This window comes from Microcebus murinus, chromosome 25, assembly GCF_040939455.1.
Source record: "Microcebus murinus isolate Inina chromosome 25, M.murinus_Inina_mat1.0, whole genome shotgun sequence".
NCBI lineage: Eukaryota > Metazoa > Chordata > Mammalia > Primates > Cheirogaleidae > Microcebus > Microcebus murinus.
In genome coordinates this window covers 22803176-22926094 of record NC_134128.1, presented here as the reverse complement: position 1 = coordinate 22926094, position 122919 = coordinate 22803176, and the positions used below count along the sequence as shown (strand labels likewise).

At 47.6% G+C, this 122919-nt stretch overlaps 4 protein-coding genes and 1 long non-coding RNA gene across 11 annotated transcripts in view; 1 reads left to right on the top strand and 4 right to left on the bottom strand.

Annotated features, from left to right (window-relative positions):
• Positions 1 to 2859: 2859 nt before the first annotated feature.
• GDI2 (GDP dissociation inhibitor 2) lies at positions 2860 to 34827 on the bottom strand. The gene is made up of 11 exons (XM_012741223.3): positions 34541 to 34827; positions 24828 to 24935; positions 21637 to 21736; positions 19508 to 19642; positions 13561 to 13759; positions 11875 to 12006; positions 10539 to 10638; positions 6195 to 6366; positions 4180 to 4324; positions 3901 to 3955; positions 2860 to 3811 (listed from the first exon to the last, which is right to left on the bottom strand). The coding sequence occupies exons 1-11, from the start codon at positions 34583 to 34585 to the stop codon at positions 3665 to 3667; spliced, it is 1338 nt and encodes a 445-aa protein (XP_012596677.2). The 5' UTR covers positions 34586 to 34827; the 3' UTR covers positions 2860 to 3664.
• A 9426-nt stretch (positions 34828 to 44253) lies between these two features.
• LOC142864349 (uncharacterized) lies at positions 44254 to 50966 on the bottom strand. The gene is made up of 3 exons (XR_012914883.1): positions 49427 to 50966; positions 47277 to 47390; positions 44254 to 44573 (listed from the first exon to the last, which is right to left on the bottom strand). It is a non-coding gene; the product is annotated as an uncharacterized LOC142864349 (long non-coding RNA).
• Positions 50967 to 56134: 5168 nt separating this feature from the next.
• On the bottom strand, positions 56135 to 76993 carry ANKRD16 (ankyrin repeat domain 16). Its single transcript, XM_075997589.1, has 10 exons — positions 76798 to 76993; positions 76574 to 76742; positions 75472 to 76059; positions 74052 to 74272; positions 72562 to 72604; positions 70320 to 70428; positions 69732 to 69893; positions 68438 to 68516; positions 67228 to 67405; positions 56135 to 57403 (listed from the first exon to the last, which is right to left on the bottom strand). Exons 1-9 carry the CDS (start codon positions 76991 to 76993, stop codon positions 67236 to 67238), a joined length of 1737 nt encoding a protein of 578 aa, XP_075853704.1. The 3' UTR covers positions 56135 to 57403; positions 67228 to 67235.
• Positions 76861 to 115468, top strand: FBH1 (F-box DNA helicase 1). Of its 6 annotated transcripts, none has more exons than XM_012741246.2 (22): positions 76861 to 76994; positions 86846 to 86901; positions 88999 to 89154; positions 90980 to 91587; positions 93341 to 93471; positions 93586 to 93721; positions 95652 to 95842; positions 97991 to 98083; positions 98764 to 98855; positions 100146 to 100314; positions 100989 to 101211; positions 101890 to 101977; positions 102058 to 102144; positions 102884 to 103020; positions 104760 to 104859; positions 104954 to 105075; positions 106677 to 106752; positions 107094 to 107291; positions 108293 to 108418; positions 110409 to 110515; positions 114014 to 114145; positions 114994 to 115468. In XM_012741246.2, exons 4-22 carry the CDS (start codon positions 91045 to 91047, stop codon positions 115162 to 115164), a joined length of 2922 nt encoding a protein of 973 aa, XP_012596700.2. In that variant the 5' UTR covers positions 76861 to 76994; positions 86846 to 86901; positions 88999 to 89154; positions 90980 to 91044; the 3' UTR covers positions 115165 to 115468. The 6 variants fall into 6 exon arrangements, with proteins under 6 accessions (XP_012596700.2, XP_012596698.2, XP_075853681.1 ...); XM_075997566.1 differs by lacking the exon at positions 76861 to 76994 and adding an exon at positions 82250 to 82698; XM_012741244.3 differs by lacking the exon at positions 86846 to 86901 and having other exon boundaries at positions 76884 to 76994.
• A 6203-nt stretch (positions 115469 to 121671) lies between these two features.
• The window catches only part of IL15RA (interleukin 15 receptor subunit alpha), a 25306-nt gene continuing 24058 nt past the window's right edge, over positions 121672 to 122919 (bottom strand). The window contains exons 7-8 of one of the 2 annotated variants that reach the window (XM_075997710.1): positions 122386 to 122488; positions 121672 to 122272 (exon numbers count right to left, since the gene is read on the bottom strand). In XM_075997710.1, coding sequence (XP_075853825.1) covers positions 122386 to 122488 — 103 coding nt within the window. In that variant the 3' untranslated portion in view covers positions 121672 to 122272. Of the gene's footprint in view, positions 122489 to 122919 lie in introns of both variants that reach the window. The other variant, XM_012741208.3, reaches the window with a different exon arrangement.

The window sequence follows — 122919 nt, the reverse complement described above, 5'->3', positions numbered from 1 at the left end:
TTGAAGTATTATGGGAAGGGAATAAAAAAGGCATGCTGGAATTTTAAATAATTTTATCATATAAAAAGTGGTTTTCAACAAGGGACATTTCATGCCATCTGGAGGCACTTGGTTGATACCATAGTGAGGTGCTATCGGCATCGAGTGTATGGAGAGGGCCAGGAATGCTGCTACAATCCCATAATGCACGGGATGGCCTCTACAACAGAGAATGATCCAGCACAAAACATTAATTGTGGGAGGTTAAGAAGCTGAGCTAAAGTAATCACTTAGGCAATCTGAATAAAAATCTAAATGACTACCCTAATTCTTTTAACAGGTCATCTGCCTTAGTCTATCTCCTTTATAGATACCCATCTGTGACAAATAAGAGGGAAAGGCCTTAATTTATAAAAACTATTTCTAAATATCATTTAAATTACATGGAAACAAACCAAAAAAGCCCAAATAGCCAAAGCAATCTTAAGCAAAGAGAACAAATCTGGAGGCTCACATTACCTGACTTCAAATTATAATACAAGGCAGTAGTAACCCAAACAGCATAGTTGGTATCCAAGTAGAGACACAGACCAATGGAACAGAGCAGACAGCCCATATATAAAACCACCTACCTGTAACCGATTGATCTTTGACAAAGCAGACGACAATATACACTGGGGGAAGGAGGCCCTAGTCAATAAATGGTGCTGGGAAAATTGCATAGCCACTTACAAAACAATGAAACAGGATCCAAATCTCACCACATACAATTAATTCAAGATGGATAAAAGACTTAAATGTAAGGAATGAAACCATAAAAATTGTAGAAGAAATGTAGGAAAAACTCTTCTGGACCTTGGCCTAGGCAAAGAATTTATGACTAAGACCACAAAGGTGATTACGGCAACAACAAAAATAAATACTTGGGACTTGATTAAAAATCTGCACAGCAAAGGAGATAATCTGAACGAACAGATAACTTACAGAATAGGAGAAAATACTCACAAATTATACATCTGACAAAAGGCCAATACCCACAATCTACAAAGAGCTCAAATCAACAAGAAGAAAACCATATTAAAAAGGGGGCAGGCCGTGGTGGCTCACGCCTCTAATCCTAAGCACTATGGGAGGCCGAGGCAGGAGAATCATTTAAGCTCAGGAGTTCAAGATCACCCTGAGCAAGAGTGAGACTCTGTCTCCACTAAAAATTGAAAGAAATTAGCTGGACAACTAAACATATATAGAAAAAATTAGCCAGGCATGGTAGCGCATGCCTGTAGTCCCAGCTAACTCAGGAGGCTGAGGCAGGAGGATAGCTTGAGCCCAGGAGTTTGAGGTTGCTGTGAGCTAAGCTGATGCCTCGGCACTCTAGCCCGGGCAACGGAGTGAGACACACTCAAAAAAAAAAAAAGGGGGGGGGGGCAAAAGACATGAACAGAAGTTTTTCAAAAGAAGATAGACAAATGGTCAATAAACATGAAGAAATGCACATTACTAATCATCAGAGAAATGCAAATTAAAACCACAATGAGATACCACCTTACTCCTTCAGAATGGCCATTAAAAAGTACCAAAACAATAGATGCTGGCATGGATGCAGAGAGAAAGGAACGCTTATACAGTGTTAGTGGGACTGCAAATTATTAAATAGCACAGCCTATATAGAAAACAGTACAGATTCCTCAAAAAATAAATGTAGACCTACCCATTGACTCCAGCAATCCCACTGCTGGGCATAGGAAAAGGAGTCATTTTATCAAAAAGACACCTGTACCCAAATGTTTATTGCTGCACAATTCATAATCGCAAAGACGTGAATCAACTCAAGTGCCCATAGATTCATGAGTGGATTGATAAAATGTGGCCTGTGTATACCACATAAAAAGAAATGAACATAATGTCTTTTTCAACAACTTGGATGGAACTGGAGATTAATTATCTCATGAATAAAAAAATAAACACCACATGTTCTCACTAATAAGTGGAAGCTAAACAATGGGCACACAGGCACAGAGATACGTAACCATCATTAGAAATCGCGAAACGGGGAAAAGACCTGTCAGGTACAATGAACACAATTCGGGTGACCGCACACAGCCCTGACTTAAGCATTATAAAAGCTAGCCTTGTGGCCGGGCGCAGTGGCTCACGCCTGTAATCCTAGCACTCTGGGAGGCTGAGGCGGGCGGACTGCTCAAGGTCAGGAGTTCAAAACCAGCCTGAGCAAGAGTGAGACCCTGTCTCTACTATAAATAGAAAGAAATCAATTGGCCAACTTATATATATAGAAAAAAATTAGCCGTGCATGGTTGCGCATGCCTGTAGTCCCAGCTACTCGGGAGGCTGAAGCAGGAGGATCGCCTGAGCCCAGGAGTTGGAGGTTGCTGTGAGCTAAGCTGACACCACAGCACTCACTCTAGCCTGGGCAACAAAGCAAGACTGTCTCAAAAAAAAAAGCTATCCTTGTAACAAAAACATTCATACCCACTCAATATTTTGGAATAAATAAATTACATGGAAACTATTAAAGCATTCATTCTACCTGATGGAATTTATGCACTCTTCTAATTGCTGCTATAAGCAGAATTATTAAAGGCAGTAACTTGTATCTGTGTAGTAAAGAATAGTTGTTCTAAACCACTACTAGGATTTTCAAAGAGTCTAGCAATTACATGGTTGTGAAGAATGAAATTTGAGGTCTACTCACAGGGAAGCCGGAAAGCAGGGGCTGCTACACTCCGTCCAGACCTGGAGCCAGTCACGCGCGGGTGCCTGAGCACACCTGCGCACTCCCACGCCTGGCATCGCCTTGGCTCTGCTGAAGGAAACTCGCGGCGGCATGGCCGCTACAATCAGGACACGACAGACCGCATGGAGCGCTGTTTTCCAGCATCTGGCTTTATTTTGCAGTACAGAAATCATGTGGAGCCACTGTGAGACAGGAGCAGGGCTCTGTCAGGTCAATACTGCATCGCAGCCTGGTCCTCGGAAGAAGCCACGCCTGGGATACAGGAGACGCGTCTGCGCTTTACCTGCCTTGCCATGGGTCCCTCCCCATCCTCGCACCAATTTTATTAGGTTAAAACACCACATACTGGCTTCCTCTAATTGACTCCCCAAGTCTGGAGTTTGGGTAAGATTTTATGCCCATATAACACAAGTTGTGGCTGCGCTATTTGGGCCCTGCCATAATACTCGACATAACACAAAATGTCAAGTTATAGGGAAAACCCACGGATGCCATCCGAGCCGTGGAATACTCAATTCGGAATCTCCTTAATGCCGAGAGGACAGATGGCACACTAATTATACAGGTCCAGCTCTTGAGAGCAGCAGCAAATAACTGCAAAGGCTACACTGATTAAAAGATACAAATACTGTCTCAAATTTGCTGTATCTGTATCACAATGTTCGTTTAAAACTGATCCCTCACTATAAAAAAAAGCCAGTTTGGTTAAATAGAACAGAATGTGGTAACCTGCCAATTCTGAATTGCCACTCCATGAAAACAAAAGTTAATACATGATATTAGAAAGATGAAGGGGACGAATGTTCACTGGCACAGTGCTCCTCAACCTCTCTGTTTTGATTACAAAAGCAGGCCTTACAATATTGATTTCATATAATGCATTATTTGCCAAATTGTAAATGTGTCCTAATGAGACAGTGACATGTACTGCTGTTAGTCTTCCCCATAGATGTCATTTTTCTTGCGCTTCATTTCCTCAAAGTCAAACTCTGATCCTGTCATCCTCTTATAGATGTCTTTAATGTCATCGCAAGTTGTCTCAAAGTGAGTTGTAGCATCATATGCGCGGGAAATAAAGATCTGGAAATAGAAATTACAAAGACTTAAAACTATTCAAAGGTGGCACCCAAGAAAGCCTGATCATATCCTTTTCATGTTTCCACACTCACCTGGCTTTCTGTTCCCAAATCTGTTGGTACGAGGAGGTCACTGATGCTAACAAACCTGGACAGGAGACAGAATTCAGTCAGCAGGTGAGCTGGCCTCTTGCGACCACCACGCTGCCCGAGTTTCCAAGCCCGAAGGACACGACCGGCGGAGACGAGACACTGTACGGTCCCCGCACGGCAGCCCGTGGCTGCCTGCGTCTCACCCTCACCCCAGCATAGAGCCAAAAATCAAAGGCCTCAGCGTGGGCTTCAGCTATCAGAAAGGCACACAACACTCACTTCTGTTCGATTGGTTCTAGGAGCTCCAGAGCCGGTCTGATTTCCTTCTCGGGCTCCTTGGTTTCCACAGTCGTGCTAACGATGGCGATGTACTTGCCTTGTGCCGCCACGTTGTGCGCAGAAGAGATCATGCAGACGTAGATGTCTAGGAGCAAACAGCATCAGATCACTGCCTAACGCTGATCAATCCAGGACTCGGCCCACACAGGGTTCACCATGTCAGCGTGAGGTGTGCATTAAAGTCACTCGGAATAGATATGATCTAAGCTTAAGCTCTAAGTGCAGGCAGACAGACTTGTATGTAAATTACACAAATATTCAACAACAGGAATTTCTTTTAACCTGTTAGAGATTCAGGGTTCATGTAGCAGTGAACTGCTGAATTTTGGAATGAGATCTCTTCCCAGCTGTGTCATAGCTAACTGGAAAACAATATTAACTACTCCTGACCTTGCATTTGGAAAAGTTTTGAATAGCGAAGAAATGATTTATTCAGTAATGATGTCCTCATATATCCATTAAAGTAATATAAAATTGCAGGATCCACATAAATGATTCGGGCATGACAGACTGAGACTTGTCTGTGAACCACACTTCTGAGTGACTCTCTAACTTCCAGTGCAGAAAACCATGGGGTTCCCTCTGTTCTTTTTAGTTCTAACAGACCTGGGACCTGCTTGGGAACCCTTGAAAGATTAAGTCCAAGTCCCTTTGTTCTACTGGTAATCTTTTATGATTTGATTTCTTCTATGGAAAAAAATGATAACACAGATAAGTAGCTCTTACTTGTGCCATTAAAACCTGATGACCCCTTTTAAGTTGAATAGTTGAAAGGAAGATGGGAACATCTAGTGGTTGAAAACAACTTGTTAGGCCAGGCACAGTGGCTCATGCCTGTAATCCTAGCACACTGGGAGGCCAAGGCGGGCGGATCGCTCAAGGTCAGAAGTTTGAAACTAGCCTGAGCAAGAAGTGAGACCCCGTCTCTACTAAAAATAGAAAGAAATTAATTGGCCAACTAAAATATACAGAAAAGTTAGCCAGGCATGGTGGTGCATGCCTGTAGTCCCAGCTACTCGGGAGTTTGAGGCAGGAGGATCGCTTGAGCCCAGGAGTTGCTGTGAGCTAGGCTGATGCCAGGGCAACAGAGTGAGACTCTGCCTCAATAAAAAAAAAAAAAAAAAAAAGGCTGGACGTGGTGGCTCACACCTATAATCCTAGCACTCTGGGAGGCCGAGGGGGGTGGACTGCTCGAGGTCAGGAGTTCAAAACCAGCCTGAGCAACATCGAGACCCCGTCTCTACTATAAATAGAAATTAATTGGACAACTAATATATATAGAAAAAATTAGCCAGGCATGGTGGCGCATGCCTGTAGTCCCAGCTACTCGGGAAGCTGAGGAAGGAGGATTGCTTGAGCCCAGGAATTTGAGGTTGCTGTGAATGAGGCTGACGCCATGGCACTCACTCTAGCCTGGGCAACAAAGCAAGACTGTCTCAAAAAAAAAAAAGAGAAACAACTTGTTAAAGCAAATAAATTAGGAATTACAATTTCAGAGCCACATCCTGATCTTCATCACAGAATTGAAAGCTGTTTTCTGCCACACTGCTGGACTCAAATGTAAGTATTGAGTTTACAAATAATGACGGAGAAGCAGCTGTGGCATCACCTCAAACAGAGTGGAGTCTGTTCGACTCCTACACTAACCCACCACAGGCACCTACGCGCTGGAGCTGGGAGACTCAGCACTCGCCTCGTCCAGTCCGTCCACCCCACTCAGGTGAGAAAACTCATCCAGGTGACAGACTCGAGTCCGGAGCGGGCCTCCCACTCTCATCTGTCACCTCCACACGTGCTACGGGGCAACAGGAGCTAACAAGATCGCATTTTGTTTCCTCTATCTACACTGAAGTCTCTTCACCGTATTACAGCATATAAAATTCAGAATTTGGGAGAGAACACAAAGCAAATCATATCTTAGAAAATTCTACAAACATCTGCTCCTCAAAACTCACCTGACTTTCGATTGACTTGGTTCTGTGGAATAATGATCTGGCAGGAGTTGGCGTCGTTGGTATTCTTGATGGGGTGACTGAGGACGCAGATCACTCTGATCACCTGGCCCACTTTCTCCACCCGGTCTTTCACGTAGCTGGGGTCGCAGATGAGCTGCTTACAGCGAGCAATCTGCCACGAAACATTGAAAACGACGTTACAAAGCTGACTTAAATAAGTGGAAACATCCCGTGTTCAATGATGAAAAGACTTAATATTGTTAGGATGTCAAAAACCCCTGCTAAAATTAACCTTGGTTCTCGAGGGATTGAATTCAGCAACGGCCAAAACAACCCTGAGAAAAGAACAGCAAATACGGGGAACTAGTTCGCTGAGAAGCCACAGCAATCGAGAAACAGCGAGGTGCTGGCCCAAGGACAGACGTGGATAAGAAAAGCAACAGGACAGACAGCCCAGAAATAAACCCTCACTCCCAACGTCAAACGCCAAGACCATTCGATGGGAAAAGAACAGTCTTTTCAACAAATGGTCCTGGGAAAACCAAATCCACATGAGAAAGAACGAAGGTGGGCCTTGCCTAACACCGTGCATAAAAATTAACTCAGAATGGACCAAAGTCCTAAATGCAATGCCCAAAACTATAGAACTTTTAGAAGAAAATAAGACAAAAGCTTCCTGACACTGGATTTGGCACTGATTCCTTAGATATGACACCAAAGACACAGGCAACAAAAGAAAAAAAATGGGCAAAGTAGACTACGTGAAATTTTAAAATTTTGTGCATAGTGGGGCATGGTGGCACATGCCTATACAGTCCCAGCTACTCTGGAATGTGAGGGAGGAGGATCACTTAAAGACCAGGAATTCATGACCAGCCTGGGCAACATAGAGTGACCCGTCTCTACAAAAAATTTAAAAATTAGCCAGGTATAAACGGCACATGCCTATAGTCCCAGCTACTGAGGAGTCTGAGGTGAGAGAATGGCTTGAGCCTAGGAATTTGAGGCTACAGCGAGCTATGACCGTGCCACTACAATCCAGCTGGGTGACGGCAAGACTCTCCCTCTTAAAAAAAAAAAGTTGCAGTAAACTAAGGTTAATTTATTATTGAAGAAAAACAAATCTGGCCGGGCGCGGTGGCTCACGCCTATAATCCTAGCACTCTGGGAGGCCGAGGCGGGCGGATTGCTCAAGGTCAGGAGTTCGAAACCAGCCTGAGCAAGAGCAAGACCCCGTCTCTACTATAAATAGAAAGAAATTAATTGGCCAACTAATATATATATAGAAAAAACTAGCCGGGCATGGTGGCGCATGCCTGTAGTCCCAGCTACTCGGGAGGCTGAGGCAGTAGAATCACTTGAACCCAGGAGTTTGAGGTTGCTGTGAGCTAGGCTGATGCCATGGCACTCATTCTAGCCTGGGCAAAGTGAGACACTGTCTCAAAAAAAAAAAAAACTTAAAAAAAAAAAAAAAAGAAAAACAAATCTTATTTTTACAAATTTAGTGTATCCTGACCTAGCGCAGTGGCTCACACCTCTAATCCTAGCACTCTGGGAGGCCGAGGAGCGAGGATCATTTGAGCCCAGGAGTTCGAGACCAGCCTGAGGTAGATCGAGACCCTGCCTCTACTATAAATAGAAAGAAATTAATTGGCCAATTAAAAATATATACAAAAAATTAGCCGGGCATAGTGGTGCATGCCTGTAGTCCCAGCTACTCGGGAGGCTGAGGCAGGAGGATCGCTTGAGCCCAGGAGTTTGAGGTTGCTGTGAGCTAGGCTGATGCCACCACGGCACTCACTCTAGCCCGGACAACGGAGTGAGACTCTGTCTCAAAAAAATAAAATGAAATAAAGTAAAATAAAAATTCAGTGCATCCTATGTTTACAGTATTTATAAAGTCTACTGTAGTGTACAGTACACAGGCCTTCACATTCACTCACCACTCACTCATCGACTCACCCAGAGCAACTGGTACTCGTATGTCCTACCTCCATTCATGTAAGTGCCCTATAAAAGTTTATTGTTTTTTATCTTTTATACCATAATTTTACTGCAGCTCTTCTATGTTTAGATACACAAACACACTGCATTACAATGGCCTACAGTATGTGATACAGTGACGTGCGCTGCACAGGTTTGCGGCCCAGGAGCAACAGGCTGTACCGAACAGCCTAGCGCACCGCAGGCTGTGCCGTCTGGGTTTGTGTAAGTGGCTCTGTGACGTTCACACAACAAAATCACCTAAGGATGCATTTCTCAGAACACATCCCCATCGATAAGTGACACAAGACTATACTACAGAAGGTGGCTGGGGAGAAATCTTTTGGACCCAGATGATAAAACGGTGCTAATTTTGCTGATATACCTGAGAATTGACATTGACAAAATCTTGTAATGAATATGTGAAACAAAATCTGATTTCTTTTGTGGTTCTTAACTCCTTTTAAAGTAGATTAACCAATCACACTATGACAGAGTCAAGATGAAAGGGGGTATAAAGAAGTTGCCTACAATATCTGCTCGAAGTATAAAGGCCCAATTAAATAACATTTTAGGAGATAAAACACACAGAGCTAACAGCCCCAGCAGGGGGACTCACCACCCCAGGTGTGTTAGGGCACAGGGCTGTCAGTACAGAATGCCTCGGTTCCCACTGCACCCCTGCTATGCATTCCATGTTGCATGCTCTCCTAGACCTCTCTCAATTTGAGCCTCATTTGTAAACTGGAGATAACTGTAAGATACTGGCTATTAGGCTATCAGCCGTCTTTCAGCTTCTATTTATCATTTGCTTGCTGACCGCAGCTAACCGCAGGGCATTATGGGTGCATTATGGGATGCAGAGAAAGAGCGCTGAGACTGGAGGCTCTTGGCCAGGACCTGGAACAGATTAGAGCCAATCGGGCAGGATGAAGTAAGAGGCTGGGGAAAGCATGATCAGCGGGGGGCCCACCAATCACTGTAGAGGGCAGATGTGTGATTAGTGTGTAAACAGCTTAGGTATAAAAGGCTCACTCACACACCATGGGGGTCCCTGCCCGAACAAGAGGCCACAGCGCTGGTGCCCTTGGCTTATACCCTAGCTCCAGCTAGACAATAAAACTCCTTTTAATAATTACAGCCTCAGCCGGGCATGGAGGCTCACGCCTGTAATCCTAGCACTCTGGGAGGCTGAGGCGGGCGGATTGCTAGAGGTCAGGAGTTCGAAACCAGCCTGAGCAAGAGCAAGACCCCGTCTCTACTATAAATAAAAAGAAATCAATTGGCCAACTAATATATATAGAAAAAATTAGCCAGGCATGGTGGCGCATGCCTGTAGTCCCAGCTACTTGGGAGGCTGAGGCAGGAGATGGCTTGAGCCCAGAAGTTTGAGGTTGCTGTGAGCTAGGCTGACACCACGGCACTCACTCTAGCCTGGGCAACAAAGCGAGACTCTGACTCAAAATAATAATAATAATAATAATTACAGCCTCGGTGACTCTGTCTCTCTGTCCCGCAGCCCTGCAGATTCCAGCTCTAACAGTAATATTTGCCACTTAGGATCGCTACAAGGAAAAAACTGAGATAAAAATTTTGCTTCATGTTTTATTATTATTAGGCTCTTTTGCCCTAGGCCAGTCCTGAATTTTTTCTCATTCATTATCCCCTCATGTTGGCTACCAAAATCTGATCTCAAACCCTCATTTCCAGTAAGATCAAAACAAATGAAAATATATACACCCCCCCAGGTTTCTACGTTCCCACACAGCTCAAGGTAAAAGAGATAAAGCTTGGATCTTTAGAATTGAACTGTTGAGGACAGTAACCGCATCAGACGGCAAGAGAATTAAGCAGGATGGTAGAAGGGAAAAGAAGAATTTTTTGCAACGTGTGGTTTGCAGACCAGCAACATCAGCATCACCTGACAGCTTTCGAGAACATGAGACCTCCTCAGACCTACTGAGTCAGAACAGGAACAATAATCTAACACTCATTTATATAATTCATATTTGAGAAACACGGCTCAAAACTCCACCTGTGTGGATGGTCAGGAATAAAACTAAATTTAAATGAAAATGTGGGAGGCAGGCACTAACACAAAGAGAATATTTACCTTTTAGAGCTCATCTGTAATGCATATTTTAGACTTAAAAGAAGCAACAATTGACACGATATAAAGTATTAACATCCACTTTTTTAAATGAAGCAGAACGATGGTAGCTAGTGCTTGCCCACGACGAATACCGACTTATCACAAAGAAATCACAGAGAATCTGGAATCAGCGTTCACACCAAAGTACATAGATAATACAATTTTCTTCCTAAGAACACGTTATTTTTTAAATTGTAAGAGCTACTTACCTCTCCCTCAGATTTTACACCAATCACTTTTCCATTCTGCACAATGATTTCTTCAATTGGTTTATTCAGCATGTAGGTACCTCCATAAATAGCACTTAGCCTAGAAAATTTTTAAATCTCAATTAATAATGTGTAATTGTTTCAACTTAGTAACAATTAAAGGAGACTTCAATTACTAAAGTCTCCTTCCTTAGCTCTTAATGAGTTATAGACAATATAAATTTGCACAATTTCCTTCTAGAAAGATGTTAGTTTAAAAGTGATTAAAGCAAGAATTATAAAACAGAGTCAAAAACATAAATTGATGTCTTAGTCCCCATTATGAATACTGAGTATTCACTAACCAATAATGGGGGAAATAGCTATACTGTCTAATTCTCCTACATATAAATAAAACTATGGACTTAAAACACAATTACCAGAAAACACTGGAGAATACCCAACAACGCAGGCAGAAACTGGAGAGACTTTCAAAAGGAGCCAACTGGGTGAGATCTTTCTGTGTCTCATACACTTTTTCCCAAGGGAACTACCTACTTAGTCCTCACGACACCAGGCAAAGACAGCGTAAGCAGGAAGCCTGCATCTCCCTGATCCGAGGGGTATAGGACAGAATTTAAGGCTGCTAAAGGGCATAAAAATTAGTGGGGGGTACAGCCACAAAAGAAGGAGTCAAATCTATGAGAAAAATCTCTTCAAGTTCCCCAAAAGTACTCATGCATGAGGGAGGATCCAGGAATCCATCAAACAGTAATAGCTAAAGGCTAAAAGCTGAGCAGAGGTTATTGATGCTGGCCAGAAGGAAAACAAGCTTCAACTTTAAAACTGCCACATTAGAGGAACTTGGTTACACCCCAGAAGACCATATCTTAGTATTTAAGCATTTAGCTAGGCTGGGCGCAGTGGCTCACACCTGTAATCCTAGCACTCTGGGAGGCCAAGGCAGGAGGATTATTTAAGCTCAGGAGTTCGAGACTAGCCTGAGCAACAACAAGACCCAATCTATACAGAAAATTAAAAAAGAAAAAATTAGCTGGGTGTGGGGGTGTACACCAGTAGTCCCAGCTACTCGGGAGGCTGGGGCAGGAGGATCACTTGAGCCCAGGAGTTTGAGTTTGCTGTGAGCTAGGCTGACGCCACGCACTCTACCCCAGGCTATAGAGTGAGACCATGTCTCAAAAAAAAAAAAAAAAAACCATCTCATTACTCACAGACATATCTCGTCTCACTATTCAAACTATACCTTGTGTATATACTATATTGTATTCAAACAATATCTGGTGTACATCTTTAGGAAGAATGAGGTTCTAGCTAGTGAGCTAACATAGGCTCTTACCTCGCAAATCCCTGTGGTAGTTCTCCAAGGCCATAGAGTGGATAAAGGTATGGGCTTTTGCCATATCTTGCCAAAGACTCACTGTAAAGTTTAATTCTATTAATGGTTTCACAACATGGTTGATCTAAGTAGCTGGAGAAAAAGAAATGAGTATTAGAAAAGGGTTTTAGTTTTTATTCTTGGTGTTCAGTTTAACAATTTTCTGAAATGACTTCAACTTACTACCTTCATATTTCACATAAAAAGTTCCCACACTAATTTGTAACTAGAACATCTTCTTTCACAGTGTAACACGGCTATACATTGGGTCCTTGGGTATGAAATGTCCGATTTCTTTAAGTTCCAAGTTTGACAGCTGATCTCGCTGGCATTTTACTTGGACACTTCTTGGTTTTTTCCCCTATTATAAAGGTACATCCTCGGTCTTCCAAATGCACATTTTGGCTTCTGATTCTCTTTCACATTTTTCTAAAAGCAATTTTTGTGAAGCCATGGATAAGTCAAAAATTCATGTTATTTTTGAATATGAATTCCATCATGGAACCAATGCAGTGCAGGCAGCTTGAAATATCATCGAAGTGTTTGGGAAGGATGTGGCTAAAGAATGAACATACATCGATAGTTTGAGAAGTTCCTTCTGGTTATTTTTGTTTTGAAAATGAGCCATGCAGGTGACCTGAGACCAAGCTGGATGATGAACTGAAAGCTGTGGTGGAAGCGAATCCATCTCAACCTACGCGTGAATAGGCAGCAAGATTTGACGTTACCATTCCAACAATATTGGACCACTTGAAACAAACAGGCAAGGTAAAGAAGCTGGATTGATGGGTACTGAATGAATTAAACAAGCGTCAGAAGAAAAATCGTGTCAAAGCTTATCTTTCTTTGCTGTCACGACATAGAGGTGAACCGTATTTCGACACTGTATTGTTACGTGTGATGAAAAATAGATTATTTTTAACAACTGCAAGCACTCAGCGCAATGGTTAAAGATGAAGTGCCAAAACACAGTCCAAACACCAAATATTCATCAAAAAAGGCTAACAGGGTCTATTTGGTGGTCCTGTGCTGGTTATTATCCACTACAGCTTCACGAAACCTGGTCATTCGAAGACAGCAGATGTCTACTGCAACCCACTGGACGAAATGATGAGAATGCTTGAGATGAAGCAGCTCAGACTGGTCAACAGAGACAGGCCAATCCTCCTGCAAGACAACGCTCAACCACATGTCGCACAAACTACAGAAGCTGGACTTGGAAACTCTGTCATCCACCATATTCACCAGACCTTGCACCAACTGACTAACACTTCTTCCAGGCTTTTTACCAATGCTTTCAAGAAAAAATATTCAGTTGTCAACAAGCAGTGGAAAACGCCTTTCACAGTTTCATCGCCACTTGCTCTCCAGGCTTCTTCGCTGCTGGCATAAACACGCTACCCTTGAGATGGCAACACTGTGTCGATAGTTTAGGCACATACTTTGATCACCTATACTTTTGATTCAAAATTGGACATTTCATATCTAATTACCTATATTTGTTTGGTTAGAATTTCTTTTTCTTTTTTCTTTTTTTTTTTAGGAAAGATACTAGTTTGGGATGGTTAGAATTTCTACTTGGGAGAGAACTGGGAAATTCAGTGAGTGTTCCAAGAAAAATACAAACCTAAAAACCAAAGTACTTACTCATCAGTTCTGTAAAGTGCAAGAGCATGACCAGTAAAATCTATAACATCTTGGCCCAAGTCAAATTTCTTATACACATCGCGCATCGTGGTCTTCTTAGGATCAATGCCCTCAAAAGTTCTGGTATCTTTTTCATCAAAGTTGGCCACATACACTAGGAATTTCCTGAAGCGGCGTTTTTCAAACAGTCCCATTAAACCTAAAAAACAATTTTTCAGAAAGTACACATTCCCAACAGGACACTGAAGAAAAAAAAGTATGAGAGGTCAGTTTAAACATGCCGTGTCTTCCACTGAGGAACCCAAAGCGCCATTTAAGATACTACAATTTGGACTACACGGCTTTCAGTTTCACAGCACTTTAAAATAAAATGGCATGATGAAAACAAGTCAGTTATAAAGTCTTCAATTTTACCACACAACTATAAGCAATTATAACCAATACTTAGTTGTTTTTTTTTTTTTTTTGAGACAGAGTCTCACTCTGTTGCCAGGGCTAGAGTGCCGTGGCGTCAGCCTAGCTCACAGCAACCTCAGACTCCTAGGCTCAAGCGATCCTCCTGCCTCAGCCTCCTGAGTAGTTGGGACTACGAGCATGCGCCACCAAGCCCCGCTAATTTTTCTATATATTTTTAGTTGTCCAGCTAATCTCTTTCTATGTTTAGTAGAGACAGGGTCTCACTCTTGCTCAGGCTGGTCAAACGATCTCAAACGATCTCAAACGATTTTTGACTGAGCTCAAACGATCCTCCTGCCTCAGCTTCTCAGAGTTCAATTTGATTGGGAAAAAAAAGCACTATCTATGAAATGCAATAAAGTGAGGTACGCCTGTAATGTTTTAATGTTATTTAAAAACAACATTAGAGCAGAATCACTGTGGACCTCCTCGCCCTGGCTCCTGAGGAGTGGAAGCGGTGCCGCAGCCGCCCCCAACACCTCAAACAGCCCAGAGCTCTGCCATGCCAAAGGTGATGCACTGACCACGAAGGTGGTACAGGCCCAGACGAACACATCTCCCCTTGCAACAAGACTGGGACTATACACAAAAGCTGAACCTTTAGTTTAAGATACGAGATTTTGCTCGGCACATTTGAAAGCTATTCCTAAAATCCTACCAAAACATTTCTGAACATATCTGTGATCAACTTTACTCTAGAGGTCAAATATATCTCTCATTGATTTGACTAAAATAATATTTGAATAATCAACGAATATTTATTGGAGCCTTAAGTTTTTATTTGGCCTCATGAATTACAAGCACGAGTATATACAGTTCCTGAAAAAGCCAGTGTAAATTTAGGCTACATTAACAGAAATACATTGTTCCTGAAAAATAACAGTCCCCTTGACATTGAGTAGGCAGAAAACACTTGGATACTGTGTCTGGTCTGGCTGCCATATTATATACAAGACCTTGACAAATTAAGAGAATTTCCAAAGAAGAGTAGCCAAGGGATCTATGTAGCATATAATATGAGAAACGACTAAGGAAACTAAAGTGTTTAGCATGAAAAAAAAAGGAATCAGAAGTTATGTTGTTAAAATAGCTAGAAACCAATATAATTTTATATATTATAAAAACGATCACTTGTATGGTAAACAGTGCGGGTTCTAGAGCCAGACCCGGCTTCACAGCAGCTACCAGCTACACCGCTTGGGCCTTTCCCTCACAGCCTTCCCACGTGTAAAGACAGTAACAGCACCCGCATCTCACAGGGTTGCGGGAGGGACCACACAAACTAAAGTTAGATGTCACATAAAGTACCCGGTACTTTCGTGCCTAGCGCATGAATGCTAAAAAACTATTAGCTGTTGTTAAAATGTTTGTTATTTTTTATTTTTTATATAAAAAAATTAATTTTCTTTAGAATTTAAGAATTACACTATGCTTTTTTTACTTTTTTCACTGTTTCCAGTAATTATTTCTTTGCTATGTTGTTGAAATGTTTAAACAATTTGCTCTTAGACATACTTCTCTTGCACTTCACCAAATCTATACATTTCCCTGTCGCATTCCTTCATTCTTGCCTGCCACTGAAGACCTCAAAATCCGTTCTACTCATAGGAAAACAGTTGCTCCTAAGGTAGCAATTAGGTCAAAATTCATGAAATTGTATTCTAAAGCAGGTGAATTCTACTGCATATAAATTATACCTTGGGGGAGGGGGGCATGGGCAATATATGTAACCTTAACACTCGTACCCCCATAATACACTGAAATAAAAAAAAAATGGGCCGGGCATGGTGGCTCACGCCTATAATCCTACCACTCTGGGAGGCCCAGGCAGGCGGATTGCTCCAGGTCAGGAGTCCGAAACCAGCCTGAGCAAGAGCAAGACCCCATCTCTACTATAAATGGAAAGAAATTAATTGGCGAACTAATATATATATAGAAAAAATTAGCTGGGCATGGTGGCACATGCCTGTAGTCCCAGCTACTCGGGAGGCTGAGGCAGGAGGATTGCTTGAGCCCAGGAGTTTAAGGTTGCTGTGAGCTAGGCTGATGCCACGGCACTCACTCGAGCCTGGGCAACAAAGCCAGACTCTGTCTCAAAAAATAATAATGAAAAAATTAAAAAATAATTATACCTCAATAAACCTAACCTTAAAAATACATATTTGAGCCGGGTGTGGTGACTCAATCCTAGCACTTTGGGAGGCCCAGGTGGGAGGATAGTTTGAGCTCAGGAGTTTGAGACCAGTCTGAACAAGAGTGAGACCCCATCTCTATTATAAATAGAAAGAAATTAGCTGGACAACTAAAAACATACAGAAAAAATTAGCCGGGCATGGTGGCGTATGCCTGTAGTTCCAGCTACTCAGGAGGCTGAGGCAGGAGGATCGCTTGAGCCCAGGAGTTTGAGGTTGCTGTGAGCTAGGCTGATGCCACAGCACTCTACACTCTAGCCTGGCCAACAGACTGAGACTCCGTCTCAACACAAAAATACATATTTGCTTATTTTTCAAAAAGAAACAAAAGAAGCATAAACCAGAAAATGATTCCCATCTGAGCAGAAAGACTGGAGTAGAAAGATTAAGAATGAGACCAAGACTCTATAAATAAGGCCGGGCGCTGTGGCTCACGCCTGTAATCCTAGCTCTTGGGAGGCCGAGGCGGGCGGATTGCTCAAGGTCAGGAGTTCAAAACCAGCCTGAGCAAGAGCGAGACCCCGTCTCTACTATAATTGGCCAACTGATATATATATATAAAAAAAAAAAAATTAGCCGGGCATGGTGGCGCATGCCTGTAGTCCCAGCTACTCGGGAGGCTGAGGCAGGAGGATCGCTTGAGCCCAGGAGTTTGAGGTTGCTGTGAGCTAGGCTGACGCCACGGCACTCACTCTAGCCTGGACAACAAAGTGAGACTCTGTCTCAAAAAAAAAAAAAAAAAAAAAAAAAGACTCTATAAATATACCTGTTGATTTTCAAGCCATGTAAATGTTTTTTTTTTTTTTTTTTTGAGACAGAGTCTTGCTTTATTGCCCAGGCTAGAGAGTGAGTGCCGTGGCGTCAGCCTAGCTTACAGCAACCTCAAACTCCTAGGCTCAAGTGATCTTTCTGCCTCAGCCTCCCAAGTAGCTGGGACTACAGGCATGCGCCACCATGCCCGGCTAATTTTTTCTATATACATTAGTTGGCCAATTAGTTTCTTTCTATTTATAGTAAAGACGGGGGTCTCACTCTTGCTTAAGCTGGTTTTGAACTCCTGACCTCAAGCAATCCGCCCGCCTCGGCCTCCCAGAGTGCTAGGATTACAGGCGTGAGCCACTGTGCCTAGCCTTTTTTTTTTTTTTTTTGAGACAGAGACTCACTTTGTTGCCCAGGCTAGAGTGCTGTGGCATTAGCCTAGCTCACAGCAACCGCAAACTCCTGGACTCAAGCAATCCTTCTGTTTCAGCCTGCCGAGTAGCTGGGACTACAGGCATGCGTCACCATGCCTGGCTAATTTTTTCTATATATTTTTAATTGGCCAATTAATTTCTTTCTGTTTTTAGTAGAGACTGGGTCTCACTCTTGCTCAGGCTGGTTTTGAACTACTGACCTTGAGCGATCCCCTGCCCTCCCCCCCACCGCCTCGGCCTCACAGAGTGCTAGGATTACAAGCATGAGCGACCTCGCCTGGCCATAAATGGTTTTTATATTTGAAAAAATGAAATCAAAAAGGAGAAAAATAACTCTGTGAGGCAGAGGCAGGCAGATTGCTCAAGGTCAGGAATTCAAAACCAGCCTGAGCAAGAGCAAGACCCCATCTCTACTAAAAAAAAAAAAAAAATAGAAAGAACCAACTAAAAATATATATAGAAGAAATAGCCGGGCATGGTGGCGCATGCCTGTAGTCCCAGCTACTCCGGAGGCTGAGGCAGGAGGATCCCTTATGCCCAGGAGTTTGAGGTTGCTGTGAGCCATGGCACTCACTCTAGCCTGAGCATCAAAGTGAAACTCTGTCTCAAAGAAAAAAAAAAGGGGGAAAAATAAAACTGCCAATTTCTGTTAAACAAAGGAGGTAACTGAAGTTTTAATAACACAAGAGCTCCAAGAATAAAAATTTAAAAAAAACGCAAACTTTGTTTAAAAGAATTCTATTTAAACTCTTAAACTGCTATGAAGACACTTTATTTGGATTGAATTTTCAGTCATTTAAAAGATTTCAGATAATTTCAAAGCGAAGATCACACTAATAACTGCTCCAGCTGAATGAGGAACCATTCTTTTCTCTTCCCAACTGTCACTCTCGACCTAGCCACGATTCTGTGTGGTGTTTTTTACCTTCTAGCCATCAAGTCTTTGAACATTTTATACCGAAAATTTTCTCCCCTAATAAATAAATAAATGAATTTAGAGAAAACGCCAAGATAATTCAAACTGGGTTTACGGATGAGAAAACTTTTCAACACTGATGCCAAAATAATGATGAGAAAATTTGTCAGCAGTTTTCCTATTCTCCCAGTCTAAACCTTCCCCTCCTCTCAACTCCGAGAACATCACCATCCACAAGACTCATCTACCTTTTACTTACACAGATGTATCCTTCCTCAAACCACTCTGTACAACTTTAAAACCCCTTGAAGAACGGAAGGTCTTTTCTAAGGGTATTTGCTATTTAAGAGAAGACACCAGAATAGGAAATGTTAACAGGAATCTTTATTGAGGAGAGAAAATAATTTGGGGCAGAGAATGCAATTACTCCAAACTCACTGGGAATTCCTAAAATCAGAGATATTGGGGAATGACAATAGTACCAACAGGGGTCCCTGACCTTTTTGGCAACAGGGACCATTTTCATGGAAGACAATTCTTCCATGGACTGGGGAGAGGGGATGGTTTCAGGATGATTCAAGCGCATCACATTTATCATGCACTTTATTTCTATCATTTCGCTGTAAGATACAATAATTATACAACTTACCATATGTTGAGGACCCCTGAACTAGAAGATGAGCTTCACCAGAACGGAGTACTTCTCTTTTCTTTTTTGACAGATTGGAGCAGAGGGGTCAGCTTAGTAACACAAGGGCTCGGGACCAACACTACCAGGGTTTCAATTCTGACCCTTCTACTTATTACCTATTGGATTGATTGTAGGCCCGAGTTTCCTCACTCATAAATAGAAACGCTATCTCACAGAAGTGTTTTAAAAGTCAAATAAGAAAATGACATCAAGTGCTCAGTACAGAGCCTGAAGAGAGAGGAAACACTCAAGAAAAGCACAGCTATTACAAATTACTATGAAAAGAACTCAGATGCACCAGCAGCAAGCTACATGGTCTATAGATGGTCATTTAAATTTGTAAGGGTAGAGGTGTTCAAACATTTGTTCACTGATGTCTTCCCAACTGCCTAGAACAGTGTCTGGCACATAAATATTTGTGCACTGGATGGATGAATCCCTAAGATTCTTTTCACTATAAAATCTCATTATTTTGAGAAAATGAAATGGAGTTACTTACTAGATGCCAGAGCTTCTGCTTCAGTTGAAGGAACCTTGTAGATTTTTCCACCTTTATAGACAAAGCTCCCTTCAATCACTTTGAAATCCAGATAGCGGGTGACCTCTGTATAAAGCAGCATCTTAACCAGCTGACCTAGAAAAGTCATACAATTCAAACTTTAAGTCTTACTATCATTAAAAAAGCAAAAATAGGCCGGGCGCTGTGGCTCACGCCTGTAATCCTAACTCTTGGGAGGCCGAGGCGGGCGGATTGCTCAAGGTCAGGAGTTCAAAACCAGCCTGAGCAAGAGCGAGACCCCGTCTCTACTATAAATAGAAAGAAATTAATTGGCCAACTGATATATATATAAAAAAATTAGCTGGGCATGGTGGCGCATGCCTGTAGTCCCAGCTACCCGGGAGGCTGAGGCAGGAGGATCACTTGAGCCCAGGAGTTTGAGGTTGCTGTGAGCTAGGCTGACGCCACGGCACTCACTCTAGCCTGGGCAACAAAGCGAGACTCTGTCTCAAAAAAAAAAAAAAAAAGCAAAAATAAAAATACATTCACTAATACTGACAGCTTTCCAAGTTTTTCTCAACATGTTCGATAACTCAGACCAAAAAAGATCTCCAAAACAATATTTTAAATAAGACAACAAGAATGCATACTTATTGCATTGCATACTGAGATGTTTTCTTTCTTTAATGTAACAATTTAAAGGTTAATAAATCTATCAACATCCTTTTGCAAAAGCTATGAAAACTTTATTAGAGGTATGAGGTTTAAAATTACACTACTATTATAAACAGGTTTGTGTTGCTTCACAGTTTCTGCTATAATTTAAAGGGGCCGGGCGCAGTGGCTCACGCCTGTAATCCTAGCACTCTGGGAGGCTGAGGCGGGCGGATTGCTTGAGGTCAGGAGTTCAAAACCAGCCTGAGCAAGAGTGACACCCCGCATCTACTATAAATAGAAAGAAATTAATTGTCCAACTAATATATATAGAAAAAAAAAATTAGCCAGGCATGGTGGCACATGCCTGTAGTCCCAGCTACCCGGGAGGCTGAGGCAGTAGGATTGCTTGAGCCCAGGAGTTTGAGGTTGCTGTGAGCTAGGCTGACACCAAGGCACTCACTCTAGCCTGGGAAACAAAGTGAGACTCTTGTCTCAAAAAGAAAAAAGAAAAATAAAGAAAGGCAACTCCCAAAATTTTCCAGTAATTTGTACTCTTCAATTTCCAACTCAATTTATATTTGTTAAATTGAACATTAACTTCTGATTAAGGCCAGGATTACAACTGGAAATATTTTCTGTCTATAAACCAAAAACCTTTGGCCGGGCCAGGTGGCTCAAGTCTGTAATCCTAGCACCCTGGGAGGCCAAGGTAGGAGGATCACTTGAGGTCAGGAGTCCAAGACCAGCCTGAGCGAGAACAAGACCCCATCTCTACTAAAAATAGAAAACATTAGCTAGGCATGGTGGCTCGTGCCTATAGTCCCAGCTACTATGGAGAGAGACAGTAGGATCATTTGAGCCCAAGAGTTTGAGGTTGCAGTGAGCTATGATGACACCACTGCAATCTAGCTGAGGTGACAGAGAAAGACACTGTCTCAAGAAAAAGAGGGGAAAGGGTAACACATATTTTATGTAACACAAATAGACTTAGAACCAAAAAATTTAGTTTTTCAATATCATCTCAGAAAAAGGTAGTAATATCACATCAATTTAAAAAGATTTAGCTCCTCTAAAATAGTCAAAATTAATATGAAAATATAATTTTAAAAGCCTATAAACTAGTAAAACATTAAAATGACTCTGTTTCTGAAGACTCAATTATCTAAGATTGTCAGGGAAGTATCAAGAGGGAAGTCCATTACAAATGTTTACAATTTTGGTACCTATCGGGCCACATCATAATTTTGTTTATCTAGAACCAATTACTAATAAGTCACAATCTCTTCCCCCCTCCATTTTTAACTTATTAGCTCCAGACATCTAATGGACCATTTGACTCACCATACTGTTGCCATTCAATAAAATCTAGTTCCTCATACCCAGAATATTCTGTCAAAAGTTAGATTTGATGTTCAAACTGGATTCAAACTACCATCACAAATTTATCATAAATTTAAGTTAAAATTCTTTACCATTAGCCATAAGGAACTTGGGAATCAAGTCAACATTCCAGTCTCTTCCTCTCCCCATTGATGCTGGTGGTGTTCCTGGTAATTTAAATCTTTTGTATAACTAAAAGCAAAACAAAAAATACCCACAATGTTACAAAATTTAATTTTTCATTATAATATGCAATTATTTTTGATCCAGTGGTTTCAGTATTAATATAACTACTAAGCACACCAGCCTGGGCAACACAGCAAGACCCCACCTCTACGAAAAATTACCCTGGGGCAGCAGCACATACCTATAGTCCCAGCTACTGGGGAGGCTGAGGCAGGAGGATCACTTGAGCCCAGGAGTGCAAGGATGCAGTAAGCCATAATTGCACCACTGCACTCCAGCCTCGGCAACAGAGCAAAACCGTTTCTCTTTAGCAAAAAAAAAAAAAAAAAAAAAAAAAAAAAACCTAAGCACAACTATGTAAACATGGAAAGTATGAGGGCATTTAATTTTTTAATCAGATAAAATATTTAGCAAAGTTCTCATACATATGTAAATTAAGTATATTACTAACTTGATGAATGTTAAAATAATTACAGGAGTTTTTAATTTTTTTTTTTTTTGAGATAGAGTATCACTCTGTTGCCCAAGCTAGAGTGCCGTGGCATCAGCCTAGCTCACAGCAACCTCAAACTCCTGGGCTCAAGCGATCCTCCTGCCTCAGCCTCCCAAGTAGCTGGGACTACAGGCATGTGACATCGTGCCCAGCTAATATTTTCTATATATTATTAGTTGGCCAATTAATTTCTTTCTATTTTAGTAGAGACAGGGTTTCACTCTTGCTCAGGCTGGTTTCGTACTCCTGACCTTGAGCGATCCTCCCACCTTGGCCTCCCAGAAGCTAGGACTACAGGCCTTTAATTTGTTTTTTAACTATCAGAAAAGCAAGAATACCAAACAAAACTATTCGTTAACAACACACTAGTTCTGCAAAAATCATTTAAACTCATTCTCTCCCGATAAAAAGCTAACAAAGGCTTAATTTTGCTTCTGTAGTTATATAAGGAGTTAAAAATAAATTTTAGATTCTTCAAATCAGAAAAAGCAATTAATTCCAGGCCAGGAGTGGTGGCTCTCGCCTGTAATCCTAGCACTCTGGGAGGCTGAGGGAGGATTGCTCGAGGTCAGGAGTTCAAGACCAGCCTGAGCAAAAGTGAGACCCCACCTCTACTATAATTAGAAAGAAATTAATTGGCCAACTAATATATATATAAAAAAATTTAGCCGGGCATGGTGGCGCATGCCTGTAGTCCCAGCTACTCGGGAGGCTGAGGCAGAAGGATTGCTTGAGCCCAGGAGTTTGAGGTTGCTATGAGCTAGGCTGACACCATGGCACTGTAGCGCAGGCAACAGAGTAAGACTCTGTCTCAAAAAAAAAAATTTGTTCCAGTTCTTTATTGAGATATAACCGATACTTAAAAAACTGCATATTTCATGCATACATACATTTTGATTACTTTGGATATAATCATGTGACATCACCACAAATTACTAATCATCACCTCCAGCAATCTCCTTGTGTAAGGAACACTTAATTTATAATTTACATGAACTAAGAAGCAGCTCAGTTAAAAGAAAGCTTATAAAGAATATTCACTCAATCTCATGAATCCTGTTGCTAAGGTAGAACAGAATATGCAAAGTCGGTAGAAACTTAGTTACTAAAAATTCATGAGTTCCTAAATATAAGCACCAAAAAAAGAAGAAACTTGCTCATCTTTCGAAGACCAGGCAATAAATAAATGTACTAAGTGTGGGAGGCACAGTGCCAGCCTACCAGGACACAGCTTACTGACAGTGCAGAGATCTGGATCAGCACCTGGACCAAGGGGTCGAACTTAGCATCACGAATGGTGGGGTGACCTGACATCACATGCCTCCTAACTGTGATGCAATATGAAGTCCTCAACAATAATGTCTAATAAACTAGTCTCAACTTCCCAAAAAAAAGAAAAGAAAAAAGAAGTGGAGAAACTTTTATAGATTGAGAGAATAAAGAGGAATCAATACCAAATGCAATACTTGAACCTTCAATTAATCCTGGTTTAAAAAAACAACAGATGGCCTGGCGCGGTGGCTCACGCCTGTAATCCTAGCACTCTGGGAAGACAAGGCAGGCGGATTGCTCGAGGTCAGGAGTTCAAAATCAGCCTGAGCAAGAGCAAGACCCCGCCTCTACCATAAATAGAAAGAAATTAATTGGCCAACTGATATATATAGAAAAACTTAGCCGGGCATGGTGGCGCATGCCTGTAGTCCCAGCTACTTGGGAGGCTGAGGCAGAAGGATTGCTTGAGCCCAGGACAGTGACATGGCTGTGAACTAGGCTGATGCCACGGCACTCACTCTAGCCTGGGCAACAAAGTGAGACTCTGTCTCAAAAAAAAAAAAAAAAAAAAAAAAAAGTTAAAAAGCAGGAAACAAGGCCAGGCTCCATGGCTCACAGCTGTAATCCCAGCACTCTGGGAAGCTGAGGCAGGAGGATCGCTTGAGGCCAGGAGTTCAAGACCAGTCCAAGCAGGAGTGAGACCTCATCTCTACAAAAAATAGAAAAAGTAGCGAGCTGTGGTGGCCATGCCTGTAGTTCCAGCTACCAGGGAGGCTGAGGCAGGAGGATTGTTTCAGCCCAGGAGTCTGAGGTTACAGTGAGCTATGATGATGCCATTGCACTCTAGCCCCAGGGAAGAGAGTGTGACCCTGTCTCAAAAAAAAAAAAAAAAAAAAAAAAATAGGAAACAAGGATGAATAGCAAAAGAACTAAGCTTTGGAGTCACATAACCTAGGTCCACAACCCATCTCTGCAAGTTTAACCCCACAAAGACTATTCTGAAATCTGAAAAATAGGGATAAAAATATGTCTTTGAGAGACTAAATAAGACCACGTGGAAATCACTGGCCTCGTACCACACACATTCTGCCATCTTCGGCGATCCCCTTTTCTGGTCTATCCTCTATTAACTGAGATAATAGACAATGCTCCAGACAGCAACAAAAGTCATAATTTAAATTTCTACAAGCCCCAAACTATCAATAGAACCTCCTGAAAAACAATGGTGCTCTAGATATTCCACTTAATATAACAAAATTAAAACCATCTCTAAAGAGTTAGGTGCAGATTCACAGGAGTGTGCAAGGCATATTGGGCTTTACTAATACTCACATCTTCCAGTGGTGTTATAGATGCACTCTCTCCTCCATAATACGGGTTCCGATCCATGTGAAGAACTTTCTTGCCATTCACTGACATTATACCTGACAGGATGCATTCCTACAAGAAAAGCAGAAATATCTTCAAAAGAAAGAAAGCGCTACAGCATGTTTAAAACTGATATTTTTCCTCTAAAGCCCACCATTATATATTCTCTTAGTGACAAACACTTACATTCCTGCAACATATGACATAATTTGTAGAGACACCCCTAAAGCAACCAGGGTTCAAAGTGTTGTAGTCTGTGGACATAAGGCACCTTTTTTACTGTGTTGACATTTGCATTGATGACGCAAAATCAATGGTAGGTAACACAAATTAAGATGAGCCTCTAAACTATACTAGTCGTTACATTCTTCACCACCAGGCACTCACTAGAAAATGTCCTTAATAATGCATTAAAATTAATTTTAGGATGAGCTCATGCCTGTAATCCCAGCACTTTGGGAGGCCAAGGAAGGAGAATGACTTGAGGTCAGGAGTTTGAGCACAGTCTAAGCAACATAGCAAGACTGTCTGTAAAAAAAAAAAATACAGAAATTACCCAGGTGTGGTGACATGCACTTAGTCCCAGCTACTCAGGAGGCTGTGGCAGGGGGAATCACTTGAGACCAGAAGTCTGAGGTTGCAGTGAGCTATGACGACACCACTGCACTCTAGCCTCAGTAACAGAACAAGACCCTATCTCAAAAAAAAAAAAAAAAATTAACTTTCTAAACATATTCCCTCCAATACATATTTTGAATATTCTGTGTAACAAAATGGGGAGTACACAGACAAACTTTTTGTATGCCACCGATTTGTAAGCTGAACTAGACACTTTGTTGAGGGATCATCATTTTTATTTGAAAGAACAAATCATCAACTAACTATGGTTATTCAGACTTAGGTACTTGACATTTTCTCAAAAATGAACACAAGGAAAATAACTGACATTATTTGTTGCCAATATAAGTCAAAAATTTGAACAAAAATTGGAATTTTGGAAAACTCACATCTACTACCATGAGCACATCAGGTCCCTTTTAAAACTTAAAGTATTTTTCAGACATTATCAGTGACAGTATTAACAAACGTGATTTCTTATATCATAAAATAAAATGTATCAACATCCAGAAGACCTGCTTTACTCAGAGTAAAACATTATTTTCCAAATGACAGGTGCATGAATTTACAAAATCACGCAGGGGTAGAAAGAGGAATTCAAAGCACAAACCACATCAATGGATTTTAATGTATCACAATATGAAACATTCATTGATGTAATTTCAGATTTCATATTGCAATTGATCTTTTAAAAAATTGCCACTTTGTGCTTTTGTGTAAATCAAAGAACACAACAACAGTCTGAAAAGTTACTTTGTAATAACTCCTCTCTTTTCCAACCACAATCTGTATAAGGCCTGACTTTTTTCGCATACTGCAGCCAAGATAATATATCACAACAGACAAAACACAGAAGCAGATATAAAAACCAGCCAGACATTAACGACTTTCAGAAAATATAAAACAGTGATACTTTTGTCCAATTTTAGAATATATTAATACAGTTAAATTTAATAAAATTGTTATTCATGTTAACATGTAATGGGATTATAATTTTAAGTGGATTAAAATTTTAATTCTGTTTAATTTCTAATGTGATAAATACTGATAGCTATAACCCTTATAAACAAAAGCTCTTGAGGGTCCTCAATCTTTCAGACTATAAACACGTCCTGAGACCAAAAGTTTGAGAACTAGATCCCTAAACACAGCATCCAGGATAACCGCCACTAAACTGCCAACCAGAGTTATAAATGACCAATCTCAGAAAAAAGGTAAAGAAAGCATAGACATTCCAAGACAAACAAAATTAAGATGTGGGAGGAAAAAAAAATCAAGAAAAAAATATATAATTAATGAGAAGAAACAAAGAGATGAGGTTATGTCCACTGAAAACTCTTACACCAGTGTTTTGGTGATCAGTGCTTTATTATGAAAGGACAAAGGAAATCCCATGTATCTTTATAAATCCTTAGTGCTTCTCAAATTCATCCAAAGGATCCTAGACATCAGAGAAGAACAATCACATTCTCTAGACATCTATTTGAATCCTTTATTTTTAAAATTCATGTAAATTTCAACTTTTCTTCCATAGTGTATCTATTCATTTAGTATTTTTTAAATGTTTTAAATTACTTACCATAAGATTCGAATTGTACTATAGAAGTGTGCATCATTTTTTTATCTGGCTAAAAAACAAAATTTCCCAGGCACCGTAGAGGCCCTCAGACCCTCGTTGGGGCACCACCGCCCCGGCACTCCTGACTTCTAACAGCAAACATCTGTTCTGCCTGCTTCTCAACTCCATAAGAATGGAATCCGTGTAATTTATTTTTTGTACCCGACATCTTTTACTAACATCATGTTTCAAAGATTCATTCATGCTTTGCATGTGCTCTAATTCATTTACTCTCGTTGCTGTAGAGCAGGGGTCCCCACCGAATCCGACCTGCAGACTATTTCTGCAAAGTTTTACCGGTAAATACACTCTCCCGTTCCTGTGCATACCGTCTACAACTGTCTTCACAGCACCTCGGCACAGTTGGGTAGTTGTGACAAAGACCATACAGCCTGGAATATTTACCTCAAATATTTACTATCTAACTGGACCTTTACAGAAAGTGTGCCTAACCCCCAAGCTGGTGATCTCAAAGTCTGGTTCCTGGTTTGGCATCACCTGTGAACTTATTAGAAATGTAAATTATTACCACGTTGAGTAGTGGGTTCAGAAAAAAAAAAGAATGTAAATTCTAAGCAGGTTTCTCCTACTTTGGGCTGTGTGTATCCACACACCTGAAGGGCCTGACCAAACAGAGCGCGGGCCCCACCTCCAGAGCTCCTGAGTCAGCAGGTCTGGGTGGGGCCCGAGAATCTGCATTTCTAACAAGTTCCCAGGCGGTGCTGCAGCTGCTGCCAGTGGAGGACCAATTTCAGGCCTACTACTCAAGCGTTGTGCTCCCATTCTATCATGCAGAAGAATCACCTGGAGATCAGGTTAAGCTGCAGGTTCTGTGTGCTATCTGGCCTGGGGCCTAAGCTTCTATATTTCTCAGGTGTTGCAGATGTAGGTGATCTATGGACCACTTTGGGGAAACAAACCTGTACAGCACGGGTCCCCCACCTTTTTGGCACCAGGGACAGGTTTCGTGGAAGACAGTATTTCCACGGACGGGGGAGGAGAGCATGGAGTTCAGGTGCCGATGCACGTTGCATCTCTTAACAGCCCACTGCGCAGGGCCACAGCCCAGGGTTTGGGGACCTCAGCTGTAGAGGATTATACTGAATGAGCATATCACGTGGATACACCATAATTCACTTCTCCCTTCTATAATCAGTGGGCATTTGGATAGTTCCCAGTTTTTGACTATTACAAATAACTCCCTGTGAACATTCTCACATGTCTTTTAAGCATGCATTTCCAGGCCAGCTGCAGTGGCTCAGGCCTGTAATCTTTGCACTCTGGGAGGCCAAGGTGGGAGGATCGCTTGAGCCCAGGAGTTTGAGGTTTCAGTGAGCCAAGATGAGCCACTGCACTCTAGCCAGGGCATCGGAGCAAAACTCTGTCTCAAAAAAAAAAAAAAAAAAAATGCATTTCCATTTGAGTTGAGTATGTTCAACTTCAACAGATACTGCCAAACAGCTTTCCAAATTGGTTGTACCAATTTACACTTTTGTTTGCAAAGCCCCATTGTTTAAAATCCGTAACCAACACTTACATTGTTGTCTTTTTAATTTTAGCCATTCTAGTTAAGAGATGATTTAATTTGTATTTCCTGATAACTAAGAAGGTTGAGCACTTTTTAAATAGTTTATTGATTATTAGGGTATCTTCTTTTGATAAATATTCAAATCTTTTGCCCATTTTTAAAGTGGGCTGTCATTTTTTTTACTGCTTTATAAAAGTTCTTTATATATTCTGGATGTATGTAAGTCTTTTATTAGTTATAGGTACAGCAAATTTCTTCCATTCTGTGGCTTACCTTTTCACTTTAACACACTGACTGCCACACTAGGAAAAAAAATATGTTTTTCCTTGAGGCCACGGTGTTTTATTTGAAAATAAAGTAAAAACTTCAAAAATAAAACAATCCTTTCTAACTTAATGAAACATTTATTGTTTTCTGTGTTTTTCAATGAAAAATAATATAATAACTTGAAAAGTAGTAACGTAAAAAGTAATGCAAAAACCTGAAAAGCAATTCTTAAGGGTACTTTTCTTGACAGGCTTAAGTGTAATTTAAAAGTAATCATAAATAGAAAAACAAAATTTACTGACTTCTATTCATTTAATACACATTTTTAGAATCAAATTGTCAATATTAATCATAACAATAAGAACATCAACAAGACTTTCACGAACCATCTGAAGGGTTTTGCCCTCATTTTGCTTCATGAGGCCCTGGGCTCAAAACTAGCTTGAGTTAAATACAACTCACATGGTAATGTGTTAACCATGTCTTGATAAACAGAACTGAAGATATTTTACAACTACAAAAATCAACCCTAATATTATCTAAAACAATCCACTTGTTCAAAAAAACTAAAGCAGCACTAACATATATAATATATAGTTCAACATAGTATATGAAAGTAGAGTAACATTTATTCTCTTAAAAATAGGTTATGGGCCGGGCTTGGTGGCTCACGCCTGTAATCCTAGCACTCTGGGAGGCCCAGGGAGGAGGATCGCTCGAGGTCAGGAGTTCGAAACCAGCCTGAGCAAGAGTGAGACCCTGTCTCTACTATTAATAGAAAGAAATGAATTGGCCAACTAATATATGTAGAAAAAATTAGCTGGGCATGGTGGCGCATGCCTGTAGTCCCAGCTACTCGGGAGGCTGAGGCAGTAGGATCTCTTGAGCCCAGGAGATTGAGGTTGCTGTGAGCTAGGCTGACGCCACAGCACTCACTCTAGCCTGGGCAACAAAGTGAGACTCTGTCTCAAAAAAAAAAAAAAGGTTATGACAGTTTGATTCTTACATATTGATGTTATGTCTTCTTTCTGTATCTATAAGTAAAATCTTAGGTGTCAACATTGGGGGCCCTGAAACCTCATACCCTGCTCAGAGGAACAATATGAAAAAAATCTCTTATGAGTTTTAGGATACCTGGTTTTTTTTGCTCATCTTAGAGCACAGACCTACTTTGAAATTATGTTAAATGAAATATAAATGAAAATAAAGTTTACTATAAATAATTTTAAAAAATAGGTTATGACATAACAGAGGAAGATCACTCACCTTCCCAGCTAACAAAAAGTAGACTTCAGGGTTCAACTTTTGGAAGCAAAATCTCAGCAAGCAACTTTGGGTGCTGCACTGTTTCTATATATAACTTTTCACACCACACTGCAAATAAGCGTGATCCACAATGGCCCTAAAGCAAGCACTGAAGGCTGATGCCTAAACTAAGGGCCCAATAATGTAAAGATGCAGCTGAGTCCAAAGAGCCAACAGTAACTAGCTTCAAAGGCATACCTGGAGCAAATAAGACAAAAGCTAACTAAAGCTAATCAAAAATCTGCAGGTTGACTGATTCTTCTGAACCCACCTACAAAAGGTTGCTTCTACACTGCTGAAGAAATAAAATGTGTAGTAACATAAACATAATACTTTAAATGTCACTTTAAAACATGGAAGGAAGGGGGGAGGAGGGCATGGGCAGTATATGTAACCTTAACACTTGTACCCCCATAATACGCTAAAATAAATAAATAAAACATGGAAGGAAGTCATTAAATCACTAATAAAATTTATCAATCATATCTGGGCACAGGGTATATACAAAATGTTAATAAAGAGAAATGGGGAAAGGTATGTCTGGGATATAAAACAATTTTTTTTAAATACATAATGCTGAGAATAATCTGGTTAAATATCACTAAAGTATATGTTTCTATTCATAATTCCTTACTGTATAGAACAACAAAAAAAACAGAAAAGTAACCTCTGGGAAGCACAAATAGCTGTACTTATTTTTTAATCTATTATTTCTAACAAGATTCATGAATTTATTTCAAAGGTCGTAGTGAATTATGTGCAAATTATGTGTTGGCCCGGTGCGGTGGCTCATGCCTGTTAATACTAGCACTCTGAGAGGCCAAAGCAGGACTGCTTGAGCTCAGGAGTTGGAGATCAGCCTGAGCAAGAGCAAGACCCTGTCTCTACTAAAATTACAGAAAAATTAGCCAGGCTTCCTGGTGCACACCTGTAGTCCCAGAAACTCAGGAGGCTGAGGCAGGAGGATTGCCTGAGCCCAGGAGTTTGAGGTTGCTGTGAGCTAGGCTGACGCCACGGCACTCTAGCTGGGGCAACAGAGCAAGACTCTTGTCTCAAAAAAAAAAAAAAAATGTGGTGAAAGGCTGCCTATACATGCTGAAAGCATAGAAAAGTAAAAGTTACCATCCTAACAGCAAGAGACAGAAACACACACACACACAAAAACAAAACCAGAAAGTAAACTGAAGAACTCAAAAGCAGAGCAGTCTGACAGTATTTAAAGGAAGGCAAGACAAAGCTCACCAGGTCTTAATGGCTTCATTATGTTATAGCACAACGTAATATTTAATCTTCCTGATGTGAAATCTTTGTTTGGAAGTAAATTATGTTCCTTAGTTTGTTAAAGAAGTTGTGATCCAAAAGCTGTGGTTCTTTAAAGGGATAACCCTCAATTCTTTAGAAAATTCAATTATATGTAATACTCCATTTCTCCTTGGCAAAGAATAAAGACTGTACTCCAATTTATGCCAAATCATTTTATGTCTTCTTTATCAGTATTATCAATGTTTGCAAGCCGGGCGCGGTGGCTCACGCCTGTAATCCTAGCACTCTGGGAGGCTGAGGCGGGCGGATTGCTCAAGGTCAGGAGTTCGAAACCAGCCTGAGCAAGAGCGAGACCCCGTCTCTACTATAAATAGAAAGAAATTAATTGGCCAACTAATATATATATAAAACTAGCCGGGCATGGTGGCACATGCCTGTAGTCCCAGCTACTCGGGAGGCTGAGGCAGGAGGATCACTCGAGCCCAGGAGTTTGAGGTTGCTGTGAGCTAGGCTGACGCCACGGCACTCACTCTAGCCTGGGCAACAAGCGAGACTCTGTCTCAAAAAAAAAAAAAAAAAAAAAAAAAAAAAAAAATGTTTGCAGATTAATATGAGACTATTTTAACTGATACATAGCAACACAGAAAACTCCCAACACTTCTTTACACCTTCTTTAAAGGTAGCAAGTTCCTAGCACTAAAAGTACTTGCCTTTAAGTTCTTAAATCCCAGGTGCTAAATATTTACAAACTAAAAATTATGAAGAGTAATTAGCTCCAGATCCTCAAAGTTAATTCTAATTTGAAGGTCAACTTCGGCTTTCTATTTAATTTTCAACCACCTAAGTCCTGGTATCGCTAAAAATGAGGCTATAAGATTTCTCATTGTCAAAATCATCCTGTCATCGCTACTCCTCTCAATGACAGTAACAATGTGATTGCCCTTAAAACTGATACAATTCTCAAAGAACATGACACAAAACAATCTCAGGAAAGCTCATAAGGACTGAAGTTTTCATAGCTACAACATGACAGCAGAAATTGCCCTGATTTCTAGTTAAGCGTGCATCTACTACCCATCAAAAAGTTCACACTCCAAATAAAAATTTAAACAAAATGTGTTGATTGTTACATTATATTATACAATAACACTGTGCCATCTTTGATACAAAGTGATGCTTCCGGACTGGGCATGTGAAAACGTGCAAGAGTATGGATTTGCACTCACTTGTCCATGCTCAACTGACCTTAATCATGAGCAAATCTGAAAGACCAGCAATAACCATAGAAAAGCAGTGGAGCTAACATGCTGGCAACAGTACCCATTCCAATGGGCAAAATCCACCACAAACTACTAAGCTCAGCTTGGAATCTCAATTAGGCAATTTTAAAAATAAATAAAACCTGCAGTGGATAGAGCCAACAGTCTTCCAACTCATCATTAAAAAAAATTCAAATCCCTCACATTCAAAATGATCAAATGGCTTTCTACACAAGTAATCACATCTATTTGGTACTATTTCCTAGACAGTCACATGTTTATTTCTGGACTGGTCAAACACAATGAAGTATTCAGAAATGAGTATATATCACTATAAAGAGAAAAATGACAGGCCAGAAAAAAATCACCATTCTAATTCTTAACAAACTTTTCCTTAAAAATTAGCCAAATTTGAAAAACAAAATTTTTAAGGTCCAGTGAAAGTTCAAAGGCTTTCTCTTGTCTAGAGAAATAGAAAATTATTATTTGGGGATGTTATCTAAAAAAAAAAAAAAAAAAAATTAATATGATCCTGAGAGATAAATTTCTACAAATAAATTTCTACAAATTTGAAGTGGTAGTTTGCATTAAATGACTCAGGAATTTGAGGTCAGAGTATACAGGATACTTTACATCAGTGCTCATCTTCTTATGATGAAGTAGTCCAAGGTCAGATATTCAAATTTCCCCCCAAAAAAATTAATAGTGAGAATGGGTTCTCTTTCCAAATCGAATTCTTTTGCAAGACGAAATGTCTTCATTTTTCTTAAGAAAGCAAGAACTCAAAAAGTACAAGATGCGAAACCTGCCTGCTGTTGTTATTCGCAGATTACCTAAAGGTCTCTAAGCAGGAAAATAAACATCCCACGGCATTTAGGCAAGCCCTGCATTCATAAAATATCACAATGCAATCCTCAACGTTGTTACTATCTTCTAACTCCCCTAAGAGAGCTGCTAAGTAAGTACAGAGACCTTGGCCTCTAGCAACCCATCACCAGTCCATTTCTCAGGGGAAGAAGCATCCAGAAGAGCCGGCGGGGGCAGGGGTCACGCCGGACAAAAGGAGCCGGCAAAGGTCAGGCGCGCGAACGCATCTGAGGACGGGCAAGCTTTGGGAAAACATTTCCAATGCCACAGATGCGCCAGAAGGGGGAAGGAGGCGAGGCTTAAAAGAATCAGTAACGCTCCAGAATGGGATGCTGCTAATAAATAAACAAATAAATAATAAATAAGTAAAAGAGTCAATAATGGCCATTTGGAAAAGGGAGGAGGAGGATGAAGAAGAAAATAAAGTCCTCATTTTCTCCCAAGGTTTCATCAAACTCTGGCAGTTGCAGAGCGGCGGTTGTGCAGGGACTTGTCTGGGAACCGCGCGCCCGGCTCGGGCAGCCCAGGGCTGGGGCTGGGGCCGGGCAGGAATCACGGCGGGCGGGCGCGCCGGCCTCCGCCCTCCCCCTGCGCCCGGGGCTGCTCCGCCCCCGGTCCGGAGGTCACCGGCCCGAGAGGGCGGCGGAGGCGCGCCGGCCCCGGCAGGCTTCCCGACTCCGGCGCTGTTTCCGCGGGAGGCTCAGCCCTGGCCGCCCCCCGGCGGCCGCCGCCGCCACCACCCGCTCCCCGCCGGCCCGCGGGCGCCCGCCTCCGGCCTCCACTTCCTGGTTCTCCTCCGCACGCCCGCGGGCGGCCCGCCCCGCGCGCCCGGCGCCCTCCGCCCGCCCGCGGCCCCCGCCCCGAGAGCCGAAGCGGACGGCGAGGGGGCCCGCGAGGAGCCGCCGCCCGCGCGCCCCGCACCTCACGCCCCGCGCCCGCGCCCGCCGCTCACCGTCAGGCCGGTGCCCAGCACGATCACGTCGTACTCCTCATTCATGGCGCGGCCGCGCGAGGACCGGGGGACCCGGGACGGCGAAGGCGCAGCGGCTCTGCGGCCACGCTAGGCAGGCGGGGAGGCGCTCCGGCCGCGCTCGGCCCGCGAGGAGAGGCAAGATGGAGCTGGCGAGGAGGCGAGGCCGGCCGCCACCTCAGACGGGAAGAGAAGAGCGAGCGGAGAGGAGCGGGGCGGGGCGCGGCGCGCGGCGACCGGGCCTCCGCAGCCGGGGCGGGGCCTGCAGGGGCGCCGCCGCGGGGGCCGTCAATGAAGCGCTCCCGGCCCTCTCATTGGCCACGTCCCCGCCGCTCGCCCCGCCTTTTTCCCCTTTCCCGCCTCTCGCGAGAGGAGGGCGAGGGCGTCGCCATCTTGCCTTCCGGTCCCCCCCCACCACTCCGTGGTTTGCCACCGTGGTCAGGGCGGCGGCGGCGCTCCTGCTTGGCGCCTCTGGGACGGAAACTCCCTCGGTCCAAGGTCCCCGAGCCTGCCCGCCGCCCTCGGACTTTGAGCGGGCGCGCGCCGTCCGCAGCGTGCGGCGGCCACGTGGGCGAGGGGCGCGGGCCGGGGGTCGCCCGCGTCTCATCGTTAACTCCCGCCCTGGGCCGTCCCTGCTTGTGGTTGGGCGCCTTGGGAAATCTGGGGAGAGAAAGGGCCAGCCTCCTTTAAAAAAAAAAGTAACCTTTAACACGTATGAAAAAGTTTAGGCCATGAGCACGGTAGAAGCCGTTCCCCGTTTGCCTCGTGGCCCTCACCCTCCGAAAGCCTTTTCCTGGGATTCTGTCTGGAGTGTGCAGCTTTGGTGAGGACGCGGGTGTGAGCGGAAGCGGAGGTCTCCACTCAAGGAGGACCGCCTGTGCAGGTCCTCGGGCGCGATTGTCCTAAAGGCCAATATCGGCACTTGGAAAGCAGGTGTTTTCAGCACGTGACCGGCCTGCATGCTCAGCAGACAATGACGGTTTGGTATTTCCTTCAAGAGTCACTCTCCAGTGTAGCTGGGGAACAGCCACTCGGAGCGTGTTTGGGTCGACAGCATTTCTTCCCCTTTATTTAAATCGTTCGGATCGGAGAAAGAATGCAACAATTTTTTTACAATGTTTCTTCATCCCATTAAAGAATGGTTTTTTTTGAGATAGGGTCTCGCTTTGTTGCCCAGGCTAGAGTGAGTGCCATGGCGTCATCCTAGCTCACAGCAACCTCCAACCAACTCCTGGGCTCAAGGGATCCTCCTGCCTCAGCCTCCCGAGTAGCTGGGACTACAGGCATGTGCCACCATGCCCGGCTAATTTTTTCTATATATATTAGTTGGCCAATTAATGTCTTTATTATTTTCAGTAGAGATGGGGTCTTGCTCTTGCTCAGGCTGGTCTTGAACTCCTGACCTGGAGCAATCTGCCTGCCTCGGCATCCCAGAGTGCTAGGATTACAGGTGAGAGCCACGGCGCCCGGCCCCCATTAAAGAGTTTAAGAAAGTATGTTACATTGGACAATGGAGGTGGGTAGGAGCCAAAGAAAGTTTAAGTTAACATATAACTTTAATAGGACTTATGTACATTCGTGGCCAAACAGAATTAATACGAAATTTACCAGACTATTGAACTGGTTATATAACAGTGGGTGTAACAGACTTCTCTGTTGGCTAAGCAGATACTGCCTTAAGATCTTGCTGTTAGTCTGTGTTCAAGTAGTCAGGATTCATCCTATATTTTTGAACCAACATGAAATACCCATTTTTATAAATACTAGCAGTAACACTAAAGAGCCTTTTCCACATATTGCCATCAGCCTATGAATGTTGAAGAGGCTTTTAAGGGTATCAGCTGAATTCGGTTACCATGTTTTAAGTGAAGGATATTTCATCAATACGCAGAGCTACTGAGAAACAAAGGCACTGAGATAAGGGAATTGAATTTAAGAATAATGAGGATCCCTTACACTGAAGTTTAGTTTTGTTAGTAGTACAGGTCCTATGCCCTTGCAGAAGTACAGAAAAGAAGAAAACAAAACAACAACAACAACAAAAACCTGGAATAATCTTCAACAGACTGAGTCTATCCAAAATTCTGTACCTGTTCTTGGATATTCCACCCCCACCCATTCCAGTTGCCAAGGAACTTGTAGACAACAAATACTGTTTATGGTGAGGCTTGTGAGCCACTAATTGGTTCAGTGGATGGCGTGCCACAGATAGCAGTTCCTGTTAGAGTGAAACCTTAGGTTTAGGGAAGTAGGTTGGTCAGGTTGGTCGGTGAAGACGAGTAGAAAACGCACCATCAATCTTGAAAATGTTTAAAATTGTAAAACAACAGTCCGTGGGCGTCTTATTTATGCTTCGGTACTTCCAGGGGTGGGGCACCTGCAGCCTTAAGGTCCTTAAGTGGCCTTCTGGGTCCTTAAGTGTGGCCTTTCGACTGAATCCAAATTTTACAGAATAAATCCTTTTATTAAAAGGGGTGCAGCAAAGAAAGATGCTTTGCTTGCTTCCTTTGGTGCTTAAAAAAGAACAATCTGGAAATCAGAAGGCCGCAGGTAAGCTTACATCTGCACTTTACAAAGGAAGAGATTAGTCTAAGGAAAAGAAACAGTGAACCCCATGCAGGCCTCCTGTCTCACCCCTGGACCACCGCAAGCTTCTCAGCAGATTTCCCCACCTCTCTTCTCACTCTCCTCCTATCTGCTTTGGCCATTATCTTCTAAAAATGTGAATCAGATCATGTTTCGCATATCTTTTGCATTTAGAATAAAATGCAGATTCCTTAATATGACCTACAAGGTATTGCTTAATCTGGCCTCTGTGTATCTCTCCAACTTTATCTTATGCGGCTGCTTGGCTCCGTGGTCATTAAACTGCAAACACACTTGTCTTTCAGTTCCTAGAATCTGTCAAACTTTTAACCACCGAAGGGCCTTTGCACAGTTCTTGATCCCACAGCTAGCAAACCTCGATTCCCAGCCCCACCTCCTCACACAGCTAGCTCTTTACACTCCCTTACCTTTCAAAAATCTTCCCTGACCGGCCAAGCACAATGGCTCACAACTGTAATCCTGGCACTCTGGGAGGCTGAGGCTGGCGGATCACTCAAGTTCAGGAGTTTGAAACCAGTCTGAGCAAGAGTAAGACCCTGCCGCTACTAAAAACAGAAAGAAATTAATTGGACAACTAGAAATGTATAGAAAAAATGAGCCGGGCATGGTGGCGCATGCCTGTAGTCCCAGCTACTCGGGAGGCTGAGGCAGGAGGATCGCTTGAGCCCAGGAGTCTGAGGTTACTGTGAGCTAGACTGACGCCACGGCACTCTAGCCCAGCAACAAAGTGAGACTCTGTCTCAAAAAAATAAAAAAATCTTCCCTGACCACTTTGTCTATAGCAGTTTCCCCTCAATCATCATTCTCTATCAGGATCCTACTCATTTCTTTCCCTGTTTTTATCAAATTGATAACTGTTTTCTTCCCCAGTCTTTGTTTGCCTGCCAAAGTGAAACGCAAACTCTACGAGGGCAGGGATATTATCATCTTGTCTACAACTATGCCCCGACACCCAGAGCAGTGCCTAGCACCTGGTAGGGGACGAGTAAATGCTTGAATAGGAGATCTGGAAGTGGAGCCCTGGATCAACAAGGACCAAAGGTGATGAAATCGCTACCAGTTCCTCTCTATACTTTTGAGAAGCGCAGCTTTTCTTCTAGGAAAAGATACTAAAACTAATAACTTAAAGGGTCTTTGAGAGAGAGATCCACAAAATATAAGTGTGTTTAAAATCTGGATAGCTAATGCTGCAGAGAAAAGACGATATCTAGGAAAAAAATTTTAATATAGTTCCAGAAATGTATATTTCCTAGGTTACTACAGGTCATTTACCCACGTCCATCCCACCACCCCACCCCGGACTGTTCATCTGCTCCTAGTCTCCGTCTCTGCCATCATCCCTGATTCTGCCGTCTTTCTCTCCTTCCACGTCTGTTCTGGTTTTCTACTGCTGTATAACAAGCCACCCCAAAACTTAGTGGCCGACAGTTGAGGCTGGCCATCAGCTGGGAGCTTAGCTGAGGCTGCCAACCAGAGCGGCTGTATACACATGGCCTTTCCACTTGGCTTGTGCTTCTCACAATAGTTGTGTTCCCAGAGTACCTGTTCCAAGGAACAAGAAATGCCCATCTCTTAAGGCGTGGGCCCAGAAACCAGCACGATGTCATTTCTGCCTTATTCTATTTGTCAACACAGTTACAGAGCACACCCACACTCAGCTATAGAATGTACCTCTAGGCCAGGCACAGTGGTTCTCGCCTGCAATCCTAGCACTCTGGGAGGCTGAGGTGGGAGGATGGCTCAAGGTCAGGAGTTCGAAACCAGCCTGAGCAAGAGCAAGACCCCATCTCTACTATAAATAGAAAGAAATTAATTGCCCAACTAAAAATATATAGAAAAAATTAGCCGGGCATAGTGGTGGCGCATGCCTGTAGTCCCAGCTACTCGGGAGGCTGAGGCAGGAGGATTGCTTAAGCCCAGGAGTTTGAGGTTGCTGTGAGCTAGGCTGATGCCATGCCGGGCAACAAAGTGAGACTCTGTCTCTAAATAAATGAATGAATGAATGAATGAATGAATCTCTCCAAGGGAAGAGTATCAGTGATTTTGTAGCCATCTTACTCTGCTACAATACCCCATTAAATTCTGGCTGTTCCACCTCAAAAGTCCCTTCCTTCACCACCACCCCCCTAGTATAGACCACCCAGTTCTCTCCTAGGTCACTGCAACACACCTTCCTAATTAGACACCAAGTCTTCAGTTCAGGTGGCCCAAAACTGTTCTCTATATTATTACCCAAGTGATCTTGGACTATAAAATAGAGGTAGGAGGATCATTCAAGCCTAGGAGTTCCGGACCAGCCTAGGGAATATAGCAAGACCTTGTCTCTACAAAAAGAATTTGAAAATTAGCACATGCCTGTAGTCCCAGACACTTGAGAGGCTGAGGCAGGAGGATCGCTTAAGTCCACTGCAGGAATTTGAGACTGTAGTGAGCTATGATGGCGCCACTGCATTCCAGCAAGCATAGCAGGGTGAGAACTTGTCTCAAAAACAAAAACAAAACAAAAAAAGTGATCAAGATGATCTTGTCTTTAAGATCTTTCATGGGTCTTCATTACTCTTAGGATAAAGTCCAAACACCTGGTCATTTCCTAGCATGAGCTTGAATAATCTGGCTCTGAATTATTACCTATTCTTCCAAATCTCTCACCACAACCCTCTTTCACCCTTCATTATCTTTTCTTCCTTTCTCTTCTTTTAAGAGATGGGGTCTTGTTATTGCTATGTTATCCTGGCTGGACTTGAATTCCTGGCCTCAAGAGACCCTCCCACCGCAGCCTCCTGAGTAGCCGGGATTATAGGAACATGCCACCACACCTGGCTGCTCATCATATTTTCTGATTGGGTTGCTGTATCAGTCAGCACCCAGTCGGAAAGACAGAAACACTCTAGGTATTTTATTTATTTAATTTTTTTTGAGACAGAATCTCACTCTGTTGCCTGGGCTAGAGTGCCATGGCATCAGCATAGCTCACAGCAACCTCAAACTCCTGCTCAAGCAATCCTCCTGCCTCAGCCTCCCGAGTAGCTGGGACTACAGGCATGCGCCACCATGCCCAGCTAACTTTTTCTATATATATATATATATATATATATATATTTTTTTTTTAGTTGGGCAATTAATTTCTTCCTATTTTTAGTAGAGACAGGGGTCTTGCTCTTGCTCAGGCTGGTCTTGAACTCCTGAGCTCAAATGATCCTCTTGCCTCAGCCTCCCAGAGTGCTGGGATTATAGGCGTGAGCCACCACACCTGGGCCACTCTAGGTATTTTAAACAGAGGCAACATAATATAGAGAGTTGATTTCAAAATGGTTGAAAGAGTTGGAGGGGTAAAAAGATAAGGTTACCTGCCCAGAGATCCGGAGCTGCCTGGAATTCTAGGCTGGAGTTAGAGGTAAGCTGGTGTTACCCAAAGTCCCGCTGCGGCTGATGGAGCTCAAAGTGTCAGCCACCACCACTACTGCCACCGCCAGAGCTCCTCTGTCTCCGAAGCTGCTGAAGTGACCACTGCCAGATTTTTGTTGGAACCCAGGGGGTCCCACTCACTGGCGGCGGCTGACACCACTAGTGGCAGTGCCACCAAAGCAGGAGACGTGGCTTCTCCTTCCTCCAGTCTTCCCCAGTGCTTTCCCCTGGCAGTGCCTGGCCAGAAGCCGGTTGGCAACGGGATCTGGGAAACGCGATTTGCAGGCGTCAGTCCCTACGGTGCGGAGGAAATGGCTCCATTTCAGGAGCGGAGCTGAAAGCCACCAGACGGATGACTGGCACGCTGCACCCAGCTTTTCTGTGGGAGCGTGCCCCAGGCCCTGTCCTTTCTGAACATTTCTTTCACTGTCTGGCATCCCCGCCATCCTCCTACGTGGCCTTGTTTAAAGTCTCCATGCACATGTTACGCCTTCCAGCGATCTTTCCTTAACCACTTTGGGACGAGCCTCAACTACAGCCGACAGCCACAGACGAACGTGCACAGCGACTGTAGCCGACAGCCGAGATAGGACTTCTCTAATTTTCCATTTATCAAAATAAAATTGTGAACATTTAAAATTAACATAATAAAAACATATATGTCTATGTTACCTATTCTGATATTTACATGACAAGTAAAGCTGCCTGTAAGGTAAAATAAGCTCTCAGTGCTTTCAAGCCTTCCTCGTCACCCACGAGCAGAAGGGCCCGTGGCCAACGCGCAGCGCAGACCGCCGCGCGGACTGTGGGTGCCGGCTGCGGGCGAGGCGTCGCGGCCGGTGAGCGCCGCACCGACATGGTGAATTCCCCAGTCTGGTGGAAATTCCTCTATGCCGGGTGCCCACAGAACTCTGTTACCTTCTCTCGGCGCACGTCACCCGGGCTGTAGCTGGGTGTTTACTGCTCTGCATTCTTAGTAAGTTGTGTTCCGCTCAAGGGTTGAACTCCACATTATTCACCTACTTTTCCTCACCATCTAGTTCAGAGTAGGTACTAAGTAGGTATTTAATACAGGGGCTCCTAACCTGGGAATACCGTGTTTCCCCGAAAATAAGACCTGCCCATAAAATAAGCCCTAGCAGGATGTCTGAGCATGTGCGCAATAGAAGCCCCACCCCGAAAATAAGCCCTGGTGACGGGCGTGGCTGCGCAGCGCGTCTGCACAACCCGTGCGTGTCGTCTCGGAGCGGGAAAGAAGACGAGCAGCCCTTCTCATCTGCCCCATCGTGACAGCTGCTGTCCCAGAGGTGACCGGAAAGGTGCAGGCAGCCCCACCAACAAGGTCGGCTCCCCCTGTTGGGTCCCGGCCACCCTGTGCGTGCTGCAAGCTGAGGCTTTGAGGGGAAAATAACACATCCCCTGAAAATCAGCCCTAGGGTGTCTTCTTGAGGAAAAATGAATATAAGACCCTGTCTTATTTTCAGGGAAACACGGTAATTATGATGGCCTCTAAGTGGTCCATTACCCCTCAGGATTGTAAGCAGAATAGAATGCACATGTGCCTTTTTCCAGAGAGAAGATCCATCATCCCAAAGGGCTCAATGACTACCTAAATGATTAAGAAACAATATGAGTGGCCAAAGGAATTGAGTTCACAATATTCCTAAGACTTAAGCCCGTGCGGTGGCTCACGACCGTAATCCTAGCACTCTGGGAGGCCAAGGTGGGAGGATCGCTTGAGCTCAGGAGTTGGAGACCAGCCTGAGCAAAAGCTAGACCCCGTCTCTACCAAAAATAGAAAACTTAGCCGGGTGTGGTGCACACCTATGGTCCTAGCTACACAGGAGGCTGAGGCAGGAGGATCGCTTGAACCCAGGAGTCTGAGGTTGCAGTGAGTTATGATGATGCCACTGGACTCTACACCCAGGGTGACAAAGCAAGATTCTGTCTCCAAAAAAAAAAAACCCACAGAAAAAGACAACTTCCAGGAAGAAACCACGTATCAAAGACCATGTCCAGTGGCTTGCCAGAGGTCACAACTTTTTTTTTGTTTTGTGCACATACCAGTGTCCAATAGAGGTCACAACTTTTACTGAATTTTTTTGCACACAGCAAAATGAAATCAGCACTCAGGTTGGTGACGGATGTGGAAACAGGAAATGAAATGCCAACAGAAATCACTTGCAAGTGTGTGATTAGTAACAGCTCTGTGGGGCACTCTGTATATGATGACTAGGAGCTGGTGGCGCTGGGCAGGGCTCACCTGTAGTGGCAGAGCAGGTCGCAGGTGTCCTGATCCCACAAGCCTGATAAGCACGGTGCAGCCTGCCCTACACCCTTTGCTCTTCACAAAGCTGCGTCTCACTCCACCGTGCTTCCCCGAAAATAAGACAGGGGCTTATATTTATTTTTCCTCAAGAAGACACCCTAGGGCTTATTTTCAAGAGGGGGTGTTATTTTTTTTAAGTACGGTACAACCATCTACATTTATTCAAATAGAGTTAAGTTGTCTTCTTCTGGAACATTGTAACTCTCCAAACCCCGAATCCCATCCTGAATTTCTTGCGACTCTATTTCCTTTAGAACCACTGGCCCCAATCTCTCATGCGGAGCAACAGAGCTCTCACGGGGCAGATGGGAAGGGCTGCTCGTCTTCTTTCCCGCTCCGCGACGACACGCATGGGTTGTGCAGACGCGCTGCGCAGCCACGCCCGTCACTAGGGCTTATTTTCGGGGTGGGGCTTCTATTGCGCACATGCTTAGAGATCCTGCTAGGGCCCGGGCGAGGTGGCTCATGCCTATAATCCTAGCACTCTGGGAGGCCGAGGCAGGGGAATTGCTTGAGCTCAGGAGTTTGAAACCAGCCTGAGCAAGAGCGAGACCCCATCTCTACTAAAAATAGAAAGAAATTAATTGGCCAATATATATATAGAAAAAATTAGCCAGGCATGGTGGCGCATGCCTGTAGTCCCAGCTACTCGGGAGACTGAGGCAGGAGGATCACTTGAGCCCAGGAGTTTGAGGTTGCCGTGAGCTAGGCTGACGCCACGGCACTCTCTCTAGCCTGGGCAAAAAAGCGAGACTCTGTCTCAAAAAAATAAAATTAAAAAAAAAAAAAAGAAATCCTGCTAGGGCTTATTTTATGGGTAGATCCTATTTTCGGGGAAACACAGGAGCACCTAATCGTGGGAAAGTTGTGGGGAAGTATTTCAGCTGTCGCGGAAAAGCAATGACAACTGACCACTTAATTTCATTTCTTTGTACCATCCTAAAGACTAGAATGATCTCTAAGCTGCCTAAACTTTAATGTTTCTTAGGTCATTTTAAGATTGTGCACCTGAATATACTTCTTGTATTATTTAAAGTGAGTTTGAGTACAAGTAACAAAAATCATTATCAGGCTATCTAAGATACAAAAGAGAATTTATTAGAGGGATAAAGGGGCAAAAATGTAGCCAGGTCTCTGGAAGGAACTGGAACGGGGAATTAGAAACCTGTCTCTAAGCTCAGCTGCTCTCTGTGCAACTTCAGAAGTATTTTCTATCTCTACTGTTGACGTCTTCGTCTGCTTCTTTTGCATGTGGAGGGTATAGGGCGGCTGGAGCCTCAGTGAAATGAGTTTACATTATCTCCGTTCAAATGCTTAGACGCAGAGCGAGGTCTGTCTACCTCACACTTTTGTCGTGGGGCTGTGCGGCGTGCGGTGGGAGGTGGTGCGGCATCCCTGCCTCCAGCTACTGCTGGCCCGTAGCACCCACCCCGCCCACCCCCGAGTTAGACAATCGAAATGTCTCCAGACATCGCCAGTGTCCCCAGTGGGCAAAAATCACCTTGCTTGAAAGCCAGTGGACTGGACTGTCCCAGTTTTCATAATCCAATATGGAACTTCCAGAAGAAGGAATCTGATTGGCCCAGCGTGGGCCCAGCTTGGCCCAATTAGCCACAGCCAGGGCACAGAAATACGGCTGCCAGGCACCCACACCTGAGGGAGGGACTCCTATTCCTGGAAGAGAGGGAGGAGCAGAAACTCTAGCACAGGTGTCAGTTACAGCTGTAGGTGACAGGTACACCTCAATCCTAGATGCAAGGTTTCCTGGCCTGACTCTAGGTGCCCTGACTCCAGGGCGGATCAGGGGAGATCTTCTCAGAGATGTATTTAGGATATCTATATACCTTTTTAAAAAAATTGAACCCCAAATCTTCCACTATAAGGGCTTTAAGGTAAAAATATCCGATTTTTAAATTTATTTCTTTAGCACTTATGTATCATGCCTCTTCCATGCCAAGCACTGAGCTGGGCCTTCCTGGGCTGGGGAGATTGGGCCCTGTGTTTGGAGGCTTCATTTCAGTCCCAGATTCATTTACTGCTTAGAACAGTGTATCCACCACATAGCCTACTTTGGATTAGGATTTTTACCTTCAATGTTTAATTACTTTTTTTTTTTTTAGAGAGATAGTGTCTTGCTCTGTCACCCAGGCTGGAGTATAGTGGTACAATCACAGCTCACTGCAGCCTCCAACTCCTGGGCTCAAGCGATCCTCCTGCCTCAGCCTCCCGAGTAGCTGGGACTACAGGTGCATGCCACCACACCTGGCTAATTTTTCGTTTTTTGTTTTTGGTAGAGACAGGGTCTGGCTATGTTGTCCAGGCTGGTCTTGAACTCGTGGCCTCAAGCAAGCCTCCTGCCTCGGCCTCCCAAATTATTGGGATTATAGGTGTAAACCATCATACCTGGCCAATATCTAATTACTATTTTTTATTTAAAGGTTTTTAAATCAATCTGTTTTATACCACTGTGTTGTTATCTGCTTGTCAGAACTGAATGTTAGCCTTGGTTTTCTTATCAACAGTTGGTGAACAGATGCCCTGTTTTATTGGAATTGTCACAATTTTGACCACTGAATCTCACTTGCCCAGGACCCTGGAAAAAAGTCCCATGGTTAGTCTTCACTCCTACTAGAAATAAATAACAAAGTATTAGAAAGCACATTTTGTCTTTTCCCAGATAACAGAAAGATAAGTTATTGCATTAGCCAGCAAATAAGGATTCACTCTGCGGTGATGGTTATATAGAATGATCCTGTTAGGTTAAAAATAAACTAGGTTTACAGAAACTAATCTTTACTCATCTCCCAAATGGTGTGTTGCTTTTCCATTCCCGCCTAATCTACATCAGTATCTCCATGAGACACTAAAACCTCAAGATGCTCTGAAGGAAAGAGTTCCAAGGTCATACAAATTTGCATGTTATTAATATATCTTCCCTGGGGCAGTCACAATGCCAACGAACATGTTAAGGGCTCTGAGAAGTTTGTGTTGCCATAGCTGTTTTGGAAAAAGCATCTGGTAATATTTAATAAATGTGTCAATCCTATGTCCCAGCACTCTATTTCTGGGTAGATATCTAAAAGAAATTTTTGTTACATAAGAAGATTTGCTAAAATGTTTATTAAATTGTACTGCAGCAATCAGAAGGACTAAACTACAAGGTAGCAATGCAGAGAAAGCTGGAAAACAGTTGTTGAGACAAGTAAGTGGCACAATGAGATTTACTATATGGTTAATTGTCAAATTTTAAAACACATACCTGTTATATACACTGTTCAAAATATACTTGTGTTTCAATACATGAGTAAAATTGAACTGTGAAGGCATTCATTAAATAAGACAGTGGGTACATGGGTGAGAAAACAATAACAACATAAAAGACTGAACTTGAGATGGCGTTTTACAGATTGAACACATGCCTTTATCTTGATTCTGTCCTAAAAGTCTGCTAAAATGGCATTAAAGGGATTTAAAAAAACTAACCCACAAGTTCAAAGAGAATGGAAAAGGAGATCCAACAGTGGAAAGAAGTTGATGGGATCTTGAAAGATAGAAAGCAGAGGGTCACTCTGGGAGGTCTAAGTGAGCCGATTGCTCAAGGTCAGGAGTTTGAAACAAGCCTGAGCAAGAGCAACACCCCGCCTCTATTAGAAATAGAAAGAAATTAATTGGCCAACTAAAAACATATAGAAAAAAAAAAATTAGGCGGGCATGGTATTGGATGCCTGTAGTCCCAGCTACTCGGGAGGCTGAGGCAGGAAGATCGCTTGAGCCCAGGAGTTGGAGGTTGCTGTGAGCTAGGCTGACGCCACAGCACTCTAGCCCGGGCAACAGAGTGAGACTCTGTCTCAAAAAAAAAAAGAAAGCAGAGGGTCAGCTGTAACTGACCACAGAGGCGGGGTGCTAAGAAGCAAACTCATCGGAGCTGCAGGATCCCAGAAAAAGACTGGGGGGCGTGGGGGAGCAGTTACCCCCGAGGGCCAGACGTGAGCTGGGGTGGAGGCGGAGCTGGCTGAAGGTGTGGGCAAGGGGCAGCCCCTAGAAGGTGGCTGTGGGCATGGAGAGGCTGAGCCAGAAAGGCCTGGATCCCAGAGCTGCAGGCACAGAGGGAAAACACGGCAAACAGACGCAGAGGAGAGCAAAATGCAGCGGCAGAGGCACTGTGAGCACGTCCTGGGACCCTGGCGGTGGATGGGCCGGGCCTCCCTGGCTCCTCCGCTGTCGACTTCTCGAGTGAGCACCAAAAACAGGAGCCCTCCCCTCTTTCTTGGAAATGAAAACAATCTCCAGACCAAGACTTGGAAGCGCTTGGAAGTCTATGGCTTAAACCTGTGGACCGAGCTCTGGCCATTCCGTTCTGGCCTTTTCCACACTCACCTGAGTTATCCTCCTGCTTCTGTGTTGTCATGAGACAGAGGACAGTCCCTGACGTGGCTGCCCAGCAGGTCACCTCTCCACTCCAAGATCTTCAGACAAGTTAGAACCACGGGGCTGTAGAATGAGAGTGGAAAGGACCTTCCAGATCCCATTTAATCTCTCCATTTTATGCATTTGCATCATGCATTATTCATTTTATGAAACCTTTGACTAAGAAAGTTAAAATAACTTGTGCCATTAACTGTCATCGCTCAGTCAAATGCAATTTCTCTGCTGGTGGGATCCCATCAACATTGCATGCTGTGCTTTATGTTTTTTTTTTTTTTTTTTTTTTTGTGCTTTATGTTTTGACGGTTGTAAATTAGACCCAGAGAATTTCTCCATTATGTGACTTCAGAGATGCTCTTCACATGGAAAAGCCACCAATGTGCTTTCTCTTTGTTTTGGGGGAGACTCTGCTGACAGGTGTGGCCCGGATGGCTTGCGTGCTTGACTTGTTATCTTACTCGTTGGCACAGCAAGAAAGCAGGAAACATACAAGTTAAGTGTATGCGTTCACTTTTGTGGCTTTAACACCTAAGACTTTCTTGGATAGCATTTCTTTTATAATAGTTAAGCAACACTTTATTTTTCACCCGAGTCTTTGAGCCCCAGCACTGGCAGGAGCAGATGGCCAGGAGATTAGCAGATAGGTCAGTGGGCCACCCAGATTGTCCTGGATCATTGAGGCAGATCCTAGCTCCGCCCCTCTCCCACACCTTCTCTTGTTCTCCATCCTCCCTATTTTCCTTGCTTTTTTTCCCTTTCTGTCTTTCCTTTTTTTTTTTTTTTTTTTTTTTAGAGACAGAGGCTCACTCCGTTACCCAGGCTAGAATAAGTGCCGCGGCATCAGCCTAGCTCACAGCAACCTCAAACTCCTGGGCTCAAGGGATCCTCCTGCCTCAGCTTCCCAAGTAGCTGGGACTACAGGCATGTGCCACCACGCCTGGCTAAGTTTTTCTATATACTTTTAGTTGTACAGCTAATTTCTTTATATCTTTTTAGTAGAGACAGGGTCTCGCTCTTTCTCAGGCTGGTCTCGAACTCCTGAGCTCAAGCGATCCTCCTGCCTCAGCCTCCCAGAGTGCTAGGATTACAGGCATGAGCCACTGCACCTGGCCAGGATGTGTTCTTTCTATCCGGACCTCCAGTCCCTCTCCCCCAGAAATATTCTACATGTGTCCAAGCAAAATTCAGATGTACATACGTGCATGATGACATAGTGGCTGAGATACCTAACATCATGCTGCTCTTTTCTTTTTTCATTTAATATAATTTATAGACACTTTCATTTCTCCACATGTAGTTCTAACTCATTCTTTTTAACAGTTGCGTAGCATTCTATGATTTAAGCACACTATTGATGCTTTTTTGGCTATAGTATATATTTAAAATTGTTATTATTTTAGAGATGGGGGTCTCACTCTGTCACCTAGGCTGGAGTGCAGTGGCACAATCGTAGCCCACTGTAACCTCAAACTCAAGTGATCCTCCTGCCTCAACCTCCTGAATAGCTTTGGGAACTTCAGGCACGCACCACCATGCCTGGCTAATTTTTTAATTTTCTTTTTGTAGATACAGGATCTCACTATGTTGCCCAGGCTGGTCTTGAACTCCCGGCCTCAAGAGATCCTCCCCCCTGGCCTCCCAAAGTGCTGGGATTATAGGCCTGGGCCACTGTGCCCAGCCCTAAAATATTATTAACATATAAGGTGAAGGGTCGGGCATAGTGGCTCACGCCTATCATCCTAGCACTCTGGGAGGCCAAGGCAGGAGGATTGCTTAAGGTTAGGAGTTCAAGATGAGCCTGAGCAAGAGCAAGACCCCGTCTCTACTATAAATGGAAAGAAATTAGCCAAACAACTAAAAATAGAAAAAATTAGCCGTGCATGGTGGTGCGTGCCTGTAGTCCCAGCTACTCGGGAGGCTGAGGCAGGAGGATTGCTTGAGCCCAGGAGTTTGAGGTTGCTGTGAGCTGGGCTGATGCCACGGCACTCTAGCCCAGGCAACAGAGTGAGGCTCTGTCTCAACAACAACAACAACAACAACAAAAGAAAAAACCAATTTGGAGACACCCACTGTAGACCCCCAAATAAAACAGAAACCCGCACCTTTCTGGCAAAGCGTTGCATCTACGTCAGGACAAGGGTGGGCTTCCTCCCCAGGAGCAGGTAGTGGATTGAGTGGTGACTCCCACAGCTCTGTGTCCTAACCCTTGGAATCTGTGAAGGTGACCCTGTTTGCAGAAGGGGCTTTGCAGGTGTGATTAAGCTGAGCATCTCACGGTGAGATCATCCTGGAGTGAGGGCGGGCCCTCCCTCTGATGACAGGAGTCCTAAGAGAAAGGCAGAGGGAGAGCTGACTGCAGGCAGGGACAGCAAACAGAAGAACAGCAACAGGCAGAGCAGGCTGGGGCTGGGGCTGCAGCAGCACCGCGTGGGTGGGCCGGTCCAGGGTGGGCGGGCGCGTGGGGAAGGCCTCCTCCAGCTACTGCTTCCTGAATGACTGGAGGAAGACACACACGTCCCACACCATATGAAGGAGAAGACATTAAGGAGAAAAATTATTTTCCCCAGTTTTCTGACCCCTTCGGTAGATGAGGAACATATTTAATGGAAGGGTGACCTTGTGCCACTTATCACCTAGTCCTCCCCAATTGCCCTTCGTTTGAAGGTCAGAAGCTCTTTGCACGCAGAGACCCGTGTCCAGGCTAGGGCCTGGGAAGCTTCAGCACAGCCATCGTCCCAGCCTCTGCCCTTCCCCGGCTGGTTTGTTTTTCCTCTCCTTTGACATCATTCACTTCTTTCTTGTGCGTTTCAGCGAGTGCCAGCATAGAGCACCGTGACCACTTCCAACCAGAGGAGCGATCTGCCCTCCAAGCAGCCAGGACTCTGTGTGAACAAAGTGCAGTTCAAAATGCTTAGGGACCAAACAGAAAATTAATAAAGAAATGATTAACTTAAACAAAACTCTAGACAGCACAAGACAGATCCTCCAAACAGAAAATTAATAAAGAAATAATGGACTTAAACAAAATGCTTAGGGAGAGGGGACCATGCTGGGAGCTCGGATGCAGCACGCAGTCGTGACTGACCGCCCAGGGGCTGGGGTGCGGCTGGCAGGCCCGGCTGCAGAGGGGCGCTGGCCCAGGGCTGTGCCTTTCCCAGGCCACAGCAGTAACTGATGGCTCCAGAAGTACAAAGACTTGGGGCTCTGTCCCTTTTGCTCTGCAGGACAACTCTGGCTGTTCCTAGCTTCCGCAGGGCTGGCCAGGCTGGCTGTGGGCCTCCCTGGCTTTCTCCTCCTGACACCCCTGTTTTCTTGCCCTGACTTTCAGGCATGGGGTGCAAGACACTCCCTGATGCCCGCTGCCTGCTGAGCCCCATCACCACCCCACCTTGCGGCGGGGGACCTCCTGGCTCCGGTAAGCAAACCACTGGTGGGGCAGCACAGCGCCCTCAGGGCCCCACCACTGGAGAAGAACCCAGACTTCGTTCCGCCTCTGCCCCACTGGGAAAGGCTCACGGGGTCTGGTCCAGCTCCATCTCCGCCATCTGTTTATTTATTTATTTTTTGAGTCAGAGTCTCACTCTGTTGCCCAGGCTAGAGTGCTGTGGCGTCAGCCTCGCTCACAGCAACCTTCAACTCCTGGGCTCAAGCAATCCTCCTGCCTCAGCCTCCCGAGTAGCTGGGACTACAGGCATGCGCCACCATGCCTGGCTAATTTTTTCTCTATATATTTTTAGTTGGCCAATTACTTTCTTTCTATTTTTTAGTAGAGACGGGGTCTTGCTCTTGCTCAGGCTGGTCTGGAACTCCTGACCTTGAGCGATGCACTGGCCTCGGCCTCCCAGAGGGCTAGGATTACAGGTGTGAGCCACCACGCCCGGCCTCAGCCATCTGTTTAGACGGGGAAGAGATCACCACCACATCTGGTAGCAGGAGAGAGCCACCAGGCAGGCAAACCAATGCCCTGCCAGATGCCCAGCCCCTGGTCAGCACCCCTCCCTGTCACTACCTCCACTTGCACCCAGGAAGCCCAGCCTAGTGCATCTCGGATGAGACGAGGAGCCTGGCCTCCCCGTGGTGGGCTGTGGCTTTGGGAACACCAGCGACCCGCCCGTTCTGTTCCTCCAGATGGTCTGCTGCCCCTGGAGGTCAGCACCCTGCTCTTAGGCCCAGGCTGGGTGTAACAAACGCTGGTTGGCGAACGAATACTAGCTCACTGTTGTTTAAGTTGAAAGGAAAGAGGGGGGAACTGCTCAGGAAGGGCTCTGCAGTGCCCCCCAGACGTGGTTTCTGACCCATTTCAGCAGTTCGAAACAGGGCTGGCCTGTCGGTGCGCGTAGCCTGGAGGCCGCCATGACAAAGGTAGCGGGACAGGATTCAAAAGCAAATTAAACGAACACTGAAAACCTGACCAAATGAATAGTCCTTGGTGCCCAGCTCTCTCTCTCGTGGCACCCCACATCCGCCAGGGTCTGGTGACGAGTGTGCTGACCAAGCAGGGCCTTTAGGATTCCGGCTCACCCTTCCTTCTCCCAACCCCCACCCCGGGTAGCAATGATGGCACCACCTGGGCCTGTGGCCTGAGAACTGGCGGGACCAGGATGGCCCCTGACCGCACCAGGCAAATCCTGACTCAGGGCCCAAAGGTGCTGGGAGGGCAGGTGCGCTGAGCCAAGGAAGCCGGAACTGAGGCTGCGGGGAGGGAAGGGGGGGGAGGATGAGACAGCAAGCCTGGGGCGTGGAGCAGGGCGATTTGAGGGCATCAGATGAAAGGGAAAAGCAATCTGTGAAAGAGCGGCCCCCGGCCAGTGATCTGTGTCCACCTGGATCCTGCTTGCATTTTAGAACTTGGCAGTCCAGAGAGGTATAAAGCCTTTCCTTGGGCGCTGACATTTTGATAGGTATCAATGCCTTAAATCAAAGAGATTAAACTCTAGGAAAAGAATTCTGGTGTCCCTGCACTTTCCTCGCTATCTAGAAGCCAGCAGGCACCTGCCTTTATCCTAGGGGCAGCCCCCATGACAACCAAGACAGCATGAGAATGACTTCTGTTATCTGTAGAGGGAAAGAGGCTCTGAGCTCTGAGGTCACTTACAGCAGAGGGCATTTTTTTTTTTTTTTTTTTGAGATGGAGTCTCACTCTGTTCCCCGGGTGGGCTAGAGTGCCATGGCGTCAGCCTAGCTCACAGCAACCTCCAACTCCTGGGCCCAAGCCATCCTCCTGCCTTGGACTCCCGAGTGGCTGGGACTACAGGCACGTGCCACCATGCCTGGCTAATTTTTTTTCTATTTTTAGTTGTTTGGCTAATTTCTTTCCATTTATAGTAGAGACGGGGTCTTGCTCTTGCTCAGGCTCGTCTCAAACTCCTGAGCTCAAGCGATCCTCCCGCCTCGGCCTCCCAGAGTGCTGGGATTACAGGCGTGAGCCACTGCGCCCGGCCCAGCAGAAGACATTTATGGACATCTGAGGTTGCTGGCATCCCGGCCGCCCTCACACTGCCCCCATGCGGACCCACCCCGGGCACTCAGCAAGCACGTGGGCGGTGAATGGGTGAACTGAGCAGCCCAGATTCTCTGTGAAAGCAGGGACCGGCTTCAGGCAGCCTGGGAGGACGACCGCAGGAGATTCCTAATTTAGGAATTATGCAAAACCTAACCAGAGACTGACAACGTGCATTTCTGGTGGGAATGTAAAATGGCACAGTTGCTGTGAAAAAGTGTGGTGGTTTCCTATAAAAAGTTAAATGCAGGCTGGGCGCAGTGGCTCACGGCTGTAATCCTAGCACTCTGGGAGGCCGAGGCGGGCGGATCGCTCGAGGTCAGGAGTTCGAAACCAGCCTGAGCAAGAGCAAGACCCCGTCTCTACTATAAATAGAAAGAAATTAATTGGCCAACTAATATATATAGAAAAAATTAGCCGGGCATGGTGGCGCATGCCTGTAGTCCCAGCTACTCGGGAGGCTGAGGCAGCAGGATTACTTGAGCCCAGGAGATTGAGGTTGCTGTGAGCAAGGCTGACGCCATGGCACTCACTCTAGCCTAGGTGACAAAGCGAGACTCTGTCTCAAAAAAAAAAAAAAAAAAAGTTAAATGCAGAATGACCGTGGGACGCAGCAAGTCCGCTCCTAGGTGTGTACCCAAATAATTGACAGCAGGGACTCAACAGATACTGTGTACCGACGGTCATAGCAACACTGCTGGCAGCACCGAAAGGGAGATAACCCAAGTACTCATTAGCAGATGAACAGATAGATAAACACATTGTGGCCTATCCATAAAATAAAATATCATCAGCCATAGAAGGGAATAAAGTTCTGGTACCTGCTGCAACACAGATGAACCCTGAAAACATTAAAATGAGCGAAGGAAGGAAGCCAGCCACAAAAGGTCACGTATCAGGTGCTTCCACTGATAGGAAATGTCCGGAATGCGTAAATGCACAGGGACGGGAAGCAGACCAGGGTTGCCAGGGGCTGGGGGAGGGGAGAAAGGAGGATGCTTACAGGCACGGCTCTATTCAGGCGATGAGACTGTTCTGGAGCTGGATAAAGGTGGTGGCTGGAGAACACCGTGGATGTGCTATAGATGCCACTGACTTGTTCACTTTAAACAGTTCATTTTATGTCCTGTGAATTTCACCTCCAGAAAAAAACAAAAAGACACAGGACGTTGTGCACAAGACACACGAAGCACATGAAAAAAAGGCAGAACAGAGGAGGGGCGATCCGCTCCTCGTCTGGGGTCAGGGATGCCTTTCTGGGTGACTCAGATCTTCCCTGGTCGTACATTTCGTCTGGGCTACTGAGGCAAGCGCAGCTGTGCGCGGGGACCCGAAGTTCCTGTTTCCTTTGAACTCGGGGCCCCCAGAGAAGCACGCGCTTCTCTCTGTGGAGGTGGGTCTCCATTCAAGGGTCACATCTCAAAGTGCCGGCTGTGTCGGCCGCAGTCGCTGTCCGCGTGTCTGCTGCTTTGATTTAGAGGCCGGGATAAAGGGCGATTATCAGAGGACTGCGTGTTCCCCGCCTGACGGCTCTGGCCTGGGCAGCATCCCTGGGGGCAAGGAGCTTGCTGGAGAGGAACAGAGGTGCCATTGTGCGCTTTGCTTTGCTGGCGCTGCAAGGCAGGAAGGGGCACTTCTACTTCTCAGAGCACCTCCTGTCACGCTGGGGGCCTGGGGGCAAGTGTCTGCCTATTGCAGACAGTGGGGAAACGGGAGGCTCTGGGCCACGTTCAGATGCACTGGGCATTCGTGCCTGCACGCCGCCCTGTCCAAGGCTCTCCTGAAAAGCCCGTGGTGACTGGCAAAGAGGGAGACAAGGCCTGACAGAGGTAGGGCTCCCGGAGCTAATGCCATGTGGCCCTGGGAGGCCTTGCTCCCTACGGGTGGCTTGGCAGGACTTCAGCACGGAGAGGCTTCAACCCACGGCTGCCCCTGAGGGGACACCGTCCAGGCCTGTGACAACAGGCTGTCCTGACCTCAGCCCCCACGCCCCCTTGTTTCTCCCCTCATTTCTGGTATTTCCTTGTTTGGTGGAAGGTCCCCAACCTGAGCCTTTAATAAACACCAGGCTCCTTGCAGCTCCTTCCCCGACACAGTGCCACCTGTTCTGTGCCCCGGCTTTCGTTCCTGTCAGGGTCCTGTGACACAAACTCAGACTACTGTTTTGAGGTGTTCTCTTTGGCCAGGCACTAGCTAGGTATTTAACATATGCTGGTTCATTTAATCCTTGTGATCACCACTGAAAGCAGGTATTGCTAAATCCATTGTGCCAATAAGGAAGTTGACTCGGAGAGATTGGGATTGGGCCAAGGCAAACAGCTGGTTAGTGGTGGGACGGGACTCAGGCTTATGAGGTATGGGATTTTAAACTCTGAGTCCAATGTTCAATAAACTGATCCCTACAAATAAAACAGTTAGAGGTATTATTCCTCCCAACGAATATAATGCCTCAACAGAGTAAAAATGAGAGAAAAGGGATTTGGATATATTTTCATGTGGTGGATCTTCCTGTAACCCTGAAATCACCGGAATGTGGCTGCTAGTTTGCATTTACCAGAAGCTGCCACTTAACAGCTTTGTCTAGCAAACGGCTTACTCATGATATTTACCCCTTGAATTGACATAACGATGACTCCCAGGGCAGAAATGCATTGAAGGCATTTCCTTCACTGTCCTGTGAACATGTACAATGGAGAACTGAATTAAGAGGGAGATGTCCCTGAGGTCCTCAAATGGTTAGACTAATACACTGCAGTTACTTCTATACAGAGTTGCCACAGGACCCGGCAATTCCACTCCTATGTCTATACACATATATATGTGTGTATATTTCATTCCAAACGAAATGAAATCATATGTCCACACAAAAACTTGTGAAAGGATGTTTACAGGAGAGTTAATCGTAATAACCTAAAGATGGAAACAACACAAATGTCCACTGACTGGAGGGTGGATAAACAAAATGTGGTCCGTCTGACCTGCTATGACATGGGTGGTCCTTGAAAACTTTGTACTAAATTAAATCAGCTGGGCTCAAAAGACCACATGTGATATGATTCCATCTATAGGAAATGCCCAGAATAGGCAAATCTATAGAAACAAAAAATAAGTTAGTGGCTGGGGAGTGGCGAAGGGCGTGGTAGAGGATGTGATAACTAGGGGTGCGGGTGTTCTTTTTGAGGTGCTGAAGATGTTCTAAAATTGACCTGGCGGTGAACGTTTGCATGTATCTGAATATGCTAAAGAGCACTGACTTGTGCACTCTGAATGGGTGGACTGTATGGTATGTGATTACATCTCAATGAAGCTGTTTTTTTTTTTAAGTTTCCACAGTTCCTCTTTATTCATATTAAACTTAATTACTTGAATTTCAATTTTTAGCCATCTGTATATTTTTAATGTCTTATAAGCATTTAGTATGCTTTCTTGATTTTCTAAATATATCAACCATTTAATTTCTTAACATAAGACACATTTTCTCACAAAAGAATAAAACACTTATTACCTACGAGGAACTTTAACACCTCAGTTTTGCTCTTATAATGACCCAGGTCCCTGCTTCTATTTTTATAATTAGTGTCGGAAGAGGAGTGACGTGTTTGCAGTGCCTGCACCTGAGCTACCTGGTGGGGGAGAAGGGGCTCTGAGGTTCTGTATGAAGAATAGTCCCTTTCCTGCCTGGCCCCCGAGGAGCTCAGAGAACAGTGAGGTAAAATGACTATCCAAAAGCTATCCCAAGCCAGTGGCGCCAAATCCCTGCCAGCCTGCCCTGGCATTCCCACGGTGGGGCTGATGGGCGGTCACACTCACCTCAGACCAAGGAGAAGGGAAGCAAGTCTAGCTGGGAGAGAAGCATCTGACAAAAATGAGATCCTTTTATATTTTTTAGGAAGCTTTAAAGTTTATACAAATTGACTTATTTATTTATATATTTATTTTTGGAGACAGGTTCTTGCTGTCATCCAGGCTGGAGTGCAATGGCGCCATCATAGGTCACTGTAGCCTCCAACTCCTGGGCTCAAGCAATCCTACTGCCACAGCCTCCCGAGTAGCTGGAACTATAGGCATGTGCCACCATGCCTGGCTAATTTTTTCTATATATTTCTAGTTGGCCAATTAATTTCTATTTTTAGTAGAGACAGGGTCTCACTCTTGCTCAGGCTGGTCTCGAACTCTTGACCTCGAGCGATCCGCCTGCCTTGGCCTCCGAGAGTGCTGGGATTACAGGCGTGAATCACCACGCCTGGCCAAGCAAATTAAAGTATACAATACCACGTTAACTACAGGTTCTATGCAGTGCAGGAGAGCTCTGGGACCTACTCATCTCGGGTATCTGAAAGTTCATGTCCTCTGACCAACATCTACACATGCCTCCTGCCCCAAGCCCCTGGCAACCTCCCTCCCTGCTTCTGTGGGTTTGACTTTTTAAAATTTCCACATGTGAGTGAGATCACGCAGTATGTCTTCCTGTGGCCAGCCCACTTCATGTGAATACCATCCTCCAGCTTCATCCATGTTGTCACAGGGACAGGATTTCAGGAAGCACTTTTAGGTTGGGATCGGGGGAGTGACATTCAGGCTAGGAACCAAAGGACAAACAAGAGTCAACCACAGGAGAAACCGAGAAAAGAAATTTCCAGGAAGGCACTGAGGTGGGAGGAAATTGGGTGTTTTGTTTGAGGAACTGAAAGGAGGCAGTGCCTGGGAGCAGCCAGAGGGAGGGTGTCTGCAGGGAGGGAGGCGCAGTAGCGCTGGGATGCCCCTGGGCCTGGGGCTGGTAGGGCCTGATTCCATCCCACGTGAGGGAGTCTGAGCCAGGAGGACATATCTAACCTGTTAAGCCCTTTTCCAGGCTGCTCTGTGAGAATCGTGTGAGGGGAAGTACAAAAGTGGAAGTAGCAAGGCCAGTGGCGAGGCCATCTCAGTAATTTAGGCAAGAGAAACGTGGCAGTCGTGCTCAAAATGTGTTCTCATGTTATTTCCCGTTCCCATGTTCTTCCAGAACGTTGCCAGGATGCCCCATCTCTATCTCCCTCCCCTTGAACTTGGGGGAGACGCTTTTGGCTGCCTTGACAAAAGGATGTAGGGAAGTGACCCTGTGTGGCTTTCAAAGCTAGGCCTTGCCTGGCACTCGGAGCTCTCTCAGCTCACACCAGCCCATGTGCAGAGACCCTGGGGAGAAGCCCCGTGAGTTACCGAGGCTGTCAGACAACAGGGTGAAACACTGTCTCTAACAAAACATAAATACCTAAAAAGGTGGGGAGCGGGGTCCTGGCACCCAGAGTCTGCTGAACTGACCCGTGCTGGGTGTGCCCCATCCTCATGCGAGAGAGAAAATGTACTCTGGTTTATGCCACTGTTGTTTTGGGCCTTAGTCACAGCAGCAGAATTTACAGCCTGAACATCGTGGGCCACAAAGGTGGTATGAACAGAGTGCTATGGAAGCTCAAAGAAGGAATAATGAAGTGTGAAGTATTTGTATTGATCCTTCCACCTGTGTCTGTGTGGGTGTTTCTGTGTATATAAGGTTAGGGAAGTGGGGGATTTTGAGAAAATATGGTAGCCACTCGAATGGGGAAGATAAATTTTTCTTTTGCCTTTTGGAGTATGTTTTTCTTTACCTGCAGAACTCTGATTTTTGTTTCAATCTAACATTTTTATTTTTTAAAGACAGGATATTGGTTTGTCACCTAGGCTGGAGTACAGTCAGTGGTGCAATCATAGCTCACGGTAACCTTTAATTCCTGGCCTCAAGTGATCCTCCTGTCTTGGCCTCCCAAAGTGCTGGGATTACAGGTGTGAGCCACTGAGCCCAGCCTTAATTTAATACTAACTTGCAAAGTTGAATTCTCTAAGTCTGTATCAGCTGGAAGAGGGGGAAGGATATGGTAGACCCAGAGCTATGCACCCAAGGGGCAGGATGATCGACAAGTCGGACTTTGTTTCTAGGTCTTTTATATTCATTTCCATCTTAGTTGATTGTGGATTTTCAGTAACATTGGGAAAAATAATATGTATATGGTTGGCTGGCACAGATGAAAGCTCTAGAACTCAGAGTTGCTTTAAAGTTAACACACATTATAATAAAAATAGAAATACCATACCACATCCAAAGAATCTGTGCCATTTAACTCCCATCATTTTAGGCAGCCTTGCTGTATGTCCATATCTATTCAAGAGTTTTTAAAAAAGGAGATATAGAGAGGATTATTTCTGCTATACTGTTGTCTGTTTTTCCACTTATAAATGGATACCAAAAATTTGACTGTCACTATGTGAAATTATGTGTAGAGCTAATTAACTCAATATAAAAAAGGACTCCTACAAATCAACAAAACAATGGTCAAAAGATAATGCAAGACATTTTGCTGTGCTTAGATGAGCAAAGATTATGCCCAGAACTAATTTTTATTAAATACTTTCATTAATGACCTCAATCGATGGCCTGTGTCCAGGCCTCTGGGTGTACCCTCCCCACACACACTGATTCTGGGCATGGCCATGTGACTTGCTCGGGCAAATGGGATGGAAACATCTACACAGAGCTGAGGTTAGAAAAAGCATTGGAGTCTGTTTTTGTTTTTTTTTTGAGATAAGGTCTGGGTCTGTTATCAAGGCCAGAGTGCAGTGGCATCATCACAGCTCACTGCAACCTCAAGCTCCTGGGCTCCAAGAGATCTTCCTGCCTCAGCCTCCCAAGTAGGGAGGCTTATAACAAATCTCCTACTTAAGCTAGCTGGAATGCATGCTATTCTCTGCTACCTGCACTGTAACCGAGACAGTAACATAAAAAAATGCATAGATCCTTTACTCTGCTTCTAGGGGTTTATCTTCTCATCACAGAAGGACACAAAGATATGTGCGTACTGCACCACTGTTTACAACCGTAACTTAAATAAACACTGGAAGCATCCAAAAATGTCTATAAATAGGAATCAGCTTAGATAAATTATAGTACATTGGAAGGACGGGATGTTAGAACATAATACTTAGCCATGTTAAAAAGAGTGAGGCAGACCTATAAGAACTAATGAGAAACAATTTCTAACATGCACTGTTAAGTTAAAAATGTTGCAAGAGCTTGGCCCAGAGGCTCGTGCCTGTAATCCTAGCACTCTGGGAGGCTGAGGCGGGAGGACTGCCTGAGTTCAGGAGTTCCAGACCAGCGTAAGCAAGAGTGAGACCCCATTTCTACTAATAGAAAAAATTAGTCAGGTGTGTTGGTGTGCACTTGTGGTCCCAGCTACTCGGGAGGCTGAGGCAGGAGGATTGTTTGAGCCCAAGAGTTTGAGGTTGCTGTGAGCTACAATGATGTCACTGTACTCTACCCAGGGCGACAGAGCAAGACTCTGTTTCAATAAAAAAAGAAAAAAAAAGTTGCAAGGGCATGTATGATCCTATTTGGAATATCTATCTGGTTTTTATTAGTACTGTTTGTATTATTTTTCATCATGAACAAGTACTACTTTTAGAATAAAAACTCATTAAAAATGACCCCCAAGGTTTAGTGGTCTTGACTACCATATATTTATTTGTATATAAGGTCTAACATAAGGCAAACCATGTGATAATTGCTACAAAGTGCAAAGCAAGAACAGATGAGAAGAAATTAATTCTTATTGTGAATCTGGAAGATGTATGACATTTTGCTGTGCTTGGATGAGCAGAGATTATACCCAGAGCTAATTTTTATTAAATGCTTTCTATCTTTCTGGTCTTTGAGGTTCGCTGACATTTATTGCCTGCTACATGCCAGACACCGTGCTAAGTGGCTCAGATGCAGTGCCTTATTTAAAGCTCCCAGCATCTCTGTGAACAAGAGTTATTATCACCTACCTCATTTCATAGATGAAGACTCTAAAACTTGGAGATGTTAAGGAACTAGGTCAGGGTCCCACAGCTAGATGCAGGTCTGCCGGCCACAGGGCCTGGCTCTTCACCTGCACAGTGTGCAGTCTCCAGGGGAGGGAGGATGGTGGGGCCGGCCCCAGATAACTACCTATGCCTTTTGAGCACACACCAAATACTAGACATTGTGCTAAATGATCCTTTTGCTCTTTTTGTCTGGGAATCGCCCATCTTGATGAAATCAAACTTTCTACTTACTGAAACGGCTCACTGTGGTGGAGAAAGTAGACAGGGAACCTCAGCTGACTCCCATGCAGCCTTGAAGTCCTGCCTCTGGCTCTCAGCGCATGGGCTTCCCTGCAAACTGGGGAGATACTCGAATCCCAGAGGGACAGGTGGGGAGCTGCTGCTGAGGGGGTGGTGGTGGTAAAGTTACAGAGGTTTCAGAGGTTGTGCGAGAGGTTTCAGCCCCAGAGACAGGTACGCACAGAGTGCCTACAGTACAAGACTGTGTTATGCGCTTGAACGCTGGTTAAGAGGGTAGATCTCTTTTTGTGAGATAGAGTCTCACTTTGTTGCCCAGGCTAGAGTGAGTGCCATGGCGTCAGCCTAGCTCACAGCAACCTCACACTCCTGGGCTCAAGCAATCCTCCTGCCTCAGCCTCCCGAGTAGCTGGGACTACAGGTATGAGCCACCATGCCCGGCTAATTTATTCTATATATATTTTTAGTTGGTCAATTAATTTCTTTCTATTTTTAGTAGAGACGGGGTCTGGCTCTTGCTCAGGCTGGTTTTGAACTCCTGACCTTGAGCGATCCACCCACCTTGGCCTCCCAGAGTGCTAGGATTACAGGGGTGAGCCACCACGCCTGGCCAAGGGGGTAGATCTCATGTTAAAGGTTCATACTACAAATCAAACAAAAAGCCCAAAGGGGCATGAAGAAACTTCTGGAGGTGAGGGATGAGTTTACTGCCTGACTGTGGTGAGGGTTTCATGGGTGTGCACTTATGTCCAAACTCAGCTGCAATGAGCATGTGCAGGTTTTTGTATACCTCAATAAAACCATTAAAAAAAGAAAAAGAGATGCAAATTCCTAGACTCCACCCCAGACCTATGGGCTCAGCCACCACACCTGTGTCCCACAAACTTCTGGGGTGAGCTTGAGCCACTGCCCAGGCCTTTGCTTCCTTAACTCCTCAAATCTCCAAACCTTTCCTTTACTCTCAGCTGGTCTTTCCTATTTCACAGAGAAAAGCTGGAGCAACTGGAAGACTCCTCCTCTTCTCCCTGCACCCTTCTGTTCAGCTTTCTAGGTTGAGACTGGGGCGGAACTATCCAGGCAACACCAGCTTTACCCCTCATGCACTGGAAGCCACTCAGTGTGGTCTGTGGAGCAGCAGCTGTGGGATTCCCCAGGAACTTACTGGAAATGCAGAGTCTGCACTTTTCACAAGACTCTCGGTTTGTCCTATGGATATGCAGCTTAAGAAACACTGGACCCTCTTCCCTCTTTCCTACTCTCGGTCGTCACCCCAATCAACAGTTTCCTCCCCATCACTTCCCCTTTCTGTTGGGTCATTCTCTCAGCATTCAATCTATAAACTCTTATCTACTCCATTAAAAAAAAATAATCAATCCACATCCCTCTCCACGGCTTCAGTTTCTAGCTCCAGTTCCTGCTGTTCCATTCTTTCTGGCACCTGCTCTGATTAGACTTAGCTCACCACTTCACCGAAGTCCCTCCAGGGAGCTCCCTTTACCCTGTCATCCTGGTCCAGGTCCCACCATGTCTCACAGGGCGAATTGCAATGGCCTCCTACCTGGGTTTTTTGCTTTTGCCCCACATTCAGAATGATCCTCCTAAAATCCAGGTCAGGTTTAATCACTCCTCTGCTCAAAACTTTCAAGAGGCGGCCAGGCACGGTGGCTCACACCTGTAATCCTAGCCCTCTGGGAGGCCGAAGCAAGATTGCTCAAGGTCAGGAGTTCGAGACCAGCCTGAGCAAGAGTGAGACCCCGTCTCTACTATAAATAGAAAGAAATTAATTGGACAACTAATATATATAGAAAAAATTAGCCAGGCATGGTGGCGCATGCCTGTAGTCCCAGCTACTTGGAAGGCTGAGGCAGGAGGATCCTCGCTTGAGCCCAGGAGTTTGAGGTTGCTGTGAGCTAGGCTGACCCCACGGCACTCTAGCCTGGGCAACAGTGTGAGACTGTCTCAAAATAAACAAATCAGGAGAATCAAAGTGACGTTTCTCTTGTCTGCCATCTGCTGGTAAGGTTAAAACTCAGCGCCCACTCTTCCTTTTCCCACACCCGTGCTCTTGCTGCAATATTCTCTTTTTTCTACAGCCTGAGTTTTGCCATTTCTTTTCCACCTTGTAATTCTTTTTCCATTTTGTTTTGTAAATAATTTCTTGTATAAATTAATTTTTTGTAATATATGATAGATCCTAGCTATTTTCAAGTCAGTGCAATTTTTACCTGTTTTCATCTCTTTCCAGTGACTTCTTGCCCTGATTGAGCTAATAACACACACTGGCCCTGGAGCAGGTGCACTTCTGGAATCAGCTGACAGCTCTTGTGAAAGTGGGTCTTGGTCGAGGCATCGGAAACCCTGCTGAAACTGTAGCACGTGCCCTGGAAGGGAGGCAGGTTGAGCCTCTGTGGGCAGTAAACACTCTTGGTCAAATTGGCGAGAGCTCTCTGGAAGCTGTGATTCGAGGGGACTGGATTTGAGGAACACGAATAATCAGGAGGCTCCTGCTTTTGTGGTCTGGGGTGAGAATGTGAGAACCTGAACAGGGAGTCACAGAAGGGGCAGACTGGAACAGACAGATTATAGAACTGCCTCCACAGGGCTTCCCATGGAGGGAGCTGTCACCAGTGACCTCCGAGTTTCCAGCTTGATGGCAGGTGAACTGTGGTGTCACAACTAAGGCAAGAACACAAGCCTGTGTTTAAGTGGGCTACGGGGAAGGCTGGGCTCTGCATAAACCCAGTGTGAGACAGCTGGAGGACACCCATGCAAAAATGGACAGCAGACAGCGGAAAACAGGTGTAGAGAGAGATCTGAGCAGTGCCGAAGTTAGGGTGAAGGTGAAACCAGAGGACAGATGAGAATGCTTCAGGAGCAAGCACAGACTAAGGAAGAGTGAGCTGGAGACAGAAGCTTGGGCAGGCTCTAGCAGAGGAGCAAATGAAGGATAGACAGAAGGAAAAGTCATAAAAGAAAAACCTACAAGCATGTCAGCACAGGTGGCAAGAGTCCAGAAGAAGGTGGGAATGATCAGTAAGTGAACTGAAAGGTCAGTAACATAATGGCTAAAAACACACTGCCTGATCTGGCAATTAGGAAGTCACTGGCAACCTGACTGAATTCTCTGCAGAGTGGCAGTGAGAAGCCAGGCTGCAGGCGGGGAGTGGTACCCTATGAGCTGAGAGTATCAAGCAGATTATTCTTGGAAGAAGTGTATAAGAGAAATGGAGTAATAACTAGAAGAGCTGCAGAGTGCAAGGGTCAGAGGACAAAAATGAGACAATGTAGGTAAGGTGCTTACCACAGTGTCCAGCATATAGTGAATGTTCAAGGGTCATAAATTGTTACTGGCATCCATTCATTCACCAGATAATCCTTTCAAAATGTACATGTGCCAGGGATTGTTCTAGGTCCTGCAGATACAGTAAGTGAACAAAGAAGGCAAAAATTCCTGTCCAAGGAGCTTGCATAGCAGTTTGGGGAGAAAGACAATGAGCAGGATAAATAACTCAAACTATACAGTATAGCAAGTGGCAAATGCTAAGGAGAAAACGATAAACTAAGGAGAGAAGATATCAAATGTTGAAGATAACAATGAAATTTTAGATAGGGAGGCCTGGGCAGGCCTCACCAAGGTGGTGACTTTTAGGTATAGACTCAAAGGAAGTGAGGAAAGTAACTGTAATTAGGAATGATGGAAAAATATTATTACATCATTGCCATTAGCATTCTTAATATATTACTGCTCCAGAAATATATTGTTATATTATTGCTATTCTGTCACAGTTAATGTTGTTATTATAATCATTGCCCACTGTGGATGTTGAGTAGTTTCAGCAGCACCATCTGGTAGCCAAGGCTTACGTTCAAAAGGTGTACGGAATCTAGAACTCCTGGGAAACAAAAGTGTAACAGGATATGCCATAATCATTGTCTGGTTTGTAAGGGCAGAAGCAAAGCTACAAATGGGAACTGACTGCGCATGTACCGGCAGCAAACAAGAAGCCGCCATGTGTGTGTGCTGAGGAGGGAGAGGGCCCCGCTGGCTCGTGTGAAATATCCACACAACAGGATCATCTTCAGACCCAAGGGCATCGATGATAGGTGTCTCTGAAGCAACAGGAAAATGGTAATCACATTTCAAATCAGTGCAGACAGAGAGATTATGTGATGGTGCTCCTACCAGAACCGTTTATTTGGTGGTTAGGGATAGGAATCTGCCAGTGTCTGGGAATAATTAAGAGGAACTGGAAATTCTTGCTCCTTACTAGGCTGAGCACAACGCTCTGAGAATAAGGTAGGTGGGTAATAAGTACTTGCTGGGTCACAATAACAAGAGGATTAAAGTGAAACACTGTCTCAAAAAAAAGATTTGTTGCCCAGGCTAGAATGAGTGCCGAGGTGTCAGCCTAGCTCACAGCAACCTCAAACTCCTGGGCTCAAGCGATCCTCCTGCCTCAGCCTCTCGAGTAGCTGGGACTACAGGCATGTACCACTATGCCCAGCTAATTTTTTCTATATATATTGACCAATTAATTTCTTTCTATTTATAGTAGAAATGGGGTCTCACTCTTGCTCAGGCTGGTTTCAAACTCCTAACCTCGAGCAATCTGCCTGCCTCGGCCTCCCAGAGTGCTAGGATTACAGGGGTGAGCCACCGTGCCTGGCCTAAATCTTGCTCATGAGCCACCTCGCTTGGCCTAAATCTTGCTCGTGATTGATGCATACAATTTTTCAAAAGACAGATTTGGATTAATAATTACTCTTAGCAAATCAGAGAAAATGATCAAAAAAGAAAAAGAGGCCGGGCGCTGTGGCTCACGCCTGTAATCCTAGCTCTTGGGAGGCCGAGGCGGGCGGATTGCTCAAGGTCAGGAGTTCAAAACCAGCCTGAGCAAGAGCGAGACCCCGTCTCTACTATAAATAGAAATAAATTAATTGGCCAACTGATATATATATAAAAAATTAGCCGGGCATGGTGGCGCATGCCTGTAGTCCCAGCTACCCGGGAGGCTGAGGCAGAAGGATCACTCGAGCCCAGGAGTTTGAGGTTGCTGTGAGCTAGGCTGACGCCACAGCACTCACTCTAGCCTGGGCAACAAAGCGAGACTCTGTCTCAAAAAAAAAAGAAAAAGAAAAGGAAAAAAGCCACAAAAAAAGAGTACAAATGCCTGAGGACTCATCCTATCACTGATCTGTTTAAGAGGCTACAATAATTTTTAAAGTTGTAATGTTGAATGCTTCATTCCTTAAGAGTCAGAGGCTTTGGTGGATGAATGGGACAGTATAGGAAATGTAACCTGTAGGTTTTAAGAACAAAAACCCCATTCTTCAACTCAGGCTGATAGAAAAGTTTTGGAAATATCTTTAAATTTTGTAGGTAAGAATGAAAGAGAGCCAATACAGAACTTATCTCCTAAAACAAACAAAAACCCTTAAGATTAAAACCTTACAGCTTAACTAGCAACACTTAGAATATATAAAAGTTTTCATTAATTTCCTGTAAATGTGTAAACAGGTTATAAGCTTTTCCTTCCTGGTTATGAAACCAAAAGTTGGTTTGTTGTAATGACCAAGTAGAAGCCTATGAAGGAAGAAAGTAACAGGCCAATTATGTTTTATGGCTCAGACTAATAGCAATTTATGTTACATTTTTAATGTTATCATTGCCTTACCATACAGTATAAGACATTTGATATATTTATAAAAGTATACAGACAATATTATATTCATGCATCTAATCTAAGGATTCCAAAGATTGATCTCATAAGCATCTTTTTTTTTTTTGAGACAGAGTCTCACTTTTGTTGCCTGGGCTAAAGTCCCGTGGTGTCAGCCTAGCTCACAGCAACCTCAAACTCCTGGGCCCAATCGATCCTCCTGCCTCAGCCTCCTGAGTAGCTGGGACTACAGGCATGTGCCACCCTGCCTGGCTAATTTTTTTATATATATTATTAGTTGGCCAATTAATTTCTTTCTATTTATAGTAGAGATGGAGTCTCGCTCTTGCTCAGACTGGTTTTGAACTCCTGATCCTGAGCAATTCAAAAGCATCTAATTCCACTTTAAGGGTAGAAGAAGTGAAATATGGATTGTGGAAAGATTATGACTGTGCTCAGGATGCCACAGTGTGCTAGTTAGGGGCGAGGAACCCAGCTTCCTGAGCATTAGGAAATCCTTGGCAGGGGTAGGGTGTGCAGGAGGAGGGCAGGGGGGAGTAGGAGATGGAAAGTGGCTATGGACCGGTTTTACTGAATCTGTGCATGATTTAAGAAGCGGGATGTAAATTACCATGCACGTTACTGCTTCCTTTCAGAAATGTCCATATGTCCTCTCGTTGTGGCCGGAGCTGCTTCCCCTATGAGCTGCTGAGCCAGGCTGCCCGTCAAATCTTCAGAATCCTTCAGGCCTGACTGCAGAAGAAACTCGGCACAGGCCACATGCTGACCTGCACAGGCCAGGTGCAGGGCTGAGGGGTGACAAAAAATACAGACTCTGTGTGTGATCCCTGGAGCAATACTGACCTCAGGAGCTGACTGTGCCCAATAAAAATATTGATTCTTTCAATAATACAGATATTATACGGCCATAATCAATCCCTATGACTTTGCTTATACTGGGTCAAAATATTTCTTTTTAATCTGACTGGGTTGAAATAGTATTAAAGATAACAATACTACTAGGGAAGATTTAAGAAACTTGTCTAAACCAACAGAGAAAGTTAATGAGAAATAGGAGACACCCTCCTTATACTCACTCCTCAGTGCTATAGAAACACATTTTAAATAGTACAGAAAACTTTCTTAAAGTTCTGTTGAATTTATTTTGTAAGTAAAAATATCACCATGAATAAGAATGATGTGACAAAAAGAAAAACTGTTGACTAAGCTTCCCATTCTGGGTGTAGAAATTATCACTGAGAGTCTAAGAGCATCGGTGGTCTGCTGCCCTGCCTTGGGAGAGTCTGTGTCCCTTCCTGGGCTTGGTGGCTGCCCTTTCCAGACCTAGAGTGAGTAGTTAGTTAACTGCCAGTCTTTGAAACATGTTAAAGATCCCACCGAACCCTTGAAAAATGGCTAACCCTCCTTAGAGGGTTTATTCTGAATCAGCTCTGAGAATATATTTCTGAGCCCTAAATTTAAACAATTATAGTGAACATAGTTTCTAAATATACCCCAAAGACAGATGACCTCTGAAAAATCTATATAATACCTGGATAGCAGGTGTCATATGAATTAGAAAGTGCTTTTATGACACATACATTGTTATGGTTTAAAATAACAACAGTAGCTACAACAGCAATAATGAGTAGCAGTCAACATCATGGTCATGGTAATAGCAATAGTTCTACGGCTTTGCAAACAGAGGAAAAGTTATTTTAAGGAAAAGTTGCTGAGCTATTAGAAGAATAATGTTAAAACCAATGTTATAAGTATAAAAGTATATGTATTATTTATGTTTAATTTATTATTTTCAAGGCATATGTAGAAATAAGTCATACCTGATCGATTTCTTTCATCTTTAGAACTAATGTCAGCACCCAATGATAAGAGAGTTTGAATTGTGCTTATATGTCCTTCCTGAGTGTTGAAATAAATTCATTATCACTGTGATGAAGATAAAAGGATACTCTTAAACAAACTCTAATGCATATTGGGTGCTTTTTCGAAAACAATCAACTGCTAAAACTGAAATTTCCTATCTAAAGGAAGACATTATGTTACTCTCAAATTCTAGTATAAATCACTAAATAAATATTCTGGTGACATTTAATGATTAGATTATAGATGATTGATTCTGTGGGCAAAATTATTGACCCAATGCATTTGGGTTCCCATTAGTATAAGCAGTATGAATTTTGTAATTTATACAGAATCTATAATTCCAAAACTTCCCAAGCAAATATACTCTTTGCTAAAATTTTTAGGGCAAAGATAAACTAGATTATAGTCTCTCATAAAAATGTTAAAGATAATACACAAGGCCGGGCGCGGTGGCTCACGCCTGTAATCCTAGCACTCTGGGAGGCCGAGGCGGGCGGATTGCTCAAGGTCAGGAGTTCAAAACCAGCCTGAGCAAGACCCCGTCTCTACCATAAAAATAGAAAGAAATTAATTGGCCAACTAATATATATAATATAAAAATCAGCCGGGCATGGTGGCTCGTGCCTGTAGTCCCAGCTACTCCGGAGGCTGAGGCAGGAGGATCGCTTGAGCCCAGGAGTTTGAGATTGCTGTGAGCTAGGCTGACGCCACAGCACTCACTCTAGCCTAGGCAAGAAAGCGAGACTTTTTTGAGACTCTGTCTCAAAAAAAAAAAAAAAAAAAAGATAATACACAAAAGACTCCTACATTTAAAATGGTGACTATTGAAAAATTTTTACTTATCTTCAATATTTTATACTTTAGAGAGCCTGGTAAATGCAATTCCTTCATCCCAGTTAAAAAGATATTAACTTCTGAAATCCAGTACAAAAGAGAGACCCAGGAATTTCAACAATATTTATGACTTCAAATAGCATTATTACTGAAAACAAAAACTTGGGGAAAGAGGAGGCATAAAGCCCAGGCACTGTACGGAGTAAAAGATTTTTTTCAGTTTTTGCCTAGAAACAAAATAATGCCAGGTTTCTATTTAAAGAGATAAAGGGCTTCAGAATCATGAATATTTCAGGAGTATATCGTGGGCAATTTATTCCACAGAAACAGATCCAAAGAACCCAGGGCTATGGAGGTATCCACCAGCAAGTAAGGCAAGCCTGGGGAAGCAGGGACACTATCATGAGAAAAACAAACCTTCGCTGCATAATGAAGCGCTGTGAGGTGGGTTGAGGTTGCTCTCACATCTACATCAACACCAAGTTCAGAGACCAAGAATCGGATGGCTTCATCCTGCCCTGTGACTGCTGCCCTGTGCAGGGCCTGGGCGCCTAGCCTGTCCTCGGCTGAAAGGCAAACCTGATGGACAGAGGAGAGAGGAGCAAAGATGAGAAGCAGAGAAACCTGGGTCCAGGCACCTACTGACATTTTGGCAAAACTCTGAGGTAGCTTTTGTCTGATTCTTAAACGATTCTCTAACCAAAAAAAAAAAAAATGGTTAAGGCTCAGTGCTCCAGGCTATAGTGCCAAAAGCAGTCAGCAGAGACAGTTGAATACTTACTTTGCTAACTGCTTTATGTGCATTATTTAATTCTGGTGGGAACCTTCTAAAATGAAATTTGTCTGTGTTTTACAGATAGGAACACGGATGCTTAAAGAGGTCACAGGGGGAGGTTGGCAGAACTGGGATCTGAACCCACGATCTAAATAACAATGTGCTCTGCTTATCCTATCATCTAAAATGTGTAGAAGGAGTCAAAGGAATCAAACAAAACCATTTTATACCTCGTGTTTTTCAAGGAGCAGCCTGGCTATGTCTATGTGACCACACTGAATCGCGTCCATAAAGGGGGTAACGCCACAGTTGTCTTTGCAGTCCGGATCATATTGGCACCTAGAGCCAAAACCCCAAGTGAGAGAGTTGAGAAAATTCACCACCTCAAACCCAAGAGACAGGTGACACCTGATGACTTGCAAGTAGACTGTAAGCTGGACACATGACCCAGGATAGTCTGGAGTGCTCACAGAGCACAATGATCCTCCTTGGCAAACTCACTGCTCCTTTAACTGTCTCCATCCCTTTGATGGCACCTTCCTCTCGTCAGCTTATCATGCCAGAAGCCCTGAAGTCAGCCTTGCCACCACCTTCCCTTTATTCTTTATGCCCAACTGATCCCCCACCTCTCAATTTTACAGCCAAAATATTTAAGACATCTATCTCCTCCTCTCCACTCCACTTCCATCCCTTAAGACCCAGTCAATTGGCAATGGCCTCCCGACCTGCTTCTCATCTCAACTCCTGCCTTGCCGAGCCGTTCTGCACAGCAACCACCATCCTCTTTCCATGCTCCAAGTGGATGAAGCCTTAACACTGCCCCCTACCCTGCACTAAGGACAAAACCTCCAATATCAGCATGACCTCCAAGGGCCAGAAGAACATGGCACCTGCTTCCCTCTCTAGGTCTCCTGCCCAGGCTGGCCTTGCTCTTCCCAGGGCCCCGGCTGCTGAGCCCTTTCCTGCCCTTGCACTGCTGTGCCTCTGCTGGAGCAGCACTGCCCACTCTTCCCCAGCTTGCTCTCAGTTGCACCGTAAATGGGACCTCCCCAGGGGCTTTCCTCATCACCCCCATCTACAGGAGGACCTTTGTTCCCATAGCATCTTGTACTTTTCCTCTGTGGTACTGCCACACTTTGTGTAATTATATGGTATTTACTTGTGGGATTATTCGTCTATAGTTGTCTCTCACACCAGCCCATAGGCTCCATTACAGAAAGGACTGTGTTTATCACCCAGAACCTAACACACAGGAAGTGCTCAAAAAACGTTTCTTGAGGCCGGGCGCGGTGGCTCATGCCTGTAATCCTAGCTCTCTGGGAGGCCGAGGCGGGCGGATCGCTCGAGGTCGGGAGTTCGAAACCAGCCTGAGCAAGAGCGAGACCCTGTCTCTACTATAAATAGAAAGAAACTAATTGGCCAACTAATATATATATAGAAAAAATTAGCCGGGCATGGTGGCGCATGCCTGTAGTCCCAGCTACTTGGGAGGCTGAGACAGAAGGATCGCTTGAGCCCAGGAGATTGAGGTTGCTGTGAGCTAGGCTGACGCCACAGCACTCACTCTAGCCTAGGCAACAAAGCAAGACTCTGTCTCAAAAAAAAAACAAAAACGTTTCTTGAATGAACGAAGGAAAGACTATTTATTATGTACTCCCATAGGGATCCTGCAATGCTCATCAAACCAACAGGATTTGTTCACAACCTGTCTTCCCTGCCAGTCTGAGAGTTCCAGGAGGGCAGCAAGCACATCTGTCTTTGTTTCTGTTGCAGCCCCTGCATATGGGGCAGGGCTTAGTTTATGTGAGACACTGAATGAAGGTATAAATATTTGTTGAATAAATAAGTGGATAATTTTGCCATTAAAAGCATGTTTTTCCCATGCATTTGGCTAGCTATTTTTGTGTTATATATTTACATATATATATATTTAAGAGACAGGGTCTCGCTCTGTGCCCAGGCTGGAGTGCAGTGGCACAATCAGAGTTCATTACAACCTTGAACCCCTGGGCTCAAGTTATCCTCCTTCCTCCGCCTCCCCAGTAGATAGGACTACAGGCGTGTGCCACCATGCTTGGCTAAACTTTTTCTTTTTTGAGACAAAGTCTCGCTTTGTTGCCCAGGCTAGAGTGAGTGCCGTGGCATCAGCCTAGCTTACAACAACCTCAAACTCCTGGGCTCAAGCGATCCTCCTGCCTTAGCCTCCCAAGTAGCTGTGACTTACAGGCAAGTGCCACCATGCCTGGCTCATTTTTTCTATATATATTAGTTGGCCAATTCATTTCTATTTATAATAGAGATGGGGTCTCACTCAGGCTGGCCACTGTTTCTGGTCTCATTTTTCTTTTGACAGTTTAGTTTCTTTAACAGTGTGTCTGAGCTCTTTATATACACTGATATTAACTCAATTATTATGATTAATAATTGTCACAAATATCAAATATTTTCTCCCATTTTCTGTGCTGTTCTTACCTCTTAAGGAGCACCTTTACTGCCTCTAAGTGCCCATGCATTGCTAGGAGAAAAGAGTTGAGAATTAGAGCTTTTTAGTACACAGATCAAGAAATTTAGAAAACTTTTATTGTGATGGTACATCCTCAGTCTTGCAAACACACAGTTGGACTTGTGATTATCTTTCAAAATTTTTTTTCAAGCTGTTTTTGGGAAACCATGGATAAATCAAAAATTCGAGTTATTTTTTAATATGAGTTCCATTGTGGAACCAATGCAGTGCAGATAGCTCAAAATATCAACAAAGTGTTTGGGAAGGACATGGCTAATGAACATACAGTACATTGATGGTTTGAGTTCTGTTCTGGTGATTTTAATCTTGAAAATGAGCCACATGGGTGACCTGAGACCAAGGTGGATAACGATGTGCTGAAAGCTATAGTGGAAGTGAGTCCACTCAACCTATGTGTGAATTAGCAGCAAGGTGTGCTCCTAATTTAATTCTCCTACTAAAAGTAACTATACTCAATAACAAAGATTTTGACTATCTGTCCTCCACTATTTTGGGTGAATAATGGGGTACTATTTGTTTCTTCAGGAAGCTGGTCAAATAATTCACAAAACAGAGAAATTTTTTTCTACTTACTTGCCAAGTTTTAAAAAGGTTTCCTTGGTCCTTAACTGTCAACCATAGCTAGAGAATGATTGCATGTATATTTCCTAGACTATCTGATATCACAGGTCTTGATTTTTACAGAAACTAAAAGTCCCGTATCCTAATCCAATGTGTTACCAGAAGGCTAAAACTTATTTTTAAATTTCTTGATCTAATTTAAAATAATCCATAAATAGACAATTCAGAGTTAAAGATCACTACTCCAAATAATGCAAACTGTACCCCAAAATTTATATTTGACATTATCACTACATAAGTCAAATATACTTGGGCCCAGATTATTTAATTATAAGGATCTGTTTAAATGTATAGCACTGCAGTAGGTATTACTAAAGACATGAGAAAATAATAGTCTCTTTTCCTCCTGCCTCTATGTAATGACAATGTGGAAATGATAAACAGCAGCAACCACTTTGTGCTCACTATGTGCCAAGCATTGTCTGAGGGATTTACATATATCATATCATGCTCCTTAAACCCTAAAACAACCCTGTGACATGGGCATCATTACCATCATTATTTTGCCAATGAGAGAGACTAGTTTCCTTGCCCAAGGAACTTTATAAGGATCAGAACCAGTTTACGAGCTAACTAACTAGGGAGAATAAGACAGACATGAAAAGTGAACTAATACCAGAAGAGCATGGTAGCCAAGTTACATTAGCTTCATAAAATAACTATGGCAAAGGGCCCCTAAAACTCTTATTTCGTGACCTCTGTTTCCCAAAATTCTCTGCTCCTCTGCGGGTGACTTGAACAAGATGAGATTTGGGCAGTGCTGGGTGGGGCAGGCTGCACATGTGCACCTGCACGCAGGCAGAGATGTAGACTGTACCTGCAGTGTGCAGAGGAGTTCTTCTAATCTTGCTCTCTGTCTTCCAGACATCTGGGCAAACAGTGAGCAAATACTGGAGGATCAGAGGGTCGCCTTCTCGACTGGCAATGTGGAAACTGTTCCAGCCATCTTTGTTCTTCAAGAGAGGACTGGCGCCATGTTCCACGAGGTCCTGGATCACCTCGAGGTTCTTCCTCGTGCAGGCCATCATCAGAGGAGTCCTAAGGCCAACCAGGACAAGCTGTCAGATGGAAGCAGCTAGGACATGAAAAGTGAGGGGCTAGGTTTTCTGAAAATGCGTATCTTTGGCCCAGATGGAAAACCTAGAAGATACAGGGGTCTGGGAAGCCGGAGTTTTTTTTTTTTTTTATTTTTTTTATTTTGCCATTATGAACATGTGGAAAAGTCGGAGCTTTGACTGGCAACTTCCCTGCCTGCTGTGAGGACCCTGGGAGAAATAACAAGGGGAAAACGATTGTGATGAATGTGCACCCCCCAGGAATAGGGTTCCTAGGAGGCCATGCTGATTATGAACCACTTCACAGGTGGCAGTGAACTAGAGCACAGCAATAAAAACCATAGACAACCTTCAAAACTACCAGGTCTATACCCCCGACCAAGAGCGGAAGATGTACTTCAGTATGTTCCTGAGCCTTAAGAGGTTCACAACCTCTAAGGAACCTGACACAGTGCCAAGGCTAGGCATGGTGGCTCACACCTATAATCCCAGCTCACACCTATAATAGGATTGAGGCCAGAAGATGGAGACCAGCCTGAGCAACATAGCAAGACCTCATCCCCAAAAAATAAAAAATTAGCCAGGTGTGGTGGTGCACACCTGTAGTCCCAGCTACTTGGGAAGCTGAGGCGGGAGGATCACCTAAGCCCAGGAGTTGGAGGCTGCAGTGAGCCGTGATTCACTAGGACACTTCAGCTGTAACTGGTTCTTGTGATGATGAAGTAAAGCATCTTGATTGCGGTGGTTGCTATGCAAGGCTACACCTGGATGACAAAATACTCGTAGTGCTCTGCACGCACAAATGCACGTGTAACTCATGAAATCTGAGTAACGCTACTGATTGAGGCAATGCCAATTAAAACAATGCAATTGGTGCAGTAGGAGTTTAGCTACAAGTCCCCAGAACGTTGCATCCTGGGGCTATATATAGTACACACAATCCATTGTTTTGACTACATTCTGCTTGATTATATTCTACACAGATGGAAACTTCTGGACCAATTCACACACAAGAGCAGAAACAAAGCACAACGAAGGTCACCTGCGCCACAGGGGAAGGCAGGGCGACCTTGCCACGGAGCAGGCCTGGGGTGAAAAACCGGTTGTGGAGCCTACGACTCTGCAGGGACCCTGCAGGGACCGGGGAGGCAAGGTGTCGTCTTTCTGGACCCCGCCACCTACCAGTCGGCCTTCTTCAGGCAGTCGACAACCGCCCCTCGGCCCAGCAGGTAGCGCACGCAGTCCCGGTGGCCCATGGAGGCGGCCTCGTGCAGAGGCCGCTTGTAGTCTCGGTTGGCTGCCTCCACGTCCACGCCCCAGGCCTCAACCAGGTAGGCCAAGATGTCCCGGCGCCCGTGGCGGGCGGCGCAGTGCAGCAGGGTGTCCCCGGCCATCTCCGGGCAGCCACCGGCCGCCCGCAGCTCCTCCTGCAGGGCGCGCAGCCGGCCCTCCTGCACCAGCCTGCAGAGGCGCCGCGGGTCGCCGGGCGGGGCCGGCACCGAGGCCAGGCTGGCAGCGGGTGGGAGGGACCCCGGCGGTCCGGCTGGAAGCAGCCCAGAGCGAGCCCGGCTTCCGCTTCCCGCACGTGACCCTGCCCCGGGCGCCCGGGGCTCCAGCGTGGGGAGGCGACTCCTCAGGGGACTGGGCGGTCGGTGGCGAGCGCGGTGCAGGGGCGCCTTCCCAGGGGCGCCCGGGCGTCTACGCCGAGCCCACGGCTCCGGGAGGGGCGCGCCCGCTTCCCCAGCTGCCCCGGCACCGGCGCGGTTGGGGCTGAAAACAACACGGTGGGGTGCGCCGTTCCACCGCCCGGCCCTGAGGTGGGCCGGAGGGGCCTGGCGGGGCGCGCCGGGCCTCGCCCCGCGTTACGCCTGGAACAGGTGGCTCCGGAGGCCGCGCGGCGTGCCCGCCCGCCTCACCCGGTTCTCTCCTCACCGGCCCGCGGCCGCCCCTCACCGGGTCCCCTCCTCACCCGCCCGCGGCCGCCCCGGGCCCAGTTCTCTCCTCACCGGCCCGCGGCCGCCCCTCACCGGGTCCCCTCCTCACCCGCCCGCGGCCGCCCCTCACCCAGCTCTCTCCTCACCGGCCCGCGGCCGCCCTGGGCCTGCCCGCCTCACCCAGCTCTCTCCTCACACGACCGGCGGCCGCCCCTCACCCAGCTCTCTCCTCACCCGGCCCGCGGCCGCCCCGGGCCTGCCTGCCTCACCCAGTTCTCTCCTCACCCGGCCCGCGGCCCCCAGTCTTCGCCCCCCTCACCCGGCCACCCGTCAGCCGGTGCTCCCCTCACCCAGCCCGCGACCTCCCCGACCCCGCCCCGCGGCCGCCGCGGCCCCGCGGGCACCCAGGCAGCTCGGAGGAACTCTGGGAAACTTTCCCCTTGCCACCTCGGCCCGAAAGGAAGCGCAGGTGGGGCGTGGCTCGGTAGAAGTGGCCGCGCCCCCTCCGACAGCGCATTCCTATTGGTCGCGGGGGCCGTCCGTCAGCACGCCCCCTCCGGGCGTGCGTCCCGACTGGCTGCGCCGTCCGTCCGTCCGTTCCGGCGGCGGGCGCTTCCCGGGCCTCCGGCGGGGCGGAGCTCGCGGAGGAAGTCGGCGGCCGTCTCGGGCTCGCGGTCCGGGCGAGGAGGAGCTGGCTGCCGGGGGACGCTGGGCTGGGCGGCCGGCGGCGCGGGCCCGGCGGCGGCGGGGGCCCCGGTGCGGAGCGCCATAGTGCGTGAGGCCGCAGACGTGGCAGGGAGCGCGGGCGGGGCGCCGCCGCGTGGGAAACCCAGCCTTCCGGGGTCCTGCGCGGGGTCCCGGCGCGGGCGTGGGGCCGCTGGGCGCCGGGCCGAGCGTGGGGGTGGGGCCGGCCGGCCGCGGGCAGGTGCGGGGCGCGGCGGGGTGCGCGGGCAGGCCGGGGTGCCCGCCGAGCTCGAGCCGGGCGCGGCCCCGCGCCGCTCCCCGAGGCCCGGGACGGGCGGCTCGTCGTTGCCCGGGGGCTGTAGCAGGATGCCCGGGGGACGCGGCCTCCGTGGCGGGCGAGCCGGGCTCTCCTGCCCGCTCCGACGTTTGACCTTGGGCGAGTCATTTTATGCCGCCCCTTGCCCCGCTTTCCTTTGCAGCCTCCCTCTGTCTCACCTGAACATAAGGAGACTGAGGTGGTGTGGGAAGGCCTGGAACTTTTGTAGGGTACCTGGAGATCCGAGCAAGCCGTATGGGTGGTGGAAGAGGTTGGGTGGGCGTTGGGTTCCTTACCTGACCTTAGTAGGTGCTCGTCTCGTAAACTCTTGGTGTCTGCAGTTCCTGCAGGGGCAAAATGGGAGTCGCTGTTGTTTGCCAGGCCTAAAAGCAATTACCGTTTACATTTTATATTGCAGTCTGAGGTTTACAAAGCACTTCGATCTGCGAGCAACGGGCATCACTCTGGTTTTACAGGTGGGGGAAATTGAGGCCTAATGAAGTCAGTGATTTTTCTCATGGAAGTATATAGGTTTATAAAAAGCCTTCTGGAAGGAAGGACGGTAGGATCTGTTGAGATCCATTCAGGTGCCTGCCATTGCCTGACACTGTGCTAAAATAAGCGGAGACAGAATGAAAAAAGATCTCTGGTATGAGCCCATGAAAATAAAAACCCATTTTCAGCAGATTCAATTTGGGCAGATTCAATCTGGTTAAGGTAACTTGCTTATATGGGTAGCCACTGGAAACAGAAGTAGGTCCAGGTATCAGCTTGGCTGGCGTTGTTGCTGCGTTGTCTCTTGTAATTCGATAAAAAAAAAAAAAGGTATAAAAGTATTTTGAAATGCACAAAAGTTTAGAACTGCAGAGCAGTGTTGGAGTCAGTACAAACTGGAAGTTGAGGAGCCTGGTAGCTTCATATTCTTTTCTTTCCTCTCTCCTCCAACCCAATTACCAATGACATTTTCTCTTGCATTGCGGTCTTCAGTTTCCCTGTTATTTTAAACATAATTGGGACACATGGGTTCACAATGGACTGGAATATTTGAGTCCAGAATAATAGGTTACTTAATTGGTGTTCTAAATCCAATTCTACCTTTTCTTTCTTCTTTTTTTTCCGCTTATTTTGGTCTGTATCTCCCTTTGGATAGGATAGCTAAATAATAATGAATATGAATCTATCCCACAGCCCTTGTGATTTTCTGGAGCAAAAGCATAGTCTAGAGGGGTGGGATCTACACAGAAAGCTGACTGGAGAAAGCTATTTCTGGGGTCTCGCTGTTTTCCTGGTTGGGGTGTCCATTTCTTTTGTGCAGGCTTTTAGGGTTTGTGGTCTGGCCTTTTCTAACTTCCCATGTAGTTGTTCATGACATTGTGATTTGCTACCTGGCTGTCTTGCCTTTTTCTCACCTGTTTCATGGTTATGGAGCATGCAGCCATACTCATTAGTGTGTTGATCATTTGATGTGTTACGTGATTTGTGAGCATGTGTGGACACCAACTACTGGTATTAGAATTCTAATTTCGGATTTGTTGCCATCATCTTTTGTCTATTTATCATATCCCTCTATCCTTCCTAGGCTGATTTCATTTGGAAACTGAATTTGGATTATGTCTTTGCTCTTCTGGTTATGAAGTTACCTACTCCTAGAAATTTATCACCTAAGTGTCTCAAATCTCTTATCTTCAACTGTTGTCCCTGTGCGTGCCTTTTAAAGACCAGTCTCATATTTCAAAGTACCCCTGGAACTTAACCTAGTATTCCACAGGTAACTGAAAATCAAAACAAAAATTATTTTCCAAACTAAAATTTTAGGCCTCCCACTTACTACAGGAAAAGCTAATTAAAACAAAACCCTAACACGGTTAATGACATTATCGTCTTTCTTAATGTTCTGCTAGGAATGTCAGTTATCTTTGCTGCTCTTTCTCTTTTATCTTGCTCTTCCAGTCTTGTCTGGAAAGCCTTGTTGTTCGCCTGCCCTCTCTGCCCGATTTTCGCTGCTCTCAGGTCTTTGCCAACTCTCACCTGGGCTGTTCCAGTGGCTTACCGACTTGTTTTCCTGACAATCTCCACGTCTGTCCATCCTCCAGCATACCTCCAGAGTCACTGTTTTAAAGTGTGAATTGGATTATGTAATGAGCCTGCTTAAAAACTGGGTGATGCCCAGAATTGCCTGCACAGTAACGTCCAGGCTTTTTTTTTTTTTTTTAAGCCAGTCAAATTTAGCAGTGGGGGGTTGAATACCAACTTTAGTGACACTAATGTGAATAAGTTCTGATAACCCACTACCATCGGACCAGCCCAGGTTTTTTTTTTTTTTAGCATTTTTTTTAAGGACCTTTGTAACAGTCTGTGGCTCCAGTTCCCTTTTCCAGCCTTGTCTCCTGTCATCTCCCCATCAGTGAACACGAAACTCCACTTTTCTGCCACACCGGTGCGTTGTTATACCTCTGTATTTTTGCACATGTTGTTTCTTCTGCCTTACTGAATCCCACTAATCCAGGGGTCCTCAAACTTTTTAAACAGGGGGCCAGTTCACTGTCCCTCAGACCGTTGGAGGGCTGTTGGAGGGTGCAGTGCACGTTCCACGCATGCGCACCGTGGGCCCGGGATGAGTGGGCTGCTAAGCAGGACAGGCAGCGGTGGCAAAAACACCCGGCGGCGGGCTGGATAAATGTCCTCGGCGGGCCGTAGTTTGAGGACCCCTGCCTAATCTTTCAAGGCTCAACTCTTCATAAAGTCTTTTCAACTTTCCTAAGTCTGTCTGCTTTTCTTTACTGCCGTAGCACTTCATGCACGCATTTATGTAACACTTATATATTGCCTTATGTTTAGTAACGTGTGTTTGTTTTGGTAGCCGCCTTATGGGTAGGCTAATTCATTTTTGTATTGTCAACGTCTAAAATAGCAGTTTAGCACCAAGGATACCACAAGAGAAAGCCCTCATGGAGTTTATAATGAATCTGGGACATAGTAGATATTTAAAAGTGGTTGTGGAATAAATCGAGTGTAGAAAAAGGCTTTTAAATATATAAAAATGTATTCTAGACAGTAAATAGTATTCTTTTTTCTAACATTCCTTCCTTCCGAGAAACAGTGTGTGAAACGCCTTACCCATTTTTGCTTGCTGTCATAAATGAGTGCTGTCTCCAAGAGAGGAGTAGGTATTTCAGGGTGTCAGAGGACCTGGGGGAGCTTGAGCTTGCTGACTTGGACGTTTTGGTTTTACAGAAAAGCAGGCTCTGGTGGCCAGGAGGGATCTGGCTCTTGGTCAGGAGTGCATACCCAGGACTGAGCTAGAACTGTCGTGTTTTTTTTTTTCTGCATTTGTTTCTTTTAGAGCTTATGGGGGCAAGATATTTTGAAGTGTTTCCATTCTGAGTCTACCGTATTTATCAATATGTTCCTTATGTTTTCTAAATACTTGTTATTAAATTTCTTCAGTTCTGATATTTCACAATGATTAAAAAAGTGATAAACAAGGTTTTTAGATGCTGCTTTAAAGACTTCCAGCTATAGAAGAAAGGATGTTACAGTAGGAAGCTCACTGGACTTGGGGAGTCAGAAGACCTAAGTGGTGGTGTGGGCCCCATCACGTATGAGCTGTGTTGTAACTTCAGGCGAGTCTTCTCTGAGCCCCAGTTTAATCGTGGCAGAATCATAGGGTTGCTGTGAGGATCAAATGAGAATATAGGAAAGAGGCTGAGTGCAGTGGCTCACGCCTGTAATACTAGCACTGTGGGAGGCTGAGGCAGGAGGATCACTTGAGCTCAGGAGTTTGAGACCAGCCTGAGCAAAAGTGAGATCCCATCTCTACTAAGAATAGAAAAATTAGCTGGGCAGGGTGCCACAGGCCTGCAGTCCCAGCTACTTGGGAGGCAGAAGGGTTGCTTGAGCCCAGGAATTTGAAGTTGCAGTGAGCTACCATGATGCCACTGCACTCTACCCAGGGCGACAGAGCAAGACTGTGACTCAAAAAAAAAAAAAAAAATGTGTATATATATATATATATAGAGAGAGAGAGAGAGAGAGAGACAGACAGACAGGGAAAAGAACTGCAAATGTCGTAGAGCACTTGGGAGCTATAAGATAAAGAGCTTCAAAGCCAAGGAAGACAGCCTGAACTTAGAAGGAAGTGCTGCAGTTGCACATTTGTTCGTTTAATCAGCAGTTGCTCACGCAGCAGTGTGTGCTGGGGGTGAGTTCCTTGTCCCCCCCCCAAGACCATAGAGCTTTTAGTCTAGGGTGGAAGATGTGTTAAATATGCATGTATACAAATAATTGTTATTCATGGGGTAGTATAAAATAACAAATATGTATTAAAAACAATTTGTGCAAGACACACATTAAATACATACTCCTCCAAAGAATCGTTACAAGTATCTCAATGACAGGGTGGTTTTGTTAACTGTGAACTGCATCCTAGCTTGTTCTTTTTACAGCGCTGGAGTTGGGAAACAACACAGGTAACTGCTGAGGTTGGGCTGTTGGGCTTCCCTCCCGTGACTGGACTTCGTCAAACAGAGGGGTCCCTGTAACGTGGGGCTCCGCTGCTGTGCACTGTCACCTTCACCGCCAATGCCAGAGGCTAAGGGTCCACTTGCTGTTTGTTCTTCCGGAGCCCGCCCCCGCAGACAGCGGAGGCCCCCTGGGGAAACAGCCAGGGGGAGGTTAGGTGACTCAGTAAATACCCAGGTTAGCAAAGCTGCCCGCTGTTTGCCTTCGCTACAGGATGTGTGGTGTTGCAAGCAGTTTGTCTAGTCAGGGACTTTGTACTGGACAGTCAGCTTGACTTTTTTTTTTTTTTTTTTTTTTTTGAGTCACAGTCTCACTCTGTTGCCCTGGGTAGAGTGCTGTGACGTCAGCCTAGCTCACAGCAACCTCAAACTCCTGGGCTCAGGTGATCCTCCTGTCTCAGCAACCCGAGTAGCTGGGACTACAGGCATGCGCTACGATGCCTGGCTAATTTTTTTCTATATATTTTTAGTTGGCCAGTTAATTTCTTCCTATTTTTAGTAGAGATGGCATCTCGCTCTTGCTCAGGCTGGTCTCAAACTCCTGACCTTGAGCGATCCTCCTGCCTTGGCCTCCCAGAGTGCTAGGATTACAGGCGTGAGCCACCCACGTGCCCATCTGGGGGGGCTGTCTTTAAAGCACTAATTGGAGGAATCAGGCTGCTAGAGCCTCTTCCATTTTGAACACGAGGCTTCAAGGACGTCCTGGGAATCAGCTTTTCTCAGTTAGCCAGAAGAGAAGAAGAGTGGAGGAAGAGCCTGGAGGAGGCACGCACCGCTCTTATTCCTCTTACTCGCAGTCCGCTGGCTAATGCCCAGCTGTAGGGCGAGACCCAAGTGCATGCACACAGGCAGGACTGGGAAGTGTAGACCAGCCATGTGCTCAGAGAGAAGAGGAACAACAGTCTTCTGCAACAAAATCTGAAGCACTCAAGTTTTACTTTCTCTGACTTGTTTTGTAAGTTGTTTTTCAATAAAGAAGATTGAAAAAGATGCAGCCAGGCAGATGAAAGCGTACCGGAGGCATCATGGCCACACGCTTCTCCTCCAAGCATTGGCACGTCTGTTATCTGCGACGCGGTGTGCTGAGCGCGTGGGGGGATGGGCGGGCAGGCGTGCTCCTTGCCTTTTGCTGCCCAGTAGTGGAGCTTTAGTGAGGACTGTGGTTCGGGGGGCTGCGCTCGTCTCCGGCAGAGGAGTGCAGTGGGCTGGGAAGCAACAGACCGTTGTCAGGGTGAGGAGGAGATTTGGGGATTGGTGAAGGGCCACGCTCTCGGCAAAGACCATCTTGAAGTCAGCAAGGACCAGGAGGCTGGGGCGCCAGTCTGCCGAGCGTGCGCTGAGCTGCGGCTTAGCAGAGGTAACGTGGGTCCTGGAAAGGGTGACCCCAGGAATGGGGGACGGAGAGAAGTCACGCCACAAGAAAGCCATCACAGAAAAGGCAGTGTGTGACTGGGCTCACTTGAGCCCGGGCAACTTCTGTTTGACAGGATGGTTTTTGTACATTCTCAAGCGTTTTACTGGCCTGACCCCTGAGGGCTGTGACACATTTATATCAGTCACAATGGAAGAGAGTCAAAGAGGGGTGCAGACACCCAGTTTGGTTGGGAAGGGATCAGCCGGAGCGTCTCTGGGGGCCTCGTGCAGTTGGGCCAAGCCCCACAAGCGATTGTGACCTTCTGCGCACACGGGGACCCCTGGTTTAGACATGGCTGCCCTTTGTGTGTGTTCGTCACGTCACACCTGTTGACTCCACTCCCTGAAGAGCCACGCACGGCTTCTAACAATAAATGCCCTTTCAGAGAGGTGTGAAATGTGTACAGCGGGAGCAATTCTGTTGGCTTCGGATGACTCAGGGAAGGAAGGTTTTATGGAAAAGGTTGTACTTGAGCACCTTTATTTTGATAAAGCTACATTTGAACTGCTTTTTAAAAAGGCATGTTAGTAAGAATAGAAGGGTGGTTAGAATTTCAGTGTAGTGTGTTTTTTTTTAAAAATTGTTTAGCAAGGACATTAAAGCTGTTAAAACTGATGTGCCTTTTAGGAGACACTGAGATTGATGTGGTAGTCACATAATTCTTCTGACACTTCCATTGGTAGCTATGATGACATAGGTGTAGAGGTAGCTGTTGTCACCCTCAACCCGGGTGTCATGAGTACTTAGTATACATATTGTGTCATTCTGTGAATTCAGTATGGTAGGTTATTATAATCCTCATTCTTACAGGTAAGGGACTCAATCAGGGCTTCGGTGGTGGGTGGGTATACCCGTCAAGTGTAGGTGGTCTTCTGATGGGCCACACGGCCTCTGTGGGCTTTAAGTGACTGGGACATTAAGGGACTCTTGCAACTGGAGGTGGTGGACACAGGGCTGCTGGCTCCCAGTGTAGTGCGTCACAACCCTTATTTCTTGGAGACCTGAAATACAGCTTAGTTTTCATGACCTTTAGCTCGAGTTAGAAAAGTTATTTTTGATATGCAAATCCAATAAAAGTGCCAGCTCTGCCTCCCAGCGAAGTCAGGGCTCAGGTAACTCCATTCCAAGTGTATAAAATAGACCAGCAGTCCCCAACCTTTTTGGCACCAGGGGCTGGTTTCATGGAAGACAGATTTTCCGCAGACCGGCCGTGTTGTGGGTAGGGGTAGGGGTGGGGTGCAGAACTCAGGAAGTGATGGGCAGCCCATTTCCTAACAGGCCACGGACCAGTACTGGGGATTGGGGACCACAGATAAAGACAGCTTACATCAGGGCCGGGCGCGGTGGCTCACACCTGTAATCCTAGCACTGTGGGAGGCCGAGGTGGGCGGATTGCTCAAGGTCAGGTGTTCGAAACCAGCCTGAGCGAGAGACCCCGTCTCTACTAAAAAAAAGAAAGAAATTAATTGACCAACTAAAATATATATATATATATTACAGAATGTTTGGGAATGCCTAAGGAAAAAAAAAATATATATATATATATAAAAAATTAGCCGGGCAAGGTGGCGCATGCCTGTAGTCCCAGCTACTTGGGAGGCTGAGGCAGGAGGATGGCTTGAGCCCAGGAGTTTGAGGTTGCTGTGAGCTAGGCTGACGCCACGGCACTCTAGCCCGGGCAACAGAGTGAGACTCTGTCTCAAAAACAAACAAACAAAACCAACAAAAAAACCAAAAAAAGGACAACTTACATCAGTACACAAAAGCCAGAACTTCCCGTCTAGGTGCCCCTCTCCCAGGGGTTAACCTTAGCTCCTTCCGTGGCTTTTTGGCCGGAACACACTGGAATATACCAGAACTCTCTAGAAGCAGAATATTATGTTCCAACACTCCCATTAGCTCTTCCTTTTACTCCTGTGCTATTAGATTTTGGCAAACAGTTAACCTTTTCAAAAAGCATTTTAGATTCAGATGTATATTATGATGTAAATACATAAATAAAGATCTGTCCATATTACCTACTTTTCAAAACAGTGGGGTTGAACTTTTTTTTTTTTTTTTGGAGACAGAATTTTGTTCTGTTACCCTGGCTGGAGTGCAGTGGCCCAAGCATAGTTCACTGCTGCTTTGAACTCCTGTTCTCAAGTGATCCTTCTGCCTCAGCCTCCCAAGTGGCTGGGAGTACAGGCATGTGCCACCATGCCTGGCTAATTTTAAAATTTTTTGTAGAGATGAGGTCCCACTGTGTTGCTCAGGCTGGTCTTGAATTCCTTGTTGCAAGCAATCCTCCTGCCTCATCCTCCCCAAATGATGGGATTATACGTGTGAACACTGCACCTGCCCAGGGATGAACAATTTTTTGATGTCCTCTTGTCTGGTGTATCTCTGGGGAGGTCTCCCTTTGGGTCTCCCAAGTTCCTTGTGAGAGCAGATCTGCAGCACGTTCCCGGTGATCCAGGACATAGGCTCCTGTGCTTCCCAACCTGACACTTCCACCTGCTGTCTTTGTTAGCTTCGTCTGCTTATTAAGTATTCATGGAGCACGTAGTGTCTTAGTTTATTTTGGGCTGCTATAACAAAATGCCCCGAATAACAGAACTCCCATCTCACAGTTCTGGAGGCGGGAAGTCCAATGGCAAGGTGCTGGCAGAGCCTGTGTCTGGTGAGAGCCTATCTCCTGGTTCATAAGTGGTGCCTTTTCTAGCTTGATCTATGTGGCAGGAGGGGTGAGGGAGCTCTCTGGGGCCTCTTTTAGTTATTTTACTTATTTTTATTTATTTATTCATTTTGAGACAGAGTCTCACTCTGTTGCCCAGGCTAAAGTGAGTGCCGTGGCATCAGCCTAGCTCACAGCAACCTCAAACTCATGGGCTCAAGCCATCTTCCTGCCTCAGCCTCCCCAGTAGCTGGGACTACAGGCATGCGCCACCATGCCCGGCTCATTTTTTCTATATATATTAGTTGGCCAATTAATTTCTTTCTATTTTTATAGTAGAGACGGGGGTGTCTCGCTCTTGCTCAGGCTGGTTTCGAACTCCTGCTCGAACTCCTCTTCGAGCAATCTGCCCACCTCGGCCTCCCAGAGTGCTAGGATTACAGGCGTGAGCCACCCCACCCCGTCCCGCTGTGGGGCCTCTTTTATAAGGGCACTAATCCCAATCAGGGGACTCCAGCCTCGTGACCTAATCCCCTCCCAAGGTCCCTACCTCCTAATACCATCACCTTAGGTGGGGAGAATTTTAAAATATGAGTTTTGGGGGACACAAACATTGAGTTCATGCCATGTGCTACGTGTCAGGCACAGAGCTATGTGCAGAGGGTACAGGTGTGAATAAGGTGGGCTAGTTCCTTATTTTGGAGCACACTTGCCATCTTTGACTCTTAGGTGCGTGGTTAAGACATCTCTATCTAGTTGACGGTCACTATCAATGCCTGAGTGCTTTGTATTAGGGTACCACCGCCTGCAGTTAGTCGGCCAGGAAAGGCTGGGATGAAACCATTCTTATATCCTTAATAGAAAAAGTTCTGGGGTTCATCCTGCATGTATGAGTAACTCTTCCACACAAGTCTGACGGCTTCTTCTGCATCGCTACGTCCAAATTCAGGACTATGTCAGACTTGGACGGGCATCAGAACCCTCGACTGAGCCTGGCGTTCTAATCGGTTGTGTGTCTCCGTTCACTTCCAGAATCCTTCTGTGACCTGATGCGCTCTTCGGCTGAGCAGCCTGCAGCTGGCCTCAAGGTCCGGGATCACATAGTTACACATTTGAGTGGTTTGATGTTTATCTTGCTCCTTGGTGATTTTGTTCATGAAAGCCTTCCCTCTTCCCGGCCAGTTTGGCAGTAGACGTTCACCTCCTATTTAAGTGAGACATTCTCTATTGGTGACTTCTCTCTAGCATCTCCAGTTCTAATTATAGACGTCGTACTGGCCAGCTCTGAAGCAATTGGGAATACTTGAAGAGAGAGCAAAGCAGATAACCAGTCTGCTGTCTTGGGTTTATAGGGTCTTTGGGGTTTGTTGGCTGGAGTCCTGCAGCTGCTCCTGTAGTTAAGCCACGTGTGTGTTGTAGAGCACCTAGCCTAGGATTTATCTGTATTCTGGATGTCCCATTGTACCTGTACCTTCTCTCTGTTGCCAGTATGACCAGAGGTCCTCGTTCAGGCAAAATAGTAATTGAAGTTATATTTATAATATGAAGGGTTTTGAACAGAAAACTAAAATTTCATATCTTATTTTTAATTCTTAAAATTTTAATTTTATTTTAGAAGCAGAGTCTTGCTCTGTCTTCCAGACTGGGGTGCAGTGGTGTGATCTCAGCCCACGGAGTCCACTGCAGCCTGACACTGCTGGGCTCAAGCAATCAATCCTCCTGCCTCCTGAGTAGCTGGGACCACCGGTGCGTGCCACCACGCCCGGCTAATTTTGTTCTAAATTTTCCCTAGAGACAGGGGTCTCGCTATGTTGCCCAGGCTGATCTTGTTTCCTGCCTCTGCCTCCCAAAGTGTTGGGATTACAGGTGTGAGCCACCACGCCTGACATCATGTCTTATTTTTTAGAAGAAAACGATCAGACTTTAAGCGTATGTTTTTTCCCAATATAGAAAAATTTCAATTTTTAAAAAAATTTTTTTAAATTCCTTTATTTATTTATTTTTTTCCATTTTCAGTTGGCCAATTAACTTTTTTTTTTATTTTATTTTTAGTAGAGACGGGGTCTCGCTCTTGCTCAGGCTGGTCTTGAACTTCTGAGCTCAAACGATCCACCCGCCTCGGCCTCCCAGAGAGCTAGGATTACAGGCGTGAGCCACCTCTCCCGGCCTCAAATTTTTTTTAATGTAGGAAAACTTTACATGCGTATTTTGCCTCTGTGTGAATAAGACTGTTGGCATTTAGTGTAGAGAAACTGTTATACATCATTGCAAAATCATTACAGCAGAGGGGCTATTTGATTTTCTGTTCATAAGTAGTTGAGACATGTTACTTATTATTATTATTTTTTTTTTTTTTGAGACAGAGTCTCGCTTTGTTGCCCAGGCTAGAGTGAGTGCCGTGGCGTCAGCCTAGCTCACAGCAACCTCAAACTCCTGGGCTCGAGTGATCCTTCTGCCTCAGCCTCCCGAGTAGCTGGGACTACAGGCATGCGCCACCATGCCCGGCTAATTTTTTTTTTATATATATATCAGTTGGCCAATTAATTTCTTTCTATTTATAGTAGAGACGGGGTCTCGCTCTTGCTCAGGCTGGTTTTGAACTCCTGACCTTGAGCAATCCGCCCGCCTCGGCCTCCCAAGAGCTAGGATTACAGGCGTGAGCCACAGCGCCCGGCCTACTTATTATTATTTAAAGTCATTTCTGATAACATGGAATTGGCTATAATTGGACTGCATCTGTACTTCCTCTTTTCTTGTTATTAGATGTCATCTTTATAATCTGAAAGATATTTCAATGTTTTATTTTTTACTTTGTTTTATTTTTTCGAGACAGAGTCTCACTCTGTTGCCCGGGCTAGAGTGCCATGGCATCACGCTCTTGCTCAGGCTGGTCTCGAACTCCTGAGCTCAAACGATCCACACGCCTCGGCCTCCCAGAGTACCAGGATTACAGGCGTGAGCCACCACGAGTGGCCTACTTTCTTAAATTTTAAGTGAGAAATGCAAAGAAACTGTGAAATGACTAAAAGTTGGTGGGCTTATGAGGGGAGGGAAAGGGCTGGCTGGGGTGCTCCACAAAATCACTGGTCACTGTACAGAAAGTCGGGGGTCATTTGCTGGCTAGCTTGTAGAACCGGTGATCACTCACGACTGTCCCATTTCTTCTGCCCATTGGTACAAAACAGTGAGGCCCTTTAAGCGGAAACATCTTACCGCCATCGACTGCCGGCATCTGGCTCTGAGTCATCTGTCTGCGACCCAGCCCTTTGGTCAGAGATGGACAAGCAGAGACCCGAACCATGGACTCTACCCTAAACCCAGAACAAAGAGAGGGAGTAGGGGTACGTCTTCCAAACAGGCGTCTTCAAAATCAGTAGTGGCTGTGGCCTGTGTTGTGAGCACGCTCTGAGCAGGTGGCAGGCTCTGCATGACCGGGGGCGTGGGAGGGTGGCTGGATGTGACGATCAGAAAATACCAGGATTTGGCAGGGCGCGGTGGCTCACGCCTGTAATCCTAGCACTCTGGGAGGCCGAGGCGGGCGGATCGCTCCAGGTCAGGAATTCGAAACCAGCCTGAGCAAGAGCGAGATCCCGTCTCTACTATAAATAGAAAGAAATTAATTGACCAACTAAAAATATATATACAAAAAAATTAGCCGGGCATGGTGGCGCATGCCTGTAGTCCCAGCTACTTGGGAGGCTGAGGCAGGAGGATCGCTTGAGCCCAGGAGTTTGAGGTTGCTGTGAGCTAGGCTGATGCCACGGCACTCTAGCCTGGGCAACTGAGTGAGACTCTGTCTCAAAAAAAAAAAAAGAAAATACCAGGATTTAACCCTGGCCATCCTGACTTCAAACTCCAGGTTTCTATCAAGTTGCCCCAGACGCAGTTATAATTTTTTTTCCCCCAATATAGAAAAAAATAGGAGTTTCAATTTCATAAATTCTATTAAAGACTAAACTTAGTGTCAGTCCATTCTCTTATTTTCCAAAGTGAGAGTTTTGGCTACAGCCATTTAGAAAGGAACCATGGGCCGGGCGCGGTGGCTCACGCCTGTAATCCTAGCACTCTGGGAGGCCGAAGCGGGCTGATCGCTCAAGGTCAGGAGTTCGAAACCACCCTGAGCAAGAGCAAGACCCCGTCTCTACTATAAATAGAAACAAATTAATTGGCCAACTAATATATATACAAAAAATTAGCCGGGCATAGTGGCGCGTGCCTGTAGTCCCAGCTACTCGGGAGGCTGAGGCAGGAGGATTGCTTGAGCCCAGGAGTTTGAGGTTGCTGTGAGCCAGGCTGACGCCACGGCACTCACTCTAGCCTGGGCAACAAAGCGAGACTCTGTCTCAAAAAAAATAAATAAATAAAAAATAAAATAAAAAATAGAAAGGAACCATGGATGTTGTTATATATTGATAAGATGTTCAGTCACTTCACTAGCATTTTAAAATAATTTTTAGGAGTTTGAAAAAATGCCGTGGTGATGTGTGAAGTGACCATTTGGGTTTCCCCACGTGCCTGAAAACTCTGTGAGGTCAGGAAATAGGCTGTTTTTCACTTTATATTTGTCTCCTACTCATAGGTACTTAGTTAAATGCTGGTCGAATAAATAAATGTGTAGCAGAGATTAGGTGCCACTCTAGTAATATTAAAAGAATTCCGAATCCTTCCTTTTTATTGTAAAATATATTGATGTGTCAGCTTCACAGGAGGAAATAAAAAGGTTTAACTTTGTCAAATGAGGAGTGGGATTTTCTGGATCCTAATAACGTCAAGCATGTTCCTTTCCACTTACGCACACTTAGACTTCCTATCGTGGGAGCGAGTCGGGAGAGCTGTGTTTTGTGAGTGTGGGCAGCTGTGTCCTTTTTGTCTGTTGCATGAGCAGCGTGTCACCCTTGTGTACATTGCAGGGTGTATTGTGGGCCACCACGCCACCCAGACCCTGGCCTCCGTCTCTTTGCAAGTGTGTGTCTGCTTGTACCCCAGGGCTAAATATAAATATTTTTGGATTAGCTGTTTAAATAATCAGCTGGCCCATAAATATATTCATTGCTCTTTCCTCTGTTAACATAGATACGTGTAAATTGGTTTGTCTTACTTGGTTCCACGGCAGGTGAGCAGTCATTGCTCACTTCTCGTCCTTTCTTCTTTGGGTTCTCTGGACAGGTCGAGGATGTCCAAGATACAACCGTGAGTTCTTCCTAGCTGGCCAGCAGCCGCGCACCAATGACATGGCCAGAAGCAATTCTGTTGGCCAGGACAGCTGTCAGGACTCGGAGGGTGACATGATCTCTCCTGCAGAGAGCAGCTGCGCCCCACCTCAGGAGAGCCATGGAGAAGCGAGGTTGGGCTCCTCGGGGTCTCCCCTGCCCACCAGGAAGCGGTCCCGGTCCTTTGAGGAGGACGATGGTAATCAGGCCACAGGGGCCGGCCAGTGGGATGGACTTTCTAAGAAAACCCCGCGGCATCATCCGTCCCCGCCGTGCCCGAGGCCCGGGGAAGCGCGGCAGGAGGAGGTGGAGGACGGCGGGTCACGGCTCTCTGCAGAGTCTGGGGAAACCGACCAGGACGTAGGGGGCGTTGGCCCCGATCCCGAGCCTGACGAGCACTATGGGCTTCTTGGGACCTTGCCCTGCCAGGAGGCGCCGAGTCCCATCTGCAGCCTGCCCAGCGAGGTCCTGCGGCATGTGTTCGCCTTCCTCCCGGTGGAGGACCTCTACTGGAACCTGAGCCTGGTGTGCCACCTATGGAGGGAGATCATCCGAGACCCGCTGGTGAGTGCAGTGCTCGGGGTCGGGGGACACCAACGGGTGCATGCTTCTGACCAGAGGGTCCGCTCAGAAAACGATGGTTTCCCCTTGCCTTTGGGGTGACGTCCGCGCTGCTCAGGGTCGATCACGGCCTCGTGTCTGTGCCGCCCCGATACCCAGCCTCAGCCCGTCCTCCCTGTGTCCCGTCTGCCCGCTGTGATGGCTCTAGTCCCCCCACCCCGCCTGGAGGGCCCCGTGCGTCCCCGTGACACCTGACCTGTTGTCCAAGGCTTAGCTCTTACTACCTACCTGTTCCGCTTGCCTTCGGGGTGACGTCCGCGCTGCTCAGGGTCGATCACGGCCTCGTGTCTGTGCCGCCCCTGATACCCAGCCTCAGCCCGTCGTCCCTGCCTCCTGTCTGCCCGCTGTGATGGCTCTAGTCCCCCAACCCCGCCTGGAGGGCCCCGCGCGTCCCCGTGACACCTGACCTGTTGTCCAAGGCTTAGCTCTCTTTTTTTTTTATTTTCTTTTTATTCCTACAGTTGACTGAGGGGTAGAAGGCTTAGCTCTTACTACCTACCTGTTCCTTCCCCTTTCAGCCCACTGGAGTTAATCGTGTTCTCTTCTGTGTGCTACTATAGCAATTTACACCTCTCTTACAGGATCTATCACGTACTTTGGTGATAGATGGTGATAGATGGAGGAAAACTTATGGTTTTCCTCCCCAGTTTAAATTATTCGCTCTTTGATAGAGGCCAGTATTCTGCAGTTGTTGGGTAGAATGCACTGTGTGTGTGTGTGTGTGTGTGTGTGTGTGTGTGTTCCAGCTAGTCTACAGTATTCTTCAAGTCCCGTTCCCTCGTTCATCCTCTGTCTGGTTGTTCTATCCATTATGGAAATTGGGGTGTTGAAGTCTCTTGCTGTTACTGTGTTGCTGCCCGTTTCTTCCTTCAATCCTGTCAATGTTTGCATCATATATTTTGTAGCTCTGATATTTGGTGCATACGCTTTATAATTGTTGTATCTTCTTGGTAAACTGACCCTTTTAGCATTGTGTATTGTCCTTCTTTATCTCTGAAGCAGTGTTTGGCTTAAAGTCTGTTTCGTCTGATGTTAGTATAGCCACAGCTTTCATACTATTTTATTATCACTGAAACCCTGAGCTACTAGTGGGCTGATATTTCAGCCAGGGAAACTGCGCTGGCTTTTCCCAAATTCTATAGCAAGTTAGTGTTAGAACCAGGACCAAGACTGACCCCGTTCTCCTGGTTTCCAACTAAAATTTGTATTATATTTCTACCTGGTTTGCACAGCTTTCGAATCATGAGCTATAGTTGCTTTTCAGTTGTTAGAAGATTATCTATGGGCCGGGGGCGGGGGGCTCACGCCTGTCATCCTAGCACTCTGGGAGGCCGAGGTGGGCGGATTGCTCAAGGTCAGGAGTTTAAAACCAGCCTGAGCAAGAGCGAGACCCCCCGTCTCTACTATAAATAGAAATAAATTTGTTGGCCAACCAATATATATATAGAAAAAATTAGCCGGGCATGGTGGCGCATGCCTGTAGTCCCAGCTACTCGGGAGGCTGAGGCAGGAGGATCGCTTGAGCCCAGGAGTTTGAGGTTGCTGTGAGCGAGGCTGACGCCATGGCACTCAACTCTGGCCTAGGCAACAGAGTGAGACTCTGTCTCAAAAAAAAAAAAAAAAGTTATCTATGTGTTTGTGGCTCAGTCTGCTTTCTAATAGCCGTTTGTTATTTTGGGTCTCTTAAACCACGCAGTTCATTCCTTGGAAGAAGCTGTATCACCGGTACGTGATGAACGAGGAGCAAGCAGTGAGCAAAGTGGACGGCGTCCTGTTGGCCTGTGGCATAGACAAGGAGTCGGACCTGTGCGTGCTGAACCTCATACGGTGAGCTGCTTCCCCCCACCCCCGCAGGGGAGGCAGGTTTCAAAGCCCTCCCCTGTGCGGCGGTCGGTGCCTGCGATCACCCTGCTCACGGGCTCTGCTGGGAACGTTCTGCAGATACACCGCCACCGTGAAGTGCTCCCCAAGCGTGGACCCTGAGAGGGTGCTGTGGAGCCTGAGGGACCACCCCCTGCTTCCCGAGGCCGAGGCGTGCGTGCGCCAACACCTGCCCGACCTCTACGCTGCCGCCGGGGTACGTCGGGAGGCCGTGGGAGGAGGCGCGGCGTCTTTTCTCGCTGGGAGAGAGTGCGCTCGTGAAGAAGTTCAGCTGGGGGCTGCTTTACGTTCAAAATCTTTAACCTCTGGACACGCTGAAGCATTAATCTTGTCACTGGAGAAATAAATGAAAAACCATATAGTTATAGGTTATGAGATTTAGAAGGAATTTTTAAAAAAATTTGATCTGACTTCCCATTCTTTTGAGGAATCGTCTCTGAAATATTTCTTTCTGTTTTTTTTTTTTTTTTTGAGACAGAGTCTCACTTTGTTGCCCGGGCTCGAGTGAGTGCCGTGGCGTCAGCCTAGCTCACAGCAACCTCAGTCTCCTGGGCTCAAGCGATCCTCCTGCCTCAGCCTCCCGAGTAGCTGGGACTACAGGCATGTGCCACCACCATGCCCGGCTAATTTTTTTTTTCTATATATATTAGTTGGCCAATTAATTTCTTTCTATTTTTTAGTAGAGACAGGGTCTCACTCTTGCTCAGGCTGGTTTTAAACTCCTGACCTGGAGCTATCCTCACGCCTCGGCCTCCCAGAGTGCTAGGATTACAGGCATGAGCCACCACACCTAGCCTTATGTTCAAAATCTTTAACATCTGAACATGTCGAAGCATTAATTTTGTCATTGGAGAAATAAATAAAAAGCCATATAGTTATAGGTTATGAGATTTAGAAGGAATTTTTTTTTTTTTTTTTGAGACAGAGTCTCGCTTGTTGACCAGGCTAGAGTGAGTGCCGTGGCGTCAGCCTAGCTCACAGCAACCTCAAACTCCTGGGCTCCAGCAATCCTTCTGCCTCAGCCTCCTGAGTAGCTGGGACTACAGGCATGTGCCACCATGCCCGGCTAATTTTATATATATATTAGTTGGCTAATTAATTTCTGTCTATTTATAGTAGAGACGGGGTCTTGCTCTTGCTCAGGCTGGTTTCGAACTCCTGACCTCGAGCAGTCGCCCGCCTCAGCCTCTCAGAGTGCTAGGATTACATGCGTGAGCCACGGCGCCCGGCTTTAGAAGGAATTTTTTTAAAAATTTAATCTGATGTCCCATTCTTTTGAGGAATTTGTTTGCAATATTTTTCTTTCTTGAGACAGAATCTCTGTTGCCCGGGCTAGAGTGCCTTGGCGTCAGCCTAGCTCACAGCAACCTCACACTCCTGGGTTCAAGCGATCCTTCTGCCTCAGTCTCCCGAGTAGCTGGGATTACAGACATTCACCGCCATGCTCGACTAATTTTATATATATATATATTTTTTTTTTTAGTTGTCCAGATAATTTCTTTCTATTTTTAGTACACATGGTGTCTCGCTCTTGCTCAGGCTGGTCTTGAGCACCTGACCTTGAGCGATCCACCTGCCTCGACCTCCCAGAGTGCTAAGATTATAGGCATGAGCCATCACGCCTGGCCAAAATATTTCCAAAAGGTGGTCATTTAGCCTCTGAACACTTTGAATAATAGGATTTTTTTTATAAGACAACCATTCCCTTGTTGACAATGTTGGTTATTTGAAAGGGGCAAAGGAATTAAGGGTCTTGCTGCAGACACAGTGAGGTGACGAGAAGCTGGAGGGAGCCCTCAGCATCCTGAGTCTCAGTCCCGTTGCTCCGCATCCAGTTCAGGGGTTCCGGATTTTATCCTGGAAGCTGTTCGCAGCCCCCGCCTGTACTCCTGAAGGCCACAGTGGGTGGGGAAATCCAGGCGTGTGCATGGCTCTTTCTCGTGTGAAACACTTCGTGGGGCAGGGAGTGAGTTTTCCTTCGCGGCGTGGTTGCAGTGAGCAGGGCCGTGGGCCTTTCCTGCCTTGGAGTGCATTCTTTAACACTCGGGGCTGCTTTCCGCTGTGACTCGTACTAACTGCGGCCTGTGTCTGGGTCTCTCCCCTCTCCCGGCGCACCTGGCTCGCAGGGCGTCAACGTCTGGGCCCTGGTGGCGGCCGTGGTCCTTCTCTCCGGCAGCGTGAACGACATCCAGCAGCTGCTCTTCTGCCTCCGGAGACCTGGCTCCACGGTGACCATGCCGGACGTCACCGAGACGCTGTACTGCATAGCCGTGCTTCTCTACGCCATGCGGGAGAAGGGCATCAACATCAGCAATAGGTAACCCCCGGGAGGAGGACAGGGAGCCCTGCGATGGCGTGGGAGGCACTCACGTGACACGCCCTGCCCAACCTCAGGCTCCCCTGCAGGGTGAAGGGCAGCAGGTGGGGGTGCGTTGTCCCCGGGGCGGTTTTTACGTTCGCAGGTATCGCAGCCTTAGGTGAAGCCCCTCACTGGGGGAAGCCTTCTTTGTTGACGCCCAGCCACGGTGGTTTCCCGGGAGAACGTTAGGCCCTGCTTCCTGCACGCCTCACTTTGGGGGTGGGCTGTAAGGATGGTGGAAAAGTCCTGTGAGAGAGGCCGTGGCGTGCGGGTTCGGGTGCCAGGGACTCGAGGGTGTTCCTGGGCGGCGTGTGGAAAGGGGCGTGAAAAAAGTTAGACAGGCTCTTGCTCTAGTGAGGGCAGACAGGGAGCTCGTGAGTAGACGCGCGAAGCAGGGACGTCGCAGTGAGCGCAAAGCACTGCAGAGAAACGGGACGGGATGGGGCGCAGGGGTGGGGGGGCAGCCGCCTTCGGTTGGGTGGGAAGAGCGTCTCTGAGGAGGCACATCTGTTGTGTGTGTCGCTTTGAGACTGGGGGAGAGAGCGTCTCAGGAGAAGGCACAGACAATTCGAGGGCCAAAGATGAATTTGGGGCAGGTGAGGAAGAGAAAAGGTCCAGTGTGGCAAGAGCGGGAGGCTCGCACGGGATCCTGAGAGGTGGACGGGGCCACGGTTGGAGTTGGAATAAAATCCCAAGCGTGCTGGGTACTGGGCAGGGGCCCGGGCCCTGATCCCGAGTGCGGGGTTGGGCAGCACGGTCACGCGGCCAGTCCTGGAGGAGCAGGAGAAGCCAGAGGGGGCTCTCCATCTCCAGGGAGAGACAGTGGCCCCTGGAATTAGTGAGCCCCCCACCCCGCCCCCCGCAACTTGGCTGGTGGCCCCAGAGGAACGATGCCATCATTCTTGGTGAGGTACGAGGAGGGAATGCGATTCTGCAGAAGCTTGTGCTGCTTCTGAGCTGTGTTCCGGTTTTGTGGACTGTGGCTTGTGCTGTCCCCTTGTCCGTGGCATCGAGGCGAGGAGCTGTGTGGTAGGATCTGCACAAGACGAGTGCAGAAATGATGAATAGTGTCCTCACGCACGAATCTGCATGCTCACGGGGACATCGGTGAGAAACAGGAAAGCACGTGCCTTGGTCTGCTGGCGCTGCCGTGATGCAGTCCCTCAGCCCGGCAGGCTTAACCCACAGACATTCACTCTCTCACGATTCTGGAGGCTGGAAGTCCAAGATCAAGGTGCTGGCAGATTCCACTCCTGGTTAGGAACCAGCTTCCCGCCTTGCAGATGGCCACCTTCTCGCTGTTCCCTCCCCACCCCCCCACCCCCCGCCCCGTGGTAGAGAAACAGAGCTCTACAGGAAGGTACTCGTGTTAAGTTAACTTTATTAGCAAGTGTTGTAAATATCACCCAAACAAGAATTTCATCGCTAGGAGCAGAGTTTATATTGTTGCCCACTGGTTCATTCTTTTTTTTTTTTTTTGAGACAGAGTCTCACTTTGTTGCCCAGGCTAGAGTGAGTGCCGTGGCGTCAGCCTGGCTCACAGCAACCTCAATCTCCTGGGCTCAGCGATCCTACTGCCTCAGCCTCCCGAGTAGCTGGGACTACAGGCATGCGCCACCATGCCCGGCTAATTTTTTGTATATATATTTTTAGTTGGTCAATTAATTTATTTCTATTTTTGGTAGAGACGGGGTCTCGCTCAGGCTGGTTTCGAACTCCTGACCTTGAGCAATCCGCCCGCCTCAGCCTTCCAGAGTGCTAGGATTACAGGCGTGAGCCACCACGCCCGGCCCACTGGTTCATTCTTACTTCATGTTTTTGATTATTTGTGTCTCGAGAGCACAGCCCGGGCTCCTGTCCTGGTCTTGGTCCCTGCTTGGTGTTATGTTCGGAAACAGGGCACCGGTCCCCAGACTGTGTCCCCAGAGTGCTCTGTCAGCCGTAGATACATTTAAATTACTTTCCCCCCTTTTTCTAAAAAAAATAAAATGATGGTAGTGTTTTCTTTTTAGGACTGGTAAGGAGTTTAAACACATGTGAGGAAAAATGAGATACAGGTTGTGACTTGAATTTGAAACTCTCTAAATCTGATTTTTTCCCTATTAGGATTCACTACAACATTTTCTATTGCCTATATCTTCAGGAGAATTCCTGCACTCAGACCACAAAAGTTAAGGAGGAGCCATCCGTCTGGCCAGGGTAAGGATCTGTATCAATTTGGGTGTGTGTTTTCTCTCTCGTTCTTGACTCTCTCTGTACTTAAGAAGGGAGGTGTTTTGTTTCACTTCAACGACTGTATGAAGGCCTATCGTGCATTATGTGACATTTGCCCATTTTAAGAGTAAAATTCAGTCATTTTTTTACTAAATTCACTGAGTTGTGTAATCAGCATTTGTAATCTATTTTTAGAGCATTTTTATCCCCCTACTGGGGGGAGGCCTTTTGTGGGTCACCTTTTTTTGTTGTTGTTGAGACAGAGACTCACTCTGTTGCCTGGTCTAGAGTGCCATGGCGTCAGCCTAGCTCACAGCAACCTCAAATTCCCAGGCTCAAGCGATCCTCCTGCCTCAGCCTCCCAAGTAGCTGGGACTACAGGCATGCGCCACCATGCTGGCTCGTTTTTTCTATATGTATTAGTTGGCCAATTAATTTCTTTCTATTTGTAGTAGAGACGGGGTCTCGCTCTTGCTCAGGCTGGTTTCGATCTCCTGACCTTGAGCGATTCCACCCACCACGGCCTCCCTGTGTGATAGGTGTGGGTCTCCTTTTGTTTACTCAGTTTGTTTGGTTTTGGGGCAGTCTGTCCTCTGGGCTTTTCGATCCTTTTCTGTTTTTTTTTTTTTTTTTTTTTTCTAATTTCTCTTCTGTAATGATTATAGCAAGAAAACCATCCAGCTTACACACGAACAACAGCTGATTCTGAATCATAAGATGGAACCTCTGCAGGTGGTGAAGATTATGGCATTTGCAGGTGAGGGAGTGTGTCGGGCTCAGCATGTGGCTGTTTTCTGCCCTTTCTCACTGCGTCCCCTTTCGGCTACCAGCCATCACCCGGGTCAGTTATTGGACTACCTCATCAGACCATCTCAGAAGCGGCGGGCTCAGGACGCTCCCTCTCCCTCACCCTCCTGTTCACAGGGGTTAGCTGTGGGGTAGATGCCACTGGGATTGGTCCAGCCCTTCATCAGCATCATCATCATTGTCGTGTGTGCTCAGTCCCTGACTGCCCTGGAGAGGGAGGCCATGGTGATCTCCTGCGCAGAGGGTTTCGGTCCCTCCCTCGCTGATTAGGGTGACGTCCAGAGGGCCGGCCCTCCCTCTGTTGTAACCTGCGTGTCTGCTGTTATCCTGCCCTGTCAGCCAATTCGAGCCGCTTACAGTCTCCCCAGGAGCCTGGTTAGTCTCTTGTCACAACCTTTGCTCATGCTATTTTTTAAAACCTGGAATTCCATCCTGCTGCTTTCCTGGCCAAGCGTCCTGCTGATAGCGTTTATTAAATGCCTGCAGTATGCACGGCGTGGCGCTGATCCTAACAACATCCTGTAAGCTTGGTTAGTTACGCTCATTTTGTAGATAAAGAAATTGGGCCGGGCGAGGTGGCTCACGCCTGTCATCCTAGCACTCTGGGCGGCCGAGGCGGGAGGCTCCCTCAAGGTTAGGAGTTCAAGACCAGCCTGAGCAAGAGCGAGACCCCCCCATCTCTACTAAAAATAGAAAGAAATTAATTGGACAACTAAAAATATACAGAAAAAATGAGCCGGGCATGGTGGCACATGCCTGTAGTCCCAGCTACTCGGGAGGCTGAGGCAGGAGGATTGCTTGAGCCCAGGAGTTTGAGGTTGCTGTGAGCTAGGCTGATGCCACGGCACTCTAGCCCAGGCAACAGAGTGAGACAAAAAAAAAGAAAGAAACTGAGGCTCAGAGAGACTCACCCCGGGTTAAATAGGCACACAGTGGTAGAGAATTCAAAGCCAGATCCAGGTCTCTCCAGAGACATTCCTTCTTCTCATGGCCCCCCCTCCCAAATCATCATTGTCTTCACAAACCCTACAGCAGGTGTCACCGGCGCACCGCTGAGGAGCAGACGGAAGCTGGGTGCGGTCAGGGGCTCTTTGTGACTCGGCTGGGAACCGCCAGGGCCGAGAGATCCTGGCTTCGAATCCGCTGCCCTTGTGGAGCGAGCCGGGACCTGATTGGCGGGGTCCTCGGGCACGTTTTTGCCCGGGTCAGAGGGTCACCTCCTTCCTCTGGGCTTCCCCAGGCACCGGGAAGACCTCCACCCTGGTCAAGTACGCGGAGAAGTGGTCTCAGAGCAGGTTCCTGTACGTGACGTTCAACAAGAGCATCGCCAAGCAGGCCGAGCGCGCCTTCCCCAGCAACGTCACCTGCAAGACCTTCCACTCCATGGCCTACGGGCACGTCGGGCGCAAGTGAGTGCGGCCCTCGTCCCGCTGCCTTTGCCGTGGCCGTCGCTGCGGCCACGTGTGAGCTTGCACCACAGCAGCCTGAGGAAGCGTCATGCCATCGCCTCCGCTTACAGATTTAGTGATTTGTGCTTTTTATCCTGTAAAATACATTGTTTGCACGTAAAAGTATCCTGCTGAGTGGGGCTGTTCTCATTTTTTTGGAATTGAGGCACGGAGGTCAAAACACCTTGTTCAAAGTTGGGCTGTCACCAGTCCTGATTGGTTTTCGGCTCTCCTTGGAAGGGGGCTGGGGTGGGTGGGAGACTCAGCGGAGGTGCCCTTGCCCCGGGTTTCCTGGGTGTAGAAACTTCAGGAAACATTGAGTGTCCCCTTGGAGAGGGGGCCTCTTGGAGCCCGGACCACGCCTTGGAATAGTGCTATCAGCTGCCACGAGCTGATTTCTCTCCTGGGTTGTTCCGTGTGAGTTCCTGAAAGCCCAGGTGAAGCCATTTCAAATCGGGCATGGACCTTGCAGGATTCTCTCTGGCTTTTAAAAATTTAGTCTCAGCTCATGTGACACCTTGGAGCCACCTTGTGATGCTGCTGGAGGGGACGGGGCAGATAGTAAATACCCCACCCCCAACCCCTGCCCCCGACCAGGAAGGGCAAATTCTGTTCCTTTGGGCTGTGCGTTACAGGTACCAGTCAAAGAAGAAGTTGAATCTCTTCAAGTTGACGCCCTTCATGGTCAATTCCGTGCTCGCCGAGGGGAAGGGCGGGTTCATACGGGCCAAGCTCGTGTGCAAGACGTTGGAGAACTTCTTCGCCTCGGCCGACGAGGAGCTGACCATCGACCACGTGCCCATCTGGTGTAAGAACAGCCAAGGGCAGAGAGTGATGGTGGAGCAGAGCGAGAAGCTGGTGAGCATCCGGTGGCGTCGCTCGGGTCAGGGCCCGGGGACAGGCGGGAGGGCTTCCTAGGCACGGGGCTGGCGTGGCACAGCGTCAGGCTGTCGTTTCTGCAGAGCAGCCCGCAGGAAGTGGGAGGTGGCAGGGGGAGGCTGCAGCCCACACTCGTAGCTGCCGATGGTCTGGTGTTTTCTCCCGTGAGGAACACCCGTGGACCTCTCACTCAATCCTCGGAACAGTTTTAGCAGGAGACAGGACAGGACAGGACAGGACACGGCCCGCCCGGGGCTCACAAGAGCTTGACGTTGGGGTTTCTGGCCCCTGAATCTGGTCTTATCTCAAGACTGGGAATCTCTTTCCTCGTCTGTTTGGTTATTGGTTCCGTAGAATAGAGTTTACTAGTGGAAAAGCTACTTCTTGTTTTTATCGAGTCTCTGTCCGTCCCTTGCCGTTCCTTTTTGTGAGTTAAGTATCACTCGTGAATCTAGGACCACGGTCCAGCCTTGTCTGGTTCCTCCAGAGTCCGGGCTTGGCGCGGCGCCAGCTGCTTCCCCCTCTGCAGCGTGCAGAGGCGCCGCTCACCCTTCTGCGGTGACACCTTCGCCCCCGCCGGGGTCTGGGCGCGGCAGTGGGACTGCAGGATGCTGCCTTTTCCAGGAATTCAAACCGTGCGTGTCCCTTGCTCTCTAGAACAGTGTCCTCGAAGCCAGCCGCCTCTGGGACAACATGCGGAAGCTGGGGGAGTGCACGGAAGAGGCGTACCAGATGACTCATGACGGTAGGCGGGCTCCGGGCGTGGCGTCTGTGGCGCGAGCCGCCTCCCTGCGCGCCGTGACCCTCGCCGCTCCCTTCTTTCAGGCTACCTGAAGCTCTGGCAGCTGAGCAAGCCTCTGCTGGCCTCTTACGACGCCATCTTCGTGGACGAGGCCCAGGACTGCACCCCAGGTGATGCACTGCTCTGGACACCCGTAGTCTCACATGCTAGAAACACCCTCGGGACTACGTAAGAGGACCCGTGTGTGCCATGAGTTGACGGTTCCTATTTGTGATGGAGAAGAGGAGCAGATATGATCCTCCTTATGAGACTTAAGATTCCAACAGCCGCCCCTCCACCACCCGCAGCACCTTTATCTTCCTCCACCTGTTTCGCTCGGTTCTTTTTTTTTTTTTTTTTTGAGACAGAAGTCTCGCTTTGTTGCCCGGGCTAGAGTGAGTGCCATGGCGTCAGGCTAGCTCACAGCAACCTCAAACTCCTGGGCTCAAGCGATCCTCCTGCCTCAGCCTCCCGAGTAGCTGGGACTACAGGCATGCGCCACCATGCCTGGCTAATTTTTTTCTATATAGTTTTAGTTGGCCAGTTAATTTCTTTCTATTTTTAGTAGAGACAGGGTCTCACTCTTGCTCAGGCTGGTCTCAAACTCCTGACTTGAGCGATCCGCATGCCTGGGCCTCTGAGAGTGCTGGGATGACAGGCGTGAGCCACCGCGCCCGGCCTCCAAATGTAATTTCTTTAGTCCGTCGTAAAACTGCTGCCTTTGATGGCGTGCACGTGTCCTGCAGAAAAAGGCAGCGTTGTTTTCCGCGTTCCCCGGCCGACTTTGTGCAAGCGTTTTCGCCCTTTTCTGCTTGCCGGGCGGGTTGGAGGCCTCGAGGTTTCTCTCACCGCCCCTCTCGTTGCTTGCAGCCATCATGAACATAGTTCTGTCCCAGCCCTGTGGGAAAATCTTCGTAGGGGACCCGCACCAGCAGATCTACACCTTCCGCGGTGCGGTCAACGCTCTGTTCACGGTCCCCCACACCCACGTCTTCTATCTCACGCAGGTAAGCGCTCGCCGCGCCTGAGAGCCGGCGTCACGCTTCCCCCGTCGTTATGCGCCACCCACGCACCGGCACTGCGCAGGGCCCCCGCTCGGCTCAGGGCGCAGCAAAACACCCTGGCTCCCGTGCAGGGCCTCCCAGAGCGGGGGTCCCGGGTCTGCACAGCCGGGCCGATTCCCTGGCAGCTACCGCACGGCGGTCGCCAGGGGAGGAGCTGTGAGCCGAGCTGGCCGCTGCTGTCTCGCACCTCTCGTGCTCGAGAGGACAACCGACAGGACAGCGCCGGTTGTCCCGACTTGGGTATTTGGCATTTTTTTTTCCGAAGACGAATGAAGCGTGCTGTGACTCCAGGGAAAATAACTGTGACAGTGTTTGCTGTTAAGGATAACATTTTTGCTTTCGAGTCAAATTAAAATTTTGGCAAGCGGTGAGCATGGCAACTGCGAAAAAGTCGTTAGGCGCTCCCCCCTCTCCAGCAGCACATCTGTGTGAGGCTGAGTTTGCTTTCTTTCTTTTTTTTTTTTTTTGAGACAGAGTCTTACTCTGTTGCCCGGACTAGAGTGCCGTGGCGTCAGCCTAACTCACAGCAACCTCAAACTCCTGGGCTCAGGCGATCCTCCTGCCTCAGCCTCCCGAGTAGCTGAGGCTACAGGCATGCGCCACCATGCCCGGCTAATTTTTTCTATATATATATTGGTTGGCCAACAAATTTATTTCTATTTATAGTAGAGACGGGGGGTCTCGCTCTTGCTCAGGCTGGTTTCAAACTCCTGACCTTGAGCAATCCGCCCACCTCGGCCTCCCAGAGTGCTGGGATTACAGGCGTGAGCCACCGCGCCCGGCCTTATGTTTTTTTCTCATGGTTGGACTAGGGTTCTGGGTTCTGGGAGAAAGGCGGCAGGGGGCAGGTGCTGTGTTCATCAGTGCAGTTCATGACAGTCGGGGCTGAACTTGATCGCCTGGCTGGAGCAGGGTTCTCCAAGCCCCTCCCTTGCACACTGTGTGCGCTGAAGGAAGTCCCTGTCCTCAGTCCACACTGAGCACATGTTGGGGAATCTTCATCAGTTATTGGAATTCTTCTGTGGAGGAGAGTTGTCTCTTCTCTCCCATTGATTCAGTCAGTCATTCATCTGTCTCCGTCTGGACTCATGGATAGTTGTGATTGGGGCTATGGTTCATTCAGAATAGTTTTATAGCAACAGAGTACTGTTTGTTAAAAGTCTAATTTTCCTTTGGCTGTGTCATTGCTAGTCACCAAAGCACATAAAACTTCATTGCCTGAAGCTATGAATACATGGAAACAGGCAGTAAATACCACGAGTTTGGGGAAGAATGACGTCTTTCCAGCCGGATGGTCAAGGAAGCGTAGGGTCTCGGGCTGAGCTTTGGGGGGTAGGAAGTGATTTTGGTAGAGGAGGAGGAGTTAAAACAGCACGAGCAAGGGGTCTCAAAGGTAAAGGGGAGAAACCCTCCCCACCTTCTCTTAATCTTTTGTATAATTTGAACTTCACTAAATTTGATTTGGAAAAAAAGGATAGATTCGCTTAAAGGAAAAGTTTACTATTGGCATTGGGGAATAACGGAACATAAAGCCCTGTCCAGGCGGTGAAGGATCTTGAAAGTAAACAAATCAAATTCCCTTTCCGTGCCGGGTTGGGCGAGGCCGTGCCTTGGCAGGGATGGCGTGCGCGTGGACGTCAGGGCGGTTGCTAACTGCCTTTGTTTTGCTGCTTTCTGACAAGAGTTTCAGATTCGGCGTGGAGATAGCTTACGTGGGCGCTACCATCTTGGACGTCTGCAAGAGAGTACGGAAAAAGACTCTGGTCGGAGGAAACCATCAGAGTAAGGCTTTCAGTTACTCCTCCCGCACTTGTCACAAAAAGTAGTTTTCCTCTTTATTTTGATGTGCCGTACAGTTTGTGCTCTCTCCCCAAAGGTGGCATCAGCGGTGACGCAAAGGGGCAGGTGGCCCTGCTGTCCCGGACCAACGCCAACGTGTTCGATGAGGCCGTTCGAGTGACTGAAGGAGAAGTACCTTCAAGGATACACCTGATTGGGGTGAGAGGAGATTTCTTTCTTTTTTTTTCTTTTTTTTTGAGACAGAGTCTTACTCTGTTGCCCGGGCTAGAGTGCCGTGGCGTCAGCCTAGCTCACAGCAACCTCAGACTCCTGGGCTCAAGCAATCCTCCTGCCTCAGCCTCCCGAGTAGCTGGGACTACAGGCATGTGCCACCATGCCCGGCTAATTTTTTCTATATATATTAGTTAGCCAATTAATTTCCTTCTATTTATAGTAGAGACGGGGGTCTCACTCTTGCTCAGGCTGGTCTTGAACTCCTGGCCTTGAGCGATCCTCCCACCTCAGCCTTCCAGAGTGCTAGGATTACAGGCGTGAGCCACCGTGCCCGGCCGAGAGGAGATTTCTGTTGACACCTCATGCATGGAAACTTTTCAGATGAACACACCCAGTGAACATGTTCAACTTCTATGAGGTTATTATGCAAGAATGTTTGGGGTTTTTCCTCTGTCGGCCGGGCTATGCCATGACTGGAGTCTCTGCCCCGCTGCTCTTTTCTGCTAGTGGAACCTTCTTGGAAGCAGACCCAATGAGGACCGAGGCCCTTTTCCTCCACACTTTAAAAAATGAACGTCCTTCTCACCTTAATGTTGCAAATGATGCTGCCAGCTACCTGAAGCTTTTCTGGTTGTGCGTTGTCCGTTAGTTTAAGAGCAGCTGGGCTGCCCACATGTGGAGTTAAGAGCTGGGGTCTAGGTCTGGCTCTGTCACTAGCTTCGTGTGGCCTGAGGCAAGTCACAACTTCTGTGTGTCTCATTCTTTCCACCTCTAAGACAAAGGGAATGTTCTCCTTTGCCTTTCCAACGGGGAGCTAGGAGGATTAGAGGGTACCTTGATGGCATTTTAAACTCTAAAAGTTATACAACCAAAAGATATTAATTTATGGGAAAATATTTCTGAGGGCCTACTGTGTGACCAGGAAGCACCTGCTGAGCACCAGGCCCGGCTCAGGAGACACGTGACAAGGGCTGCCGTTCCTTGAGGAAGGACAGGTAAAACTGACATAAAACAGAGACCGAGATTGGGCGCGGTGGCTCACGCCTGTAATCCCAGCACTCTGGGAGGCCGAGGCGGGAGGATCACTTGAGGTCAGGAGTTTGAGACCAGCCTGAGCAAGAGCGAGACGATGTCTCTACTTAAAAACAGAAAAATTAGCCAGGCGTGGTGGCGCATGCCTGTAGTCCAAGCTACTCGGGAGGCTGAGGCAGGAGGATTATTTGAGCCTAGGAATTTAAGGTTGCTGTGTGAGCTATGATGACACTGAACTCTAGCTAGGGTGACACAGCAAGACTATCTTGAAAAAATATTTTAATCAAAAAAAAGAAAAGGAAATATGACAGTATCCATTATAATTCACAACCAGAACTCACAACCGTTTCTCTCCCGAGGGAGCGGACCTGTCAAAACAGAGTAATCGGGCGAGAGGGATGCTCTAGTGGATGCTTCGGGTGCAGTTTCGGATTCGCTTCCAGGAAACCATCTATCTCATTCCAAAATCCCGTCCCTACATTTGGCATACTTTGTTTTGTTAAAACAACAAACACAAAACAAAAAAATAACAAAAAAGCGAAAATCTTTTCCAGGGGATTAGATCATTCGGATTGGACAGAATCATCGATATCTGGATCCTCCTTCAGCCCGAGGAAGAGCGGAAGAAACGTGAGTCCCCGCCTGGCCTGGCCTCGGGACGCAGCAGGTGCTGGGGCGGGAGAGGGGAGGGCGGCTCCGAGTCGGGGTTCTTACTCTTCCTTCCGGGGAGAAGGGGTAGCAGGCGGCGCCCTTTCCCACGAAGAGTGGGGTGCCTGAGGCCTCCCGTCTTCAGGGGTACTAACAGGTGCCCCATCCCTCCCTCAGGAGCCTCAGTTTCCTTCTCACGCCAGTCCCCCAGGCTGTCTCCCGCCCCTCTCGCCTGGCTGCCTCATACGTTGCCCCTTCCGTGACAGCGACTCTGCGCGTGTCGCCCGCGTCGGGTCAACCTGCGGTGTCTTCTCCCTCCTCAGGAAACCTGGTCATCAAAGACAAATTCATCAGAAGATGGGTGCACAAAGAAGGCTTCAGCGGCTTCAAGAGGTACGTGACTGCCGCCGAGGACAAGGAGCTGGAGGCCAAGATCGCAGTGGTGGAGAAGTACAACATCAGGATCCCAGAGCTGGTGGAGAGGATAGAGAAATGCCACATCGAAGACCTGGACTTCGCAGGTGAGGGGAGCGGTCGGCCTTTAACCTTTCCCACCAAGAGGAGGCCTCGCAGGTGGTCTGATGTTTCTTACCTGCGTGAATTACCCGTGAGCAGGGATGGCTTCGTCGCTTAAGAGAAAGGGGAGCAGAGTTCTCGTTCTTACTCCAGGGCCCTTGGCTCCGTTTTACCTCCAAGCCCGTACGTAGGAGGAGATTCTCTAGCCCCAACTCTGCCACGGGTGGCTCTGGGCTAGGCACACGGCCCTCTTCTGGGCCCCTGTCCCTGTACGTGTGAATTACAGGATGTGTGTAAAGTCCCTTTGGCCTCTGGAACGTGATTCTGAGAGGTACTGACTCCTGCAACTCATTTTCTACTTTCCCTGCCTTTCCTTTTTCTTCCGAGCATAGTTTCCTCTGTCCTCCTTTTCCCACAAAACTATACTTACCGTGTTTCCCCAAAAAGAAGACCTCCCTATAAAATAAGCCCTAGCAGGATTTCTAAGCAGGATGTCTAAGCATGTGCGCAATAGAAGCCCCACCCCAAAAATAAGCCTTAGCGATGGGCGTGGCTGCGCAGCGCATCTGCACAACCCATGCATGTCGTCTCGGAGCGGGAAAGAACATGAGCAGCCCTTCTCATCTGCCCTGTGAGAGCTCTGTTGCTCCACATGAGAGATTGGGGCCAGTGGTCCTAAAGGAAATAGAGTTGCAAGGAATTCAGGATGGGATTCGGGGTTTGGAGAGTGATGATGATATTCCAGAAGAAGACGACTTCACTATATTTGAGTAAATGTAGATGGTTGTACCGTACTTAAAAAAAATAGCACATCCCCTGAAAATAAGCCCTAGGGTGTCTTCTTGAGGAAAAATAAATATAAGACCCTGTCTTATGTTCGAGGAAACACGGTAGCAAGAAAACTTAGAGTTTTAAGGGTCAAGTAGGACACAAAGCTTTTTTTTTATTCTTTTGTTCCTTTCCCTGCAAAGCCCCCGTGTAACCATACGCCGTGTGTTTGTTCTAGAGTACATTCTGGGCACCGTGCACAAAGCCAAAGGCTTGGAGTTCGACACTGTGCATGTTTTGGACGATTTTGTGAAAGTGCCTTGTGCCAGGCATAACCTGCCCCAGCTCCCCCACTTCCGCGTCGGTAAGCAGCCCCGTCCCCCGGACCTCTCATCTCAGCAGGGGAGCGTTGGCGCGGGCGCCTCCCTTTGACTGCCTGGATTTTTGCTGGGTGGCGTGGCCTCCTGGTGGTAGGGTCCTTCTAGAAAAAAGAAAAACAAAACCACTTTGTGGCCTTAAACCAGGGATCCTCAGACTTTTTAAACAGGGGGCCAGTTCACTGTCCCGCATACTGTTGCAGGGCCGGACTGTAGTTTAAAAAAAACCCTATGAACAAATTCCTATGCACACAAATTCCTGCACGCATCTTACTTTGAAGTGAAAAAACAAACGGGAAGAAACACCCGCATGTGGCCCGAGGGCCGCAGTTTGAGGACGCCTGTCTTAAACTTTTGATTCCTACATCTGCGGGTTTTAGGAAAAGCAAACTTCCCCTGGGCTGGCTGCCTGCCGTGTTCGTGGCGAGTGGTCAGCCTGCATCCGCACCGCTGCTCTGGGTTTCCGCCATCTACGCTGGGCGCCCGGCCTCGTGAGAGCTTCAACATGTGCCGTTACCTGCTTACTGGGCTGTGTTTTTCTTTAATCAGTTTCCCTTTTTTTTTTTTTTTTTTTGAGACAAAGTCTTGCTTTGTTGCCCGGGCTAGAGTGAGTGCTGTGGCATCAGCCTAGCTCACAGCAACCTCAAACTTCTGGGCTCAAGCGATCCTCCTGCCTCACCCTCCCGAGTAGCTGGGACTAGAGGCATGCGCCACCATGCCCGGCTAATTTTTATTTTTTCTATATATATTAGTTGGCCAATTAATTTCTTTCTCTTTATAGTAGAGACAGGGTCTCGCTCTTGGTCAGGCTGGTTTCCAACTCCTGACCTCGAGCAATCCTCCCACCTCGGCCTCCCAGAGTGCTAGGATTACAGGCGTGAGCCACCGTGCCCGGCCAATTTCCCTTCTTTTTATTAAAGAGATCAGGGAATCATAAAAGGCAAAATAGTAAACAGTCCTTATCGTCTTGTCTGCTTTTTAATAAGTTTATGCTCAAGGCTGATTGTGAAACTCTAAGCATCGGCGACTTTGTTCTGGTTTTAAATCTCAGAATAAAACCGTTTGAAATGTCCCTACAAACAAACAAACAAACAAACAAAAGCTGTTAACTGTGAATTCAAAATCTGGGGCATGGCAGACACCGGGGTGCTGGAAATACAGACTCGGAGCGCGGTTTGTCTCTGGCGGGCGCGCTCGGGAGGTGGCAGGCGCGGGGCTGAGCATGAACCCTAGTGGGGGCGGGGGCGGGAGGGGCCCTCGGGAGATACTCACTGCTTTTTATTGAAGGGGAGAAGGTGTTCTTTTTATTATTTATTTTTTTCTTGCTGGTTTACACATTTACATACTGGATTACTTTTGTCGTCTGTTTTGGCCCCAGCTTTACTGAGGTGTAATGTACGTAGTTCAGAGCGTGTGGTCCGGTGGCCGGTAGCATGTCCGCAGACCAGCTGCTCTCTGCGTTCCTGCTGTCGTGCGGGTGTTGTGACCGAGATGACAGGTGTGGGGCAGGCCTCCCGAGTGCGTGTCCTGGGATGGCGTCTCGCGTTTCTAGATTGGACTCTGTCCAGAGAGGCAGCCTAAGGAAGTGGAAAGAGTGTGGACTTTATTTTTATTTTTTTGAGACAGAGTCTCTGTTGCCCAGGCTAGAATGCTGTGGTATCCGCCTAGCTCACAGCAACCTCAAACTCCTGGGCTCAGGCGATCCTCCTGCCTCAGCCTCCCGAGTAGCTGGGACTACAGGCACGTGCCACCATGCGTGGCTAATTTTTTCTACATATGTTTTTAGTTGGCCAGTTAATTTCTTTCTGTTTTTAGTAGAGACAGGGTCTCGCTCTTGCTCAGGCTGGTTTCGAACTCCTGACCTTGAGCGATCCTCCCACCTCGGCCTCCCAGAGTGCTAGGATGACAGGCGTGAGCCACCGCGCCCGGCCATAAGCTGCTTCTGAGTTGACTTTTTCCCCCCTTTACTCTCTTCAGAGTCGTTTTCTGAGGACGAATGGAATCTCCTGTATGTCGCAGTCACCCGTGCCAAGAAGCGTCTCATCATGACCAAGTCGCTGGAGAACATCCTGACCCTGGCCGGGGTAAGAGGGATGGGCGGGCGGCACGCGCCGCTCTGGGCTGTGTTTGCTCTGCGCCAGGGACCAGGGTCCCGGGTTGGAAGGCGGGAAGCGCTTCTCGAGCGTGCCGAGGCCGATGGCGGTGCAGGAAGTCTTCTCACCGCGGCGACGGAAACGTTCTCTTCCAAGTTCTTTCCTAATTCAGTCTAAAAAGTTGTGCTTAAAATATCAGCGGTGTTCATGCATTTCTTTAGTTTCTTCCTTTCCCAATCGACTCTCAGCACTCTCAGGGGGAAAAAACGGCGAGCATGTCTTCTGCATCCGGACTGCTCCTCGTCCCTTTGGCAATCAGTGGCTGCTGCAGCCGCCACCAGCGGGCTCTCCGGCGCACACGTCCAGGGCAGGGGAGAGTAAGGGTGCGGGCTCCTGGCCGTTGCCACTGGCCGAGAGGCAGAAGAGTGAGCTAGTCAGCACTCGCTCGGCACTCCTCCCCAAAATACCTTCTCCCCACTCTCGTAACTCACTTTTGTCTATTCTTTGCCTTTCGCGGCTAGAGTGTAAACCATGTAGTCTTTCAACCCTGTCGGAAACCAGAACAGACTTTTTTTGAGCAGGGTGTGGGCGGTAAGAGTCTCGCCCTGTCACTCAGGCGGGGGTGCCGCTTTGTGACCCTAGCTCACGGCAGCCTCAAACCCCTGGGCGTGCGCCGTCTTCCCGTTTCATTGTCCAAAGTAGCCGGGACTACAGGTGCGCACCTTCACACCAGCTCATTTTTTCTTTCTTTTCTTTTTTTTTTTCTGTAGAGTTGGGGTCTCGCTCTTGCTCAGGCTTGTCTCTGACGCCTGGCCTCGAGTGATCCTCCCAACTCAGCCTCCCCAGAGTGCTGGGATGACAGGTGTGAGGCCCTGTGCCCGGGCTCCCCTTTTGATTTTTAACTCAAACTTTTTGTTGTTAAATATGACACAAATATGTAAAACAGCGTAAAGCAGCTTAAGATTACGATGCAGCAGCAGCGTACACCAGATCGGGAGATGCGGTCCGCCGGCCTCCACCGCTGCCTGGCTTTGCGGCGCGTTCTCCCCTCCCGAGGTCGTTCTGCCAGGTGCGCACCACCAGCCACGGGTACTGAAGACGGGGTGCTATGGACCTGTGCTCTTCATCCCGCCCCCCGGTTTCCCGAAGCTGCCCTGTGTCCCCACTTCAGAGCCCCTAGCGCTCTCCCGGGGGACTCGTACGCCGTAGATCCACAGTCCCTTTCAGATCCCACATTAAGAGGCTTCTGCTGCATCTTTAACACTTGAATCTTTTTCCTCTTACGCTGAAACCTTGGTTCCTAATGGTATGTGTTAATTACTCACACTATTCTATGTGTTTCACGGTAGCATTCAGAATAACACCAGTGTGACTGTTAATAGAGTACTGGATGCAATTTAAGATTTCCCAAACGGCTCCATTCCTCCTTAATACACAGTTAGACGTCTTGTCTGTCTGCAGTCCCTACAGAGAACGTGGTGCTTCTTTTGGATTTCATTGTCTGTTTTGAACCTGTGACACCTATTCATGTTTTTAAAGTCAGAACCTGGTGATGAGAAAGTCTCGTTTGCTCCTTGTCACCTTTAGACTGTTCTCTCCCTCCACCACTGGTGGCTGATTTAAAAAGGTGTCATTGGGCCGGGCGCGGTGGCTCACGCCTGTAATCCTAGCTCTCTGGGAGGCCGAGGTGGGAGGATTGCTCGAGGTCAGGAGTTCGAAACCAGCCAGAGCAAGAGCAAGACCCTGTCTCTACTATAAAAATAGAAAGAAATGCGGCCGGGCGCTGTGGCTCACGCCTGTAATCCTAGCTCTTGGGAGGCCGAGGCGGGTGGATTGCTCAAGGTCAGGAGTTCAAAACCAGCCTGAGCAAGAGCGAGACCCCGTCTCTACTATAAATAGAAAGAAATTAATTGGCCAACTGATATATATATATATAAAAATTAGCCGGGCATGGTGGCGCATGCCTGTAGTCCCAGCTACCCGGGAGGCTGAGGCAGAAGGATCACTCGAGCCCAGGAGTTTGAGGTTGCTGTGAGCTAGACTGACACCACGGCACTCACTCTAGCCTGGGCAACAAAGCGAGACTCTGTCTCAAAAAAAAAAAAAAAAAAAAAAATTAAAAATAGAAAGAAATGAATTGGACAACTAAAGACAACTAAAAATATATAGAAAAAATTAGCCGGGCATGGTGGCGCATGCCTGTAGTGCCAGCGACTCGGGAGGCTGAGACGGGAGGATTGCTTGAGCCCAGGAGTTTCAGGTTGCTGTAAGCTAGGTTGACGCCACGGCACTCTAGCCTGGGCAACAGACTCTGTCTCAAAAAAAAAAAAAAAAAAAAGTCATTGATTTATCTTCCTTTCTGCAACATCAGCAAACCCATCTGGATTTTCTTCGTATTCTTTGTCTGTGTGAAGATTGTGGGAAAGTTAGATCAGCAGCCAGGCCTGATCCAGAAAACATGACATCATAGTTTCCGGGCAGCACACGACAGGGCCGTGCGGGAGTCCCAGCACGAGCCGGAGTCCTCAGGGTGGTGGTGAAGCCGACAGCCCCTGTCCTGTGGTCTCTGGCCACTAATGTCTCACCTGGGCACTCGCTCTGCGCCCGGCGTGAGCACCTGGCATGTGCTGTGGTGTGTCTCCGTCGCCGGGCCCCGTGCTGTCTGCGTCTCCTGGATACAGGCCCTGAGGCTCAGCTGGGGTATTTTGCACCCGTGCGGCCGGCAGCATAGGGAGGCCGACACGTGCGAGTGGCTTGATTTGGGCAAGCTGTTTTAAGGTCCTCCGTGTCAGCTTGCCTGAGTCAAAAAGTGAACACGTTGCACATGATCTCTAATGATTCAGTTGGGGATGGGTTAGCATAAGGTAAAACCCAGACATAGGCCTGAGATATCACTGTACGCAGTAGCTTTACATGTTTGCCCATTAAATCTTTCTCTTTTTTATGAGACAGAGTCTCACTCTGTTGCCCAGGCTAGAGTAAGTGCCATGGCGTCAGCCTAGCTCACAGCAACCTCCATCTCCTGGGCTTAAGTGATCTTCCTGCCTCAGCCTCCCGAGCACCTGGGACTACAGGCATGTGCCACCATGCCCGCCCAGCTAATTTTTTCCTATTTATTAGTTGGCCAATGAATTTCTTTCTATTTATAGTAGAGACGGGTCTCACTCTTGCTCTGGCTGGTTTCGAACTCTTGCCCTCGAGCGATCCGCCCACCTCGGCCTCCCAGAGTGCTAGGGTTATAGGCGTGAGCCACCGCAAATCTTTTTTTTTTTATGAATTTTATCAAGAAGCCAGTTGGAACAGCCGTAGCTTTGCAGGCAGGGAAAAGTTAGAGAAAGTAAGGGAGGACGGGGCAGCCGGTGTGTTTCTGGGACTCAGGAGGCGTCTAAATTAGCGCTTTGTGCGCACGGCCCCTCAGCTGTGGGGGTTTGCGAGCGGGGTGTAGCAGAGAGACCGCCGTCACTCTCTGCCTGGCTCTGCCCTCCTCAGGAGTACTTCCTGCAAGCCGAGCTGACGAGCAACGTGCTGAAGACGGGAGTGGTGCGCTGCTGCGTGGGGCAGTGCAACAACGCCATCCCCGTGGACACCGTGCTCACCATGAAGAAGCCTCCCATCACTTACGTACGTGGGCGGGGGCGGCTTTCCTTGGCATCTCGCTGCTCGCAAGCGGCTGTGGGTGGGGGGAAGATCAGGGGCTTTGCCCGCGCTGGGCATGGGCAGGAGGCGAGGTCGGCCCGAGGGTCGGGGCGGGACGGGTGACGTTGCCTGGACGTGCTGGAGCCCGCGGTCCGGAGACGGTCGAGGCCGCACACCAGAGCTTCCCCGGAGGGCCCCGTTCAGTTGTCCTTGGTTCTCCCTCCCGACCGCATAGGTCGTGGTTTTGTGCTCGGAGGGCATGTGGTAGAGTGGAGTCTGTTTGAGAAGACAGTGCCGCGGGAAGTGTCACCGCAGAGGGCTTGCACATGCGTGAAAATCAGACGCCAGAATCCTTACGCATTGTCCCTAGGCAGCTATGACGACAGTTCTGCGCTTTTTGGTGGAAATTCCTGTTTTTTGGTATTTTTCCCTTTTTTTTGAGACAGAGTCTCACTCTGTTGCCCAGGCTAGAGTGCCGTGGCTTCAGCCTAGCTCACAGCAACCTCAAACTCCTGGGCTCAGGCAATCCTCCTGCCTCAGCCTCCCGAGTGGCGGGACTACAGGCATGCACCACCATGCCCAGCTAATTTATATATATATATATATTTTTTTTTTTTTTTTTCTTAGTTGTCCAGCTAATTTCCTTTTATTTTTTTCTAGTAGAGACGGGGTCTTGCTCTTGCTCAGACTGGTCTCAAACTCCTGACCTTGAGCAATCTTCCCGCCTGGGCCTCCCAGAGTGCTAGGGGGTGACAGGCGTGAGCCACGGCGCCCGGCTAAAATCCTGTTCTCTGATTGTCCCCCTTATCTGCCTCTCTCGCCTGTCACTGCAGAGCAACAGGAAGGAGAACAAGGGCGGCTACCTGTGCCACTCCTGCGTGGAGCAGCGCATCGGGCCCCTGGCCTTCCTGACGGCCTCGCCGGAGCAGGTGCGCGCCATGGAGCGCACCGTGGAGAACATCGTGCTGCCCAGGCACGAGGCCCTGCTCTTCCTCGTCTTCTGAGGCCGAGGGGCTCGTGGCTGCCGCGGACCCCGAGAGAGCCCGGGCGGGGCGCGGTGGGGCGGGGCGCCCGCTGCCCGGGACTCCAAGTCCATCCACGGAGCATCTTCCGAGGAAGAAGGGACCCGCCGGCGCTGCACCTGCCATTGCTCCTCCGCGCCTCAGACAGCCAGTCCCCACCTGCCAGTCCTCGCGCATCGGGCCGGGCAAGCGGGAGACGTTCTTTTGATAAAAAAAACAAACATTTTATGTATTTAAACTTTTATTACCAGGTTTCAATTAAACAGGCATTGTAGCACTGGTGTAAGGCAGCGTGGCGTCTGGCTTCGGCACCATTCTGGAACCTTCTCCAGCTCTGTCTTTGCCCCGTGTATTCCTTTCAGTAGCTCGGCCGTGGTTCACGTGATGCCCCAGGCGAGTCCGAGATGTTAGGTGGTCGGCGCGTCAAAGATCTGCGCTGTGGGGAGTCACATGCATAAGCAGTCCTCCTGCCTCAGCCTCCCGAGTGGCTGGGACTACAGCAGGCATGCGCCACCACGCCCCGCTAATTTTTTCTATATATTTTTAGTTGGCCAATTAATTTGTTTCTATTTTTTTTTTTTTTAGTAGGGACGGGGTGTCGCTCTTGCTCAGGCTGGTCTCGAACTCCTGAGCTCGAATGATCCTCTGGCCTCGGCCTCCCAGAGTGCTAGGATGACAGGCGGAAGCCACCGTGCCCGGCCTGGAGCACACAGGTGAATAGGCCACGTACCACATAAAAAGACAAGTGCGGGGTGACGGAGGCTAGGTGTGTCCTGCTGAAAGGGAAAGTGGAGGAGGCCAGCGCTGCGGAGAGGGGTGGGCGGGGGAGACCCGGCAGCTGGCGCCTGGTCCGCTGGGCTCGGTGCTGCCGGGAGGACGTGGCAATGAAAGTCGCGCGTATTTACCGAAACCACCGTTGAAAGCCCACCCCGTACATGTCCGTAGACCTGGCATTTGACACTTTTTTTTTTTTGAGACAGAGTCTCTCTTTGTTGCCCAGGCTAGAGTGAGTGCCATGGCGTCAGCCTAGCTCACAGCAACCTCAAACTCCTGGGCTCAAGCGATCCTCCTGCCTCAGCCTCCCGAGTAGCTGGGACTACAGGCATGCGCCACTACGCCCGGCTAATTTTTTCTATATATATTAGTTGGCCAATTAATTTCTTTCTGTTCATAGTAGAGACGTGGGTCTCACTCTTGCTCAGGCTGGTCTCGAACTCCTGACCTTGAGCGATCCTCCCGCCTCGGCCTCCCAGAGTGCTAGGATGACAGGTGTGAGCCATCACGCCCGGCCTGGACACTTTTGCCCTTGAGCGGTTTCAGGGTGCTGACGGCTGGCAGAGGGGTCTACACGGCATCACCCAGAGAATCCACCGCCGGGCCAGGCGGAGTCCACCATCCTCTGACGTCAGGTCATCGTTTTAAGATCATCCCAGTTGTGGTTTGGGGATGTTTTCAGCGATTGTCATCTCAGCAGCGGAGGGGCTGGTGCGGGAGGACGGGACGCAGACGTGAGCTGTTCCCAGTGTGGTCCGAGAGGAGCGGCAGCGGCATCGGGGAGCTCGCTAGACATAGAATTTCCCGTACCCACCCTAGACGGCAAATGGGGGGACTCCGATGCAGCTTAGCGCTCACTAAAGGGGTAGGTCGTGGCCGGGCGCGGTGGCTCACGCCTGTGATCCCAGCACTCTGGGGGGCCGAGGCGGGAGGATCGCTCGAGGTCAGGAATTCAAAACCAGCCTCAGCAAGAGCGAGACCCCATCTCTACTATACATAGAAAGAAATAATTGGACAACTAAAAATATATATACAAAGAAAAATGAGCCGGGCATGGTGGCGCATGCCTGTAGTCCCAGCTACCCGGGAGGCCGAGGCAGGAGGATCGCTTGAGCCCAGGAGTCTGAGGTTGCTGTGAGCTAGGCTGACGCCACGGCACTCTAGCCCGGCCAACAGAGTGAGACTCTGTCCCAAAATAAAAAAGGAAAAACATAAAATGTTCTGATTCCACCTGGGAGTCCAGAGAGGGGCGGGTTGCGGGGCTCATCTCTCGCTCGGCGCCGTTGCTGAGGGTTCTCTGGAGCAGGCAGGGCCGGCGCCAGTGTCTGATGGGCCAGTGTGTGGACAGAGCTCGTTGAAGAAACTGAAGCCGGCGTTTGTTAAGCGCCTCCTTCCCACCGGGTGGGCACCACCAGGCCTCCGTGTGCACGGTGTCACTTTGTCCTCACGTGGAACCTGGGAGGCCGACGACAGCCACCTTTCACCGGTGATGGAGCAGGCCCTCGAAGAGCCCCTGGGCCGGGACCATCGTGTGCTCGTCCCATGGAGTGGAGCTTGGACGAAAGTTCAAGCTCAAGGTCAGTCAGTCCCCAAACCCACCACCGTGTGAAGGTCTGGAATCAGAACCCTTCAACACAGTCACGCGAAACCAAAGCACAGGAAGCTTCCAGAAGTCCTTGGCCGTGGCATGCGTCACACCTGAGGATCACACGCCCTCGTGATCGGGCTTTTGGCCGTCTGCCCGGAGAAGTGAGGAAACAGCCCCACGGAGAGCAGCGCTGTGTCCCGGGGAAGGCGTGGGCCGGCAGGGAGGGGCCGGGTGGAGCCGGCTTCCCAGGGCTCTGCCCGTTGCACCGGTTCTTGCAAGACCTTTGCCCTGGTTTCGCTTTTATTTAACTCGACTTACCGGGCCGTCCTCCCCGTCGGTCTGTCCGACTCCACCTGTCACAGCTGCTTTGCTCCTGCTTTCCTGAACCCGACACCGCTCTCCCGTTGGGCCTTCGCCTGTGTCTCCTCCTGTTGTTTATTTATTTATCTATTTTTTTTTTGAGACAGAGTCTCGCTTTGTCGCCCAGGCTAGAGTGAGTGCCGTGGCGTCAGCCTGGCTCACAGCGACCTCAGACTCCTGGGCTCAAGCGATCCTCCTGCCTCAGCCTCCCGAGTAGCTGGGACTACAGGCATGTGCCACCATGCCCGGCTAATTTTTTCTATATATATTTTTAGTTGGCCAATTAATTTCTGTTTTTATAGTAGAGATGGGGTCTCGCGCCTGCTCAGGCTGGTTTCGAACTCCTGACCTCGAGCGATCCTCCCGCCTTGGCCTCCCAGAGTGCTGGGATGACAGGCGTGAGCCACCGCGCCAGGCCCAGTGCCAGGTCTTAACTGTCAGCATTGCCCGTGTCTAGAGAGACGGGGGACACACGCCGGCATCTCGTGTCACCTCGTTCCTCTGTGGGAAAGGTGACACGTGGGCTGTCACCCCCACATTAGAGATGAGCTGCGTGGACTGGTGTCGCCTCGTCCGGGGGACAGCCAGCAAGCAGCAGGACGGACGCCTCATGCTCAGGCTTCCTACATCCGTATTCCTCCCACTGCACAAAGGCAGTGTTTAGCAGATGTCGCATTCCTGGAACGGATGATAAATGTCTCCAGGGCCCGGCGCAGACAGCTGCACACATTCGAGTAGTTAGCGAAGGCCCTGGAGGAGGTCCGCTGCAGCCAGCCGGCTCTCGAAGAGCAGGGTGGGTGTAGCGGCAGGGACTGGCTAGGAAAGACAGAGGCTCGCCGTGGGCCTCGGCGGTGAGGTCACGCCCGGTCCCTGGGCGGCAGAGGACCTGAGCTTGTTACTCTCTCTTCTGAGTGTTCGAGTGCCACTCAAAGGAGCCACCCCGCTGTGGCCCTGGATTCCTCCCTGGCTGTACCGTTTTAGGATGGAAGTGACACAGTCCCCCAGAGCCGGCGTCCCTTCCGGGGGCATGCCGTGCTGGGAGCTTCCGGTGAGCTCTTCATTCCCTGCCCGACGTGGCGGCTGCACCCCCCAACCCGAGCACCGGTGGAGCATCTCGCCCCTCCGACACCCCCCCCCCAGCAGGTGCCCGGGCGCAGACAGTCCCCACTTCCCTGCTTCCTCTAATCCCCAGTACCCACTCCCAGGACCAGATTCCATGCCAGCTAGGGACTTCTCAGGGACAAGTAACGGAAACAAAATCTGTTATAAAGAGGAAAAGAAAATGCGTCAGAAGGATATCGGGGGCTCACGGAACCACAGGGGAGTGGAGGACGAGGTGCGGAAAACAGGTCGGAAGCTCCGAGGCGGTGCTGGGCGCTGCTCTGGAAACCCCAGCAGCTTCTAGCCCTGGGTGAGGCCCCGATGACGGGCGCCCAGGCCCTGCTGGGAGCAGGGAGGGCAGGAGGCAGCCGCTCCAGCACAATAGGGGGCCTCCACGCTGGGGGTGGGGGGCGCTGTGTCCTCTATAGCTAAGGACAGGAGACTAGAACGGGTGGGCTCACAGGCACGCACTCAGGGAGGAAAGCGTAAACCAGACTCCCCCAGAAACACAGCCTGAAAAGGTCAACAAGGAAGACGGAGGGAGGGCAGTCGGAAACACGGAGAGGTCCTCCACTGTGTCTTCTAGGCCCCGTTCTCCTACGTCTTCCTAATGTCTAGAGGAGGGCATAAAGAAAGAAGAGTAAGGCCAGGCATGGTGGCTCACGCCCGTAATCCCAGCAACTCTGGGAGGCCGAGGCAGGAGGATCGTTTGAGCTCTGGAGTTCGAGACCAGCCTGAGTAAGTGCAAGACCTCCATCTCTACTAAAAATAGAAATTAGCTGGACAACTAAAACTATATATAGAAAAAAATGAGCCGGGCATGGTGGCGCATGCCTGTAGTCCCAGCTGCTCAGGAGGCTGAGGCAGGAGGATCGTCTGAGTCCAGGAGTTTGAGGTTGCTGTGAGCGAGGCTAATGCCACAGCATTCTAGGAGTTCCTTCGGAGTTCTGGGGACTTTTTCTATTTCAAAATGAAAACTAAAAGGATAGACTCTTCCCAGTACCTGCAGACACTGAGCCCCAGGTCACTGTATTCATCCACCCACCCAGTGTTTACTGGCATTTACCGAGGGTAAGTGACAGTTTCCCAGTGGCCCTGAAAAGTATGGAAGACAGTCGCCAAAGACAGCTGCCGTTGGTTCCCTCCCTCCCTTCTGTCGTACCCCCAACCTCCAATCTGCACTGGGCTTGTGACTTGCTGTGACCGACAGGATGCAACAGGAGTGTTGTGTGCCGGGGTCCAGCCTAGGCTTTTAGAGGCCGGGCAGTCCCTACTTGCTGTTGGTCCCTCTGAGAGCTCAAGGACACCATGCTCTGAGGAAGCCCAAGCAGCTTCTTCTGGTCTTTTTTTTTTTTTTTTTTTTCCTGAGACAGAGTCTCACTCTGTTGCCCGGGCTAGAGTGCCATGGCATCACCCTAGCTCAGAGCAACCTCAGACTCCTGCGCTCAAGCCATCCTCCTGCCTCAGCCTCCCGAGTAGCTGGGACTACAGGCACACGCCACCATGCCCGGCTTATTTTTTCTATTTTTAGTTGTTTGGCTAATTTCTTTTGATTTATAGTAGAGATGGGGTCTCCCTCTTGCTCAGGCTTGTCTCGAACTCCTGAGCTCAAGCAATCCTCCCACCTCGGCCTCCCAAAGTGCGAGGATTACAGGCGTGAGCCACCGCGCCAGGCCCAGCTTCCTTTGGTCTTGATGAAACCACCTAAATTGACGACACGCAGAAGGCATGAGAAATGGCGCTTTGAAAGCGTCAGGTGGCACGGGAATTGGGTGCTGTGCCTGTGCCCCGCCTCCCAAGAGCTCACACGAGGTCCCCCTTCTCCCCTGGCTGCATGAGGGGTGGCAGCTGTGCACAGTCAGGACGGCTCCCCCATCACCCCTACCTGCACCCGAGTTCTGATCCTGCCCGAGCACTAACTGAGCTGCGTGGCTGTGGGCAGGTCAACTTCTCCAGGTCTCCACGTTCCCATCTATGAACTGAGGAGACAGGATTAGGCCTCGGGTTTTAGAAATAAATGTCAGAAACAGCAAAGAAAGAAAAAGAGAAGGGCACGGAGGAAGGGAAGAGACAGTGTGTGCACCAGGCGTGACTTGGCCAAAACTTGCCATGGTGTGGAACAAAGCCTCGTTGCTCCTCCTCACACGGAGATTCCTGTCGCAAATTCCCCCAAACCGTGATCTGAGCCAGCTCCGGCCACGGCCCTCTGTCTTGCAGGAGGAAAACCTGAGCCCAGTCCCTCTGGACTCTGCATCCCCGTTCTTTCTCCTCTTTGTTCCTTTTGCGGAACATTTCTCCTCGGTGATTGTCTCATGACATACTTTTAAATTTTTTTTTTTTTTTTTTTTTTTTGAGACAGAGTCTCGCTTGTTGCCCAGGCTAGAGTGAGTGCCGTGGCGTCAGCCTAGCTCACAGCAACCTCAGACTCCTGGGCTCAAGCGATCCTCCTGCCTCGGCCTCCCGAGTAGCTGGGACTACAGGCATGCGCCACCATGCCCGGCTAATTTTATATATATATTAGTTGGCCAATTAATTTCTTTCTATTTATAGTAGAGACGGGGGTCTCGCTCTTGCTCAGGCTGGTTTCGAACTCCTGACCTCGAGCAATCCGCCCGCCTCAGCCTCCCAGAGTGCTAGGATTACAGGCGTGAGCCACCGGGCCCGGCTAAATATTGAAAATAGATATTTTATTTTTACAAGGCACAATTTCCAAAATGCAAATCATATACAATACGTAGATATAACAGACAAGGAAAGCATAAATATAAATGCACAGACATGTAAAATGTCAGTGCGTTCTGTTTTGTTCTTTCTGACGCTTGAATCCAGAGGATTCACGGGGCCCAGTGTCCCTTCTGTCTCTCTGGGCCCCCCTTCGGCCCACGCGGGGCGGCTGCAGACAGAGTCCTGGGAGCCCCGACCGCTGCATTCTCCCCTGCAGACGTCTCCCGAGCCAGGAGGAGCTTCGTAGCTGAGAGCCTCAGTTTTGCTTTTCTCTGCAAACTGCAAGTCAGGTTGAGGGACGGAACACACAGTGAGCCGAGGAGCTGTCCTGAGTACAAGTCACGATGAAATAAAAGCCCTGCCTGGAATCTTCCAGCTTCTCCCGGGGGGGCCTCAGCTGCTCGGACTTTGGGAAGCCGGCCCCCTCGGTGGGCAGGTGGGCGGGCGGCATCCATCCCCATGCTGGAGAACCCGCTCATCCTGGAGACACGTGGGCCGGGCACAGGCACAGGTGGTGGGATCCCAGCAGGGGCGCCTGGTGATCCTGGTGGGCTTGCTCCTGTGCCCACCGCCCTGCATGTCCCCTCGGTCCTCTGCAGCCAGAGCAGAATGGGGCTCTTCCCTGCAGGCGGGGCCGGGCTGGTCCCCCCTGGGATTCAGAGGGCGTGCGGGCCGGTTTCTGCGTCTTCCTCTCTGCTGCTGGTCATCGGCTGAGCTTCCACGGTTTCCATCTCAACGTTGTTCGGCCGGGAGCTTTGCCTGCAAAGTAGATGATTGGCAGGTTATTTTTTTTGTTTTTTTTTTTTGACACAGAGTCTCACTCTGTGGCCCAGGCTAGAGTGCCGTGGCGTCAGCCTAGCTCACAGCAACCTCAAATTCCTAGACTCAAGCGATCCTCCTGCCTCAGCCTCCCAAGTAGCTGGGACTAAAGGCACGCGCCACCATGCCCGGCTAATTTTTTCTATATATTGTTAGTTGGCCAATTTTTTTTCTATTTTTAGTAGAGACGGGGTCTCGCTCTTGCTCAGGCTGGTCTTGAGCTCCTGACCTTGAGCGATCTGCCCACCTTGGCCTCCCAGAGTGCTGGGATTACAGGCGTGAGCCACCGGGCCCTGCCGGAAGGGAAGGGCAGGGAAGGGCAGGAAAGGGTAGGGAAGGGCGGCGGGAAGGGTAGGGAAGTGCAGGAAAGG

Coding starts and splice junctions, on each gene's coding strand:
- GDI2 (XM_012741223.3), bottom strand. CDS start 34,585: ATGAATGAGGAGTACGACGTGATCGTGCTGGGCACCGGCCTGACG. Junction 24,936..34,540: donor TGCTGGGCACCGGCCTGACG/GTGAGCGGCGGG, acceptor CTTTTCTTGTAG/GAATGCATCCTGTCAGGTAT. Junction 3,956..4,179: donor CTAGAACCAATCGAACAGAA/GTGAGTGTTGTG, acceptor TCTCCTGTCCAG/GTTTGTTAGCATCAGTGACC.
- ANKRD16 (XM_075997589.1), bottom strand. CDS start 76,993: ATGGCGCTCCGCACCGGGGCCCCCGCCGCCGCCGGGCCCGCGCCGCCG. Junction 76,743..76,797: donor ACGGACGGACGGCGCAGCCA/GTCGGGACGCAC, acceptor CGCGACCAATAG/GAATGCGCTGTCGGAGGGGG. Junction 74,273..75,471: donor TGCCTGAAGAAGGCCGACTG/GTAGGTGGCGGG, acceptor GGTTGGCCTTAG/GACTCCTCTGATGATGGCCT.
- FBH1 (XM_012741244.3), top strand. Junction 100,315..100,988: donor TACGGGCACGTCGGGCGCAA/GTGAGTGCGGCC, acceptor TGTGCGTTACAG/GTACCAGTCAAAGAAGAAGT. Junction 106,753..107,093: donor CGAGGAAGAGCGGAAGAAAC/GTGAGTCCCCGC, acceptor CTCCCTCCTCAG/GAAACCTGGTCATCAAAGAC.